The 144,179-nt window shown below is 40.3% G+C and overlaps 4 protein-coding genes and 1 non-coding gene across 10 annotated transcripts in view; 3 read left to right on the plus strand and 2 right to left on the minus strand.

Moving 5' to 3' along the window:
- Positions 1 to 6,561: 6,561 nt before the first annotated feature.
- On the plus strand, positions 6,562 to 22,509 carry TRMT10A (tRNA methyltransferase 10A). Of its 6 annotated transcripts, none has more exons than XM_070392291.1 (8): positions 6,562 to 6,672; positions 11,817 to 12,013; positions 13,009 to 13,171; positions 13,881 to 13,952; positions 14,983 to 15,057; positions 17,345 to 17,494; positions 19,510 to 19,615; positions 21,254 to 22,509. In XM_070392291.1, the coding sequence occupies exons 2-8, from the start codon at positions 11,829 to 11,831 to the stop codon at positions 21,517 to 21,519; spliced, it is 1,017 nt and encodes a 338-aa protein (XP_070248392.1). In that variant the 5' UTR covers positions 6,562 to 6,672; positions 11,817 to 11,828; the 3' UTR covers positions 21,520 to 22,509. The 6 variants fall into 6 exon arrangements, with proteins under 6 accessions (XP_070248392.1, XP_070248389.1, XP_070248418.1 ...); XM_070392288.1 differs by lacking the exon at positions 6,562 to 6,672 and adding an exon at positions 6,946 to 7,035; XM_070392279.1 differs by lacking the exon at positions 6,562 to 6,672 and adding an exon at positions 7,072 to 7,227.
- An 8,359-nt stretch (positions 22,510 to 30,868) lies between these two features.
- CUNH4orf17 (chromosome unknown C4orf17 homolog) lies at positions 30,869 to 91,722 on the minus strand. The gene is made up of 10 exons (XM_070392324.1): positions 91,668 to 91,722; positions 88,915 to 89,025; positions 59,378 to 59,599; positions 51,641 to 51,847; positions 49,124 to 49,188; positions 40,907 to 41,047; positions 35,865 to 35,946; positions 34,632 to 34,824; positions 33,030 to 33,073; positions 30,869 to 31,633 (listed from the first exon to the last, which is right to left on the minus strand). Exons 3-10 carry the CDS (start codon positions 59,502 to 59,504, stop codon positions 31,422 to 31,424), a joined length of 1,071 nt encoding a protein of 356 aa, XP_070248425.1. The 5' UTR covers positions 59,505 to 59,599; positions 88,915 to 89,025; positions 91,668 to 91,722; the 3' UTR covers positions 30,869 to 31,421.
- Positions 91,723 to 92,521: 799 nt separating this feature from the next.
- Positions 92,522 to 92,648, plus strand: LOC139001373 (small nucleolar RNA SNORA25). Its single transcript, XR_011469969.1, has one exon. It is a non-coding gene; the product is annotated as a small nucleolar RNA SNORA25 (small nucleolar RNA).
- Positions 92,649 to 94,787: 2,139 nt separating this feature from the next.
- Positions 94,788 to 115,095, plus strand: ADH7 (alcohol dehydrogenase 7 (class IV), mu or sigma polypeptide). Its single transcript, XM_070392178.1, has 9 exons — positions 94,788 to 94,879; positions 99,684 to 99,785; positions 100,669 to 100,807; positions 101,124 to 101,211; positions 101,310 to 101,526; positions 105,666 to 105,926; positions 108,802 to 108,937; positions 112,197 to 112,335; positions 114,385 to 115,095. Exons 1-9 carry the CDS (start codon positions 94,862 to 94,864, stop codon positions 114,407 to 114,409), a joined length of 1,125 nt encoding a protein of 374 aa, XP_070248279.1. The 5' UTR covers positions 94,788 to 94,861; the 3' UTR covers positions 114,410 to 115,095.
- A 26,419-nt stretch (positions 115,096 to 141,514) lies between these two features.
- Positions 141,515 to 144,179, minus strand: part of LOC139006517 (alcohol dehydrogenase 1-like) — a 14,748-nt gene continuing 12,083 nt past the window's right edge. Inside the window, exons 8-9 of the mRNA XM_070408843.1 lie at positions 143,933 to 144,077; positions 141,515 to 141,699 (exon numbers count right to left, since the gene is read on the minus strand). Of these exons, the coding sequence (XP_070264944.1) occupies positions 141,675 to 141,699; positions 143,933 to 144,077 (170 nt within the window). The 3' untranslated portion in view covers positions 141,515 to 141,674. The remainder of the gene's footprint in view (positions 141,700 to 143,932; positions 144,078 to 144,179) is intronic.

The raw sequence follows: 144,179 nt of genomic DNA on the forward strand, positions 1-144,179 counted from the left end.
TGGCAGTTTGTGGTCCTCCCATTCTTATAGCCTTCAGATGCTATGTTGTCTTTCTACTGTTTCCTGCTGACAGATGTTGATACTGAATTGATTTGTTCCCAGCCACTCATATTCTGAACTTTATAAGAAATCTTTTTTCACTTCATTTTGTAGCTATGATCTGAGCATGCTGTTATTAGTGTTCTTTGTTTATCACACATGCTCTATCTGTTTCTATGAGGAGATTCAGACTACACAGCCTTTGTAGTCACCTTCCTAGAGTCTTCAATATTACTTGGGAGGGATGTGAATAAGGAATTGGAAAAAAAACTCCAACATTTTAAACCTTTCCTATAGTTTTGAAATCAATTAAAATTCAAGTTGAAATGATAGGTTGTTCCTGCTTTTACATAACTTTCAAGACATTTTTAAAAATTAGTTTATATTTGGTTTTCCTAACTAGAAACTAATGTACAGTTGTCCCTTAGGGGCTTGGTTCCAGGATGTCCCCCCGCCCAGATAGTGAAATCCAAGGGCACTCAAGTCCCTTATATAAAACTAGAGGCCTAATGCATGAAATTCATTCATGGGTAGGATCCCTAGTCCTGGCCAGCAATCAGGGCCCATCTGTGTGGCGACTGGCGGGGTGAACAGAGGGCCCCTGCTCATACCCGCCTTGGCCGGCCTGGTGCCGCCCACTCACCAGCCCCACCCCCTGCTGCCACTGGTCACCTCCCTCTGCAGGAGGTGACAGGACGATCAGGGCGCGGTGCCTGCCGCTCACTGGCTGGCCCTTGCCCCTGTGGGGTGACTGGCGGGGCGATTGGGGGCAGGTCCTGCATTGAGCGTCTGCCCCCTAGTGGTCAGTGTGCATCATAGTGACCGGTTGTTCCACCAGTTGTTTCACTGTTCGGTCGATTTGCATATTAGGCTTTTTATCTATATACTAGGGGCCCAGTACATGAATTTGTGCACCTTGAAAGGAACTATGGGCCACCAGGCTGCGTTGGGCACAGGGGCGGGTCTTGGCCCATCCTCCATGCCCCACCCGGCCTCATCCACCGCGGCCCTTGGTCCCATCTGCCGGCAGCCCTGCTCCCACCGCTGTCACTGCCACACACTGATGGCGCCAGCCCAACTTGCACCCACTGACAGCACGGAGTGATTGGGGCCAGCGCTGGGTGCCGGCAGCAGGTGCGAGTGGCAGCTCCGGCAGAGGGTGTGAGTGGGGCCGGCGCTGGCAGCAGGTGTGAGCAGGGCCAGGGCCGGCAGTGCATGTGAGTGCCTGGTGGGACCATGGTGCACAGGAGCAAAGAATTTTCAGTAACCACCAGAGGCGTGCCCCGATGACAGCGACCAGCACCCCGCCTTGATCTGGCGCCCCGCTCAACTGCTCCACCATCCCACTGCAGCCAATGCCCGCCACATTCCACGCTCTGCCGTTTGCTGCCGATGCCCGCCATGTTCCGCACAAGCCCCCTGATGATCAGTGCACATCATAGCAACTGGTTGTTCAGTTGCTCTGCCGTTTAGTCTATTTGCATATTAGGGTTTTATATATATATACTAGAGGCCCGGTGCATGGGATTCGTGCACTGATGGGGGGTGTGGCCTACGGGGATCGGCCCACTGTGGGAGCACCGCTCATCCTGGTCTGCCAAGGAGCTGTGGACCCGCCCTCTGAGCAGCTGCTCCCTGGTCCAGCATCTTCTGTGGAGCCGGAGCATTTGCCTCTCCAGGGGACCTGGTCACGGCTGGGCCCAGGGACAATAGCACTGAGAGGCGGTAGAGTAGGCCTCAGTCCTGCAGCGGCCACGAACCCGCCTCCCAGCCTCCGAGGTCAGCTCTGTGAGCCCAGCAGCAGCACAGTGCGGCCTGCGGGGAGACTGGAGGCGGCGGCAGGGAGCGAGGAGGAGCCTGGGGCGAGGAGGCAATGATAGCAGCCCTGCCCACTGGCCCAGGGTTTGCAGTGGGAGCAGCCACTCATCCCGGTCAGCTGAGTGGCAACTCCCACTGTGGTAGCACACTGACCACCAGGGAGCAACTCCTGTTGAGCATCTGCCCTCTGGTGGTCAGTGCACGTCATAGTAACTGGTTGAGCAGTCATTCTGGTAGTTCCTCTGTTCAGTTGCTGGGCTTTTATTATACAGGATATAAAAAGCTAATATGCTAAGTGTCCTTCCCACTGTCTGGTCACTATGACGTGCACTGACCACCAGGGGGCACACGCTCAATGCAGAAGCTGCCATGATGCACACAGAGAAATGGCACTGTGGACCTGGCACCGAGAAAGCAACACTTAGCTTCCCCAAGTGGGACACAGGCTCCGCCACCACCCCAGAGTGAAAGCCAACCAAATCACAGCCGATGCTGCCATGGCACAAAATGCAGCCCACAGCCCAGCCCACAAACAGTGGCTGTGGGCGCCGGGTAATGATGTCACGTTTTTGTTGACATTCAGAAGCCAAAATTGTCAACAGAATATGTCTGAAGACCAACTATTGCCACAACATACCTCTGAAGCCAGAAGCCAGCATCCTCAACAGAATGTATCTGAAGACCAACTATTGGCGCAACGTACCTCTGAGGCTGAAAGAAAGTGATGTCATCAACAGAAGATATCTGAAGACCAGTCATCTACAAGTGCTACCAATACTGGTAGGAACTGCCTTCATAGTGAAAATGAGGTAAATGAGGATGCAGTTATCGAACACAGTTGTGGTGGAATGACTGTTACATGTCAATGTTGCCTATCCCTAAATTTCTCTGATGAAAAACCATCTGATGGAAAATTTACTCAATGTTGTAGCAAAGGCAAAGTTTGTCCAAATGATATAAATTTTCCAGAATACCTGGCATGTTTAAAAATATTAATGATAGCCCTAACCGGTTTGGCTCAGTAGACAGAGCGTCGGCCTGCGGACTGAAGGGTCCCACCCAGGTTTGATTCCGGTCAAGGGCATGTACCTTGGTTGCGGGCACATCCCTAGTAGGGGGTGTGCAGGAGGCAGCTGATCGATGTTTCTCTCTCATCGATGTTTCTAACTCTCTATCCCTCTCCCTTCCTCTCTGTAAAAAATCAATGAAATATATTAAAAAAATAAAATAAAAATATTAATGATAAACAAAGATTTTGACAGTAAAAATTTCATGGAAAATATTTGTTATATCATGTTGTTATTGCTTTTTATTAATCAATTTACATATTATTTTCATGTACATTTTACTAATTTCCTTTCATCTCTGACACTTCTATTATAGAGAAAGGGTGAATAACAATATTAAAATATTTCTTCTAATTAATTTCCTTTCAATGTGCACGAATTTGTTCACCTGACCACTAGTTATATATAGGATGAGATACTATTTGCATATAATCAATGCACATCCTCCTGTATACTTTATACTGTATAATCATCTCTAGATTACTTGTGATATCTAATACAATGTAAACACTGTGTAAATAGTTGTTATACTGTATTGTTAGGGAATAATCACACAAAAAATAATCTGTATATGTTCAGCAGAGCACAACCATTGTAGTCTTACCTACATACAGGATGGAGCAAAAGCAGGTTTCCAGTTGTTCGTATGAAAAATAATAATTAATAAGTAATGAAAATAAACTATTTCCTGTACTCATAACTGTAAACCTACTTTTGCCCCACCCTATAGTACACATCAGCAACAATGTAACTTTTAAAAATATATATATTTTTGATGCTTGGTTGGTTGAACATGTGAATGTCATACCTGCAGATCTGGAGGGCTGACTGTCCTCACAAGTGTGCTCTATTCCTATACCTCCCCACTCTCAACTTGCTGCAGAGTACTCTCAAACTTAACGGGATATCAGAATTAGGCCTAAAATAATGACATTTGTGATTGATTGCCCAATATTCTCAGGCCAAACATTTGGAGGAGCTCATAACTGTATTTACTACTATGTTTCTGTGTCCTAAAGTTCTGGTTCTCTCTGTAGCCCCCTTCTCACTCTACAATATACAGTCCAAGTTAACAAACTGGCAACCGATCGTCTGAATGTGGTTCCCAGACATGTTTTGTTTAGCCTGCTCAGTATTTTTTTTTAAATCGCTGACAACACTTAAAAACCAAGTTTCACATAAAGATTCAGATTTCTGGCTGCTATTAAAAACTTGAGATCTGATGTCACTAGGCCCACATTTCTACTTGGAACTTGTACCCTAATTAAACAGAGAATGTGCTCTCCTGTTTGTGACACTGTTGTCCCAGATAGTTTTTCTCCCTTCTTACCTTCTAGTCCTCATAACCATTATAGGTTTGTAACCATGGACTAACATCTCTTTGATTTGAATCTCTTATGTTGGCTTAATCTACCAACTATGTGATTTCGAAATCTGTTTCAACTTAGACGTCCTTTAGACTCACAGAACCCATAGTCAAAACCAAACTGTTTTTTGCAAAACCTATTTTTCTTCCACTACTCTCTAAATGATCCAGTTAGCACAATTACATCCTACAGTTGTCCAGATTATAAAAATCCTCAGAGCTCTTCTCTCTTCCTTCCTCATCCTACTCAAAACTTTTCAGTCATGTGCCAAACTATGACATGTCTTTGCTTTCAGTTCCCAGTATTTTAAATACCTTTCTCTTTTTATCTCGAAAACCCCTACTTACTTTCCAAGATGGAGCAAACTTATTCAACTTCTGAAACTATGTCTCTTGGTTCTAGGTGCGTACAGTTGCTCCTTTCCACGTACAAGCATCTCATGTGTGTTATATGGTATTTACTTGCTGCTGGTTCTCCAACTAGACTAGGGATTCCTTAAGGATACCAACCATAATTGAGCTAAATTTGTATCAAAACCAAGACAAAAACTATGGAACTCAAAAAATGTGTCAAACATGAATTTTACAAATTAATAAACGTGAAATTATTTTACTTTTTTTTTTTTTGCTGGTACTTTTTTGGTGTTTGCTTAGGATTGATACTACAATCACTTCCAATTTTGCACCATGACTATAAAGTTAAAAGAAAACTTACTGACTCCACGATGAGGGTTTTTAAAGTAACTTAAGTTTTAAAAAAAATCTAACGGTGCCAACTATTAATTATGAAAAAAATATATATAATTCTTCATAACACAGATCCCTGAGGAACAACTGAACAACTGTTAAAAGATCTGCACATCACCGTGCCAGCCTGCGTTTAATGACCTACATGTGAGGCGCTACATATCCAATTACTAATCCTCCCTCAGCTACTCTTTGCCCTGATATGGAGGCAGCTGAAAAAAGATGCCCTACTAACAAATCAAAAATGGATCCCATGCTCAATTACGAGATCTTTTAGATTTGAGATGAGGAATAAACAGTGACCCACAACAGTGCTACAGCTGACATGTTTTTCAAGAAATATTTGGGAGTTTAAAGCAAGGGAAGTCATTTTTGTGATTAAATTTAGATACATTTCAATTCTAGAAAACTCAAATTCTGAATTTAATTTTTATTCACTGAAACCTTTAAACATGTTCAGATACGTTTTCAAATATCAATAATAATGTACTTCCGCCCCGCCGGTGTGGCTCAGTGCTTGAGCATCACCCAGGAACCCGGAGGTCATGCTTTGACTCCAGGCCAGGGCACATGCCCAGGTTGTGGGCTTGGGCTCCAGCAGGGGACGTGCAGGAGGCAGACGATCCACGATTCTCTCTCATCATTGATGTTTCTAGCTCTCTTTTCCTCTCCCTTCCTCTCTGAATTCAATAAAAAAATGTATTTTTAAAAAGAAAAGTGTACTTCAGAATTGTTTTCATATTGATAGCAGTCTTCTATTCTTTTCAAACTTGATTCGTATCTTTAAATTCTGCAATAATCACTTGTTAAAAGTAGGAGCAAAAAAAAAAAAAAAAAAAAACTAAGCAGAAAACAACAATCTACTGGCTTATGTTTCAGTTCTCTCTCAGTTGACTTGGTCTATATATAGCAAAAAGATTACATAAGGTCAAGTATTATAAACAATGAAATGTCACCTGATGTTTTGCAAAACACCATAGGAAAAAGAATTCAAGGAATGAATGGAGAGTAAGATCTCCAACTGTAAGCAAGAAAAACGGCTTAAACATTCTAGCTTAAACGCACCTTATTGGGAATTTGACTTTTAAAATTTGATTTTCCATTTGAATTGTGTAAAATATATGATACTGATAACCGTCTTCTGTATGAATTATAACAAATTTAGGCAAGAGATGCTTTCCTCTCATCTCCAACACAGAAGAATGAAGAGCCCTTCGTAATAACTGAGTCACTGTTTGGTGTTTTTAATTTTCAAGAGCAGGAATGTCTCAAGCCCCCCTGCCCCATCATCCCCACAGGAACATATGAATGAATACATGCCCGTAGGAACACACGTGCTTTTGAATGGAAAAACCCACCTCACTGTAACGACCTCCCACTCCAAAACCCGAACTCCTGACCCCGCCCGACGTGAACCCCCATCTCCACCCCAGCCCGCCCGGTTTCCCAGGCTGCGGGTCCGGAGTTGGCGCAGTTACATGACGTCAGGCGTCGCCGCCGAAGCCGCCTACGTGCAGCTGCCATCCCTGCCTCTGGGAGTTGAAGTTTCCGAAGGAGGCCTCGTGAGGGTACCAAGACCACTCCAGAAGGGCTTTCTGCGCGTGCTCTCAGGTTCCCCGGAAACCCCACGGCTCGGTAAGTCCCCGGGAGCTGAGGCTCGTGCCCGCCTACCCTTCGATTCCTCCGGCCACAAAAAGGGCGCTCAGCCAAAGCAGCCCTCGGTTAGCAACGAGGGCTTCCGGGAAAGAGGGAAGCGGGGCTGTGGGCGTGGCACCCGGGACCCTGGTCCCGAAGGAAGTGACGTCAGGTAGCGCGCGGCCCCGCGGCCCCGCGGCCCTGCAGGAAGCTCCCTGATTGGGTGGTTTCAGCTGAGTCCCGCCTCTGGAGTGCGTAGGCCGGCGCGTGGCCTGGCGGGGCGAGGCGCCGCCCTCCGCGGTGGGTCTCCTGCTGTGGACAACTCTTTGGGGGTCGGGATTCAGTCCCTAGTTTGCGAAGAGTGTGAGTGTCCGGAGAACGAAGGGAGGGGAAGCCTGCAGCCGGAAGGGCCGGGCAGCTAGCTGTGGTTTTGCCCCTGGTGCCCAGAGACCGTGGGCAAGTCGCTGTACCTCGTGAACCCTCATCTCGTTTCTCCAGCGAGAGGCCGCCATGGCAGAGCTCTGCGTTGTAGGGACCCCGTGCAAGTGGCTGCAGGTGCTTTTAGGCCGCATCGTGGGGAGCTCAGGGCGGTTTTAAAACCGAGGTGTTACTTGATTACACGGAAATACTATTTTAAGTGTTAGAATTCGGGCGTATTTGTAAAGACAGAGGAGAGCAAGCGATGGTTTTCTCACTTGTTTTTTAAATCCTCCCTCTCTCCCCATCCCGGCCCAACTCCGCCCAGGGCCTGACAGTTGACCCGAGCGCGTTTTATAAAGGCCACTCCTTCCCTCTCCCGGTCAGGTCAGTTGATGCCATTCTGCAGCTATTTCAGCGTTCGTTGGGATCCTTCTGGAAGGGAGTCTGTCATAATTTATGAAGACTTTACTAGTATTTTAGCCCAATCAATAAAATCCATGAAAGTTTTTGTTTTCTTTAACTTTGCTTGGGCCATTCGCTTTTTTGTTCCCAAATGTGTTCTTCCTGCCGAGATATGTATTAAGAAGCAGAAGTAAATAATGAAACACTTTATCATGTATTCATCCCACATCAGATGGCCTCAGTCATATTTATACGTTCTTAGCTTTATAAAACCACAGCCTATTTCTGTGACTAAATTAACCATCTTTTAAAAAAATTCTATGCTAAACAATTTCACACAAATGTTTCTATAATTGCTACAAAACACCGTTCTGAAATATTTGCGGCACAGGGTTGGATGAATGAACATGTACTGTGAGTGTCGCTGCATGTGAAGGAGGAATGCAAAGCTCTGCCACGGAGCTTATAAACTGGACAAAACCGAAATAGGAAAGCAGGCATACCTAGTAAACATCGCACAGGTATTTTGCTTGATATGTAATCTGAACAAGCTAGTGCATAGGAACTGCTTATTGCAGGTACAGAGAGTGGGAAATGGCATGTGTCCTTGTATGTACAGTGTGCTGTAAACAATAACGCGGAGGATCTCCAGCTAACGTTTTTGTTGTATCTAGCTTATTCAGATCTTTAGAAAAATTCACTTTCTGCAGTGCATTTTCTTAATTGGGAAGAGCTTTAGAAATGGTAATGATGTTGACCAGTGTGTGATCTTGCTATGTATTGGACAGGGTGTTTAAAAATGTTGCTATGCAATGATGGACCAAGTTACATTTAACGCAAACTTCTTAGATGGGAAAGGCAAAAGCTCCCCCTGGTGTACCTGAGCTGTAAAATGTTGCTATAAAATTGCTTTTTAAAATTTTCATATTATAGAGCCAATCAACACTTGCAGTTCTTTAATATAATAGAGAACTATAGCAAAAAACTGTGCCAATGATAACAGAAATAGTCTCTCTTAAAATATTGTTTCATGAAGAGAGTAATTTGTTTCCTGTGAATTTTAATTGTGCTTTTAAGTTTGCATGTTTAGCTTAATGGACAGGTTTAACTTATGCTTTCTCCATCCTACGTTGTTTTGGATACACGCCTTACTGACTTTAATGTAGTATCTATGGAAAGGAAGTAAAATAAAAGTGATCCTGGGGATCACAGTATTTATTTTAAAAATTTCTCCTAATGTTGTCAGGCTTATTGAGTTTCCTCTGTCTCTCTGTTCTTAAATTGAATGCTTTATTTTCCAGCTTTTTAAAAATTATTAATGAATACACTCAAGGTTATACATTTATCTCTACCTTTTTGCTTCCATTTCTCATTCTATAATCCATGTCTTTTAACAGCTCTGAGATATATATATCTACATCTATCTATCTATATATCTATATATCTCATTCTATATATCTGTCTGAATTCTGAGTCAGATGGTCAGGATGTTTGACTCAATCCTATTACTTCATTTGTCTATTCTTCAACAAGTGTTTTGAGGACCCACTTTGTGCTAAATTTGTTCTAGCTGCCTTGTTTCTTAGGAATTTATTTAGTTTTGCAATTTGGGGCAAGCTATTTAACCTCAACTGTGCTTTCTTTATAAAGTAGGCATAACACTTGTCTACCTCATAGGGTTGGTTTTAAGGATTAAATTAGATACTTTTCAAATTGTAAGAATTGATTGCTATTACTATTTTCATTATTTTAAAAAATCCTTTGTAATAATACCATAGTCACTCATTTATTTATTTCACCAATATATAGTAAACAGCTTAGTGCCAGGCACCGTGTTAGTATTGGCAATATAATGTGAGGCAAAAGTAGACATCATCCCTACCCATATGGAGTTTTCCGTGTAGAATCAAACTTGAGTTGTCATATCTAGCAGGTGTGCCTGTAAACTAAGGATATGGTTTGGTTAGTGGTTTAAGGAAAACTTGTGAACTCTTACTTGGATTACTAGATGATTCTTTTTCCTTTTTAGTAATTTTATGACCTAGTAAAATACTAGGGTTTTTGCTGTAGCTCCCAAAGCACAGCTTAAAATTTCTTATCTCGCAGTCAAAATTTGGTAAACTTTCCAAGTTTGCTTAGTTATCCCTGTATGTCCTGTTATAACAGTGTACTTTTAAAGAAAGCAAGAACCATATAACAAAACTACTACTCAAATTATGTTCTGCAAAGGTTTTGTCCTTTCATTTTCTGAGTTGTGTGGATTTTTCTTTTAGATGTTACCTTCTCTGCACAGACTTCTTAGCTATTTCTATAAGTAGGAGAAGTCATATAATTGTCTTTAAGGCCATTAGAACATTTGCAAGCTTCATGCTTAGTCTTTGGTAGGGATAAATAACAAATACATTTTTAAGCTTTGGTGTTAAAAATCTGTTAAAGAGAAATCTCAGTATTTTTAGCTTTTTTCCCTAATGTGAAGGGAAGTTCAGTTCTGGGTAATAGACATAAAGATTTGGGTGGCTAAATCTAAATGAAGATGTTTGAGATGGCCCTACGTATTCTACAGCTGATTTCAGAATCAACTTAAATATTTTGTTTCTTAGCCATGACTAAAGTGGAATATTTACAATTACATATTGATAATGAAATATATGGAGGTGAGGCAACCAGATTTGTTTTCCGCACTCTCCAAACTACACAGATCTATAGCATATCTTTTGTCAAAAACTAATTATGAGTGTATATCCCCAGTCCTAGTTAGGGTGTGTGCGCGAAGCAGCCAGTTGATGTGTCTCACATTGATGTTTCTCTCGCTCTTCCTCACCCCCTCCCTCCCTCCTTTTCACTCTTTAAAAATCACTGAAAAAATATCCTCGGATGAGGATTAACAAAAAATATTTTTTAAGTGCTTAATATTTTTATATTATAAAACAATATATTCTCATTTTAGAAAATGCAGAATATCATGGGTAAGAATCATTTTTGTGTGTATGCTTTTTAAAACAAAATTGGATAAAATGTATATATTTCTTGTTTTGATTTTCTTATCTAACATAACCATTTTTCTTTATCACTAAATAATTTTGGGAAACATTATTCTTACTGGCCATTTAGTATTCCAAGCCCCTGTCATGGATAAGTTATAATTTATTTAATCCCTTTTGCTGACATTCAAGTAGTTTTTAATTTTTCATTGTTGAAAATAACACTGCAGTATATACAAACCACTGTTTTGATTTCTGTGGTTTCCATTACCTGTGATCAACCAGCCTAAAAATATTAAATGGAAAACTCCAGAATTAAACAATTCATAAGTTTGAAATTGCACAGTTCTGAGTAGTGTGATGAAATCTAAGGCCATCTCGCTCCATCCCACCCGGGATGTGAATCATCCCTTTGTCCAACGTATTTGTTGTATACTCTGCCCAACCATTAGTCACTTAGTCATCTCAGTTATCAGAGAGAGAAACCATACTTACATAACTTTTATTATGCTACATTATAAAATCATTCTATTGTTAATCTCATATAAAATTTTAAAAATGCTAATATTTATAATATAAACATACTTATAAATTAATTTTAATATTTTTACTATGATTATAATTATAAATTAAACTATTATATGTTTGTTTAGGAAAAAACATAGTATATAAAGGGTTCAGTATTATCCACCTTTTTGGGCATCCACTGGGGATCTTAGAATGTATCCACTGAAGATAAGAGGGGACTACTGCATACCCTTTTGCATTTTGTATATATTTCTGATTCATTTACAGGAATTTATTCTAAGGAAGTAAATTACTGAGTGAAGGGTATTAGTATTTTAAAGCTCTTGAAACATAAATCTGTGTTGCCTTCTGGAAAAATTGTGCCATGAAAGCACCCCGTTTCATTACATGGTCTTTGTCAGTAAATAACATTTAATTGTATAAATTTTCACTTTAAAAAAAATCCTTGGGTGAGGATATGTTTATTTATTTTTAGAGAGCGAGGAAGAGATAGATAGATAGATAGATGATAGATGATAGATGAGAGAGAGAGAGAGAGAGAGAGAGAGACATTGATTGGTTGCCTCTTGTACACTCTGACTGGGATAGAACCCACAACCTAGGTGCCTAGGTATGTGCCCTGACCAGAATGAAACCTGCAGCCTTTGGGTGTACGGGACAATGCTCCAACCAACTGAGCCATCCAGCCAGGGCTAAATTTTTATTTTTATTCATTTCTGAAATGGTTTAATTTTAATCACATCTATTAGTTATTTGGTGTTTACTTTTCTGTGTGTGAATCATCTATGTCAAAGTTGCTTTTCAATTTTTCAGAGGCGTCAAATAATGTCATCTGAAATGGTGCCAGCAATTATTGAGACTTCTAATGTTGAAAGAAAGCAAGACTTAAGTGAAGATCAAGAGGAAAGTCAGAAGCCAAGATTAGATGAAGAGTTTGAACCAATATCTAAACGACAAATGAAAAAGCTAATAAAACAGAAACAATGGGAAGAACAACGAGAACTCCGCAAGTATGTTTCAAAATGCATTCTCCCCTATTCAAAAATATGGAATGTTGGGCCTTTCATGGTCCTTTGACACATTAAAAGTAATTGTGTTAATTAAAATTGGGACTATGCATATTGTTAGCTAACACTGTCAATTGGCTGTTAAAACTATGTTTTGAATTTCTCTTTAGCAGTGTTTATGAATTTACACTGCACACTTTTTCTCACCCAAAATCTATTGTGAGTAGCAGCACAATTTCTGAAATAACCAACTTAGGAAGGGGATATAATTAGCATCAATGTCCTAGATATGGAACAAAAATAACCTCCTCAGAAAGATCAAATTTAGGCCTAACATTGATTTTTCTAGAAGAACTATTGCAGGTTTTGAGAACAGTTAGGTTGAAGTTGTCATTAAACAGGGGTGGGCAAAAGTAGGCTTACAGTTGTGAGTATACGGAACAGTTTATTCTTGTATTACTATTTGTTGTGTATTTTTGTATTGCAGTAGTAAACCTATTTTTGCCCACCCCTGTATAATGCCAAAAGTTACTGAGAGAAAATAAACTATAGTTGATGCAGATTAGAGAAAAAAAATATATGAGATTTTTTTTCGCTAACAATTTTACTTTGCCTTTTTTCTACACCATATAAATGTTGCTTGAAAATCATGTAGGGGAAGAATGATACAAGTGAAACATATCACAGCTCTCAAATTAAGTATTTGTAAAGTTTTCTTATAATATGATACCAATAATAAATGAGTTTATTAGTAGTATAGTAAGGATTTGTGTAAAAAGCATTATACTGTTTTTACAAACCCATTTTCTTCCTTTCTAAAATTTTTAGATGGACTGTGTAAAATTGCTGATATCTGACCAATTTTGGTCCATAAAAGTGGCAGTTTCATATGGTTTAGCCTTCTGATTTAAAAAAGTAATGTTTTTTTGTCTATTTAGAGGAGTCTTGTATGTGAATCTATAAATAACACCAAAAAGTTATTTCAATACTGATTTTAGACAAAAGAGGAAGGAAAAACGCAAGAGAAAACAATTGGAGCGGCAGTGTCAACTGGAATCAAACTCAGATGGAAATGATAGAAAACGTATTCGAAGAGATGTTGTTCACAGCACACTTCGCCTTATCATTGACTGTAGTTTTGACAGCTTGATGGTATTAAAGGTATGAATCATTGTCAGGAAAACCCTGTAGGTAAACTAGGCTAAGTAATTCTTACTTTAATCTGTAATATCACTTTGATATAAATTTATGTACTAAAATGCATCTTAAATCAAGTTTTCCAAGCTCTGTGACCCCTAAATTAAACTAGCTAATAAATTCCTCTTACGTATATGTGTGTGTGTTGATAGGAGAGACAAACACCATGATTAGATTATAAAACTCAGTAACTGCATATTGATCATAAAGATCTGTGAGTGGTTTTCTTTGTCCTAATCACAATTAAGAAAATAAGAAGTATGATTGTCTTAATAGAATTATTTCTTATTTAATAGTTTGAGAAGCCTGGTTATTTAAACAATGCTAGTGAAGAGAAGATACTTTAATTACTTTCCAAGCCATTGGTAAGTTATAAAAATAGTAATAGTATGGCTGTAAGAGAATTTCTTAAGTAGAGTAAATTTTTTCATGAACTATCATTTTAAGTAGATGCAGAATATGAAATAATGGTTCACTTGCAGAGTTTTGACTTATAGTAATTTTGTTAGTTATGTAAGGAAATTGAATAGAAATTATCAGAAAGGACTTGTATTTCAAAAGAAAAAAATGTACCTGTCTAGTTATTTCTTCTGCTTATTCTGTTCCACTAAGATTGTGGAATGGCCATAGGTGATTTTGAAAACGATGCTTTAAAAATTGCACTCTTTTATAGGACATTAAGAAACTTCATAAGCAGATTCAACGATGTTATGCAGAAAATCGACGAGCACTACATCCTGTGCAGGTATGTTTGAGAGATTTAAAACAGACTCCAATTTCCTTTCTTATATTTCCCTTGGGAAACGGCATAGATAATCCTGCCGGCCTTTACAAGAGTCTTACAGATAATCCTTCTTCAAGAACAAAATGCCTATTTGAAACATGTTTTCTACATAGATAAAGTAAAATATTTTAAACAGTTTTTCACATATGTCGTTCTCAGACACACTGCCCAGTTATCATCAGTCTTGTCCACACTGACCTGCTCATTTCTGTGTAGTTGAACATCTTCACTGCAGGATATACACATATTTTCATACTAGTTTCTTAGCTCTCATTCCTTCTGTTCCGGAGAGTAGGGGGAACTGATGTGTGCTGTGTTACCTGTTGGTAGGTTTATTCTACTTAAAAGATTCTGAGTCACTGATAATTTTGAAAAGTACTTCCTTAGCTAGAGTGAGGGAGTGCTTTGTGAGACTAGCTGCCTGCTGTCAAGAGGTGCCTGCTGTTTGAAATCTCGGTGACCTAAAATTAATACTGGCTCACTGAGGTTGAGAACTAGAAATTCTTAATAAATGTTTGGTTAGATATTTTCTTCTTATCAAGTGATAGTAATTTTATATTTTTACATTTTATATTCTTCCCATCCTTGCATAGACTTGAAATAGTGTCAGGTTTTAGAATCAAAGAATTATGGAGACTTGGGACTGGTAAAAAATAACAGTGGTGGCAAAAGAAAGGGAAAGGGAACTTGACATGGGAGTGGGGAGTTTGTAGAAAAGTGATCATTAAGGGAAAGGCTGATTATGGGTGCTTGGAAAAATGGGATGAAAATGTAGATGCCATAAGGAAGTTATTGTGGTAGAAATGACACAAAACATGTCATTTCTACCACAAATTTATTCTTGTATGTTTAAAGCGTGCCACAAATTATTTTTTTTCTAGAATGAAAATATATTGTGTTTCATTGACAATCAGATTAGTGTATGAGGGAAATAAAATACTGTACTTTAATAGTCATTTGCTCTCTCTTCCCTTGCTGATGACTCTATCAGTTTTACTTGACAAGCCATGGAGGCCAGTTGAAAAAGAACATGGATGAAAATGACAAAGGATGGGTCAACTGGAAGGTAACTACAGTAGATTAACTCTCCCATAATTTCAAGTAGTTTTAAGCTTAAAGGTCTACATTTTTTACCCAAATTCTACATAATGTTAATTAATACAGGAGTCACCAGTCTCCAAACCCTGTGTGTCTCTGTACCTAAGTTTAAGGAATAAGGGAAGCTAAAAAGACTGCGATGTCTGTTTGTACTTGCTCCCATTAAATCTCACTTCTATTTTGCCCCCAACTTTAAAACATATTTTTAAGAAGGAAAAATTTTAAAGGCGTTTATTCATTCTCTACCAAGCAAACTGGCGTTGCATTATTTGTAAGAGTGAAGTCACTCTAAAATTTGAAAATATACTTGCACTGTTGCTTCTAAATCTGTGCTCTCCCATGTCCACATGTGGCTATTGAATTCTTGAAATGTGACTGGTCTAAATTGAGTTGTGCTATAAATGTGAAGTATATATTGGATTTCAAAGATTTAGTGCCTATCCCCCCAAAAAGAATGTAAAATATCTCCTTGAAATTTTAAAAAAGATTATATGTCGAAATGATAACATTTTGGGTATATTATGTTGAATGCAATGTATTAGTAAAATTAATTTCACGTATTTCTTTTCACTTTTTTTAATGTGGCCACAGGTAGATTTAAAATTACATATGTGGCTCACATTTTTTATAGGACTAAACCATTCTCAGTCATTTGCAAAAATGACTAATAGATTGGCTTTAGTACCAATTCATGAGGAATCCTATTCAGAGAAGTACTGGGTTATTCTTGTATTTTTTTTTCTTTCTCAAAGCCAGTTCTCACCATGACAAACTTTTCCTCTTACACTCTCTAATCCCATAATGACTGCATTTATTTTATTAATAGCCTATAGTGTAAACATTTTTTAAGGCTTTTTAAAGTTTTAAGTACAGTATGTTTACCAAGTTTTATTATCTGTCCCATTTTCCTGAGAAATAATGTAATCAGTTAGAGAAGGCATACTTTCAGTTATTTTGTGGCTTGTTAAATTTATTGTTTATACCACCAGCTTTCCAGAGAAACATAAGTTCATCGTTCTTTAATTTCAAGTCCCTCTTGGGGTGCTTATTAACTATAGGACCCAAATTTATAATAAAACATTTTTAGAAAGGTGATTGCTTATTAATCAACTAGAGGCCTGGTGCACGAAATTCGTGCACTTGAGAGTAGGGGAGCCCCTCAGCCCAGCCTGTGCCCTCTCGCAGTCCAGAAGCCCTCAGGGGATGTCTGACTTACGGCGTAGGCTCGCTCCCCATGGTCCTAAGCCAGCAGTTGGGCATCCTTAGCGCTGCCATGGAGGCGGGAGGGCTCCAGGGTATGTCTGGCCCATCTCTCTCAGTCCCGATCGGCTGGACCCCAGCAGCAAGCTAACCTACCATTTGGAGCGTCTGCTACCTGGTGGTCAGTACACGTCATACCAACTGGTCGACTGGTTGACTGCCCCCTCGTGGTCAGTGCACATCATAGCGAGCGGTTGAGTAGCCTTAGCATATCATTAGCATATTACTCTGATTGGTTGAATGGACGACCGGACACTTAGCATATTAGGCTTTTATTATATAGGATAGGTTATACATTTCAGGTGAGACAAGTTCTGCTTCATTTTTTATTTCCTTAAAGGTTGAATGTCTGGTTGAATGTCATCTGAATCTGATGATGTATTTTCTTTTATTCTATCAATATAATTTGCAAAATTCTGACTGCCAACTGGTGTTCAGTTTTGTACCTCTGATCTAACAGTTTTGATGAAGATGATTTTATAGGTGTATCGTTGTAGAAATGGATTCATGGACTTTATTAAATCTACAAGCACTTTCTTTTGATGATTTGTGTAGACAGAGAAGAAATAATTGGAGAAAACCAGGAAATAATGTGAGCAAATATGTGACAAAATGCTTTTGTTTTGTTGGAGCAGAGATAAGCTTAGAAAGGGTAGGTTAGTGCCACATTCAGGAAAGAGTTACTAAGGAATTTCAGTTTTATCCTACAGATGAAAATAAAACATGGAAAGTAGTGTTTTTAGAAAGTGAGTCTACCATTAGTGTGTGGAAGTAAATTGGAGGGATCTGAGGCTAAAGACAGGGAAATAGCATCAGGAAGCCACTTAAATAATTGAGGTGTAGGTGACAAGGAATTTAAGTAGTAGGTTATAAATGATGCATTGCAGCATTCTTTCAGACTTCTTTTCATATGATTTACTTCCTTTCAAATTGATTATTAGCCAATTTTCACAAAATCCTATTAATTAATCACATCTGTCCCATGTGTCTTAAAGGATATCCACATTAAACCAGAACACTATATTGAATTCATAAAAAAAGAAGATCTGATTTATCTTACATCAGATTCACCTAATGTACTGAAGGAATTAGATGAATCAAAGGCTTATGTGATTGGAGGATTAGTAGATCACAACCATCAAAAGGTACTAAGTTTTTATTTTTGCTTTTGCTTGTACTTAAAATTGATATATCAATTTTCTTAATAGTAACAATAATACTTTTTGATAGTAGCAATAATACTGATGATAGCTGATCTCTGCTGAGTGCCAGCTATATTTCAATCACCTTTTTGGCTAAGCAAAACATTTCACATGCAAGATTGGGCAAATGTAGGTTTATAGTTAGTTGTTCATATGGAAAATAATACACTAATTAATAAATAATAATAATAAGAATAATCTCTGTGTTTCACATACTCACAACTATAAACCTACTTTTACCCCTTTTACCCCACCTGTACATTACTATGGTTAATCCTCACTTATAAACCAGTGAGGTCAGTGCTGATATTTTCTGCATTTTAAAGCTGAGGAAATGGAAGCCTAAAGAAAATAAGTCTAAAACCAATAGTAGTAGGTAGTAAAGCATATATTTGAAATCTGATAAATTGTTCTGGAGCCCAGATACTAAACAATATGCTGTATTGATAGAAGATGCTGCTATTAATCAATTTCTAGGCCACTGGTAAAATTTATAACAAAACTGATCATTTTTATTTTAAATATGTGATTTTCATGGGATGTGTTTTCTGTTCTCTTATATTTCTACTTTTGTCTCTTTCCACCTCCTCATCCTCATTTGAATGAAAAATTACAGAAGTACACTTTCTAAGAGAAAATATCATTTTGTACTTTGCCAGCTAGTTAACAACATGCTAAATTCAACCCAACTAAAGAAAAAGCATGTTTACTAAGTGTCTGAGGAAATATTGTCATCAGAATAATACAAATTCAGTATTCTTATATAGCTCCACTGTGCAGTAAAACTTTTTCTAATGTTGGAAATACTTGTATCATTCTGTCCAGTGTGGTAGTCCTGTGGCTATTGAACACATGAAATGTGTATAGTATAATTGAGAACAGAATATTTTAAAATTGTAACAATTTAAACTTAAATAGTCACACGTGGCTCTTATTGGACAGTGCATCTCTATAGCATCAGAGGGAATTTTATCAGAATGACCTTTAGCCTTTTTATTATTTTCTTAGTGGAAATATTCTATTTTGTTACTTATATAAAACCAAATTTTTATCTTTCATGTTATTATTTGTCCCTGAAATATGCAAACTACTGGTTGAGAAATTTTGTTCTTCCTTCTCTGTGCTATCTTTTGCCTATTTCAGTTCTGGTTAGACCTAGGCTTTAAGGATTTTAATTTTGAGAAGAAAGAAAATTCATATTCAATATTCTTTTAATTGACAGAAGGGAAAAATTAAATTTATAGGCAATTAAAAATTTTTTTCAGTTCAGCTTTTTATAAAATTTGTTTTGGTTATTTGTGCCTCCTAGTGTTATGTAATTGAAACAATTTTATCTGTATGTCTTTTGTATTCATGGAAAGAGTGATGGTGCTTCTCTAGGAGTTCTGATTGAGTATTTTAAACTCTAAGAGAAAGGTGGTATGGAACAGTGAAAAGGTGTTTGAATTAGGAGGCATAAGGCAAGTTTTTCCTATGGTTCTGCCACTTAGGAGCTTTTTGGCAGAGCAGGGAACATGTCTTTGGTTTCCTCACTTGTAAATTGGTTAAAACAAAAGGCCTAAACCAGGGGTCCTCAAACTATGGCCCGCGGGCCACATACAAATACAAATATTGTATTTGTTCCCATTTTGGTTTTTTACTTCAAAATAAGATATGTTCAGTGTGCATAGGAATTTGTTCATAGTTTTTTTTTAAACTATAGTCCGGCCCTCCAGCGATCTGAGGGACAGTGAACTGGCCCCCTGTTTAAAAAGTTTGAGGACCCCTTGCCTAAACATTCTGACTATCCTTATTGTCAAGAGAATATTTCCAAATTAGCAGTCAAACACAGACACACACAAACACACTCACTTCAGATAATGTTCTCTGAACTAAAGTCTTTCTTAAAAATTATTTATTTGTTGTAGACTTTAAAGTAATTTAATGTTCTAGTCCAAGTTATAGTGTCTTTGTTTTAGGGACTCACATATAAACAAGCATCAGATCATGGAATTGACCATGCACAGCTACCCCTTGGAAATTTTGTGAAGATGAATAGTAGAAAAGTTTTGGCAATTAATCATGGTAAGCTTTAAGGAGATAAAGTGAAAATGTATGTGAGTGAACATTGTGAAAATATAAAATATACACCTTGCTAGAAACAAAATTATAAAATGTAATGATTTATAATTTGTTTGAATATAGAAATAATACATGCATATTTTATAAAATTTTGAAAATACAGAAAAACATAAAAATAACCTATAATTTCACTACCCGGAGATACTTGGTATTAACTTTTTGGTGTGTTTCCTTCCAGTTCCTTCCCTATGCATATATAATATTATTTATAACATAATTGGATTCTTACTCCATTACATAAAATATTATAAATCTGGGTGTTTTCCCTCATTTATAATTATACTAGAGGCCCGGTACACGAAATTCGTGCACGGGGTGTGTGTGTGTGTGTCCCTCAGCCCAGTCTGCAACCTCTCCAATCTGGGATCCCTCTCACAATCCAGGACTGCTGGCTCCTAACCGCTCGCCTGCCTGCCTGCCTGATTGCCCCTAATTGCTTCTGCCTGCCAGCCTGATCACCCCTAACCACTCCCCTGCCAGCCTGATTGACACCTAACTACTCCCCTGTTGGCCCGATTGCCCCTAACTGCCCTCCCCTGCCATCCTGGTCACCCATAACTGTTATCTCCTGCAGGCCTGGTTGCCCCCAACTACCCTCCTCTGCTGACCTGGTCACCCCCAACTGCCCTCCCCTGCTGGCCTGGTCACCCCCAACTGCCCTCCCCTGAAGGCTTGGGTCCCCCCCAACTATCCTCCCCTGCCAGCCTGATCGTCCACAACTCCCCTCCCCTGACAGCCATCTTGTGTATTGGAGTGATGGTACATTTGAATATTAGCTCTTTATTAGATAGGGTTTTTCCATGTCATTGAATTATTGTTAATGGCTATATAATAGTCATCATCTGAATATATAACTATTAACCATTCTTCTGTTAATGATTTTTTTTGTTACTATTGTAAATAACATTGTAAAAGACATTCTTAGACATTTGTCTGGAGTTTTTAGTAGAGATTTTTGTTGATGCACAACTGTTTATTGGGCTCTTTTTATGTGCTAAGAACTTTATGGTAGACTATAGGGAATTTACTGATTCCAGGACTGAGCTTCTAAGACTTTTGATAGATTGTGGAAATTACTTTTCCATGAAGTAATCCAAATTGACCCTTCAACAATGTATTAATGTGAGAGTAATTTGGAGACAGTATTAAATTTTAACTCTAAATATGAAACAAAAAGCAGGCAAAATGTTCCCTAGAGTGAGTGGCGCTGTATAGGAAAAATAGAAGAAATTTAGATTAATCCTAACCTTTTTTTTTCTTCTAGTTTTATGTTAGCACATAAAGGATAAAGTAGTGAAAGGGATAAAGAATAGGAAGGAAGCAAAAAGATTCTCTGTGTATTAATTATTACTGACAAGGAATAATGGTAAACTTCTAAGTGCTTAAGAATGGAATTGAGGAAAAGCTAAAGAACAGGCTTGAGAGCTTTGGGGCAAATTGATTCTGAGAGCCAGTAGGGAAACAAGGTGATAAGCACAAAGTAGAAATTATTAGGACATAGTATCAATGCATTTTAAAATACAGTATGCAACATTGTGATGAACTTGGCTAAGAAATGTATAGAGTTTGTCTTTGTTTCAGTGTTTGAGATTATTCTGGAATACCTGGAAACAAGAGACTGGCAAGAAGCATTTTTTACTGTCTTACCTCAAAGGAAAGGAGCTGTTCCCACAGACAAAACCTGTGAAAGTTCTTTGCATGACAAGACGTCTGCTAGGGTTGAAGGTGGATTGGACAGTGATTCCAGTGAGGAAGAAACTAGCAGAAATGAACTAGATTCACCACATGAAGAAGAAAAGCAGGATAAAGAAAATAGCACTGACTCTACAGTGCACTCTACACCATAGGAATGTCATCTGGGTTTTTTTGTGTGTGTGCATTTTTTTTTTTTCTGGTTAAGGAAAAACTAGGAGAAAATGAGGTGCTTCATAGAATATTCAAATTGGAAGAAAATTTAATTTTTTGTTATTTCTGTTGTGAATATTATAGAGTGGATAAACTTACAGAGTGGATAAAAAGTCCTCGTAAGAAAGTACTTTTTGTTTTTGCATAAGATTTAAAAAAGATGTAATTTTTAGAAATAGTTTTCTAAGCCTCAAATAAGTTTTTTTGAGGATTTTACTTTAATAATAAATCTTCATTCTCTTATTTACTGGGTTGTATTATTCAGAATGTGCCTTCTGATCCTTTAGTTTTATTATTTTATGTTTATATCAATGTCTTTTTGATTTATGCCTATTTGTGAAAGCAGATATTCACAAATTTCCTGTAAGTGCACCATTTTCAGTATGGGAAATGTATTTGCAACTTTTATATTCAATTTAGTAACTTCAAGGGAATATTGTGATTTTAGGAAAAAGTATCGGATCGATATACTCTACAATTTATTTCTTTTGTTCTATGGACTTGTCTCTATTTCTGCCTCTTGGTGGTTCTAATGTAATCACTGAAGAATTAATCTAATATATTTTTATTTTATTTTTTTAATATATTTTTTAATTCAAACAATGGTGGTAAATTATTTCAATTACAAACTTAATTTTTCAGGCTAGACTATATTAAAAGGCCATTGAAGGATCAATTTTATCTTTACTTAAAAAGAAATAGCTCTCAGCAGCTATCTTTTCGTTCCATATAAACTTTTTAAAGTTTTTTTGAAAATCGGTTGATTTTTAAAGTAAATAAATTTATATGTGCCTCTGCCTACTATCATAAGCAAGCTAATGTAAATATATATTTCTGTAACTAATATAAGCATGTATGAAAATATTCATATACTGTATGTACATGTTTGTCCATATCATGTATGATTCTTATTTAACGATAAACAGGATTGAGTTGCCATATATGTGTATTTGTGTGAATGGTTGTGTTCAACAATACTAAGGAATTTGAATTTCATGAAGTGCAAATTCTATAACTAAACATTTGTATAAGGACATTGGCAAGGGAATAAGGGGCTAAATGAGATGTTTTAGTTTCCTACCAGGAACTGTAGAGTAGTTATGTTTAAAATAAGCGATTGTTCTTTGTCACAGCTATAGTAAGATTTCAGAAGCCTTCAGTGATGATAAATGAAGTTTCTGTTCTTTTTACTCACCGGCATCTTAAATTATATACACTCTAGAGGCCCAGTATACAAAAATTTGTGCACTCCGGGGGGTCCCTTAGCCCAGCCTGTGCCCTCTTGCAGTCTGGCATCCCTCAGGGGATGTCCACCTGCTGGCTTAGGCCTGCTCCCTGGGGGAATTAAGCCTAAGCTGGCAGTCAGACATCCCTCTGGCAGCCTGGCAGCCCTCGGGGGATGTCCACTTGCCAGCGGGGAGCAGGCCTAAGCTGCAGTCGGACATCTTTAGCACTGCTGAGGAGGCGGGATAGGCTCCTGCCATCACCACTGTGCTGGTAGCTATCAGCCTGGCTTGTGGCTGAGCAGAGCTCCCTCTGTGGGAGCACACTGACCACTAGGGGGCAGCTCCTGCATTGAGTGTCTGCCCCCTGGTGGTCAGTGTGTGTCATAGTGACCAGTGATTCCCAGTCGCTCTGCTGTTAGGGTCAATTTGCATATTACCCTTTTATTATATAGGATAGAGGCCTGGTGCATGGGTAAGGGCCGGCTGGTTTGCCCTGAAGGCTGTCCCGGATCAGGGTGGGGGTCCCGCTGGGGTGCCTGGCCAGCCTGGGTGAGGGGCTGATGGCTGTTTTCAGCTGGCCACACCCCCTTCAGGGTGGGGGTCCCCATTGGGGTGCCTGGCCAGCCTGGGTGAGGGGCTGATGGCTATTTTCAGGCTGGCCAAGCCCCCCAGTGGGTACCCTAACCCCAAGGGGGTGTGGCCAGCCTGGGTGAGGGCCTGAGGGCCATTTTAAGGTTGCCCACAGCCCCTTCAGGGTGAAGGGGTCCCGCTGGCGTGCTTGGCCAGCCTGGGTGAGGGGCTGATGGCCATTTTCAGGCTGGCCACGCCCCCCAGCGACCCAAGCTTTCAGCCTCTTCTTTTTTTCTCTGGTATTTATTTATCTTCTATAATTGAAACTGTGTAGCCTTGAGTGGAGCCCAGGTTCGGCCAGGGCAGGCAGGAAGCTTGGCTTCCTCTATCGCCAGGGACAACCCAAGCCTCCTGCTCGCTTCAGTTCCATGGCCGCCGCCATCTTGGGTTAATTTGCTTACTGGCTATTGATTGGCTGGTGGCTGTGGCATGTGGGCATGGCTTGAGTGTAGGAGGGATGGTTAATTTGCATGTTTCTCTTTTATTATATAGGATTTGTTAGAAAGTTTATTGGATTTAGTATAGATTTTCTCTGTCTCTTGGTTTTGTTGCTTTATTCTTAGTAATCTATACTAATAAAAGGGTAATATGCTAATTAGACCTGATGTCCTTCTGGACAAAGCCATGGTGGCGGATGCCAAGGCAGAGGCAGTTAGGGGTGATCAGGCCGGCAGGGGAGTGCAGTTAGGTGGATCAGGCTGGCAGGGGAGGGCAGTTAGGGGGATCAGGCTGGCAGGGGAGTGCAGTTAGGTGGAGCAGGCCCTCAGGGAAAGCAGTTAGGGGGATCAGGTGGGTGGGAGAGCAGTTAGGGGGATCAGGTTGGCGGGGGAGAGCAGTTAGGGAGATCAGGCAAGCAGGCTGGTGAGTGGTTAGAAGCTAGCAGTCCCAGATTATGAGAAGGATGTCCAACTGCGGATCCCACAGGGATCGGGCCTAAACCGGCAGTTGGACATTCCCCAAGAGGTCCTGTATTAGGATGCAGGCCCAGCTGAGGGACACCTCCCCCTCCTGTGCATGAATTTCATGCACCGGGCCTCTAGACTACTATAGTTACCTATTTAAACTAAGGTCTATGAACAAGGTACATAAATACCAAGTCCCTACAATTCTAGAAGAACAAAGCTTATGTCTTAAGTTGTATTTTTCAAAGGTTCAGGTTTTTCTGAGTAAACAGGGTTAAGTAGCATGAAATACTATACTGTTTACTTAAATTGTCCCATAAGGAATAGGCACAGTTTAATTTTGAAAGGTGGGGAAAAATCATCACTGGCACTATGTACATAGCTTAATTTTCCCTAACTATAAAAGCTCTATATTTCCTAGGACTACCATAACAAATTAACACAAGTTGGGTGGCTTAAAACAACAGAAATTTATTATCTTACAGTGGAGGCTAACAGTCCAAAATCAAGGTGTCGGCAGTATCTTGTTCCTTCCAAAAGCTATAGTGAAGAATTATTTCTAGTCCTTAGCTTTTGGTGGTTGTCAGCAATCTCTGGTGTTCTTAGCTTGCAGCTGCGTCACTCCAGTTTCTGCTTTGTCATCACATGACCTTTCACCCTCTGTCTCCTGTCCTGTGCCTGTGTCTGTGTCCCTCTTCTTATACTTATCATTGGATTTGGTTTCACCCTAATCCAGTATGACCTCATCTTAACTTGATTATATCTACAAAGCCCCTAAGGTTGCATCCACAAGTACTAGATAGTATGATATGAACACATCTTTCAGGTGGACACACTTCTATCTACTACAAGTCCATATCTTATTTAGGCTGCTGATGACAAGAAGATGAAGATTACAATTAGAAATAATTTCTGAAGTATTTAAAATTTTGTTTTTTAAGTAATAATCTTTTTTCTTAATATATTCTTTTCCCTTAACACTCTTTTGGTTTGTTGAGGTACCTTACTATTTAAAACCAGTAATATTAAAGTCACTTGTATTGGAACATAATAAAGGTGGGAAATTCAGTTAGTATTTAAATAAATATGCCAAAAAGTGATATGTCTGCTGAAATAATAGGATTTTCTCTCATATCATTTCTTAAAAATCTATGGTTTTCATAAAGCAAGCTCATTGTATGGGAAGGAGCATTCTTTAGACCAGTGGTTCTCAACCTTCCTAATGCCTCGACCCTTTAATACAGTTCCTCATGTTGTGGTGATCCCCAATTTCATTGTTACAAATTGAACATAATTAAAGCATAGTGATTAATCACAAAAACAATATGTAATTATATATGTGTTTTCCGATGGTCTTAGGTGACCCCTGTGAAAGGGTCATTCAACCCCCAAAGGAGTCGCGACCCACAGGTTGAGAACCACTGCTTTAGACCAACGATTTTCAATCCTTTTCATCTCCTGGCACACAAACTAATTACTAAAATTCTGTGCACACCAAAAAATATATATTTTGCCAAACTGACAAAAAAATAGCTATATTTTTTATCCTTTCACACTGGGCAGCTATTATGTTTGCAGTTGTCTTTTTTTTTTTTTTTTTTTTTTTTTACAATCTAAGGGAAAAGAGGTCAGGATCCCTAATAGGTATTGTAGATTTTTAAAAAAATTTGTGGCATGCTGGTTGAAAATCGCTGCTTTTCACTGATTCCCCAGAGATCACTGCATTGCCACTTTGAAGCATTTGAAAATACTGGAAACTGAAAAAGAAAAATAGGAAGCAATTCTGAAGGAATATCTTTTGGGAGCTCAATGAACAATTATGAAACCCACAAATTACTGATAATTACCAAGTAAAGTGATGTGTCATTTCACTTTATATATGGAAAGGACCACTGAGGAGATACAGGTAAAAGGCAAGAGTTGTCCATAGAGCACTGAGAACATGTACAGACAGCAGTTGTAAAAAGGAAAAAAGAATGGCAGGGATTAGCATTAATGACAGCAATGGCCTATAGTGCTCATTAAACTGATTTCAGTTAGCATAGAGATGATTATTTGTTTTCCTAGCACCCTGTCAGGCACAGAGAGTAGGCACTTAGGAAAGGTGAAGAAAGGAACTCGTGACAGAATGAAAAGATTTAATAGTGTTAGTTGAGAGAGTAGGCTTAAGTCTCAGCACTGCCATTTGTTAGTCATGTGACTTAGGGCAACTTCTTCAACCTTTGTGTGTCTCGTGTCCTCATTTGTAAAATGGGAACGTTTTCCCATTTGATCTTTAGGATTGAGCAATCAATTTGTTTGAAACCAAGCAGCTTACTTGGTACTAGTCTTGTACTGACATTCCTTCCATTTGCCTCATTTCCCTTGTTTCTCGTTCTTCGTTTTTGACATAGCCTGACTGAAAAAACAAACGAACAATAATATGGTTTGTTTAAGTCTCTGCTTTTTGAGGAATCCACTAGATGAGATTTTTAAAATACAAACTTTCTAAATTACCAGAGTGAATACTCATCAGATAAAATATGGAAATCACAGATCATTTAGTGAAACATTTTTAAAAGCAATACAATCATAATATGCTAATATGCTAATTAGACCAGATGGTGGAATGAACTTCTAGAACGACCAGTGGGCGGGGCCATGAGGTAGCTGGGGCTGCGATGGGCCAAGGCAGCTGGGACTGAAGGCCCAGCCCCTTGCACGAATTTCATGCATTGGGCCTCTAGTGCTAACCTAAAACACAATAACTGCACAAGGCCAAATCTCTACTATCAGCAAGTACAAATGTTCTAAAATCACTGAAATTGGATTTTAAATACCCAAAGCTTAAACATATGCTGTTTTGAAATAAAGTTACTCAGCAATGTTGAAAATAAAAGAATACAGAAAAGCATATTGAGCTAACAAAAGAAAAAAAAGACAAATCACAATTTTCGCATTGGAAAAGGTTCAACACATCACAAATGGGAAAGAAGGGCATGTTGTAATGTTCAAGAAATCAATCCTTAGTGAAGATCTGACAGTTAATATCTCTATGCATCTGATAGCATAGTATTTAAGTTCATTAAGAAAAACTTCAGAAATTACATTAATAAGAAATGCATTAGTAAAAGGAGACTGATCCATGCTTTCCAACCCACGACAGCTCAAATGGACAAGAGAAATATATGGGAGATGTTAATGCTATAATTAATGAGATATAATTGATATATATGTGTGTGTGTGTGTGTGTGTGTGTGTGTGTATGTAAATCTTTCTTTTCTCTGTGTCCAGCGCAGCTAGAGAGCAGTTTGGTTCCTGAGTAGGGGTGGCTGAGGATTGAGAAAATGGAAGAAAGACAGACACAGAGATGGAAGAAAAAAACTGGGGCTGAGTGGGACCATTGTCCTCTGATGGAGAGACAGGGACAGGGACCCAGAGCCGATATAGCGTGTTTATTTTATACAGCAAAAAACAGGAAGTTTTACTAAAAGTCAAGACAAAGGAGATTTTGTGTATTCTTGGGTGGGCCTGAGTCGTATTCATTCCTGGTGCCTGGCTGGATTTAAATAACAAAACGCACCCCCTGGCACCTGGGCTGAAGGTCAAGCTGACAACACTCCTGCCTTTTGGCAAAGTGTGCTTCCAGGACGTGGCTTTGCCAACGCCACTGGCTTCAGCTGACAATAGTTAAAGAAATGCCCATGTGCCTTCTCAGTCTCTCTCTCTCTCTCTCTCTCTCTCTCTGTGTATATATATATATATATATATATATATATATATATATATATACACATATATATATATATCCACAAAGGAAAATAAGTTTAAAAGTAGAAATAATATAAGCAACTTCTATGATAATAATACATTAAAGTAGAAAATAAATTTGTGGAACAGGAGAAAAACCTTGCCACCTAGAACTTGTTATTTAATGTCAGATGGTCTGTTGTAAAAATCAGTGTTAGAGATAAAGTTGGTCATAACAATTATAAAATTCTAAACTATGTTTACACATCACTTCAAAATATATGCATAAAATAAACAGAATTACAAAGACCCCTGAATTATACATCTACCATAATAGTTGGAAAAATTTAGTACACATCTTTATTACTGACTAATCAATCACCAAGGTAAAAATTAGATAGGATATGTAAGATTTGAACAACAAAATTAACACGTTTGTTTTAATATATCTACAACTTTGTGTTCAATCGCTTTTAAATTTATGTTCTTTCAAGTTATATGGAACAAGTTATATGTTTTGAAATCAGAATATAAAGCTTCCAACTTCTTTTTAATTCATTGTACCTTGAAATTCCATACAAATTTTAGGATGGCATTTCTATTTCTGTAGGAAATGTCATTGGGATTTTGATAGGGATTGCATTTATTTTATAGATCTCTTTGGGTAGTATGGACACTAATTATATTCTTCCTCTTCTTATCCAATTTGTATGTCTTTTTTTTTTTTTTTTTCTTGTCTGATTGCTCTGGATAAAACTGTTAGTACTTTGTTGGATAGAAGCGGTGAGGGTGGGCATCTTTGCTTTGTTCTTGATCTTAGAGGATAAACTTTCAGTCTTTCCCTCATTGAATACAATATTAGCTCTGGTTTTTTCATGTATGGCTTTTTCCTTTAGGGTCATTTCCTTCTAGCCCTGGTTTATTGAGTATTTTTATCATAAAAAGGTGTTGAATTTTTTTTTTTTTTAAATATATTTTATTGATTTTTTACAGAGAGGAAGGGAGAGAGATAGATAGTTAGAAACATCGATAGGAGAGAAACATCGATCAGCTGCCTCCTGCACATCTCCCACTGGGGATGTGCCCGCAACCCAGGTACATGCCCTTGACCGGAATCGAACCTGGGACCTTTCAGTCCGCAGGCTGACGCTCTATCCACTGAGCCAAACCGGTTTCGGCAAGGTGTTGAATTTTATCAAATTCTTTTTCTGCATTGATTGAGATGATGGTGAGATTTTTGTTATTCATTTTGCTAATGTGGTATTACATTGATTTCCATATATTGACCCATCATTGCATCCAGGTATTAATCCCACCTTAAAAACTTATGCTAATAAATTTTATGGGGTATGGTCTTGATACATATCAGTAGTGCCTGGTGGTTAAGCACATAGATTCTAGCCACATTTTGAAACACTCACTAAACCCTTGTGTTAGAGAAAGTTAACTGTCCACCAAAATTCAATTTTCCTTTCCATAGACTGTAGTGTAGTACTGGAATATGATTGCTACTTAAGAATTTTGTCAGCCCCTTTCAGTTAGACTATTTCTTAATCATGGAATATGATTGGAATTGATGCTTGCCATTTGAAAGCCAAGACTTTCAGCAGATGTACTCTCATTGTGGAAAGCAGAAGGTCCCCCCAAAGATTCTAACTCCTGTGATGTTATATAATAAGGGTGTATTAAATTGCTAATTATCTGACCTTAAGATTATCTTGGATAACCTAGAAAACATCCAGGCCCAATGTAATCACAGGAAGAGGGGGGCAGAAGACTCAGTGTCAGAGTAATGTGGTCTGAAAAAGAATCCACCAGCCATTGTTGGCATTAAAGATAGAAGGGAGCCAGGAGCCAAGGAGTGTGGGTAGCTTCTAGAAGTTGGAAAGAAAACATATTTTCCCCTATGGCCTCCAGAAGGAATGTAGCCCTGCCAATCCTTTGACTTTAGCCCATTGAGACCCATTGCAGACCTCTGTCCCCAGAACTGTAAACTACGTTTGTGTTTGTTTAAGCCACGGAATTTGTGGTAATGTATTACAGCAGCTATAGGAAATTTATACTTTCTTCCACTCTCCTTTCTTTTGCCAGCAGGATGCAGTCGGTGAAACCGTAGGTGATGGTTGAGCCACAAGATGGAAGGATCCCAGACCTCTGGATCACCAATAAAGCAAAGTCATTTGCTGACTTAAAACACACACTTTGAACTCCTAGGTGAGATATAAACTTCTATTGTATTTGAAAGATGACACTTGTTACCACTGTATATCCCCTCCCAATGAGTAGAACTCTGTATTCCTCAGTTTTCTTATTTTTTTGAAAGAGAATAACAATAGTAGCTACCTCAAATAGTTATTGTGACAATTAAAAGTTAATATATCTAGCCCAGCTGGCATGGCTCAGTGGTTGAACATTGACCTATGAACCAGGAGGTCTCAGTTCGATTCCCAGTCAGGGCATATGCCTGGGTTGCAGGCTTGATTTCCAGTGTGGGGTGTGCAGGAGGCAACTGATCAGTGATTCTCTTTCATCATTGATGTTTCTATCTCTCCCTCTCCATTCCTCTCTGAAATCAATAAAAATATATATTTTTAAAAAGTTACTATATCTAAAGTATTTAGAATGATTCCTGACATACAGTAAATGCAATATAAATATTAAGATTACAAACACACATGAACTCATGTACAAACACACAATTTATAGTATCTCTTTTAAATATCAAGCAAACATTCTAAATAATAAAGTGGCTAATTGGTAGATATAATCCAGCAATACACTGATAGAATAATAACCATGGCCCAAGAGTGGTTTTATTTTAAGGAAAAATGCAAATGCTCAATAGTAGGAAATTTGTTAATATCATTCACAATTAGAAATGAGTGGGAACTAGTTTCTTTCTGGCTTATAAATTAAAGATAATTTTTATAGCTTTTCCTTTTTGGAAGGAGGTGAGCATTTTTTCATAATATCCCAACAACATTTTAACACTGTAGATTATAGAAATAAGCTCAGATGTTAAAATTCTGTTTGTGTCTCTGTCAGAGTTTTCAGCAGGTGTGGAATCATAACTGCTTAAATTTGATTATGGATGATTTTTCTAACATCAGGGCCCGATTGGAAATATGGTATATAAATAAACATTTTTTTTTTTACAAATGGTGTTAAAATTAACTACAAATAGAAATATTGTCTCCAGTAATATTTGTTTAGTAGCATTATATGCTGGTGCTTTGAGATTTACATGTGCCACCAGGTTAGAGGAGCTTTTGACTCCTTGATACCAAAATATTTAAAGAATAATAATTTGATGTTGTAACAAAGTGAAGCTCATGTGTATGAGAGAATTAGCCTAGTTTAGATTTTCGACCTTTGGTATGTTAAAGGAGAAAATGTTCTCTGGGGAGAGAGATTGTATTCTTGGTGTATACTCCTTGCTGACATTGGTTTTGTTGATATGCTCTCCTGAGTTTTAGGCCTGGGAGGAGAGTTTGATTTGCTGAAATATTCTGTAACTGGGATTGTCATCTTATTTCTTCTTATAAACATTGCAGGTTTGTGCTCAGCCTCTAAAATAGAAAAAAATCGAAATAAGATCATAATTGATACATGGGACACAGCTTCTGCCATGTTTTAGTAGCAAATAACATACAAAAAATCTATATGAAGTTTAGGTGAACCAAATACACTCCAAATTCATAAAATAATCTATTCTCATCTTTTGTATCATCTGCTCATCTTGAATGAGTTATTTGTTCTATTGCATGTAGGTATGTTCTTTGCTCTTAGAATTAAACATTACTTTGGTAAGAATAAATTAGGACTTTTGATGGGCATCATGGGACTAATGAGAAAAAGGAGAAGGATCTATTGTCTTGATAGATAAAAAATAGACACGTTTGTTAAAACAAGTTATTTACACTCATGAGACCTCTACAAGGCCTACATGGTCACATCCAAGGAAGAATAAGGATTTGGGGAGATGCTAAATATCAATACTAGACACAAAGGTGTATGATTTAGGGATTCTTATACAAAAGTTTTCCAAATATCTATACAGGGTAAAATAGATTTAGGACAATAGGTAAAACATAAAATTGAACAATAGAAACATCACTATCAGGATTTTGTAGTCCTGCGGTGAAGAGTTTTATAGAAGACAGATACAATAGACAATCCTTGGCATGTCAGAATAAGGGGATATTTTCTAACTTCTATTGCCTATTAGCAGATAGAGCCCCTTTTGGGTTGGTTAATTCCAACAGAACCCGCTAGCATCTAGAGTGACCTCCAGGAATTCTAATTAATTACCACGTCATTCTTGGTTTAAGGGGAACTTGTAGAAATAATAAGGCAGACTTTTGTTTGAGGCTATTAGACATAGTTTATAGCCATTGCTCTATAGTCATTGTTACTGTGCTTGTTTTAAGGCTAGGAGCTACCAATCCCACAGGGATATTTCAGTGGAGCTATTTTGGATCAATGTAGGTCTTTCCACAATTCTTGAGTTTTCGTGGTCCAAATCATAGGCTGTGGCTGGGCTTCTGGGAGGGACACAAAACTGCTCCTCTCTTTCATATACCAGCTATCTCATGGGGCATCTGCTGGCTGATTGCCATTTTACTGTTTTCTCTGGTTGATTTTGTGTCTAGTGAAAATCATTTGGCTCAGTGACAGTTAAGCTCTGAAGAACCAAAACTCTGAGATCATTGTCTTTTTGTTAAGTCAATCCAGGGCTCCTCCTGTCACCTAGAGTTCCCTTTGTCCTTCTGTCTGGCTTTTCAAAGAGTGTCTGTCCCTGAGGCACTTAACCTTTCAGTACAAATTTATGTCAAATGTATCTCTATGAGAAGTTCAGCAGATGCTGCCCCTTAGAGTAGCTGGAAGTTACTATTGTAGTTTACTAGCGAGATACTTACTGGTCTCCTTATAACAATTCAGTAATTATCACAAACTATACTTAACCTTTTGGTACCACCTTATTTTCTTCAGATCCTTGACTTGACACTCTAAATCAATTGGAGAAAAAGAAAATGAAATTCACAGATACAAATAAGTATTTTCTATAGGGTGCATTATCATTATATAAGCTAAGTAATGTTGTCTTAAATAGCCTATTCCAATTCTTTTTGTTTCAAAGTAGATAGTATTAAATGTATTTTCCAGTGAAAAATTCTTCTGACTTTGGGTAAATATCTAAACTAGTACATCATACTAAGGTAGAGAGACTGACCCTGACAACCTCCCAGTTTCTAATTTTTTTCTTTTAGTCCTCACCTGAGGATATTTTTTTTTATTGATGAGAGAGAGAGAGAGAGAGAGAGAGAGAGAGAGAGAGAGAAACATCTGTTAATCACTTGCCTCCCATATGTGATTGAATACCCTGACCAGGAGTTGAACCCACCAGTCTTCAGTGTCTGGGACAATGCTCTAACCATTTAGCAACACTGGTCAGGGCATGCCGATTTCTAATTTTATGAAACTTTAAGGTGGAGACAAATTGCAATGCTACAAAATTCTCCTCTGTCTTAATGCTTTTTAAAGTGACCTATTATGTGTTTTGAATATTTACTGTCTCTGAATTTAAGTTTTATTCAACTTTTAATTTTAAAGCAACTAGATTCTCTCTCCCAGCTTAAATAACATCTTACCGCATTCTTTCATTATGATGTTATACACAAAGATGCATTTTCTTTTGTCATTGAAATTATAAGATTTAGAAAGAATTTCAATTGAAATATTTCCCAATCCCCTTAATAGTTATTTTTCCCTCTGACAACCCCCAGGAGTATGTCAAAGATAATCAAGTGGAGCAATGTACTTTAACCTTCCATTGTTTATACAAAAAAGTGATGCCTCTATGATACGCATTTAACAAGCTATACAATAGCAATACAATTTAGATTTTCTTTATAGCTTTTATTTTTAAGTAAACTAAAAAATATACTATATTTTCTTAGATTTTGGGTGGATACTCTTCCCCTTAGAGCAAGTATGTCAAACTCGCGGCCCATGGGCCGCATGCCTCTTTTATTTGGCCTCTGTTAGCCTTTGAGTTTGACATGCTTGCCTTAGAGTAAAGAAAAGTTTGCTCAAAAAGAAAGGTTATTGGGTAAGGAAGACCTAACCTCTGCAAAAATGCTCTGAAAAATAGTATTTAGCCCTAGCTGGTTTGGCTCAATGGATAGTGCATCGGCCTGTGGACTGAAGGGTTCCAGATTTGATCAGGGCACATGCCTGGGTTGCAGGCTCGATCCCCAGTAGGGGGCGTGCAGGAGGCAGCCGACCAATGATTCTCTCTCATCATTGATGTTTCTATCTCTCTCTCTCACTCTCTCTCCCTTCCTCTCTAAAATCAATAAAATATATGTATTAACATTGGTATTTAGAGTGATTTTCATTACATTCATGAAAGTGAAAAAAACCCTACAAAACTAAATACACATTGTTGTCATTTCCTGGATAAAGAGGAGTCTTAAAAACTCAGCATGTTTCTAAATATTATGAAAAGAGAATTCGAAGTCTTCATGTACATATGCCCTCTACGTGGCCAGGGTGTCTAATTACCTGGCCAGTTGATGTCCTTCTCCAGGTCTGGGCAGCACTTTTGATTTCACAGGTGAATGTGAAGGAGATTTAACTTTGGTTAGCTTCTCAGTCACCGCCGCTGGTTCCGCGGAGACGCTTCTTCTCAGAGGGCGAGTCAACAAGTTTATCTCAGACAGCTCAGCATGAATCAAAGCTGAGACCCACTCTTTCTCTGATTTAACAAAAGGGGTGAGAGAGGCATGAAGGTTGTAATGATCACTGTCTAGACACACTGAACTACTTTTCTTACCCAGCACTCCCGTGTAAAGGCCGCTGATCTGTTTTCTGGGTGGGCCCCTATGTGGGAATCAACATTTCTGCAGAGAAGTTGGTTTACAACAACCTAGTTTTTGATAGTTTGTGGTACTGTAGTGCCCAGAGTAGTTAACTCCCTGAGGGATTGCCCATGAATGGCAGTGGAGTAGTTTTCAAATACTGAGTACAAAACTCAGCCTTACAGGCCACTGCCACATGAAAAAAGAAAAGAAAAGAAAAAGTGTACCTCTAAAAATAATAAGTACAATGTGATCTTACAGATGGATAGTTGAATCATAGTTATAAGCATGTCTAGAAAGAAATACTCTGTTCACTGAAATGATGTCTGTGATAGTTTTATTTATTATTATTGTTTTTCTTTTATTTTTTTCTGGCTCCTCCCCGGCCCCTAACAATAAGCACTTATTTCTTGTGTAATTTTTTGTTACATTCTTAAAAAGGAAATATAATAGAGAATAACTAGAGACTTCTTACCCCCAAATACTTCTCAATTGCCTGCCAAGTAGTCTTGAATTCCTGGGGAAAGGAACTATTTCCCAAATGCTCCCACTTAAAATATTACTCTGTTTTGGCACATTGGTATTTCCGAACTTTGATTAGTGCAATGGTTCTCAAATAGTTGTCCCCAGACCAGCATTATTGACATCATCTGGGGAGACTTGTTAGAAATGCAAATTCTCAGGTTTCACCAGCCTCAGATGTTTGGCCTCCGTCAGTCTGATGACCAGCTAGGTGTGAGGATAGCTGCTCTATGCTATTTATGGTTGTCCCATTAAGACTGGCATGTGTTTTCATGGAATAGGCCAAGAAGGGCCTAAAGGAGACTAGGAGATGGTTTAGGTGGGGAATTGGCAGAGCTGTTAGAATCTGGAACTTGGACGGCTATGCTACTGCCATCCATACCAAAGGGAGAAACAGGCTCTGTGTTAATCTCACCTTTTGAACTTGCGTGAAGCAGCCACTGTAGAACTTCGGCCAGAGAATCAGTATGTAAAATGTTACAGAGCTTTGCCAGAATCTGATACAGAATATTAGAATTACATGGTGAGCAAATAAATGGCACAAGTCTTATAAAGTTCCCTTTACTTTCTCCACAGTCTCATCCTCCCAGATGTCACTATGTACACAGTGTTCAATTAAATCAATTGGGATTTTAGCTTGGGAGCCAGCAGAATCTTTAAAGAAACAACACCTCCAATACTAGTAGTAATAGTTTAGGTTACAGGATGCGGCTTCCCTTGTTTTGTCTGTTCATTACCAACATCATCTGGAGGAGACATTTGTTTTTCTTCTTTTGGGGAATTGATCCTTTCCCTTTGCACCATGGGATTCTAATGGGGACCTTCCAGTCACAGCACTGTCCCCTTTGTACTGCCTGCTCCTCTCTACAGGGGTGAATCGAGCTGGATTCATCATTGTTCTTCAGTTCCCTGAATAGTGATTGGCCCAATGGGATAGGAATCTAATTCCCGTTTGTAAATCAGAATCCTTCTTTGAAAGTTTTTATCAGGAGGTAAGGGCTGAAGTGTGGATGATAGAGGAGATTAATATATGAAATAATGAATTCTAATAAAATGGACTATAATAAGTATTAAAGTGCAAAGTATTAAGCTCATGATATTTCCAGTTTGGCCCTAAACTCCATCTGCTATTAGAATTTAGACATACATATCTGAAATTCATGCCTCTCTCCTTAACTTCAGTCCTATGTAACCATCAGTCTACTAGATGTATCCACTTAAATGTACTATAGTTACTTTGCACAAAATATCTAAAACTAAATCTCCATCTTTCCCTCCCTAAAACCTGCACTGAACTCGCTGTTCCTCCTGGTTCCCCTGTCTCAGTGCACAGCACAAGCATATATGAATGTATGTCCAAGGCACAGCCTGGGATTCATCCTGGACAATGCCAAACAAGTTCAGTAAATTCTTCCTTCTAAACACTTCTCAGATATTTCCATTTCTCTCTATCGGCACAGCTTTGAAACCCAGTCTCACCCATCATCAATTCTTCCTGGAGATACTGCAGCATCTTTTTTCCTAGTTTCTCTGCCTGAAATATTTTTTTAAAATGCTATTAATTCAACAAATATTAGTGTCTGCCATTGATCTAGATACTGGAGATACAGAATTGAAATTAAAGGGCAGAAAAATCCACTGCCTTATATTGAACTTTGTTATATTATTAAGATTCTTGTCCTCAATAATGTCACATCCTGAAGACAGCAAATTAAATTTGCTCCTAATTTTACAATAAATCAATAGCTATGGCAAAAATAGGAAGAAGAACCCTTTGTACCCTCTGGGCCACTCCGCCTCTAATGGTATTTTCATCAATATGGTGATTGTGTATTACTCCCAGCTTCTTTAACTCATAGATTACTCATTGATCAACTTTGAAAGAATATAAGCATCCTTTTAGTGAGAGGAAGTGGACTATGCTCTCCCTTCTTTTCACTGAGTTTTGTTACGGAAGGTAGTAAATATATTGGCAGGTGAGTTTCATCTGTTGAAATTTGATTTTAGGATTTGGGAGTATAGGTCCATTGTAGCCCCTACTGTGGGGCTAGAATACCCTATTGGTTTTATGAGGTTTGACCTTTCTGGGGTCTCAACTGAATTCCTGGTGTGCTCAACAAGGTCTCTTCAATCTGGCAAGTCAGAAGTCCAGCTTCTCTAAGCAAAGTGCTGCCTCCCATCAGCCTCCTTCCGCCAGGTTTCAGAATCTCCTCCTCTGCAGGCGCAGCTTATACTGGACTAAAGACTCGTGCAACCCTGGGCAGAGTTTTGGAGCTCATTCTCTCCACAGACCCCTTTTCCTCAGGATCTTAATTTCCAGCTACTTCAGCATCCCCCAAACCTGACATCATTATCCTTTACTGTTAACATAGGTCCTTATCAGGATTATTCAATACCAACCCTTACAAGCATATCAAACTCATAGCCTGTGGGCCGCACGTGGCCCACAATGAATATTTTTGCAGCCTAGCCAATATAACGGTGAGCAGTTTTTTACAGTTATGAAAGGAAATAAGTCTCCTGTCAGATCCAGAATTACTGACATTCACCTTGGGTCAGTTTTGAAAGTAATCACGGCGAACAAGATTTCCCCCAAAGTAGGAAAGATAGTAGCAGAGAAGAAATTCCAAGTGTCAGGAAGAAAACATTAATTTTATCATTGCTCTTGTTCTTTTTTTATACTATACTTTTTTAAACAAACCTACATTTTTATGAAAATTGAAGCTTTTGTTTTGTTTTTGCGACCCACATAAACTTAAACCTTGTTTATTTGTTCCAAGTTAGCTTTTGAATTTGACATGCTTGCCTTACAACATGCCCTGTTAATTTGCAATTGCTACTACTGATACTTATTTTAAAATTCTGTCAGAGTTATCATTACAATATTTTGGCCCTTAATTCATTGTAGTGAGTATTACAGTGAGGTAAGGTGGAAGCTACCATGGGATCTAAAGAAGGGAAACATGGGAAACATAGGACCAAGCTTGTTTGGAAAATGCCAAGTCTTTCATTAGCTCTAAACCAAATGCTATGGGGGTTTTTGTTTGTTTTGTTTTGTTTTTAATTTTTATTGAATTGGAGTGCCATCCTATCTAATAAAAGAGAAACATGGTAATTAGCTGTACCTCCGCTACCCTTCCCATTGGCTAATCAGGGCAATATGCAAATTAACTGCCAGCCAAGATGGCAGCTGGCAGCCAGGCAGCTTGAAGCGAACATGAGGCTTGCTTGCTCCAGTGACGGAGGAAGCCAACGTTCCCTGCCTGCCGCTGCCGGCCTCTGAGCTTGCAGTTTGAAACATTGTTACAAATATAGAAGCTAAACAAAACCCCAGAAACCTGCTTTTAGCTAGCCGGGCCTTAGCCAGGAGGACCGCAACATTGTTTCTATTATAGAACCCAAACAAACCAGATACCTGCTTTCAGCAGCCGAGGCCTAAGAGCTGGAGCCAAGACTCAGAGCTAAAGCTGGCCCAGAATAAAAAAAAAAAAAGAAAAAAAGGAGCGGTTGGGAGCTTCAGTCACCCGCCAGCCTGAAAACAGCCCTCAGCCCCTCACCCAGACTGGCCAGGCACCCCAGTGGGACCCCCACTCTGATCCAGGACACCCTTCAGGGCAAACCAGCCGGCCCCCACCCGTGCACCAGGACTCTATCCTATATAGTAAAAGGGTAATATGCTTTCCAGCACCGGGATCAGCGGAGCCGCAAGGCCTCCCGCCACTGGGATCAGCGTGACAGGGGGCAGCACCCAAACCCCCTGATCGCCCTGTGGCTCTGTGTGTGGCAGGGGGCGGGGCCACAACCTCCCTATCCGCCCTGCTCTGTTCGTGACAGGGGAAGGCGCCCCAATACCCTGATCAGCCCTGCTCTGTGCCTTATATGGGGGAGCTCCCCAACCCCCTGATCGCCCTGTGGCTCTGTGTGTGACAGGGTGCGGCGCCCCAATCCCCTGATCAGCCCTGCTCTGTGGGTGATAGAGGGCGGCGCCCCAACCCCCCCCCCCCCCCCACGGGCCCTGCTCAGTGTGTGACGGGGTAGAGCCGTAACCTCCCCATCGGCCCTGCCCTGAGTGTGACAGGGTGCGGCGCCCCAACTCCCCTATCGGCCCTACTCTGTGAGTGACAGGGGGGAGCTCCCCAACCCCCTGATCGACCCTGCTCTGTGTGTGACAGGGTACAGAGCTCCAACCCCCCTGATGGGTCCTGCACTGTGAGTGACAGGGGGCAGTGCCCCAACCCCCTGATTGGCCCTGCTCTGTGCGTGACAGGGGGTGGCGCCGCAACCTCCCCATCGACCCTGCCTTGAGTGTGACAGGGGGCTCTGCCCCAACCCCCCAATCGGCCCTATCCTTAGCGTGACTGAGGGTGGCATTGCAACCTCCCGATCCGCCCTGCTCTGTGCATGACAGGGGGCGGCGCCCCAACTCCCCAATCAGCCCTGCTTTGAGCCCGACCAGGGGCTGCACCTAGGGATTGGGCCTGCCCTCTCCCACCTGGGAGCAGGCCTAAGCCAGCAGGTCGTTATCTCCCGAGGGGTCCCAGACTGCGAGAGGACACAGGCCGGGCTGAGGGCCAAACAATATTTGGCCCTTAATTCATTGTAGTGAGTCTTACAGTGAGGTAAGGTGGAAGCTACCATGGGATCTAAAGATGGGAAACATAGGACCAAGCTTATTTGGAAAATGCCAAGTCTTTCATTATGTCTAAACCAAATGCTATGGGGGTTTTTGTTTGTTTTGTTTTGTTTTTAATTTTGCACCCCAAAATTTTTGTGCACCGGGCCTCTAGTTCATTAATAAAACTATATAGGTTTCAAGTGTAAAATTCTAGAATACATCATTGTATATTGTATTGTGTGTTCACCCCCCAAAGTCAAGTCTCCTTTCGTCACCATTTGTTGCCCCTTTACCCTCTTCTACCCCCTTTTCCTCTGGTAATATCCATACTGTTGTGTATGAGGTTTTTAAAATCCTTCACCTTAAACCAGTGGTTCTCAACCTTCTGGCCCTTTAAATACAGTTCCTCATGTTGTGACCCAACCATAAAATTATTTCCGTTGCTACTTCATAACTGTAATGTTGCTAATGTTATGAATCATAATGTAAATATCTGATATGCAGAATGGTCTTAGGCAACCCCTGTGAAAGGGTCGTTTGACCGCCAAAGGGCTCGCAACCCACAGGTTGTGAACCACTGTAAACAAACAAAATAGGGACAGACTCATAGATACAGAAAACAAACTGACAGCTGTCAAACACTGTTTTCTTAAGAGTGATGGGATTCCAAGGAGAAGTAAGACTACAAGATAGCATTAGGCCTTGGATTTCAGGCTAAGTGGTTTTAAATCAATTCAGTTTTCCAAGGGGAACCCAATAGTTTTAAAGTTGCTAAGAGATGTGAATTATTCTTGTTTGTTCATGCTGTACCCAAGTTGGAGATTAAATAAACTTGCCCTTACTTTGATTTCCTGGTCCAGATAGTTTGGTATGCATATGGTACTCTCCTTGGCGTTAGTCTTGGTACTCAGCACCTCTGAAGAACAAGAGCCCGTAGTAGAGCATGCCTTGGGAGGTGAGGGTGGATTTTTTATCTCACTTTCCTAAATTAAAGATATAATAAATATGCATTTTCATCCACTTATATTTTGTTTAAAAATTAAATGTAAAACAAATCAGAAATATTGTAGCTAAATGAGAAACATACAAAAAAAGCAAAAAGGGGTTAGTTTTAACTTTCCCTTAAATATCTAATTTTCAAATATTTGCATTTGGAAACAGAACAAATAGTAATACATTATTCACTTTTTGTGAAACCATTTAAAACCCTTGGTTGAACATCAACATAGTAATTTTTAAATGTTTAATGTGTAAATTTTATTTATATTGCTATTTCAGATAAGGACAAACTCATGACACATAGTAAGATTTTCTGTGGAGTTGGGAGTATTTCTCTTTTATGATTGGAAAAGTTAGTCAAGAGGTTTTGTGGTGTGTCTGTGATAGTGTCAACTGCTGTCTCCTTACTCTGCTAAATGTCAGCTGAAAGCTGGAGGATTAGAGAAGAAAACTTAATTGTTTCCCTTGATTAGTTGGAAAAGGAAATAGAAAGTCTATTTTCTTGACTTGGGAGGTAAACTATACTGTTTGCCATAAAAAAAAAATAGAAAGAAAAGAAAAGAAAGGTTGTAAGAGCATAAAGTCCAAGCAGGTATGGATGTGTGTGCCTATTCCAATAAAGGCTTTTTAACCTTCAGAAGCAAATGATATACAAAGACACACAGACACTAGTGGCTGAATGTGTCAACAGCGGGGGACTATGATGACTGGGCTTGATTGAACAATGTTTAACTGTTGACGTTTAGTGAAATTAAGCTGTATTGTTTTAGATGCATTCTTTTGTTTAAGTTTCTTATGTAGACTTCTAGTTTTGGGGAATAGTAACCCTCCCACTAAGCATAACTACAAGGCAGGTTAAAATAAAACAACAATAACAAAAAAGCAATGTCAAGGAGTGAATTAAATAGAGATGAATAGGTAAAAAGTGAAAGGGAAGTGAGAAACTTGAAGCTAACCAGTGCAATATCCATTTTGCCCTTAACTCATTGACCTTGGAGAATGAGAACTTTCCTTTTGATCTAAAGGTCCTGAAAAATAGGACTTAAAGTTCAGGACCCAGACAGGAGCTACCCAAGGGCTATACTCTTAAAGTGAAGGTGACGTATAAACGTAACAGTCCTTGAAGAAATATAGTCAGAGATCAAGGTTTAAAGAGATCAAGGTTTAAACATGGTTTAAATTGATTTAGGCTTACAGAGTCTTTGGGTTCCTATAGAAACAAACACAAATTCTCTCCCAAAGAAAATTCGTTTACCATGGGCTTCAGATTCCTACACATAATTTTTCATACATAATATCCAGCAATTGAGCTGTGACTCAAGAAGAAATATAATGCAAATTAGAAAAAATTTTAACTACTGAGAATGTTACATAGCACAATTATGAAAGTAGCTAAAGCAATCCTCAGAGGGAAATTTACAGCTTTAAAATATATACATTAGAAAGATAAAAGAAACTAGACAAGGAACAATAAGTATGTAAATAGAAAGAGAAAAAATATAGTAGTAAACAACAAACTAGAAAAGAAATATATAATATAGAGGATAAAAAACACAAACGTTTATTCTTTGATATAGTAATAAAATTGATAAACTGTTGAAACTTACCAAGAAAAAGACACAAATTAATAAAACTGATATGTAAAAGAGTACATATAACATATCCTGCAGATATTTTAAAAAGAATATGAGGATATTATGTATAACATTGTTGATAAATTTGAATGTTTATATGAAATGAATAATTTTTAGAAAAAGAATATATTACTAAAACCAATTCAAGAAGAAATAGAAAACCTGAACAATTCTATAACAAAATAAATTTCAAATCAAATAATATTATCAGGATTGAAGACAGTAATTTAGTAATGATTAAAGGTTTATTTTATCAAGAGGACATAAAAAACCTAAATAGTTATATTCCTAATAAAAAAAAAGGTTCATATGACCTGTTTAAAAAAATGATAGGAGTGAAAAAAAAAGAAGTCCACAATTATAGTCAGAGATTTCAACACCTCTCTCAATAATTGATAGAAAAAGTAGACAGCAAATCAATAAGGCCATTGAAGACTTGAATGAGAATATCAACCAATTTGACCTAATTGATATTTATGTTATATTATACCCAACAACAGCAGAAGAGTGAACATTCCTTTTCATGGACACCTAGAACATATATCAAGATCAACCATATTCTGGGACATATAACAAATCTCAATTAATTTAAAAACTTTCAGAGTATTCTGGACAAAGAGCAATTAGCTGGTGTAGACATTCATGTCCCTGTAAAGGTTGTTGGTCACATTGCCCAAAATTATTGCAATCAGCCAGTTCTTCTCTAAAGTCCGGTGACCTATTAACAGAAATATGTGAATGAGGCCTACAAGAAGGAGAGCAAAGACATCCTAACACAATATGACTAGACCCTGCTGTCAGCTGATCCCCATCACTGTGAATTTGAAAAGCTCAGGAGCCCTGGTGCTCACTGCCAGAAATCATTCTGATAAGCCCACCATGGGGATCAGGCTTCATCTTTATTTATAATAAGCAATGGTGGTGGAATTTAAGGTTTCAAAAAAAGTATATTCTCTGGCCACAATGGAATTAAACTAGAAATCAAGCACATTAAGGTATCTTAACAATTCCTGAATGTTTGGAAATTAAATAACAATTTTAAGTAACTCATGGGTAAAAAAGGAAATTAGGAAGTATCTTGAACAGTATGAAAAGGAAAATTCAAAATAATAAAGTTTTAGGCATATCACCAAGGCAATATTTATAGAAAAATTGTAATAATACATGATTATATTAGAAAGAAAAAAGTCTCAAGTCAATGACCTAAACCTTCATATTATATAGATACAAGCCAAAATCAATTAAATGAAAAGCTAAGTCTTTAAGAAGATCAATAAAACTCATAAACCTCTGGCTACATACATCAAGAAGAAAAAAATCATATAATCATTAAAAGGATATTATATGAATGACTTTATATCAAAAAATACAACTTAGATGAAAATGTACAAATTTCTTAAAAAATGTAATCTATCAAAACTCACTAAAGAAAAAATAGATGACCTGAGTAGCCTATATCTATGAAAATAAGAAAATAAATTTGTAGTTAAAAAATCTTTACTCAAAGAAAAGTCCAGCCCTGATGGCATCACTGAAGATTTCTTCTAAACATTTAAGTAAAAAAATAATACCAATTCTACATAAAATCTCCCAGAATATTAAAGAAGAGTTCCCAACTTATTCTATGAAGGCATTATTATGCTGATACCAAAAGCAGTAGAAGACATTACAGATAAACTGCAAGCAAATATTCCTTATGACCATGGACATAAGAATTATAAATGATATATTATAAAATTATATAGAAAGGATAACACTGAGGAACCAAGATGCCGGCATAGGTAAACGCCTGTACTTGCTGCCTCCCACAACCACATCAAAATTACAACTAATAGGTGGAATCTCAATACCAGATATCAAGCTGTATTACAAAGCCACTGTTCTTAAAACAGCATGGTACTGGCACAAGAACAGACATATAGATCAATGGAATAGAATAGAGAACCCAGAAATCGACCCAAACCACTATGCCCAATTAATATTTGACAAAGGAGGCAAGAGCATACAATGGAGTCAAGACAGTCTCTTCAATAAATGGTGTTGGGAAAACTGGACAGATACATGCAAAAAGATGAAACTAGACCACCAACTCACACCATACACAAAAATAAACTCAAAATGGATAAAAGACTTAAACGTAATACGGGAAACCATAAAAATACTAGAGGAATCCACAGGCAGCGAAATCGCAAACATATGCCGAAGGAATTTCTTCTCTGATACTGCTCCTAGGGCAATGGAAACTAAAGAGAAAATAAACAAATGGGACTACATCAAAATAAAAAGCTTTGCACAGCAAAGGAAACCATCAACAAAACAACAAGAAGGCCCACTACATAGGAGAACATATTTGCCAATGATATCACCGATAAGGGTTTAATCTCCAACATTTATAGGGAACTAATGCAATTTAACAATAGGAAGATAAACAATCCAATCAAAAAATGGGCAACGGACCTAGATAGACACTTTTTGAAAGAGGACATACAGAAGGCCGAAAGACATGAAAACATGCTCAAAGTCACTAATTATACGAGAGATGCAAATCAAAACAACAATGCGGTATCATCTCACACCTGTCAGAATGGCTATCATCAACAAATCAACAAACAACAAGTGTTGGAGAGGATGTGGAGAAAAAGGAACCCTTCTGCACTGCTGGTGGGAATGCAGACTGGTGCAGCCACTGTGGAAAACAGTATGGAGTTTCCTCAAAAAACTAAAAATAGAATTCCCATTTGATCCAGTGATCCCACTTCTAGGAATATATCCCAAGAAACCGGAAACACCAATCAGAAAGGATATATGCACCCCTATGTTCATAGCAGCACAATTCACCATAGCTAAGATTTGGAAACAGCCTAAGTGCCCATCAGCAGATGAGTGGATTAAAAACCAGTGGAACATCTACACAATGGAATACTACGCTGCAGTAAAAAAGAAGGAACTCTTACCATTTGCAACAGCCTGGATGGAACTGGAGAGCATTATGCTAAGTGAAATTAGCCAGTCTGAGAAAGATAAATACCACATGATCTCACTCATTTGTGGAATATAGAGAACTACATAGACTGATGAACAGGGACAGATCCAAAGACAGAGAAACAGCGCTCAGACTATCAATCCCCAGAGGGAAAGTAGGGGAGGGTGGGGGTAAGGGGAAGAGATCAACCAAAGGACTTGTATGCATGCATATAAGCCAAACCAATGGACATGGACAACAGGGGGATGAGAACATGAGTGGGGGGCGGGGGGTTTGGGGTTAATGGGGGATGAGCACACATTTGTAATACCTTAACCAACAAAGAAATTAAAAATAAATAAATAAATTACAACTAAAATACAGAACAACTATCATCCAGAACCACAGGAAAGCTGGCTGAGTGGAAGAACTACAACTAGAGAGGCAAAGAACATTGAGACTGGTAGGAGGTGCGGAGGTGCAGAATGGACTAGTCTGGCACACTAGTGTGCTGCTTTTTTAATCGGGAGGGAGATCACCTCTTTGGAGGTCACCTGGATGAGCAAGGAGTCCCAGCCCCACTCCAGACCCCCAGCCCAGGGTCCCAGATCTGGGGAAAGAAGTCCCTGGCACTGCGAACTGAATTTACAAGCTCCCGCTTGCTCTGTTACCCAGTGCTGGGTGAGGGTCTGGGGGACCCAGACACATATGGGGAAAAACTGGACTATCTGTCATGAGGGCAAGAATGCGGGGGTGGCTTTCTTTCAGACGGAGGTGCTTGCAGCAGTCATTGTTCCCATGCTGAGATCTATCCAGTGCAGCCATTTCTGTTTGCTCTGCCCTGGAGATTTCCTGAAATCCCACCCCATCCAATTTACAACCCCACCAAGCTGTGCACAGTGGCTTTTGCATATGAATGGCCTGTCTTTTCTCAGCCTAAAACCTGTCAAACAAGCTGCAGCTGGGTCAGGGAGCCCCAAAACTATCAATTAAAGGCCCAACGCTGGCACCAGCACCAGCCTGCCTTGCTTCACAGCTGGGCCTTGCATGGACACTTCCAAACCCAATACAAAGAGGAGGAATGTGCAGATCTCTCTGTAGCTCCTGCTGGGTGGCCACAGGCAGTGGCTGACTTTGCACCTCCTTGGAGATCCAAGAGCCAGTGTACCCAATGATCAGTGTGAGACCATACCAGATTACAATTCTTCACATCCATAGTGACACACTCATAGGGCAGACTCAGGGAGCACCAAAGCCCCACTGAAGCAAGTCCTGCCCCATAAGGGTGTCTCCTGCACAGCAGCTCTCCCGCTGTAGTCGCAGCTGGTCCCCACAGCCAATTGGCCTGGAGGTCAATTTCTCTAAGCAATCAAGGCTCAACTACAAGACTGTGCACACAGCCCACAAAGGGGTGCACCAAGAGTGTCCACCTCAAGTGAATGGGGAGGCTGAGCCGCTGGGCCCTATAGGACACCTACTACAAAAGGCCATTCTATCAACTCAATGAGACATAGCAGCTCTACCCAATACATGGAACCAAACACAGGGAAGCAGCCAAAATATGGAGACAAAGAAATATGCCACAAATGAAAGAAATGGAAGAACACAAACTACTGGATGTAGAGTTCAAAACCACAGTTATAAAGTTACTCAAGAATCATCTAGAAACCTCTGAGGAACTTAGTGAGACTTTCAAGGATCTTAGTGAGAATGTCTCCCCCCACCCCACCCCCCCCCCCCCACAAAAAAAAAGGAAAAGGGCCAGTCAGAAGTTAAGCATACACTGACTGAAATAAAGAATAATATACAGGGATTCAACAGCAGACTAGAGGATCCCAAGAATCAAGTCAATGATTTGAAATACAAGAAAGCAAAAACCACCCCACCAGAAGAGCAAAAAGAAAAAAGAATCCAAAAATATGAAGATAGTGTAAGAAGCCTCTGGGACAACTTCAAGCTTACCAACATCTGAATTATGGGGGTGCCAGAAGAAGAAAGAGAGCAAGATATTGAAAACCTATTTGAAGAAATAATGACAGAAAACTTCCCCCACCTGGTGAAAGAAATAGACTTACAGATCCAGGAAGCACAGAGAACCCCAAACAAAAGGAATCCAAAGAGGACCACACCAAGACACATCATAATTAAAATGCCAAGAGCAAAAGACAAAGAGAGAATCTTAAAAGCAGCAAGAAAAAAACAGTCAGTTACCTACAAGGGAATACCCATATGATTGTCAGCTGATTTCTCAACAAAAACTATGAAGGCCAGAGGGAGTGGCAAGAAATATTCAAAGTGATGAATACCAAGAACCTACAACCAAGATTACTCTATCCAGCAAAGCTATCATTTAAAATTGAAGGTCAGATAAAGAGCTTCACAGACAAAAAAAGCTAAAGGAGTTCATCACCACCAAACCAGTATTATATGAAATGCTGAAAAGAAGAAGAAGAAGAAAGAGGAGGAGGAGGAGGAGGAGGAGGAGGAGGAGAAAGAGGAAGAAGAAAGATGAAGAGGAAGAAGAAAAATAAGAAGGTAAAGATAGAAAATTATGAACAATAAAGTGACAACAAATACATATCTATCAACAAGTGAATCTAAAAATCAAATGAATAATAAATCTGATGAACAGAATAAACTGGTGAATGGAATAGAATCAGGGGCATGGAAATGGAACAAACTGACAATTCTCAGAGGGAAGGAGATATAGGGGGAAGAGATTAGACAAAAATCTTATATGCATGTATGCAGTACCAATGGACACAGACAACAGGGTGGCAAGGGCCTGGGGTGAGGTGGGAACTGGGTGAAGGGGAGCTATGGGGTGGGGAAGAGGGACATCTGTAATAATCTCAACAATAAAGATTAAAAACAGCATATTATGCTTTGATTGGTTGAACGGCCGACCGGACCACTGGACACTTAGCATATTAGGCTTTTATTATATAGGATGACAACTTGGATGAATCTTAAAATAATTATGTTGAATTAAAGAAACCAGATTAAAAAAAGAAACCTCAATATAATTTCATTTATATAAAATCCTAAAAATTGCATGCTAAATCTTTAGTGTTTGCCCATGGGAGGACCGGGGTCATGAGAAAACTTTGATTGTTATGGAGGCTTCCATGGTGTGTTTATATATTTATCAAAAATCATCAAATTGTGTACTTTAAGTATAAGATGAGGCAAAAGTAGGTTTACAACTGTGAGTACACAGTTTATTCTTGTATGATTATTTATTAATAATATTATTTATTGTATTGTTTTCCATAAAAAAACTGTAAACCTACTTCTGCCTCACCCTCTGTGTGCATTTTACATCATGTTAATTATGCTTAAATAAAGCTGTAAAAAATATTGTGAAACATGGTATCTTTTCAGAAAAGTACATGAAGAAGAAAGAGGAGAGGGAATGATAAAAGTAAAACTAAATAGGTAGTTGTAAATAGTTGTTTCTTTACCTTTTTAATTACTAAGGGATTCTCACTGGAAGTTTTGAAGCACTCCTTGATTTTCCTACAGGGCTCTGAAATGATATTGAGGGAAAATATACTTAGATCAATCTGAAAAAAAACTGTCCTATCACATACCATATATGTCAGTTGCTGAAATAGATGGAAGTATCTCTAAAGTTCAGTTAAGATCAACCCCTGGATCTGTTTATAAATATTAAAAAAAATTCACAGGTAGAATTATACTACAATAACATAATAAAAGCATATCTATATTATAAAATGAATTCTATAGCCAGGAAGAGGATATAAAGAAACATTGCAAGAGCTTTCTTGACCTGGGTAAACTGTTTTTGAAAGTACATATTTCAGTGTAAAATAATTTTTTCTCTGGTTCCTGTTCATGTAACTGTCACTTTCTCTAATTACAGAGATTGTATGTGTGCTGTTTGCTCTGTAGACAGAAAGCGAAGATGTACGCTGAGTTAAAATTAGATTCTTTATTTGATTTCTTGTTTCATCAGTCTCTCAACCCTACCCATTCCATATAGTCACCTAACTAAATCCCCCTAAATTACCCTAACGCTACTTAAACATTTGCTTAATTTTCCCTTGCATTAATTAAAGATATATCCTGTTTATGTGATGCTATCTTGTTTACTAAACCCATAGTAAATACAGCAATTCTTTTAAAGGTGAAAAAAAATTGTGTATATACCCACTAGTAACTGAATTCATTACTTAGAGTATGGAAAACAAAGTCATGGGTGTGAATCTATTAAGAGAACTCTTGTGGGAAACAGAAACCACTCTAGTTATTCTAAGCAAAAATAATACAGGGAATTGGTTGTTTCTAATATCATTGGAAGGGCTGGATCAGTGAACTCTGGTCTCAACCCTTCATAAATCATTTCAAAAACAACATCGTGGACCTAGCTTACCAAGGAAGCACAGCCTTATCACAGGTAGAAGGGAGGGAAGTCAGGAGGTCATGGCCACTTCAGTGGCTATCACCACATCCATGAGGCTAAAGATTAGGCACTGGATCACTGCTACAATCCAAAAGCTATCTTATTGGCTGATTTTGCCTTTTTGACGCCTATAAATTCAGAATCAAAAAACAAAAATATCTTTGTCTCCAGTCATACTTGATAGCAGACATAAACCAAAAAGATGACCTCAGCCGGACATCTGTGATATAAATTTTGCCAGATGGCAATACCTAATTCCCATCATAGGACTCCTACAATATAATTTTTAAATTCCTACACTTACAGCATAAGAAGGGACACTATAGGAAGGTGGAATAAGTAGGCTTTGATTCTTCATTGCTGGTGGGAAGGTGGGAAGGTGGGAAGAGAAACTCCTAAATAAAAGATGAAATAATAAGCATGCAGACCTTAGAATGGAATCATATAGTAAATACCCTGTTAGTGATCCCTCTTATTATCTTTTGAAAGGTGTATATTTTACCATATTATACCAAAATAATTTTCATGTGCCCCCAAATTTTAGTAATACAGGGCAGGAGAAAGAGAACAGGATATAATTTCTACTATCCAGAATTCCTTCTATTTTATCTTGATCTTTAGATTTTGCCATATGTGCCTTTCTTTTATTAGTTTAAGGTGTACAACATAATGATCTCATAGCAAAATGATTATCACAATACATTTAGTTAATATCCATCACTTCACATAGTTACATTTTTTTCTTGTGATGAGAAATTTAAAGAGCTTTTAACTTTCAAATATGCAATACAGTATTATTAACTATAATCATTATGCTGTACTTTTTAAAATGTATTTTGGTTTATTTCAGAGAGGAAGGGAGGGGGAGAGATATAGCATGGTGGGAGAGAATCATTGAATGGCTGCCACCCCCATGCTCCCTACTGGGTATAGAGTTCACAAACTGGGCATGTGCCTGATTGGGAATTGAACCGTGACCTCCTGGTTCATGGGTCGATGCTCAACCACTGAACCACATTATGCTATACTTTTGATTAATCTTGCCTCATTTCAATTCAATAAACATTAATTCATTGAATTGTTTATGAAAGACCAGGCACTGTGCTGGAAGCTGGGGAGATGTCAAGAATGGCAAGAACACAGACTTTGCCATTCAGTGGGGAAGATGTAAACATGAAATTCCTTGCCTATTGCATTTCCCCAACTCACTTTTTGTCTGAAGTAGTTTCCCCATCTATGCTGGCTAAAGATTCATTTTTGGTATCTCTTAACTAATTTGGAGGAACTAGAGATTAGAACCACACAAATATGTCTTGGATACAATGAATAATTATTATAATATTTATTAACATTTTTGAACTACTGAATTGAAATTAGAGGGGTAAAACACTTTTATAATGAATAACCTATTTCACAGTGAGAAGAGTTCATGGCTGTTTAAAAATCACTGCAGCTATATTAGCAATCATATAGATTTCCATCCACTCACCCCCATCATTCCCTGATAGTTTGCAGGAGGCCTCAGGAAAGATTTCATCAGTTGAGTGGGACTCACCAGAATGAGGCCGTGGGGGATGTACATTGGCACTTTTTGGGGCTGGTGAGACTCCTCTGACTGGGCTGTCCAGGGCTGCAGTGCTGGGTGGGTGACTGCATTTGGCAAATGGTATATTGTCCGTCGTCTCTAAGTGGTTGAACTGGTCAACATCCCATAATGAGTTCTCATCATCCTTCACAGTACAGATAGGAATGTTATTCAAGCCTAAATAGTAAGGACAAGAAGACCAAACCACCAATTAGATTTGGGGCAGGTTTTTTTTGAGTGATCAGTAATATCCCACCCAATTAGATGTTCTTAAATGTGCATAAGTTGTATGAACCACTGTGAGTCTTTGAAAATCAGTGTAGCAAATTATATTTGCAATACATGCTTCCTTGAAATAGCCTGCCATCTTGTTAGCCTGAGAACCAGATCCACATCTTTCATCTTGATCTGAGTCAAGTGGGGTAGGTCTCCCTCTATTCCAGACAGACCTCTCATTTCCCAAGTTTTGATAATGACTAGGAGAGATTATGTTAGCCCTCTTCATGAACACCAGATTGAGATTTTTTGAAAGCATCTAGAATGCCTCAATGTAGAAAGGCATCCTAAAAGACATACACTGGCTCTTCTTTTGTACTGGCAGATGGTAAAAGCTGTTGGAGTTAGGAATAGGAGGCAGGGTAAGGTAGATTGTGAGGGAAGGAAGGAAGGTGAATGTGATACAAAACCTCCTTTCTCATGTCAGAGTTCTGGGTTCATTCCCTCTGCTGTAATAGCTATTTGCTTTTGGCTCAATTATTGATTTATAGACAGGCTGTCTTTTCAGTACAATACTATGTCATGTATGTCGAATTGGACAGCTTAGGGAATGGGGACATGCAGGGCATTGCTCTATGTTAATCGGTGAATTATAAGAGGTGGTGGTAGATGGTTGCTTTGTTTCACAGGAAGGGTCTCGATAGTGGTTTCATATTTGCCATTCTTCTGAATTTCCCTCTGGTACAATAGGTCCACACCATTCTTATCTGCTAAAATGACATCGAAAAGGTCTTTGCTGACAATGCAGCCCATTACACTCTATCTCCCTTTGCTCTTTTATTTTTCCCATAGCATTTGTCACCTGTCGTATCTGTTTGCACATTATTAGGCTGAGCTGCCCCAGAATAGAAACTATGTGAAGCATGGATTTTTGTTTCATTTTCTGCCCTATTTCCATTATCTAGAATGGTGCCTGGCACAAAGTAGGTGCTTTACGATTATTTGTTAATAATGAATAGATAACATAGCCAAATGCAAAGCTTTGATTTAAGCTAATACTTTGAACTTTACTTATAGTAACTTGTTCCAAATAGAAGTGAGAATACAATTTTCGAAGGTAGCATTACTTCTTATCATTTTAGTTTAAACACCTGGGTTTAGTGATTGATCCAGATGCATAGTGAAAAATTGTTTATCAAATGAAGCATATAACATTAACAAAGAGACAATTAATGTAAAATATCCTATTTTCTGTCTACCTCCTTTAATTATAAAAGATGTGTGTGTGTGTGTGTGTGTGCCTTTACCCCCTCCATCCCTACCTTTTTTCAACTTTGTTTTTCTTGTTCATTCATACATTTTTTTTTCATTTTTATAAAGAACTTAGATTCCATCTTTCTAACCAAGAGTTAGGAAAGGAGTTAGGAATAGGAGGCAGGGTAAGGTAGGGTAAGGTAGATTGTGAGGGAAGGAAGGAATCAAAATGTGTAAAGTGTCAAATGGACTGTCATTAAAGTGGTGTCAGAGTCAAATGGGACAATATTAAATGATTTAAAGCTAGTCACAGAAATATGAAATTCAATCCAGCAGTGAAGGAGGTTAGCAACAATTTTGGTGGGAGTTTCATTTACTTCCTTGAATATACAGGAGAATTAGGTAGTGGAATCTTGGGCTCAAGAAAGATCAGCTGCCCCTTGAGAGAGTCAAGTTTCTGTACCACCCTATTTTCTTTTAGAGGCATTGTCTTGGATCACGTTTCCTGGAAATAGAAGCTGGGATGGAGAGTTGTGTGAAGAAAATTTATTGGGGAGTGTTCTTGGGAACAACATGTATAAGGAGGCCAGTGAAGCAGGATTGGGCAAAAGTTGAACTGCAATACAGATACCATAGAGGCCTCAGTCAGTTCCACAAGGAGCAGTGGATGGCTCTGGGGAGGTGCCTCAACTCAAGGCAAGGGGGTCAGGCCTTTCTAACTCGCATCAACCTCTCATTGGTCAAACTCCCATTGTGCATGAGGGCTCCCTTGAGCTGTGAGCAATTCCCAGAGAGGGGCTCAGTATAAGCCATCAGTTGTTGACACACCTGGCAGGTGGGTAGCTGGGTGCCTTGGTCCTGAAGCCATGACCTAGGTAGGTGGTTGGTGCACTATAGCATGTACTACAGTAACTGTTGAAGCTTGTAACTAAATACAGGGTGTCCCAAAAAATGTATACATACTTTAACAGCTGATCGCTCAATTTTGAAAACGAATTGCCTTTATAATTATTCAGAGTGTGTGTATACATTTTGGGAGGACAACCTATATTTTTATTTGATTAGTATCAAATATCTTCCACTAAACTGTGAGCTCCTTGAAAATAGGAGGTGTGTTTGTTTTGCTCACCACCATTTCAGTTTCTCAAGGAGTGGCTGCCACATGGAGGTGCTAAATTCTTGTTGAAGGAAAGGAGGGAGTTTTAATAACACCCAAATATTTTGTAGAGCCACTGACATATTTTAAACATAATTTAGAGCTACCTCAGCCATCCAGTAGTTGTGTATCCTAGAGCAAGTGATTTCATTAAAAAATCATTTGTGCAGCTGTATAGTACAAGTAGAAGTGCAGCAAGCCTCATCTGAGGTTGGGAGATCAGTTAAAAGACCAGCTCCCTCATCCAAGTAAGAAGGTATGAGGGGGATGGGCCAGGGCAGAGAGCAGCACAGAGAAAATTAAGACAGAACTTGAGGGTAGAGCAAGAGGAAAGCCCAGATGAGAAGCACAGAATTCCTAAAGGAGATTAGGAAAGTGAAGGCCAAGGGAAAGCAAACACATGTTAAAATAAAGAAGTCATAAACGTCCTAGGAATCTATTGTCTTGGCAAAAACTGAGGACAAGATCTTTAGCAACCCACATGAGAAAAACATTGCATTTAAATCGCAACTTCCTTCTTCTATGAAGGCAAATACTACTAAGTATTTAACTGAATATAATTTTTTTCTGGTTTTAAATGCTTTAAAGTACTGGATATATCCCCCTCCCCCTTTTTTACATTCTTCCTTGAATTATCATGTCTATACCGCAATATAAAACTGCTGGCAAGGGACTGACATTTATGTCTTCAAATCCCCTACAATGTCTACCACAAAGCCTTGCTCATAATCATATATGTTCACAGAAATATATGTTCAACTGAATAAAAAATTTTCTTTGGAAATCTTTTGAGGCTATATCTGCTAATTCTAGAAATCATAACTGGAATTGAAATGAAAGAGAAGAGCAGTCAGTTCAATTTCAAAGAGCAAAATTTGAGGTGCCCATGAAGCATCCAGTGTCTCACATGTAGGTCAAGTGGACAGTTAAATATAAAGGTCTAGATCTAGAAACCAAGATGGCGGCATAGGTTAACGCTGGAGTTTGCTGCCTCGAACAACCACTTCAAAAATACAACTAAAAGACGGAATGGACATCATCCAGAACCACAGGAAGGCTGGCTGAGTGGAAGTTCTACAACTAGGAGGAAAGAGAATAGCATACCGAGACTCAGAGGAGGCGCAGTGCTGAAGTGAAATACTAAGGTGCGGAGTGCATGTGGAGTGGGCTGGCGGCTGAGGGCGCGGTTGTTGTTTTCAATTGGGAGGGAGTCTCAGACTCTGAGCTCCAGATCCGGGCGAGTCTCTAGGGACCCAGACTCAAACGGGAGAAGCGGGACTGTCTGGCTTCAGTCGGAACTCGAAGGCAGCTTTCTCTCCGAGGTTTGCAGCGGATGCTGGGACTCTGAGAGGCAGAGCCCCTGGGGACGGGACTGAGAGCAGCCATAACTGCTCGCTCCGCCCACCCTGTAGATCCCCGGGGACCCGCCCCTCCCAAGCCCTGCACAGAGGCATTTGCCGGATAGCCTTAGGCAAACACTAGATTAGCACCACCCTAGAGATCCAGCACAGAAGTTCTTCCACTGCAGACACAGCTGATTCTCATAGCCAGTTAGCCTGGAGGTTAAATCACCCCCAGTATTACCGACAACAATCAAGGTTTAACTACAACAAGACTGCGCACAAAGACCACAAGGGGGTGCACCAAGAAAGCATAAAAAAATACGGAGACAAAAAAACATGACAGAAATGGAGGATAGAAAGCTCAAAACCGCACTTTTAAGGTCTTTCAATAATTTTCTAGAAACTGCCGATAAGCTTAATGATATCTACAAGAAATCTAATGAGACCCTCGATGTTGTGATAAAGAACCAACTAGAAATTAAGCATATACTGACTGAAATAAAGAATATTATACAGACACCCAACAGCAGACCAGAGGAGCGCAAGAATCAAGTCAAAGATTTGAAATGTGAAGAAGCAAAAAACACCCAACCAGAAAAGCAAAATGAAAAAGGAATCCGAAAATACGAAGATAGTGTAAGGAGCCTCTGGGACAGCTTCAAGCGTACAAACATCAGAATTATAGGGGTGCCAGAAGATGAGAGACAGCAAGATATTGAAAACCTATTTGAAGAAATAATGACAGAAAACTTCCCCCACCTGGTGAAAGAAATAGACTTACAGGTCCAGGAAGCGCAGAGAACCCCAAACAAAAGGAATCCAAAGAGGACCACACCAAGACACATCATAATTAAAATGCCAAGAGCAAAAGACAAAGAGAGAATCTTAAAAGCAGCAAGAGAAAGAAACTCAGTTACCTACAAGGGAATACCCATACGACTGTCAGCTGATTTCTCAACAGAAACTTTGCAGGCCAGAAGGGAGTGGCAAGAAATATTCAAAGTGATGAATACCAAGAACCTACAACCAAGATTACTTTATCCAGCAAAGCTATCATTCAGAATTAAAGGTCAGATAAAGAGCTTCACAGATAAGGAAAAGCTAAAGGAGTTCATCACCACCAAACCAGTATTATATGAAATGCTGAAAGGTATCCTTTAAGAAGAGGAAGAAGAAGAAAAAGGTAAAGATACAAATTATGAACAACAAATATGCATCTATCAACAAGTGAATCTAAGAATCAAGTGAATAAATAATCTGATGTACAGAATGAACTGGTGATTATAATAGAATCAGGGACATAGAAAGGGAATGGACTGACTATTCTTGGGGGGGAAAGGGGTGTGGGTGTTGCAGGAAGAGACTGGACAAAAATCGTGCACCTATGGATGAGGACACTGGGTGGGGAGTGAGGGCGGAGGGTGGGGCGGGAACTGGGAGGAGGGGAGTTATGGGGGGAAAAAAAGAGGAACAAATGTAATAATCTGAACAATAAAGATTTTAAAAATATATAAATATATATATATATATATATATATATATATATATATATATATATATATATAAAGGTCTAAAGTTTAGAAGAGGAGTCTGAGTCTAGGATACACATTTGAAAGTATTTGCCCTACAGAGGGTATTTGAAACTTGTGAATGGGTAAATTTGACAAGGCTCTCAGTAAATTAGAGAGAGAAAATGGTCAACGACTGCACTGTGGAGGAACTCCAACACTTACTGCAGAATCAGCAAAAATAAAAGCTGGGTAGAAGAAACCATAGAGGTAGGAGAAAAAATAAATGCACAGCAAAAGAAACCATCAACAAAACAACAAGAAAACCCACTGCATGGGAGAACATATTTGCCAATGTTATCTTCGATAAGGATTTAATCGCCAAGATTTATAGGGAACTCATACAACTTAACAAAAGGAAGATAAATAATCCAATAAAAAATGGGCAAAGGACCTAAATAGACACTTTTTGAAAGAGGACGTACAGAAAGCCAAGAGACATATGAAAACATGCTCAAAGTCACTAATCATCCGAGAGATGCAAATCAAAACGACAATGAGGTACCATCTCCCACCTGTCGGAATGGCTATCATCAACAAACGACAAGTGCTGGCGAGGAAGTGGAGGAAAAGGAACCCTCGTGCACTGCTGGTGGGAATGCACCAAGCCTCAAGAAATTAAAACTGGAACTTCCATTTGACCCAGTGATCCCACTTCTAGGAATATATCACAAGAAATCAGAAACACCAATCAGAAAGGACATATGCACCCCTATGTTCATAGCAGCACAATGCACCATAGCTAAGATTTGGAAACAGCCTAAGTGCCCATTAGCAGATGAGTGGATTAAAAAACTGTGGTACATAATGGAATACTACGCTGCGGTAAAATGTAAGGAATTCTTGCCATTTGCAACAGCATGGATGGAACTGGAGAGCATTATGCTAAGCGAAATAAGCCAGTCAGAGAAAGATAAATATCATATGATCTTACTCATTTGTGGAATATAATGAACAACATAAACTGATGAACAAAAACAAATCCAGAGACAGAGAAGCATCGATCAGACCGTCAAACCTCAGAGGGAAGGTAGGGGAGGGTGGGGGTAAGGGGGAGAGATCAACCAAAGGACTTGTATGCATGCATATAAGCCTAACCAATGGACACAGACACCAGAGGGGTGAGGGCATGAGTGGAGGGGGTGGGGGGAATAGAGGGATAAGGACACATATGTAATACCTTAATCAATAAAGAAAAAATAACAAAATAACCAGTGTTACATCTATACAGTGGAATACTATGCTGCTGTAAAAAAGAAGGAACTCTTATCGTTTGCAACAGCATGGATGGACCTGGAGAGCATTATGCTAAGTGAAATCAGCCAGTCTGAGAAAGAGAAATATCACATGATCTCATTCGTTTGTGGAATATAATGAACAACATAAACTGATGAACAAAAATAGATCCAGAGACAGAAAAGCATTGAACAGACTGTCAAACCTCAGAGGGAAGGCAGGGGAGGGAAGGAGTTGGGGGAGGAGGGTTAAGAGATCCACCAAAGGACTTGTATGCATGCATATAAGTATAACCAATGGACACAGACACTAGCTGGGTGAGGGCATGTGCTGGGGCGTGGGAGTGGCCGAGGAGAGGTCAATGGGGGGGAAAGGAGATGTATGTAATACTTTAATCAATAAAGAATTTAAATAAATAAATTAATTAATTAATAAATACATGGTGTTACAGAAACTAAATCTTAAAATGTGAAAGAAAGAGAGGGAAAGATGGGAGGAGAAAAAGATGAAGGAATGGAGGGAGGGAGGAAGAAAGGAAGGAAAGAAGAAAGGAAGAAGGGAGGCAGGGACGAAGAGAGAAGGGGGGTGGGTAAAATATGTGCTTCTTCAGGGCTGGTATTTAGCATGCAGATGCTAGCATGGCTGTGCAAGTTGTTAAAATATTGAAATAATCTTATACCATTTGGCCATTGCTTCCCTGAACTCCCTAAGTGGCCCCTTTCCTAATAATGGGGTAATCCAAGCATGAAGACCTGGCACAGGGGGTGCCGCCAGCCTCTGCTTTAGCTCCAGTCCTGGCATCTGGTCGCCACAGTCAGTGCTTGTGCCTCAGCAGGGGTTCGAAGCTTTGAACAGCACCTCTGGGTTTACCCACCTGAATCCCCAAGTAGCCTGTGTAGAGAAGAGATACATTCTAGGACCTGAGTCACCTTACCTTTGATGTGGCAGACCCTTCTGGGATGGGGGGTGTGCCTGACTAGATAACAACTTCCATTTCTAGACACACTGTGGCTGCCTTTGCTCTCAAATTGAGGAGTAGATGCTGGGGATTTGAGGCTCATGTTCACGGAGTGTTGGTTTCTCCCTCTCCACTGTTGCCACAAAATGCCTTGGGCTCTACCTTAGCCTGGCTTCCACTTCCAAAGGTGCTCATACCCTGAAATCACAGAATGACAATTGTTCCGTCAAGGGGTTCTTGACATTTTCTTACACAGCAATTATTTCTCCACCTTCTTTGTTTGCACTAAATTATTTCTCGTTTCAAAGCAATGTGAAGCTATTCTGCTTTCGGACCACATTTTTTGTAAACTTTGAAATCAATCTAGGCATGGGTGGAACAGAAAAATTTTCTCCTGGAAAAATCAAAACATTTGAGAGAAACTTAGAGTATATTCTATATTGAATTGCATTTAAGGTCACTTGGTTGACTTTCCAACATAAAAATAGATAACATGGTTATTATCAATTTTAATATAGTAAATTAAAATAATAGTTTTAAAATACAATACCCATGAAAGTGCTTTACATTAAATTAACTTTAAATAAGGACCTTTCCTATTGTACTTTAATAAAATCTGCATCTTAAATGTGTGTCATCTTCTGAGAAGATGGTAAAATCTGAAGAAGAAAAAAAGTCCAATAGCAAAAGAATGATATGACATTTATAAACTGCAGAACCTTTGGCATGTTGTTCTTTGCAGTATTCAGTACTATTTAATGATATTCCCTCAATCACTCAGCAACCATTTATTAGACACATACAGTGCCATAGTCCTAAGGGATAAAAGATAATGTTATGGCTCTTGGGGAATTCACAGTCATTTGGGAAAGAAAATTTCTGGATTAGGAACCTAAGAAAGAATTATTTAACTTTTCTTAAAGATGGTATACTGGTCTTGAAATTTAAGAAGGAGTTTTTTGTGTGTTCATTGTATGTTTTCTATCTTACATAAAAATCTTATTTATCACAGCACTATTAGGAAATATACATTTTATTTTTAACCGAGGCAGGGAGTTTTTCTGGTCAGAATAATTTGCGGTGTCAAAATATTTCCATTCTAGAAAGTGATTTCAAGAATTTGTTGGGGCAGGTATTTTTAGTTCAGTGACTATCTTTCTAGGCTAGAGCAATCTGTATTCAAGCTTTTCAAGATATATATTCAGAGTGTATGGTATAGTAATTACTAGCCCTGTTGCCACAAAACATCCGATTTTCATAAATTATAAAATTATTCTGGCTGAATAAAATATATTTCAATATTTTAAATGCATAAAGTATTACATAACAATAAATACATTTTCTTATTGTTACTTATGAGTAATTAGGAGGTAGTTCTAGCCTCTTTGTGAAAATTAAACCTTAGACTTACTCGTTCTTCTTTCTATGTGAGACTTTTGTACAATCAGGTCGGTAAATTAATTTTTTTTTTTTTTTGTATTGGGGAAAAATGGCACAGTAGGCAGTTTGGAGAGTGAAAAGGATGTTGAGCTATAATTTAAAAGTGGGATTTATGGTCCCAGCTTTGCCATTAATGAGCAAAGTAATCATGGGTGGCTTGCTTTATGTCCTAGGTTTTGGCTTGCTCATTTGAAACCCGTAAGTCATTACATGTCTGCTGGAATATTTAGCTATTTTACGATGTGTTTTTCCCACATCAACTCTCTTAGTTAATTTGAAAGATAGTGAAGTACTTTAAATTCTGATATAAAAGGTAAAAAAGCAAACAGTGCAAAGAATTATTCTTCCTCCTAGAAAATTGCAGAGTAGTCTGAAATTCATCTTGCTCTTATATTTCAAAAGGTATTACAGTGCTTATAGAAAATTTAATAATCTGATGTTATAGCTTTTATTGTTTCTATTAAAAGTTTCAAAATAATGTTAAAGTAATAAAGGTAAAGTATAAATATTTTATCCTCATATATCATTTAAAGTTCTATAAAACTTAACATATGCATTATGTACTATTGAATGTCTTATTTAAACCTCAAAGTATTTACAGTTGAAGTAAGTAAATAACTCAGGACAAAGCTATACTTTGATTTGTTCTAGAAAGTAATATAATGATTATAAAATAAAACTACCCTCAAAGTTGAGGAAAAGCAAAATTATGTTTTTCTCTGTGCAAGACACTGTTGAAAGAATGAAAATTAAGGGAGAAAATATTTGCAAAACACAGACTGAGATAAAGGACTTGTAACCAAAATATACAAAGAGCACTTAAAATTCAACAGTAAGAAAACAAATAGCCCAATTAAAAACTGGGCAAAAAATCTAAACAAACACCTCGTCAAAGAAGATCATCAGATGGCAAATAAGCATGCATATGAAAAGATACTCAACATCATTGTCATTAGGGAATAAAAAATTCAAACAACAATAGATACCACTATATATGTATGAGAACAGCTAAAGTCCAAAACACTTACAGCAACAAATGCTGACAAGAATGTGGAGCATCATGAACTCTTATTCTTTTTTTTTATTTTATTTTAATTTATCTTTATTGTTGAAAGTATTGCCCCGTTGACCTCCTCCACCCTGCATCCGTCCCTTCCAGGCCTTCACCACACTATTGTCTGTGTCCATGGGCTATGCATATAAGTTCCCCACCTATCTCCCCACCCTCACCTTCCCTCTGAGATTCGTCAGTCTGTTCCATGCTTCTATGTCTTTGGATCTATTTTGTTCATCAGTTTATTTTGTTCATTAGATTCTACATATGAGTGAGATCATGTGATACTTGTCTTCCTCTGACTGGCTTATTTCGCTTAGCATGATACTCTCCAGGTCTGTCCATGCTGTCTCAAAGGGTAAGAGGAACTCTTATTCTTCTTAGGAGGATGCAAAATAGCACAGTCGCTTTGGAAGACATATTGGTAGTTTCTTACAGAGATAAACAGTTTTACCATGTGACCCAGCAATTATGTTCTTTGGTGTCTACCCAAAGAGTTGAAAGCTTATGTCCACACAGAAACCTACACATGAATGTTTATTCATAATTGCCAAAATGGAAGGTGTCCTTCGACAGTGAATGGATAAACTGTGGTACATCCATACGATGGAATACTCTTCAGTGCTAGAAAGAAATGAGTTATCAAGCCATGAAAAGACATGGAGGAAACTTAAATGCTTATTGCTAAATGAAAGAAGCCAATCTGAAAAGACTACATATTGTATGATTTCAACTACGTGACATTCTGGAAAAAACAAAACAATGCAGTGAGTAAAAAGATCAGTGGATACCAGGAGTCCCAAAGGGAAATGGGGGAGTAATGAATTGGTGGAGCACAGGGATTTTTAGGGCCGTGAAACTAATCTATACTATACTGTTCTATACTGTAATAGTGGACACAGGACATTATGTATTTGTTGAAATTCATAGAACAAAGTAAAGTGAACTCTAATGTAAACAATGGACTTTAGTTAATAATAATGTACAATATTGGTTCAGCAGTTGTAGCAGCTTTACCACACTAACGCAAATGTTAATAATCGGTGAAACTTGGCAGGGGGAATATATACAGGGTGTCTCCCCAAAATGTAAACACACTTTAACAGCTAATAGCTCAATTGATGTTTCTTTCTTTTTAGATTTAATCTATTATGCCTTTATAATTATTCAAAGTGTGTATACACTTTTGGGGGGATACCCTGTATGTGGAACTCACTGTACTATCTGTTCAATGTTTCTATAAGTTTAAAAACTACTCTACAAATAATCTTTGATTTTTTTTAAATCTACCTTCATAGCCTGAAGAAAAGCAAGACTATTTTGCCTACTATTAATAATGACTACATCTTTCTCTTTCACCTGTTGCCTGTACTGATTTCAACACTTTAATTCACTGATAATATTGTCCAGTGATTTTCATGGATATCTTTACAAAGTCCATGAATTGCTTTGGAATAATATTTCTCTATTAAGATTTCTCTTTATGACAAGCATTAATTTTAGGCTGTAATTTTTAAGACTTATAAACACAGAAGAAATTGATGAATTATTTATTCTCATACAAAAAGGTAGATATTTCTTCCCCAAAGACAAGAGAAATATGAAAAGGATATATTATTAAAATAAAGAATTAATACAAAATAAAGAATTAATAGGAGTGGATACCAGGAAATAAATTATTTATTAATTGATAAACATTATCTTTATTGGTGAATCATAAATCTTATTTACTTTGTAATGAAGTGACTAAAATTTTTTCTAAATCAATATTAGAGAAACCCATCAATGCAAAACTGGTCAATGTATGTCATGGATGGATTCTGTAGACTAACTCAGTTAGAGTTATTTATACAAATGGGCTATGGATCACTTATGATGGCTCAAATACAGTTTAGGGATAAATAATAGGTGTATTTTGAGAAAACACACAAGGAAAACAAAAAACACACACTTGTTTCCAGTATTTTAGCTTAATAGGTATTTGCTATATAATATTGAGCAACAGTGCTCAGCTTATTTTCCCTACCATGATAAGCATAACAGATGATGTTCACATAAAAGGCAGATTCCCATCATGTGTTCAGCGTTTAAAGAATGCATCCCCAAATTGTGGGGAAGCAAAGTACTAAAAACAAATGTTCAATCACCACAACTATGGTGTGTCAGTAACTGTTGCTCAGAAGAGCTTTCTAAACAGGTTTTAATGCCAATGTTCCCAATCAGGTAAGCACGTGGCATTGCAACCAAAGCCAGAGATACTGTTAGAAAATCACCCTTCTTGGTATTAATAATTCCTTTTAAAAACTAAATAATTTGTGAGCATAAATATTTTGGTTATTATCAGTAAAGATCCAGAGTCTCAGCTCACTACCTGTGTATTGCAAAAACTAGGCTGAGACCTCCTGACTTCAAAGACACACCCAAAAGATTTGCTGAGTAAAAGTAGCTGCATTCCATTTATAATTCTATTTTAATTGTGATGCTAACACTCTGAAGAGGAAAAGAAAAACCTATCTAGAGGTAACTCTGTGGAGAGAGCTAATTAAAATTACTATTCACCTTTCAGAGAACTGTGCAAGTACTTCTGGGACAATATTTCCTTCCCTGTAATCTCTTGAATTTAGATGCTATATAATAAAACCCTAATATGCAAATCGACCAAACGGTGGAACGACTAGTCCAGTGATGGTGAACCTTTTGAGCTCAGCGTGTCAGCATTTTGAAAAACCCTAACTTAACTCTGGTGCCGTGTCACATGTAGAAATTTTTTGATATTTGCAACCATAGTAAAACAAAGACTTATATTTTTGATATTTATTTTATATATTTATGCCATTGAACAAAGAAAAATCAACCAAAAAAATGAGTTCGTGTGTCACGTCTGACACACGTGTCATAGGTTCGCCATCACTGGACTAGTCACTATGACGAACACTAACCACCAGGGGGCAGACGCTCAACAGAGGAGCTGCCCACTGGTGATCAGTGCACTCCCACAGGGGGAGCGCCGCTCAGCAAGAAGCTGGGCTCACGGCTGGTGAGTGCAGCAGTGGTGGTGGGAGCCTCTCCTGCCTCCACTACAGGTGGGCGGTAAGGAGCGAGGGGACCTGGACTACAAGAGCCCTGGACTGCGAGAAGGATGTCTGATTACCGGCTTAGGCCTTATCCCCTAAGCCAGCAGGCAGACATCCCCTGAGGGTTCCCGAACTGTGAGAGGGCACAGGCCAGGGCCAGGCTGAGGAACATCCTCCCCCACACCCGCCATCCCTGAGTGCACGAATTTTATGCACTGGGTCTCTAAATGATTGAATTTCCTTTAAATTACAAAATCCTCAAAATAGGTGGTTTTCAAAGTATTAGTAATCCTTCTGGTCCTAACTCTGGCCATTGTTACTTAGAAAAATGCCACACATCTGCATTAAATATTAATATTTTAGGTCCAAAATAGCACATATGTAAAATTTATGCTTACAAAAGAAGAATATTATATCTGCTCAATGAACAGCTAAAGTTACTATGAATCCCTAGGGATGCAAAGATTATTATTTAGGTGATGAAGGCTGAACCATTTTGCATTTTCAGGCCCACTAGCCTAGAGTGCAGGACCCTGAGATCTTCCCATGGCCTCTTCCCTCACTTCAGCTGTCACTGTAACGAGACTTTCTCCACAAGGCTTCCTTACTCTTCTCTAAAGTAGTTCCCACCACTATCCCAGCCTCAGTCACTCTCTACCCTGACCCTCCTTAAGCTGTCTTCATAGTGTGTCATTCCCTGACATATTTTTTTACATTTCCTTGTTTATTTTCTGCTTCTCTCTAGTCCAACTTTCCACCTCTGTATTCCCAGTACCTATCACATAGTATATGCTCAATAAGTATTTACTAAATGAACTTAAATGTTTCCCACAAAATAAATGTCTTTATCTCATAAACTTAGCATATTTATTTGTATGATCTCCTCAAAATAGGTGGCTACTCTAAAAGATAATACTTTACTTCCTCAAAACAGACTTATTTGGCTTTTACATCGTTTTGAGAAGAAGATGAACTTGAGTCATTAACTGAATCACACCTAAAAGTTTTGAAGATTATCTTTAAATGGTGTATTTAAAGTTGTACCTGAGGACAGTTTTAAAAGAAGGCAGTCTGGTCGACAGGAACTCAAGGCTGTTGATACCCTTCAAGCCTCAAAATAGGTCTATACTGACTTGTCCTTAATTTCCTTAAATGTTTGCACTTGAGCAGGGAGATTTTAATTGGCAGAGACAGTCTAATGTCTAATGCTTCCAGAAGAATATAGCTGTCTCCTTCCAGATTCTCCCACTCTTGCTCCAAGGAGCCTACGTGGCTCCCTGGTTGTTAAGATACATTACACAGCTTAGCAACCTGGTAACATTCCTTAGAGATCTCTGAGTTCCAGAACTTCTGCATTTGCCATTCTCTTCAGAGCTCCATTTACCCACAGCTTGACAGAACCACATGGCAGCATGACTTTAGTTTTAGATGTGTGATAGATCGAATCAAACGCAAGAAAAAGAGAAAGAAGAGAAAAGAAAGCAATTTTAATTGTATTGATAATTCCCCCCCCAATTCTGCTTAAAGAACACATACATGCAGATGTATTCAAGCTTAGCTCCCCTAAAACCTATGGCAAGAAAATATGAAGGATTTTAAAGATATCACAGCCATCCTGCTCTAGTGGTCAGGCAGCCATGCTGCTGTTCAACAGGCTTGAAAAAAATTGAACTGTTAATTAAAAGTCATAAACATTAAGTAATACAGTTGAAGTAATAGCATTGCCTATGAAAAGTGAAGATCGAATCATACATTATAATTCCATATATGCACACACACACAGATATAGCATATATGCATATGTTGTCATCAGCTATCAGGATTATATATACTGGTGCTTCCCAACATTTTTCTTTTCATAGCACACATGATTTTTAATTTCTGAATTACAGTCTCCGAAAGCAATGTAGATAATTTCTGAAGGGCAACTATGAATTTTCAACGTAAGGATGGACTCTCAGTCTATTTTCTTGACTGGCCCCCGAATTAAAGGGCTCAAGATCTCTGCATGCCTATAATCTATTCAAGACCTAAGCTACTTTATTGTATTTTATGGGGGATTTAAAGGACTTTGTAAGAGAATTTTGGCATTTTGAGATTTTTGTTCTATACTCTGTATCAGTTAGGAATTCGCTTTACACAGCTAGTAAGAGACTTATTTCTCCCTCATATGAAAGAGTTCAACATTCCAGGGTTGGTACGGAAACTCTATGGGGTCATTATGGACTTAGATTTGTTCCATGTTTTAGTTCCATCTTCCTTAATATGTGGCTTCCCTCCTTGAAGTTATCGCTTGCCTAAGATGGTTCTTAAAGTTCTAGTCATCCAAATGGCTGCTGTATTTCCAGACATCAAATCCATAGTCCAAAAGAAAGGAGAAGGAAAGAGGGGTAAGCGAGCCAAAGACATGTGCTGGTTATGTGCTCCCTTCATATCACTTCCATGAGTCCCAGACAACAATCTAGATGCATTAGTCACTTCTAGTAGCAAGGAAGAATGGAAAATGTAGCTTCTCACATGGTCACAGGGTAGTTACTAACCAAAGAGGGAGAAAACACATATTGGGTTTTAAATCTCTACTGTAGAACCTGACATTCATACCTACCCGCTGGGTAAGAATGATCTACGCTGTATGAGGTTGTACCTTTCCTTAAAGAGGGCTGAAACCATTACAGGGAGTCGCTACTGGCTATGTAACTAGGCTCTGTTACGTTTACTGTATGAAGACCTATGGGGAACTTTCTCACCTCGTTACTAGAAAAGAAAATGATACAACTGGTTTGTTTGGACAGAGTTTGCAGTCATTCCGTCAGAACCAAGGTACGGAGGTACTGCTACACTGCTCAGGGCAGCACATATATCCTTGTTGCCATGGTAACAAGCGGACTACCAGCCCAAGACACTATTATTTTCATCAAAGATAAAAAATAGATGGAGAAATTTCTTAGAATATGTGCAAAAATTTATGAATGGTGATTAGCAATTTTTAAAACACTGTTGTAGTTATAAGCAGGACACTCCACACATTGTTTGTCATCCATAGACACTTTGAGTATGGTATGGACTGAACTGTGTCCTCCAAAATTCATGTATTAAAGTGCTAACCCCCAATGTCACTGTATTTGGAGATTGGCCCTCTAAGGAGGTACTTCAGGTGACAAGAGGTTATAAGGACAGGTCCTAATCTGCTAAGACTGGTGTCCTTACAAGAAGAGAAAGAGACACCAGAGCTCGCTCTCCCTCCATGCACACACTGAAGAAAGGCCCTGTGAACCTAAAGCAGTGGTTCTCAACCTTCTGGCCCTTTAAATACAGTTCCTCATGTTGTGACCCAACCATAAAATTATTTTCGTTGCTACTTCATAACTGTAATGTTGCTACTGTTATGAATCGTAATGTAAATATCTGATATGCAGGATGGTCTTAGGCAGTGATGGCGAATCTTTTGAGCTCGGCGTGTCAGCATTTTGAAAAACCCTAACTTAACTCTGGTGCCATGTCACATATAGCAATATTTTTATATTTGCAACCATAGTAAAACAAAGATTTATATTTTTGATATTTATTTTATATATTTAAATGCCATTTAACAAAGAAAAAGCAACCAAAAAAATGAGTTCGCGTGTCATAGGTTCGCCATCACTGGTCTTAGGCGACCCCTGTGAAAGGGTAGTTCGACCGCCAAAGGGGTCGCGACCCACAAGTTGAGAACTGCTGAAAAGGGTATTATGCTCAGTGAAGTAAGTCAGGCAGAGAAAGACAAACACCACATGATTTCACTTTTATGTGGAATCTAAAGAACAACATAAATGAACAAACAAAACAGAAACAGATTCATAGACACAGAGAACAGACCGATGGTTGCCAGAGGGGAGGGGGTTGGGGGATTGAGTGAAAAAGGTGAAGGGATTGAGAAGTACAGATTGGAAGTTACAAAATAGTCATGGGGATGTAAAGTACAGCATAGGGAATATAGTCTTTAATATTGTAATAACTATATATGGTGCCCATTGGGTGAGGAAATATCACAGGAACACTGTGTAAAGCAAGCATGTCAAACTCGCGGGCCGGCGAGGCACGCGAGTTTGACATGCTCAGTGTAAAGTATATGATTGGCTAACCACTATACTGTACAACTGAAACTAATAAAAAATAATATTGAAAGTAAACTCTAATTTAACTTTTCTTAAATTAAAATATAAAAGAAAGACCCTATGAGGACATAGCAAGGAGGCATCTGCTACTAGCCAGGAACCAACCCTGCCCAGCACCCTGATCTTGGACGTCCAGCCTCCAGAATTGTGACAATTTTTTGTGTGTGTATTTTAAGCTACCCAGTCTGTGGCATTCTGTTTTGGCAGCCCAAGCAAGTTAATACCAGTGTAAGTTTGCAGGACACTGTTAGGTCCATTTTCGCCATGTGTAAGTGGTGTGGCCAGATCTTGGAGCTGGGTACTTATTACGTCTATTCATTCTTATCTTCATTTTGTATTTACTATAAAAGTGCCACTGGAGTCTAATTAACACATAAGAAGGCAAATTAATGTATGAAAGAGGTGCCTCTTGCAATTACATTTTGGCCAAGCACGACATGATCGGTGGTCTCTTAGCCCTACATGTTTCCCTTTTTGTCATTGTATTGAATCTGACTTCTTTAGCTCAGCATTATGTTTACAAAATTCATTCATATTGTTGGGAGTAATTGTAATTGAATTTCATTTCTGTACGGTATCCTATTATCGAAAATGCCATAATTTACTTATTCTTATGCTGATGACCATTTGGGTTGTATATACATTTGGCTGTTTTGAAATAATGCTTCTATGAACATTTTGTGCATGAATTTCTATTGAACACATATGTAGAATGCTGAGACATAGGTTATACATCTTTACTGGATAAGGTCAAAAGTTTCTTAATGTCATAGTGTCAATTTGTGCTCCTTCCAGTGATGTATAAGAATTTTGGTTGCCCTATGTCCTTACAAACACTTGATATTAATGTCTTTTTACATTTTTAGAGAGTTTAGGTGGTGATTAGTGGTATCTAATTGTGACTTTAACTTTTATTTATTTATTTGTTTGTTTATTTATCTGAGGTAGAATTTGTGTACAATAAAATTCATGTTTTTAAAGGAATACAGTTCAATGAGTTTTGACAAATGTGCATACCACAATCAAGATATAGAATATGCCAAACACCACAAAAATTCCCTTGTCATGACCCTTCACAGAAGTCTCCCTCCTCCTCCCCAATAGCCTTGCAAACACTAATCTATTTTCTGTCCCTATGATTTTACCTTAGTGAGAATGTTACACAAATGACATATAGCTTTTGGATCTGCTTCCTTTACTTAGCACAATATTTTGGAGATTTGTCTATGTTGCTATTTGTATTGTAGTTCTCTCCCTTTTATTGATGAGAGGTATTTTATTGTTGGGATGTACCACAATTTGTGTATCCATTCACCAGCCGATTACTGCTTCCAATGTTTTATTATTATGAACAAAACTTCTAAGGTACCAGTCTTTGTGTAGCAGTATGTTTTCATTCCTCTGGGTAGATAACTAGTAGTAAAATTGTCATGATCAAGTGATATTTTACCTGCCCTTTGGAATATAAATGACAAAAGAAGTGTATCTGGGCACTTAAATATTTCCTGAGTACTTACTATTGCCAATAATTGACCTAAATACCTAACATGCATACATTATTTAATATGCTAACAATATACAAGACCTCTGTGACCCAGAAAGATTCAGGGAATTATACGAGGTCACACAGACCTTGTCAGAGTTGGCATTCTAATTCAGGCTTATTGAACTAGCAGCCATATTCTCAGACTCTGGTCCATGTGGGGATTAAATGTTGCTCAGATTTCTAAAGATTGGTTCAGAGCATCATCCAAAATCCATGAAGGATGTGAAAGTGCTGTGCAAATAGTAAAGCAATATGCAAAGTCAGGTGTTAATATGTTGTGCTAAATTTGATTAAAGGTTGCAGATGATACAATTCAACATACTTAGCCACAGCCTGGAGTAAGTGCTGTTGGAGAAGCAGTTAGTGGTTAAGAGCATGGATTTTGTAGACAGACAAACTTGAATTTGAATCCTGGCTCCGACTTGTACTAGAGGTTTGACCTTATAAATTATGCAATACTCTTTTGATTAGATCTTCATTGGATAAAGAAGGATAATAAAACCTCCTGGATAAGATTTTTGTGAGGATAAAGGAAATAATGTTCATGAAAAAAGAGTCTTAAAATTTGTATGGAATCACAGAGTACCTTTTCTCTACATTTGAACCCAATCACTGAAATTTCGTGGGAATCTTTTAGAGGCATAGAGCATGTATTCTATTTGTAAGTAATATCCTAATGAAAATGATAATTTTAATGGAGGAATTATGATGACAAGAGATCATTTTACAAGGGGGCAGGTGTTACCAGAGCTCTCTATGAAGGGGCAAATCTGAGCACCTTTAATGCACTGTCTTTATAGAAAAGGGTCTCTCTCCTGCTCTGCCTCTGACTTCTCTGCCCCTGAATCCTGCAATAGGAGTTATGGCAAATGTGTGATGCTGAGAGCAGGTCCTTTGGAACACGTGTTTCATTGCATCCAATGCTGCTCCTTTATGGACAAAAATGGGAAGGCTTTTTGGTTGGACAATAATGTTCAGTATAAATGTGAACCCAGCCCTACCTAATTAATGTCTCTCCAGCAGATTGTAGTTCTACCTCACAAAAAGTACAAAACAAACAGAACCCCGTGAAACGTGAAGGAGAGGTTTTAGTGGCTGAGTCCCACATTCCTTCACCCCAGGCTGCACTCAGAGTTCAGAGAATTCTGATCAACTCCCGCCTCCACGACATGTCAATACAGTGGTTTAAACAACCCTCCTAAAAATTGAAGAGCACACCCCTAAGAATTCTATGGAGGGAAATACCAAGCAGCAGTCCAAGGAGGAATAAAAAGTCACTTCTGGATATCTTAAAAATCAAAGAGAAAAGTAAAAAAGGTTCCTTTTCACATGTACTTTCTAAATCTCTTCTAGTCAGAGGGACTGGAGTTCTTCCTTTTCGTTCAACCTTCAGTTTTGTAGCCAATTTTCGAAAGGCAGGGCCACAAAGAACACCTAACACAGACAGACGTAGCACTTCCCAACAAATGGAAGCAATGAAACCCCTCAAAATGAAGGTGATATTACATATAATCTATAACTTGTGGGAAAAGGTCTGTAAGAAAAGTGTCCAAATGTTAAAAGTGTTTGTTTTTTCTGGATATAGAAATGACAAGCGATCTTGACTGTTTTTCTTCTAGTCTTTATTTTCTAAACTTTCCTCAGTGAGTATACTGTAATTTTTAAAAAATTCATTTTCATATTGAACAGCATAAACCACTTTTTTTCAATTTGTACCGTTTTTATTTATGTTTATTTGTAATGGTAATATAAGAATGCATTTCAGTTGTAAAAAAATCCAAAAATGTCTGTTGAGAATATAGAAACGTATAGAGGCATACTGTCCACTGTGGTAGCAACTAGTCACATGTGGCTATTGAACACTTGAAACAGTCTATAATACGATGAGCTGTCAGAATAATGTAAAATACCTGATTAACAGTGTTCTTTATCTCAATTATATGTTGAAATAATATTTTTGAATATATCTTATTTGGTCAAACACAGTATTAAAATTAATCTCACCTGTTCCTTTTTACTTTTCTTCTTACAGCTGCTAGGAAATGAAAGATTACATGTGTGCTGCACTTGTGGCTCATATATTTTTGCTGGGTGGTGCTGGTATAGACAGTACTCTTCTGGCTACCATGGCCTTCTCTGCCCAGATGTCATGACTATTAGTGGCATACTTGTATTCTCTATTTCTCCTATGCATTTGGCTCCTTGAAACATAAAAATATGCCCTTTTCCCATAAATGGAAATCATATTATCAGTATGATGCAATCTGCTTCCTGCACTTAATATCAGGTGTGATAGCATGTTTCGGTTATTCACTGCTGTTTAACAAATGGCCCTAAAACTTAATAGCTTCAAACAAGAACAGGTTTGAGTGGTGTGTTTTTACATAATTCTGTGGGGTGACTGAGTGGTGGTGTTTGTTTTTGTTTCTTTCCCATTTTATAACTGAATAAAGTTTTATTTTCTATTTCCTAATTTTCTAATACAGAATGTTCAAATTAAAGGGTCCAAGCCTAATAACTGTTCAGGTGAATATATTTGTATTCTCCATATGCACCATAAAATTACATAAACAAGGCTTAGATACTCTTCTAGCCACTCACTTCTTTAGTACCTTGAGCGGCTCCCTTTATCTTATCACCTAAGAAACAAAAAGGAGGGTAATTAAAACTGGAATGTAGAAAGTCTTTATTTCCAGGTAAATCTGCCTGAACCATAGCTCCAGGATTTTTAATTTTTAAAAATTCCATTGAACTTATTGGGGTGACATTGGTTAATAAAATTATATGGTTTCAAGTGTATAATTCTATAATCCATCATCTGTGTATTGTATTGTGTGTTCACCACCCAAAGTCAAGTCTCTTTCTGTCACCATTTATCCCCCCTTTACCTTTCCCTCTGGTGATCATTATACTGTTGTCTGTGTCTGTGAGGTTTTTTTTTTTTTTCGTTGCTTAATCCCTTCACCTTTTTCACCCAGCCCCCCAACTTTCCTCCCTTCTGACAGCTGCCAGTCTGTTTTCTGTATTTATGAGTCTGTTTCTATTTTGTTTGTTTATTTTGTCCATTAGATTCCACGTATAAGTGAAGTCATATAGTATTTGTCTTTCTCTCATGGACTTATTTCACTTAATGACAAGGATTTTTAAGCCACATCCCAACTTGAGGGCACCTGTTTTGAAAATTTCCATAGCTGGTTTAATGTGCAAGATCACCAGCCAGCAAACAGAAAGGGGGAGAGGACACATGTACCTTTCCCAGCGTGTGAAACTAATTCCATCCACTCCCACTCTGTGATCTCTCTAACGGAGATTCATCTCTGTGAGAACTCAGAACGAGTGCTTCCGAATTGTTCTCTTGGCTCTGAGAAGAGATATTGTGCCCACTGGGAGAAGTGCTATATGTTTGATGCTTAAGTGTTCACAAAAAAACTTGAAAGATTGTTCTCTGTATTTGAATATCCACGTTAGATATTTCTGATATTGAGGGGTTAGGATGATACAATTCTGCTCTTTTTAAAAAAAATTTTTTTTTAATTTATAAAATTTTTTTAAAAAAACTTATCATAGGATATGAATAGAGAAATGTAGGGAAAGGAGTCTTGGCATGCCCATGTTAAAAATAGCTCATTATATAATATCTAATTTTGTCAAAAGGATGTGTGTGTGTGTGTGTGTGTGTGTGTAAGGTGAGCGAGGATGCAAGGTTGTTTTTCTTTTTCTTTTTTTCTTTATTAAGGTATTACATATGTGTAATATGTAATATTACTCATCCCTCCTCTTTGCCCCCCCCTAAATTGATGTTGCTAATCTACTTCTGTTCTCAGAGATTTTTATTCTAGTCACAAGGTTTAAGTGTCATATTTACCACTAGGTGGCGGCAGCACGCTATACACAGGCTTGCTGTGCCCAGCTCAGCCAAGGCAGGGAGGAGCCTTTGTATGAACACCTGTGGCCCTTCAGTTTCTTAATCACATAAACTCCTTAGAAGGTAAAAAGCAATGTTAGCGTATGTAGAGCCCTTTCAATTAGATTCTCTTGATAAATTTTAGCGTTGCTTCAATAGGTTGCTTTCAGTAGTAGAACTGACATTCTACAACTTGACATGGCCATTTACTAACAATGATCTTCAGTTTTCTTTTCATTACAGTTGTGATATAAATACTTATAATATTACATCTCAGGATAAGCAGAGTTACATGTAAAATAATTCCTACAAATAGACCTTACAAACTGAAGTATGCTAGAGAAATATGGGCTACCATTCACTAATAAAATATTTTTTCAATTACAGTTAACATACAATGTTATTTTAGTTTCAGATATACAACAGTGATTAGATATTTATATACTTTATGAAGGGATCACCACCAATAAGTCTATTTTGGCTTCCGCTGCCTACCTCCTTGGCAGATTTTATTTTTCCTGGAAAAGAAATTGATTTCTTTCTGGCATCAACTTTATCTCCTAGCCCTGCCCGTGCTCTCTCCCCGCCCCCCCATTCACATGCCATCTCTGGACCATCAGAAGTCCCCACCCTTGTCCACCTGCGCCCCCTCTGGTTTGACACATGGCCGTGTCCCCTTGATCAGGTGCCCAAGTCTGGGCCCATCACGTGGCCCTACCCCCTTTTCAAGTGCCCATTTCTGGCTGTTCATGTGGCCCCGCCCCCTTGATCACTTGCCTACCTCCAGCCAATCACAAGGCACCACCCCCTTGATCAAAAGCCCAATTCCAGAGGAACTCCTGGCTCCAAACCCTCGATAAGATGCCCACAGCTGACTGAGCCAGTGGCCCCACCCCCTTGTACAAATGCCCTCTTACCCATGACCATGTGGCCCCACCCACTTGAGATCTCAGTTGGTCTATTTCTGGGGAGCCACCTCCCTAGTTGGCTGTCTGGCCCTGCTCGCCCACGTGTCAACAGTCCCTTTGCCCAAGTCCTTCCAGAAAATGGTATGTGTGTGCCCTCTCTTTCCTGCTGGGACTGTGGCAGCTGGGAATGAAAAGGAGACAGGACAGCAAAAGCCTGTCCACAGTCCACGCAAGAGGTCCAGAAGGGACTGCGCAGTCCCTAGAAGGCTGGGGGAGGGAAGAGTGGTGAGGCAGGGGTGTTGACTAGGAAGTGGAATGCCCTCAGGGCAAGTGCTGCACACACACAATCACCCTACACTCCTGGGCCCTACACTCTTGTGGCCCATTGTACAGGTGAGGCTCCTGCAGCACAGAGAGGGTGAGTGACTTCCTCAAGGGCACAGAGCAGTTAAAGGGCAGAGCTAAAAATAGAACCCTGGGCTGCCCACAGACTGTGCCTCCTTTACCTGTGACCTCTGGGTAGGCAGCCCTTCACTTTGTGCCCCTTTGCTCTGATGGGCTTGCCCCTTCCACCCACACCCCTCCACCAGCCCCAGAGGACAGGGGTCCCGTCATTCCCCCAGGGTCTCTGGGCAGGCGGCTGCTCTCTTTGTCCCAGGGTCCTTCCCAGCTGGTAACCTTGGTGGAGGCCCCCTGCCTTGTGGCAAGGGCTAAGTGATGAGAACGCGCCTATACTCCTCAATTTCTGTGGCTCAGATTACAAAGTACCGTTATTTTTCCTTTGGCTTCTGCTGCCTGCCTCCCCTGGCAGATTATGTTTTACCTTGAAAAGATATTTGTTTCCATTATTGGTATATAGAAAAGCCATAGAGTGTTAATTTTGTATCCTGCTACATTGCCGAATTCATTTATTAAGTCTAGTACTTTTTTGATGGAGTCTTTGGGGTTTTCTATGTACAATATCATGTCATCTGCGAATAAGGGCAGTTTTACTTCTTCTCTTCCAATTTGGATACCTTTTATTTCTTCTTCTTGTCTGATCTCAATGGCTAGTACTTCTAGTACTCTGTTGAACAGGAGTGGTGAGAGTGGGCATTCCTGTCTTGTTCCTGTTCTTAAGGGAAATGGTTTAGTTTTTGCCCACTGAGTATGATGTTGGCTGTTGGTTTGTCATATATGGCTTTTATTATGTTGAGGTATGATCCTTCTATTCCTACCTTGCTGAGATTTTTTATCAAGAAAGGGTGTTGGATTTTGTCAAATGATTTTCTGCATCAATGGATATGATTATATGGTTTTTATCTCTCAGTTTGTTTATGTGACGTATCACATTTATTGATTTGCAGATATTGTACCATCTATGCATCCCCGGAATAAATCCCAATTGGTCATGGTGTATGATCTTTCTAATGTAACGCTGGATTCGATTTGCTAGAATTTAGTTGAGAATTTTGGCATCTATGTTCATGAGAAATATTGGCCTATAATTCTCTTTCTTTGTATTGTCTTTATCTGGTTTTGGGATTAGGGTATTGCTGGCTTCATAGAAAGAGCTTGGAAGTGCTTCTTTCTTGACCTTTTTGGAATAGTCTGAGGAACATAGGTTTTATTTCTTCTTTGAATGTTTGCTAAAACTCCCCTGTGAAGCAGTCTGTTCCAGGGCTTTTGTTTGTTGGAATTTTTTTGATTACTGCTTCAATTTCCTCCATAGTTATTGGCCTAGTCAGATTTTTTTATTCCTCCTGGTTGAGTTTTGGAAGGTCATATTTTTCTAGGAATGTGTCCATTTCTTCTAGGTTGACCAGTTTGTTGGAATAGAGTTGCTCATAGTATTTTTTTATGATTCTTCATATTTCTGTGGGGTCTGTTGTTATTTTACCTCTTTTGTTTCTGATTTTGTTTATTTGGGTCCTCTCTCTTTGCTTATTGGTGAGCCTGGCTAGAGGTTCATCAATCTTGTTTATCCTTTCAAAGAATCAGCTCTTGGTTTCATTGATCTTTTGTATTGTTTTTGTTTGTTTTTTTTTTGTCTCTATGTCATTTATTTCCACTCTGAACTTTATTATTTTCTTCCTTCTGCTCACACTGGGCGTTTCTTGTTGCTCTCTTTCTAATTCTTCAAGTTGCAGAATTAGATGGTTTATTGCCAGTTTTTCTTGTTTATCCAGGTAGGCCTGTATTGCTATGAACTTCCCTCTCAGGATTGCTTTCACTGTGTCCCCAAAATTTTGAATTGTTGTGTTTTCATTGTCGTTTGTTTCCAGGATGTTTTTTATTTCTTCTTTGGTAACCCACTCATCCTATCTAATAAAAGACAAAAAGGGTAATTGACCATACCTTCGCTACATTTCCCATTGGCTAATCAGGGTGATATGCAAATTAACTGCCAACAAAGATGGCGGTTAATTTGCATACTAGGCTCCAAGCGATGGAGCGAAGCCAAACGTACCCGAAGCCTGCCGAGCAGTGAGGCTTCACAGCCCCGGGATCAGCGGAGCCGTGAGGCCTCACACCCCCAGGTTCAGAGGAGCCGCGAGGTCTCACGACCCCAGGATCAGCGGAGCCGCGAGGCCTCACACCCCCAGGTTCAGAGGAGCTGCGAGGTCTCACGACCCCAGGATCAGCGGAGCCGCAAGGCCTGATGGTTGGGGGGGGCTCTGGCTGGTGCCCAACCAGAGCGAATGCCTGGGTCCCGGGTGCCTGAGGAAAACTGGTGCCAGCAGCCAAGGGAAGGGAAGGCCTATGCACGAATCTCTTCATGCAACAGGCCTCTAGTTGTTTAATAGTATGCTATTCAACCTTCAAGTGTTTGAAATTTTGTGATTGTTTTTATTGTAGTTGATTTCTAATTTTATGCTATTGTGATCTGAGAAGATGCTTGATATGATTTCAATCCTCTTGAATTTGGATAGACTTTTCCTGTGTCCCAATATGTGGTCTGTCTTTGAAAATGTCTCATGTGTGCTTGAGAAGAATGTATATTCTGTAGTTTTGGGGTGGAATGTTCTGAAGATGTCGATTAAGTCCATCTGATATAGTGAGTCATTTAGGTTGGAAATCTCTTTGCTAATTTTTTGTCTAGAGGATTTATCCAGTGATGTTAATGGGGTATTAAAGTCTCCTACTATGATCGTGTTGCTGTCAATCTCTTCCCTGATATCTTCCAGACTTTTTTTTATGTATTTGGGTGCTCCTGCATTGGGTGCATAAATGTTTACTAGAGTTATATCCTCTTGTTTTAATTGATCCCTTTAGAATTATGAAGTGGCCTTCCTTGTCTCTAGTTATGGTCTTCACTTTGAGGTCTATTTTGTCAGATATAAGTATTGCTACCCTCACTCTTTTTTTTTATTTCCATTCGCCTGATAGATATTTTTCTATCCCTTCACTTTCAGGCTGTGTGAATCCCTTGTTCTGGGTGGGTCTCCTGTAGACAACATATATAGTGGTCATGTTTTCTTATCCATTCAGTCACTCGATGTTTTTTGATTGGAGCATTTAATCCAGTTAGGTTTAATGTTATTATTGATGGGTACTTGTTTATAGCCATTTCTGTACTTCATGCCTGTGTTCCTTTCCCCCTTTTTATTTCTTCTTTTTACAGCATTTCCTTTAGCATTTCTTGCATCACTGGCTTGGTAGTAATAAACTCCCTTAGCCTTTTTTTTTGTATGCGAATCTCCTGATTTCCCCTTCAATTTTGATTGATAGTCTTGCTGGATAGAGTATTCTTGGATTCAGACCTTTGCTTTGCATTACTTTGTATATTTCATTCCATTCCCTTCTAGCTTGATGTGTTTCTGTTGAGAAATAATTTGATAATCTGAAGGGGGATCCTTTGTAGGTAACTCTCTGTCTCTCTCTTTCAGTCTTTAAGATTCTCTCTTTGTTGTTAACATTTGCCATTGTAATTATGATGTGTCTTGGTGTGGGTCTTTTGGGATTCATCTTGTTGGGACTCTATGTACTTGTATAACTTTTTTCCCCCCATATCTGGGAAGTTTTCTGTCATTATTTGTTCAAATAGATCATCTAATCCTTGCTGCTCTTCTTGTTCTTCTGGCACCCCTATTATATGTATGTTACTTAGTTTTGTGTTGTCCCAAAGCTCCTTGAGGCTCTCCTCCTGCTTTTTAATTTTTTCCCCCAGTTGCTGTTCGGATTTGGCTTGTTTCTCTACTTTATCTTCTAACTCACTAATTCAGTCTTCTGCTTCTTCTAGTCTACTGTTGAATCCTCCCATCGCGTTTTTGATTGTAACTATGTCACTTTTGATTTATTCCCAATTTTTGCATAGGTTGTTGATTTTCTCATCCATCCGGTTTATGAACTGTACGACCATTACTCTGAATTCTTTTTCTGTCATGTTGCATGCCTCTGTTTCACTTATTTCCTTTCTTGGCAATTCCTCCTTTTCTTTCCCCTGGGGATTGTTTCATTGTCTCCCCATTCTAACTATCACCAGAAGGTCCAATCACTGAGTTGTGGGGGCCTGGGCTGTGTGCAGTGGGAGCTTTGTGCCACCTAAGTGTCACTGAAGAGCTCTGACACCAAAATGTGTGGCTGCTGTGGGTCTGTGGGAGCCACACTCACCCAGGATCAGAGTCACCGGCGCTAGGTGTGGCCTCATGCTTGCACCTAGAATTAGGGACCCTGCCTGCGTCATGCTGAAAAAAAAGACCCCGCAGTTGTTGCTGAAAATCAGAGTCCCCTAGCATGTGCCAGGAGTCAGTATCCCACTGTGCCCACTCCAAGAATCGAGTATCGGAGTCTCTTTGTCGTTTGGTGCAGCCTCATGCTGAGAATCAGGGTCCCTGTGTGCGCATGCACCGAAAATTAGAGTCACTGGCTCTTAATGTGCATGTACTTGGAGTCAGGGATCCTGTGTATGGGTGGTGAGAAACAGAGTCAAATCACTGGTTCTCAGTGCTGCCTCTCGCGTGGAGAGTGAGGGTCCCAGGTCTGCTTAGGGGACCGGGTTACACAGCCACCCTGTGTCGGTGGGAGGTTCACTCCTGCACTGCGGGAGACAGACTTCTGTGTGCCGTCACCCAGAATCAAAGTCAGGTGGCAGGACTGGGGCCTGGGGTCTGGTCACACAAGTGCACGCTGCAAGAAACAGATTCCCTATGTCCACGTGCCCAGGCTCAAATTCAGCGCAGCCTCCCTGTGTGGGCGCAGGGTCTGGTCGTGCAGGTGTGTGCTGTGGGAAACAAACTCCCCGTGTCCCCGCACCCAATCTCAAATTCAGGTAGCACCATCACCACTGTGTGGGCAGGAGGCCTTCTTTTGTGGAGAGGGTCTAGCAGTTCCTATGCCACTGCCGCGGGCAGTGGGGAGGGGGATGGGCTCTGTGACTGACAGAAATCCGTGGCTGGGATGCCTGGAGTCTTGGTGTCCGTGGGTCTGCAGCTGTGCTCGCAGGTCTTTTACCAGAGTGATTGTAGGATCCCAGTTTGCATCTGAGATCAAATTGGGTGGTGGCAAGGCTAGGATCCTAGTCTCAAGCCTTTGTTGATTTATTGATGATAGCTATTCCGACAGCTGTGAGGTGGTATCTCATTGTGGTTTTAGCTTCCCTTTCCCTGATGATTAGTGATATATTACATCTTTTTTTTTATATGTCTATTGGCCATTTGTGGGTCTTCTTTGGACATATAGGTTTTATTCAGGTCCCCTGTCCATTTTTTAATCAGATGGTATGGTATTGTTTTTTTGTTTGTTTGTTTGTTTTTGGTGTTAAGTTGTACAGGTTCCTTATGTATTTTTTATATGAATTTCTTAACTGATATATCATTGGCAAATATCTTCTTCCATTTAGTAGGCTGTCTTTTTGTTTTGTTGATGGTGCCCTTTGCTGGGCAAAAACTCTTTAGTTTTTATATAGTCCCATTTGTTTATTTTTGTTGTTGTTGTTTCTCTTGCCTAGGGAAACATATCAAAAAGTATTAATAAGAGTGATGTCAAAGGCTTTATTGCTTATGTTTTCTTCTAAGAGTTGTATGATTTGGGGGTTTTACAATTTAACATTTAACATTTAAACTATTTTGAGTTAATTTTTGTGTATGGTGAAAGAAATTGGTCTAGTTTCTTTTTTTTCTTTTTTTTCTTCTTTCTTGGTCTATGTCTTCCAGTCTTGGCAGAGTGGCCATGTAGAAGATGTATGTGGGGCCCAGTGGAACCTCATCTGATCCTGTGTGGATTGTATGTGCCCTTCTGTGTATTTGAGCCTCATCAGTGGGGTGGTCCCGTTAAGAGAAGCACCTTGGTTTTTAGCAGCCCTTCATCTTGCTCAGATGCAATCCCCACTGGTTTTCACAACCACATATTTTGGGGACTCCTCTTTTTGCCAATAATGCCCCAGGTTTGGGGGCCCAATGTGGGGCTGGGATGTCTCACTCTTCATGGGGGATCTGTGTAGCCAAGATATTCTTTCTACTTTTTCATTGTCACACCATACGCCCATTCAGCAGCTTCATCCTTTCTACCAGTCTGAACGTGGCTTCTCTTTTATATCCCTAGTTACAGGAATTCTGTTCAGCTAGAGTTCAGGTTCTTCTGTTACAGGTACCTCTCACAGACACCAGAGAGATATTAGCAGATAGTCCCCTGAGTCAGAGGACTGTCCCCATCTCCATTCTTGTCATACTCATAAGAATGAATTCTAATGAGTGACTCCAGGTTATTGTGTTGTGTTAAAGTGAATTTATTAAGGAAGTAATTTGTTTAAACAGTACAACATTCCAATTTATTAAAGAAGCAAGGCAAGCAAGTCTATCATCTGGCTTATCAAGTGCAGATGGACTCCAACTACTCTGAAGAACCAGTTGGGTGGGGGTTTTCTGCCTTATATACCTTTTTGTCTATAGATTTTTAAATTCTTCTGCTGAATATCTTGGTATAGATTAATTTTCAAGGCCCCCCTTTTACTTTCTGTGGCTTTCCCAGAATTTGTGAGAAGTACCTGGCACTTTTCATCTTGCCAAGTCCCAAGACTGTTGGCTTTTCTGTTTAGGGAATGAAAAGTAAAATCACCCTTTTTCCTTTCCCCTTCTCCTCTCCTTTCCTGCATTCTCTCATTAGGAAGAACACACATTGCTATTAGCGATGATAGAAGGCCTCATGGAAGAACCTGATTAAACTAAATATGAATAGTTTTGTCACACGAGGGCACGCTACAAGAAACATATTCTCTATGTCCATGAGACTGGGTGCGGGGACACAGGAGTTTGTTTCCCACAGGACACACCTGCATGATCAGACCCTGCGCCCACACAGGGAGGCTGCACTGACATTGAAACAAAATCTAATCTAAGCTTGGAAGCAATAATATTGGAAAGTGTAATAATTATTGTGTCATTTCTGGCTTGGAATAGAATCTATCTCCAAGCTGAGTTACTGAGAGGAGTTTAAAAGATTATTTATACAGTTGTGGATGAGATTTTTAAAAGACAATAAAAAGTGGTCTAGTATCCTGGAGGTAGTAAGTGGTAGGAGAGGGGAGCATTTACTGGAACCAAGAGAGAGCTACATAGAAAGCCTCCTGGTGTCTGCTGTGGCCTTTGGTGGAGGGACCCACAGAGAGGCCCCTTAGAAATAAATACTTAACCTGACCTCATTCTTCTGCCCTCTGATCCCCTGCCTGTGACCCCTCCCACCTTGGCCAAAACCCAGCCAGAATGCAAGAGAACCCATTGACTAATCTAACTAGGTAGGCTCCCCTGGGGACAGATCACTGTTTCAATGTCAGGTTGGAAAGGGGAACTTGGAGAGTAAACAGGTGATATAAACAAGACTACTTTGAGCTCAAGATATGTCTGTAGGCATTTGAGTTGAAAAGTCAAAAGTATTACACTCCAAAATAATGATTAGCAACCACAGATAAGCAAAACTGACATAGTAAGTACTTACTGCAATGTGTATTTTAATTACATTATCTTACTTAATTTTTAAAACACTCCTTCAAGACATGCCTCATTTACTGAGGCCCTGAAATATGTAGGAACTTGTTAAAGATATAGGCAAGTACCTGGCTAAGAGCAGACTCTTTAACTGCAAATTTTTTTTTTTTCACTATAAAACACTGAAAATGACTGAGCAAACCTAGAATGATGGGAAGAAAAAAATATGGTTAATAGCTTTTAGATGAATCATTAATATTTGTTTTAATAACAATCATTCGAATATACAAAACATTTGTTGTTGTCTTCTCTCATTTTTCTCTTCAAAAGGCGCTATTTCAACCTAATAGTGCACTTGAAAAAATTAATAATTTGCTTACCTTGATGAGTAATTAGGTTAATTAGTTTAGATTCTCCTCATTTGCTTTGTTGACATTCATATTTCCACTAGGGTGGATGGATAGAGGGAAGGAACAGACTCTGCATTTACACAGTGGCTGTATTTTAGCATAAACCCAGGTTGGGTTCTTGAAGCCGAGATCCCAAAAGGAACAGAGTAGACAATATAGTGTGACCATGGAGCCTCAGGCTACCCCCAAATGACTTGATACCTTTCTGAAAGTCCCAGCAGTAGAAAAAATCTGGAGCTAAGGACATTTCCTAGGCACATTACCATTTTAATACATGAGCCCAAATTAGCTTGTTAGACAGATTGGTGAGCTCTCTCCTCTCAAAGAGCAAAGCCAGACTAGAAAGAAGGGGACAAATCTGATGAGGGGGAAGTAGGAAAGGCCCAGATCTCAAAACATTACAAGAAGGAAGCTGTACTTTTTGGGACCCTGAGCTGTATAAGTCAATCTAGTGGGAAGACAAAGCAAAGACTGATGAAGCAGAGGAGGTTCATGACTAAATACACATGATTATACCTGGAACTAGGCACAGGCAAGGGCTGTTCTGTGGCACTTCTTGCCTCTAACCCCATGCTGACCTCCAGTGTCCTTGCCCTCTAGATGAATGCAATGCTCTTTGTTTAATTGAACATTAGCTGCTTCTATTCTGACCAAACTTTCATGTGACCATACCTTATGTTTTTACCACACTGTAAATGTGTCTTTTATTTGGCATGCAATCTGATGCTGAGCCAGTGTTAAAAGAATGAATACGCGAATGAATGAGTGGAGTGAAGGGATGCTGGTGAAGAGTATGCAGACAAGGGCAGAAGTCTGAGGAGAGGATCAGACAGTGACTACGTTTCACTTCCCAGCTCCTTTAGGAATGATTGCTCATTCGAACAGCTCTAATTTACTGGTTTCCTTCTTTTGGTAACAATGCATGTACCTCAAAGAGCCTAGTCACTGGAAGCACCTCATCTCCCTCATCCACTGTCCTTGACTCCATGGCTGCGATCTTTCCTGTTTCTCTGTCATGCCAATATTCCCATATCTCGGACACTTTATTTTTCTAGCTCCGGAAGAAATGATTCTTTATGAGAAGTAATATATTGGAACAAATAGGAAACGGGGAATAATTGCTTAGGAAATTTTCTCAGCTTGTTATTCCTTCTTCCAATAATTTACTGGGTTGGAAAAAAGTAGAACGTTTACTTTACTTCCAGGCAAATATTTTTGCACTTCAATCTTCTAAGAGTATGTGGGGAATTGGTGTCCAGATTTGTGACTATTACTGAAAAGAAGGTTAGATTTATAGTTTCCAAACTTTCTTTGAGCCATGGAAGCCTTCCTCCAACTTACCTTTGGCTGTCCCTAAGAGGACTTGATACAGAGTATTTGAAACCTGCTTGTAGGTGATTAGAAAAGGTAGGATTCCAGACACAGTGCGAGTTAGTGGTGTAGCTGGCAATTGGGCTGAAGGAAATATTTGGAATCATTGGCTTTTAGAATTAAGTAGATGTTATGGTTCACATTGGTTGCATTAATCCATGAATGATAGGAATGTTGGTCTGGATGAAGTTTTATTCAAATTCCACTGCTGCCTAGCTGTGTGACATTGGGTTACTTACTTAACCTATCAACACCTCAATTTACTTATTTCTAGTATGAAGAGAATAATATTAATCACTTCACAAATTTAATTTACTCTATTAAAATGATGCAATGTGTGTGAAGCACTTAACACTGTATCTGGCATGTGATGAACATTCAATAAATATTAGCTAATATTTTTATAATTATATCTATTACCAACTTAAATGACTTTCCATCCATGCACAGTACAGGAAGTCTACTGCCTAATACAACTTCAAAATATTGTTGACATTTTTAATCTAAATCCACCAAAAAGGCACCTGCAATCAAAGTTTGGGTTGATTTTCCTGTTGCAACAAGAGATAGCACAACCTCAGCAAGCATGAGCCATCTCAGTGAGAGAGTCAGGAACTTACGCGCTTTGCTCTTGTGTTAGGCGAGTCAAGGGAAGTTTAAGGAAGTGAGGCTTTGCCCTGGATGGAGCACTGTCAGTAAGCAAAAGCAATTCTGACTATGAATTTTAATAATGTGTCAAGAATAATATATATCAAGATAACATTTATCAAGGAGGAAAGAGGAATAAACTTGTAATTGGTAAAGAAGCAATAGTTACCCATTTTAACCAGGTGCCTTAGTTATCTGTGCTGTGTAACAAATCATCTTAGAATTTAGCAGTTTAAAAACAACAACTACTATTGATCTTGCACAGTTTCTAAGATTATGAATTAAGGAAAGCTGAGGTTGGTGGTTCTGGCTCAGGGTCTCTCATGAGGTCTCATTCAAGCTGTCAGCTAGGGCTGCAGTCACCAAAGACTTGCTGAAGCCGAAGTTCAACTTCCAATCTTACATTGTTTCAGTTTCTCTCCACAGGGCTGTTCAGGACATGACTTACCTCAGTGTGAGGGATCCAAGAGAGAGAGGACATGAAGGAATAAGTTCCAATGACTTTTATGATCTAGCTTCAGACTAAACATCATCATCTCCACCTGATTCTCTTTATTAGAATCAAGTCCCTAAGTTCAGCCCACTCAAGGAGAGGGGAAGCTCCACTTCCTTAAGGGAAGAGTATCCAGGAATTGTGAACATGTTTTTTTTTAAATCACCACACTGGGAAAGTAGGGCGTTTGGTCCTTTTTGTTATTTAGACAATGTACTTGGTCTGTGTATTGTGTGCGAGTGCATGCACGCATGCAAGCATGCATGCTCAGACAAGATTTAAAGAATGCTCATGCTTTGTTGCCCATGTTTTATCTTGACCTTTCTTCAAAAGAAACTTGTAGGGTTATTTAGCTAAAACAAAAGTTTATTAAGAATTTGTTATATTTTAAGTTTCTTGTAACAGAAGTTACCTCATAATCATTTTAGTACCTGACCCCACCACCAGTATCCTAACACCTATACCCGTAGTAGAAACAAATAAAATCTTGTGGAGTGAATGGAATTCATTGAGTGATTGAATAATGAATAAGCATTTACACTGGTAATGTTATTGGTGGAGTGCCCATTGTGTCCCCACCTGTGGCCGGTGGAAGTGGAATTCTTGCAATGTCGCAAGGAAAGGAATTTCCTGAGACTTGCCCAGGAGAATAAGTAATTTTTGATTGCGTGGAATTAAACTTCTGGGTTTTCAATGTCTCATTTCCCTTCTCCCCATCAGGGACAAAGTCCAATTTTGCCTTCAGCAGGTCAAGAATTAAAGCTATTGCCTAGAACAAGCATGTCAAACTCGCAGCCCGCATGCCTGGTTTATTTGGCCCGTGTTAGCCTTTGAGTGGGACATGCTTGGCCTAGAGTCTTTGCTCCATATTAAAGTCCAGTCCAGTCCAGCATCTGGCTGGTTTAGTTTGTGTTCTCAGCTGCAGACCATTGTGTGTGGGGTCTACATGGCCATGGGCCATGAGGCTGCTTAAGGCCACATTGTGGTTTAGCATTTGGGCAAGTGCTGTTACAGAGCAAAGAAGAGCAATAGGAGTGCAAGAGTGAAAGAACTCTTTGGGGATTATAACTAGCAGTTTAACCAATTAACCCTTCAGGATTTCATGCACTTGCAGTGGTTCTACCCCTCTAGCCAATTATTTCCTTCCAGGTTAGACTGACAGGCAAGCACCCTCCCTACATTACCCCAACTTCACTGCACATGTACCCATCTCCCCTTCTCCCTGCAACAATTCAGTACCAGATGGGGGAAGGGAGGGATGCTAATCCTCTTGGAAGAACAATGCTGTGTGAAGTTGTAGCTTTCTGGTGAAGCTTCCCAGGTGACCATGCTTATTATGTCTGGCCTCCCCTTTGCACTCTTCCTATTGTTAATATTAGCCAGCTAATTATGACAATAACAGTAGCATTTGTGACTTTTAGGAACTGAGTTTCTCAGATTCCGATTTGATTCAGTTCTTTCCTTTTTCATATGCCCAGTCAAGCTCTCTTGATCACAGGTGACCTTTGGTCCTGGAGAGCTGATCAAGTAGTTGTTCACATACTGTGGCTTCCTCCTGCCCTGCTGGAGAAAAGTTGCAGTCTCACCATGACTCTGCTCTTTAACAATGCTTGTTTGATGAGCTACTTGTTGAATAAATTTTCTGTTCGTGTTTGGCATGAAAGGTTTCCTGGGCGTTGCTAAATCGAGGTCTTGGGAGGGCATCTAAGGATAGGCCCCACCCTGAGGCCCGGGGCATCTAAAGCAAAACAACATTTCATAAAAAAAGTTTTTTAAAGATGTTTGGTTAACAGGCTATTCCTGGATTAAAATTTGTAAGCTTTGGATTTAAAACTGGCTGACATAACTTGCCTTAATACAGTTTAGTATCAGTGTTATCTTTGCCTAACATGAAGGTAATCAGCTTTTGGCTATACACTTTTAATGATTTGTGACTTAGTGTGGCTTGAATCTGTATGGTGAGTCACCCTTAAAACACTTGAGCAGTCCAATCTCTGCATAGCTGGTCCCTTTTCATGGGATTATGCTTTCTTGCCCCTTCCTGCCTGGCCACCAGGTCCTGATGGTACAGGACTACCATCAGTTGTCCAATGGGCCATGATAGAACATGTACCTGCCCCATTGCTGGGACCCACTGAGGAGCCTCACATTTACTATAAGTGAGGCACCCACTTCTTCATCTCAAAGTGCAATGGAGCCCTTCATGTCACTGTTATCACTTCGTGGCAATTTGTGTTTTACACTCACACATTTCCATTTTCCTCAGGTACATTATAGAAGTGAGAAAGTGCTGCAACTATGTCCTCAGAGAAAAACAGGCAAAGATAAGCCAACCATTGCAGATGCTATATTTGACCCTGATAATGAAACCATAAATGATAAAGGACCCAGTAGCAGGCTTAGAAGGGCAGCAGGTACAGGTGGCATTTCCCACAAAGTGTGGTTTTTGGGATGCAGCAAGGTGACCTAATACCTGGTGTTGAGCTGTGCTTCCCAAACCATCTGTGGGGAAGCCTCTTCTTCCCCTCCCCGAATACATCACGGACTGATTCTTTAGTAAAATATAAATGAATATAAAAACTATACAACTCTCTCAGGAGTGGTACTTACCTCATCATGGACGAGTAACTGACAGAGGATTGACGTGGGAACATGGACACTTGAGCGGCCCCACTATACTGGTAGAACAGTAGTTCCACACAGGCTTCACACTAGAATCGCCTGGGAAGATATCACAAGATTATTTTTAACTGAAGGCGGGTGGCAGTTGTCCTGAATCATGTTTTTTAAAAAGCTTCCTGGTCTTCCTAATGTGCAACCAAAGTTGAGAAGCATCACTCAGAAATAAAATGCCGCACTTTTATTTCAGCTTTGTTCCTGCCAAGCACTGGCGAACAGCCAGGTTTGCCACGTGGAAAATGACCTTGACGGTTCAGAAAGCTGAGACATTGGAGCCCAGTCTTGCCAAAATAAAATAAATGCCCAGCTCTTAGTTTTTAGTATCATTCATTAGGACAAGTCTTTAAGAATTTAAATAATTCCTTTAAGAAATCATGATATCCTTTGCTTTTGTCATATCAACACTAGCTGACCATCTGATCTAAACTTGTTTCCGCTGTAAATTTACCAGGGGGAGCTTTCCTTTGCAATATGGTGCGCATGGACCTGTGCTTAAAATCACACTCTATCTTCACTACCTGTGGGACCAAGGACAAGTTGTCTAAGTCTCTGAGCCCTAGTTTCTTAAATGCTTCCTTAAAGGGTCACTGTATGTTTTCAATGAAGAAAAAGTAAATTGATCATATATTTGTGACTGGCAGGTGGTAGAGTGACTCAAATATTCACTCCTGCCCCCATTTCCAGGGCGGACATCTCCCTAATATGATTGTGGGTCCATCTCATTAACTGGTTCCCGTGCCTTTCAGGCTGATAAATATTTTGAATATTACATCTGTCCATCCTGTTCCTTGTGCAGAATCTGTTCAAAGTTATAGTGCCAGGCATTACAAATTAATACATTATGAATTATAAATTAATAAATTGGTATCTAGTTTATCATATTTTCATGAGTGTGATTCACGTGACTCAGCCTTCAGGATCCACGCAAACTTGGGCATACTCATAAAATTAAGTTCTTGAACTTTCAAAGCAGAGACATTTCTAGACCCAAGACAACCTCATCATATTTCAGAATCCCATGTAGCTGGGACTCCGCATTCTCCTGGATCTGCTCCCTACTCACCTGAAGGTAATGACACACACCTGGAGCGCTGGTGGGACAGCACCCACAGAAACAGCTGACTCACTGTGACAGCAGCGTTCCCATTGCGCCCGGAGACGCTTTCACGGCTCAGGAAGGTGGAAGAAACGGCTGGGAAGTTAGAGTGTTGTGGTTCTTATACAGTAAGGTTTGTTTCTTTCTCATCTTCCCCTCTTTCACTTTCCTCACCTCTCCTTGCAAACATGCCTAGTTTCAAGGTTAACGCTGCATGATTGTTTTAGAAGACAGGCCCAAGGACTCTGCATTTTACCTGCTGAGATATGTGGGCCCAGCTTGGCTTCCCATTTTAGAGCAGACACAGCAGTGCATGGAGCAAAGGAAGGAATTCACAGTGCCCTCCCCGGGCTCAAGCCCAGGCATGTGCTGTCTTTGCTGGCGCCCACATTTCCCATGATCAGTTCTCATGTTCCCGTCTGAGATGATACTAAGGCTGCTCTCACCTCCCCAGCAAGGCAGGAGTTTGCCCTGTACTCTTACCTGCGGGTGGTTCTGCCCTTTTAGTGATAAGCAGCTCAGACACTTTGTAAGTTAACCCATTTAACACTGGAAAATTCTTCTTTAGACTGAGACCAAATAGTCTTAAGAGTTCACTCATGTTTCTACTTTTGTGGAAAATACACGGCAGTTCTCCCCCCTCCCACAGGAGCCCTTCTTCCCAGAGGCTTATACAGAACGGGTGGTGGCCAGGCTCCGGGAGCTGGGATGGTGTGGGGGCGGTGGGCCCCTCACAGGCCTGCCCTGAGCCCGCTCTGCAGCCCCGGGACCTCTGCGGGTTCCCGGTTCCCGCTGACTCCGCGGGGGACCTGCGGGGGACTCCTCTGCAGCCACTTCCGGAGCTGGCGTTCTGGAGTCCTGCTCCATGTTTACGGAGAAGCCTGCGGGAGCCCTGGAAATGGATGCCACCAGAGGACACATCGCTGAACTAGCTGCCCACGCAGTGCCCTCCGGAGCCTGCCTGCCTCCCAGGCCTCTGCCTCCAGCTCTTCCCAGGCTGCCCTCCCGTTGCTGGGGTGTCTGTGGCTGAGCTTCTCTGCCAGGACCAGCCCCTGCCCCTCCCTGTGGTGAAGAGTGGCCGGGCCCTGGTGTCCTGACCCATTTTCCTCTCGTTCTCGGCCAGATTCCTGGCACACGGATTCCTCCGTGGGCTTCTTTTTAAGGGAGGTCATGAGGGGAACTGACAACTGGGGTTCATTTGCCCAGGATTCCTGGTCTCCTTGATGGAGCTCCCCAGCCGCACTCAGCAGGAGAGCTGAGCGGATGGGAGTTCAGGGGAGCAGAGGCGGAGCCCCCCCTTATGAAATCTGTGCATCTTTTGAGCAGGTGTCGCAGAAGAGCATTTTCTGAGCCTGCCCAGCACCATCCCACACAGCAGTTCTGCGAGCTGGCACAGCGTCCTGAAAGGATTAGCCAAATCCTCTCCTGTGAGGGCAGAGCTGCAGGAACCCCACCCGCCCCTCTTTCCAGCCAGGCCCCTCACAGGGCTTGGCAGAGTCAAGGGTCAAAGGCGGGCCCCAGCCTGCCACCGCCTGAGCTGCCTGCTGGAGAGAAAACCTGAGGAACAAAGACCAGGATGAAACCTCACCCTGAATTTTTGGCGTTGGCCGAGCAAACGTTGTTCGCGCTCATGGTGATTCCGGGTGACTAGCAGTTGCGTGCTGCTCAGTGTTATAGTTGCTTAGCTGTTTCTGCTATTAAGAATGATTCAGCAATAAACTAGGGTCCTTTTCCTGTGCACACCAAGGCCCTTTTCTTACTGGCTGGGTCTCAGCGTTCTCCTTATTGTCATTTTCTGAGTGTTTGACCGCGTGATGAGCACTTTACACACACATGGCCTCACTTAGGCTCCACAAGACTCGGAGCAGGTGTGATTTCCTCGCCCCGGAAGCTCAGAGCATTGAGTGTGTTGCCACGGCACTTAGTTGTGGCTGGAGCAGATATTTCACCCAGTTCTCCTGGCTGCAGTGACCCTGTCCTCCCTGCTGTCCTCTGGGCCTGGGGTGAGCAGAGTCCTGTTCGGGGTCCATGACAGAAGCTGTCACTGAGGGTGAAGGGTCAGGACTGTGAGAGGAGGGCTGCCGCTCCGAAGCGGACAGGACCCCGAGAAGCACACACACTCAGGGACGCGAGGTGGTGCCGAGTGTGCACAGGGTGACAGTCCCCATTGCCTGGGACTCTCCTGGGTTTAGCACCGACTTCCTGCGTCCTGGGACCCCGTTGGTCCTGGGCAAACACACGTGTAGATCATACTGTCCCCCTTGGCTCCCCTGAATTTCTGGAGGCACCTGCAGGGCAGGAGAGTCTTAGCCCCAAGCGTTTAGGGGAGGTTCTGGGACTGCACAGTTGATTTCTGCAAAACAGTTTATTTTTGAGCCTGGACTCCAGGTCATTTTGTGTAAAGTGCTTACATTTTAAATACTTAAAAATCTGAACCTTTGTGGGTCATTTCAAAGAGAGCTTATGGGACTCAAACCAGGAGCTCTTAATGCTGTGACCTAAAATTGAAGTTCTCCTTAGGATGTGATAGACACTCAATAGTGCTATTTTGTCCTGAGGAGATATAGGATGAAAAAAAAAAAATCTGAACCTTTGGTTGCCAATGGGAACCTAGTTAATAATAATCCTGTTTGCTACTTTTTATGATCCAGGGAGTATAGGAAGTGCTTTACCATCCTCACCACTGACCCCCAGGACTGGCGTGTAACGCATTGATTATTATTTCCATTTACCCAGTGTGGTAGCCGAGGTGGTGCATATTCCCGCGAGGCCCCAGGTCCTGAGGCAGGTGTGTCTGCCACCAGAGCCCTCACTCCTGCAGCTCATTCTCAAAGCCCCTCAGGTGCGTTCTGTCCTGGGCACATTAGAGTTCATGGGTATCTGGAAATTCGCACATGTCTTTGGAGGCTCCTGAAGCGGCAACAGGCTCGCAGCATTTACTAGTAGGAGATTTAGGAACCTGAGAGATTGGGCCCCAGAATTTCATAGAAACACTGTGGAAAGGTTTGCAAGAGACATTCAGCTGGCAACTCCTCTACACCTAAGATTAGGACTGATGTGCTGTGTGATCCAGCATGACTGTGAACTTTTTTAATAGGTTACCTTCCACGTTGCAGCTTTTGACATTTTATCATCCAATCAGTTCTCCTGGAGAAGGGAGTAGGACCATAAAGCTGACACAGATGTTAAACCTCACTCAACACCCCTACTTTCTGTAAAATATGTTTTTTAGATTAATGTGCTATAAGGTTGTGTCAGGGCCTCAAGAGGGAGAGAGTTTACCAAATGAGTATTTTTGTATTTGTGCTGGCACCTCCCAGGCTGGTGCTCTTTTTTGCCTTTGTTCATAAGTAAACAACTTTCCGTTGCTGAGGTAAGGTTTGGTTTCTTTGGTTTGAAGGCTGAGCCTCAGAATACTTGTGTGTCCACACCTGCTGCACTTTGTCTGATGATGCCTGCAAGGCGGGCCTGGTTTCTCAGCCTTTGCAGCTAAAACAATGGCTCACACTCAAGCCTCATTGCCTGGTAGTGCTTTTATTTTACCTGGTGGTTCTAATTTGGCTACAGGGCTAATCCTAATGGCTGGTTCTGAATTAGACGTAAATATATTTTAAATCGTGACTATAATACTTAATATAATACATTGAGAGCGATCTCTGTGGTAAAGCTTATAATAGTTTTTCAAAATAAAGTTTTGTGTATAGCTGTTACCTGAGAAGGACTTTAGAGTCTAAACATCTTTGTCTAAAGACTTAGAAAAACTCTCCTGCCCTTTCAGTCCACAAGAGTAAAATCTCCCTTGTGTAGAATTAATTTACTTGGAGGTGAATGTGCCAGTGTGTCCCCAATACTATGATTAATAAAATCTGTCTTGGACACTCTCGCAGCAATGCATTCCGTACATTTCAGTGTCATTGCATCTTATATGAAGAAGTAGCGTGTGAAGGGGTTAAACAGCTACTTCAGGAGGTTAAGCACTTGCCCACGTAGGTGGAAGCCCTTTGGCCTCTGAGAGCCAGCGTGCAGGCTACGTTTCAGTTTGCCTTCTGCCCTGCACAGTGCACCGTGTGCCAGGCCCAAACTACACAACCAAATGAGACAGCTCTGTGTATAATGGGGATTTGGGTCCAGATAGTAATTTGGACCACATTTAGGGGCGACAAGCTTCACTTTTCTTTCTATCCCCCAAACACCTAGAAACTACTGTTGTCCACAACTAAGCTCTATGTACCCCCGACTCTCCTTCCCAACCTATACCTTCTATTCTGATTTGATTACATCTCTATGGCCCTATTGCCATTTATGTTTAATTATAGGCTTTCCACAAATACATCAAGTCTTTGCAGAATGAAGTAGAGCACAAATACAAATATTCACATACATCCTGAAGCCGGGCAGAGCAGCTGAACGTATTCAGAATGTATTTTTACTGAATTGTGTTGAATTCACTAACCTGACCCGTATCTAAATCCCTAACTCTAAGGCAGATAACAATACCTCCAGATAACAATAACCCTTCTCAATAGGTTGGATTATTCTATCTTTGTTAGATCTCTAGTGTTGGTTTGCTCAAAAGTCACTGTATTTATTTTCATGACTTGCTCTGCAAAGGGTGGGGCGGCATGGACTTTTGGAAAGTTTTCATGAGTCATATTGCTGAAGGCGGATTTGAGCTGGACTATTTATCCGAGGGTACAAGATACTGTTATTTACAGCAGAGTGAGCCAAACATCAGTGAGAAACAGTCTGTTGACTGAAATACAGAACCAGGGGGAAGGCAAGATGAGCACTGCTGGAAAAGTAAGAACATTTCTGTATCCTCATGATCTTGTTGTAATAATGTGGGGTTGATTTTTAGAACTTGAACACTTAAAAGTAATTATTTGGGATATTTCCTGAGGAATTAGATGCCTGGGAGGAGACACGGGGCGGGGGGGGGGGCATATCAATGTGCCAATAAAAATGAGATAAAACAGTATATGGAAGGTTTCTTAATAAGACATTGATGGAAAATGGAGAAATGGTTTATACTGTTTTTACGGTGGTTTATACTGTTTAAAGTGGTTTATACTGACAACATTAATAACTTAATTTTAGGATAGTTAGGCATTTGCTCTTGGAAGCAAAATATTTCCATAAAGAGACTTTCCATAGTCCCATTTACATGCGGCATTCAGCTCTGTTTCAGTGGGAGACCAGGGCTCATTCCCAGATGTTAGGAAAGGTTTTCCTGCTGTTAATCATGGAAAAATGCTAATTCTGGAATGCAGAGTAGACATCAAAGTATCATGCTTTTAAGATTTGTTAAGGATATAGTTTTAATCACAATATAAGTTTTTAAAAATCCTTATAAACAGGAATACATTATAGTAAAGTATATTTATTCTTCAAAAAAATGAATTGACAATAACTTTAGAAACAGCTTTGGCATTTTCTCATTTACAGATTGGTCAGTACAGTTCCTTGCTTTAAATCAGCGGTTCTCAACCTGTGGTTCGGACCCCTTTGGGGGTCAAACGACCCTTTCACAGCAGTCGCCTAAGACCATCCTGCATATCAGATATTTACATTACAATTCATAACAGTAGCAAAATTACAGTTATGAAGTAGCAACGAAAATAATTTTATGGTTGGAGGTCACAACATGAAGAACTGTATTTAAAGGGCCAGAAGGTTGAGAACCACTGCTTTAAATGATAGATGATTGCTTATAGCATTAGGTGCTTTTCTTTGTTTTATTCATTGGATTGTTTTTATTTAAGTAACTTTGCCTTTAGCCTGACTTAAGGCTCCAAAAAATGAAGATGTCTTTGAAGTCTGGGTAATGTGACAAGTGAGGAGGACGTATGCTGTTAGAATTAGAAATCATTGATCCTGGAATTGAAGTAGAATAAAAGCATTCTAATTTGGGTCAGTAACCCAACAAAACCTAATTAATTGGGGAATTAATTTTGCACTATAGAAGCTAGCGACTCTAATGAATTTTATGGTTCGAAGTTATCTTTACAATCTGTAACTCCATCCAACCAACAAATGCTCAAGTTCTAGTTATGCAGCCTCCATAAAATGGATATCTAGTCATTGTTAGAACATTTCCAATGCTGGAGAACTCAGTAGGCTTAAGGCAGCACTTCCTAATTATAATTAATAATACAGTGTATAATTTAAGATAATTTAGTAGAGAAGCTGTATAATTTTGAGATAGAGATGGTTATGTAATAGTGTGGTTTGCATAGGGGTTATATATATTCCAAGTTGCTCCAGTGTTTCAGTTTAGCTCATGAGAGCAAGGGCTCCCTTTACATTGGGGATTACTTTTCCCCTGGTTATCTATAATAATAAAAGTGTAATATGCTAATTAAACCTGATGGCCGAACAGCAGATGACCTTCCAGATGACCTTCCGGATGACCTTCCGGATGAAGCCCAAGCTGTGAGAGCCGAGGCAGCCACCACGGCTGCAAGGGCCGAGCCCCTTGCATGAATTTTGTGCGTCGGGCCTCTAGTAATAAATGTTTAGTTTGTTCAGGCTGCCATAGCAAAGTACCACAGACTGGGTGGTTTACAAAGCAGAAGTGTAGTTTCTCACAGTTCTGCAAACTAGAAGTCTGAGATCAAGGTGTCAGCAAGGTTGGTTTCCTCTGAGCCTCTCCCCTGGTCTTGTAAATGGCCATCTTCTTTCTGTTTCCCCATGGTCTCTCTGCATATGTCTGTGTCCTTATACAGACACTGGTCCTATTGGATGAAGGCCCATTCTAATAACATTATTTAAACTTAATTACCTCTTAAAAAACTCTATTTTCAATTACAGAGACATTCTGAGGTACTTGGGGTCAGGACTTCAGCATATGAATGTTGGGTAACACAATCTGCCCATAGCAATAATCACCCTAGAGAACCAAGATAGTGGCATAGGTAAACACAGGTACTCGCAGCCTCCCACAACCACATCAAAATTACAACTAAAATACAGAATATCCTTCAGAGCTGCCTGAAACTGGCTGAATAGTAGTTCTACAACCAGAAAATTAAAGAAGAAAGCACATCTACACTGATAGGAGAGGTGGAGGTGAGGAACAGGCTAGTCCAACACCCACGTGTGACTTTTTAATTGGGAGGAATATCTTGGCTGAGAAAGCCTTCCTTGAGGAGCAAGGGGTCCCAGCCCTACACCTTGCCCCAGCCCAGGGTTCCAGAGCTGGGAAGAGAAGTTCCCATAACTTTGGGCTGTAAAAACAAGCTGATTAACAAGGAGGCTGTGGCAATCCCAGATTTTCTTTTAAAAGGGCCAGGAGCATGGACTTACTCTTATTCACTCCATCTGAGCTCCAGCTCTGGGGCAGCAGCTTGAAAGGATTCTATTGAGGAATTTATTGTTTCCTTTTTTTTTTTTTTAACTACAGTCTACCTTCAACATTATTCCATGTTTGTTTGAGGTGTACAGCACAGTGGCCGAAGTGTTGCCCCAACACTGCCAGTCCCCACCTGGCACCATACACAGTCATCACAGCATTACTGACTATATCTCCTATGCTGTACTGTATATCCCTATAACTGCTTTGTAACTACCAATTTGTACTTCTTAATCCCTTTACTTCTTTCATCCAGTTCCCCAATCCTCCTGCCCTCTGGGGTTCACCAGTCTGCTCTCTGTGTCTAAGATCAAGAAACTCGTAAGTAGGGTATGAAGTTTTAGTTATGCAAGATGAACGAGATCTGGAGATGTAATGTACAGTGTGGTGATGATAAGTTAACAATATTCCATTAAATACTTGAAATTTCCTAAAAGGATAGATCTTAAATCTTCTTAACACATACACACACTCACACACACACACATAACACACACACACACACACACACACACACACACACTCTACTAACTATCTAGAGATGATGGATAAGTTATTTAGCTTGATTGTGATGATACATATAATATCAAGTTATAGTCCTTAAATATATTCAATTTTTATTTGTCAAAGATATCTCAATATAGTTGTCAAAAAAATAAAATGTTACCATCTATGCCAGGCCAGTGTAGCTCAGCAGTTGAGCATTGACCCAGGAACCAAGAGGTCATGGGTTTGATTCCTGGTTAGAGCACATGCCCAGGTTGTAGACTCAATCCCCAGTAGGGGGTGTGCAAGAGACAGCTGATCAATGATGTTTCTCTCTCATCAATGTTTCTATCTCTATCCCTCTCCCTCTCTCCCTAAAAATCAATGAAAACTTTTTTTAAATGTTACCATCTACAAGAAAAAAATGTTAGTATCCTGATGTGTACTTACAAATTATTTTCTAACTAGAGGCCCAGTGCATAAAATTCATGCACTTGGGGGCGGGGGGGTCCCTCAGCCAGGCCTGCACCCTCTCAGTCTGGGAGCCCTTGGGGGATATCCTTAGTGCTGCCATGGAGGTGGGAGAGGGTCCCGCCACTGCTGCTGTGCTCTCCAGCTGTGAGCCCGGCTTAGGGCTTCTGGCTGAGCCTCACGCCCCCTGTGGGAGCACACTGACCAACAGGGGGCAACTTCTGTGCTGAGTGTCTGCCCCCTGGTGGTCAGTGTGCATCATGTGACCAGTCATTCTGCCATTTGGTCAATTTGCATATTATCATTTTATTATATAGGATAATGAATTGCCTATTTTGCCTCCCCTTCTACTATACTGGGTATTCTCATTAAATAAAAAGTGATTATGGACTTAAAATAGAATATTTTATCATTTTTATAAACATAAAAACCTGTTTATAACTGAGGAGAACAATTACTGCACTATATATTTATTAACTTGTTGTATTTTCCTCCTTACGTCCTTTGCATGTATATTTAGATGTGAGTATGTTGCCCTAACCGGTTTGGCTCAGTGGATAGATGTGAGTATGTTATGTAGGAGGGCAGCAGTACTAGGAGTGGATGTATCTCTTCCTGCTTTTCTTTTAATTTTGATTAAGCACTGGATGCATCAAAAATATTTACTTCTGTAATTTTCTGCTTTAAGCATTTAAGACCCAATCAGATGCAAAAACTGGGCTAGGTACAAAAAAGGGACACAGAGATGCAAACTGACAGGTTGAGTCACCCAAGAACTCATTCTATATACTTCATGACATTTGTGGTTCCCTTCATCTCTAACCATGCTAATTTTCTAATTTCTTTCCCATTGTTACATGATTATACAGCAATTAAATACTAGCTTAAATTCTTACAGAAAAATCAGCAGCATTATCTGTTTTATAAATTTGCCCTTGTGGATAAGTGATACAAAGATGACAGCTTTGTTAGTTTGAAGTTGTAGTACAAGAACCTAATTTAGTGAAATATTATGTTTCACTAAAAAACCCTCACAAAGGGCTGGAAAGGCTGTCCAGGTCTAGTTCAGCCCTGCTTCTCATGTGACTATGGATCAATCATTCAAGTTACATTTCTCATATATCAAAGAACACAAGATGATTTCTAAGGATTACAATTCTAGTTTTAATGAAAATAATCCTGGTCAATTTAGAATGTCAAATAAAATCTTTTATTCATTTTTTTAAATTTTTTGTGTGGAATATGTATATGTACAGACATAATTAAGACCCATTTTAATTCTCACCAATTTCTTAGGTTATTAAATGCAAAGCAGCCGTGTTATGGGAGCCGAATAAACCTTTTTCCATTGAGGAAATAGAAGTTGCCCCACCAAAGGCTAAAGAAGTTCGTATCAAGGTAAGGAGCCTTAGAATACATAAGCCTAAAATGCTACCCCAACTATCTTGAGTATATCATTATTTGAAGTTGGATTCTTAAATAAAGAGGTGTTTCTCAAATTTTATACATCATTTTTCTTAGTGGTTCTTGTTATTGTTAAGGGTCTTGTCATGCTGGTTATGAAATTAATGGCAATTATTCATTAAAAAACAGCACTACTAATCTGCTCTATTAAAACTTTTACTTGTTGAATTTTTATTGACATGATTCTGATTTTTAAAAATGGTTAGTAATCAAACTAATGATTTCTTTTAAATTTTTTTGGAAGTCAGATAGTATTGAGATTACTTTTCCCAAAGAATGAGAAATTCACTTGTGTCTGGAGAAACAATAGCTTCCTGGAGTGTTCCCTGTTCCTTTGGACACAGCCCAAGCATTGGTTTGGACACCAGGTTGTTGAGTAGATGTTGCTGCCACTCATTCTTTGATCTTCTGTTACTTATGCACTCTAGTAAGATTTTGCTCCTCACTTACCTTCATGCATGCCATTCCCATCACCCTTCATTAATAGGTCCTAAGAGGGCCTGGCTATAAGAATCTACTTTTGTGCTGGTCACATGGTAACATCTGCATATCTCACAAGAGCACCAATTTGCTATAGACAAACATTGAGATTCAAAGTAGGGTCAGAGGCAGCAATATTGTAAATCAATCCCTTGATGAGCGGGATCATGTCCAATGGTTGGTGTTAAGCTCAGAATCTTCTATGAGTCAACACTATTATATTTGGCAATCAAACTGAATAAATAATTATAATCTTTTCAAGATTGAGGTAGATGTCCTCCCAACTGTGAAGTGACCAGTGTGCTGATTGGTGCAATGTTCTTGTCTTTGAGCACAGATTTTGGCCACAGGAATCTGTCGCACTGATGACCATGTGATTAAAGGACTAATGGTGTCCAAGTTTCCAGTGATTGTGGGACATGAAGCAACTGGCCTTGTGGAGAGCATTGGAGAAGGAGTCACTACAGTGAAACCAGGTGTGCAGATAACACGTCACAAGTTTGAGATAAGTAGGGTCTGATTATCCTAGCAAAGGAAACAGCACAACTAGGGATTAGCAGAGACAGCCTTGACATAATTTAGGAGGATAAAAGGATACAGGGAGAATTGGATGACACTGAGTGAAGTTTAATTTGGCAGTCTCGACCTTTAGCAAGCAAACCTTCTGCTGCTTATACATTTTAGAATACTTTTAAGAAATTCTTGTATGTGTCATGGGCCCAATTCACAATTGTTTATTTCATATTTTAATGTTAATAACCAACATCTTACATCATGGTGATTTCCCTCTAGGTGACAAAGTCATCCCCCTCTTTATGCCTCAATGTAGAGAATGCAATGCTTGCCGCAACCCAGATGGAAACCTTTGCATTAAGAGCGAGTAGGTTTTGGACATTTTTACTCTTATGCCATTTAAATTGTTCTAGTGCTAAATTTTGCATTGAATTAACTGACCTGTGTATTTGATGTGTCAAATAGCATTACCGGTCGTGGAGTACTAGATGATGGCACTACCAGATTTTCATGCCAGGGCAAACCGGTCTACCACTTCATGAACACCAGTACGTTTACTGAGTACACAGTGGTGGATGAATTCGCTGTTGCTAAGATTGATGACGCAGCTCCTCCTGAGAAAGTCTGTTTAATTGGATGTGGGTTTTCCACGGGATATGGGGCTGCAATTAAAACTGGCAAGGTAAGAAGCAGGATGGGTTAGTTTCTTCCTTTTTGCTTTTTTAATGATTTTCTTGGAATCCTAAAGGCTTTTGAAAACATATTATATGCAGGCTGTTTCTACACAGTGCCAAATCAACTGAAGGAAAAGTGAAAAATTCAGATTAGGCATTTTACTTCTAAACAAGTGAAAATAAAATATCTAGATTTAATTGTGTTTCCTCGACATTTCCTTCAGGTTTATTTCTAAATTTTAAAATTCAGATTCGGAAACACATTCTTTTTCTTTCACAAAATAGGAACCAATGCTGGTTTGTTAGTGTGCTAGGGCTGTCATAGCAAAGTACCACCGACTGGCTGTCCTAAGCCAAAATTTATTGTCTCACATTCTGGAGACTAGAACCAAGGTGCTGACAGGACTGGTTTTCTCTGAGGGCTGTGAGTGAGGGATCTGTTCCAGGCAGCTCTGCTTGGCTCTTCTCACTGTATCTCTTCCCATCACCTGTCAGCTATAACAGTCTTTGTGTCCAAATTTCCCCTTTTCAGAAGGATACACGCCATATTCGATTAGGGCCCGCCCTAATGAGCTTGCTTTAACTTGGTTACCTCTGCAAAGACCCTCTCTCCAAATAAGATCACATTCTGAGGAACTGGGATTAAGACTTCAGTATATGAATTTGGGGGGAACACAATTCAATCCAAAATAGCTGGTATATAAAATGAAAACATAAATGAGGGTTGCTGTTTTTTTTCTAGAACAACAAAAAAATAAAATTCTGGCTTATTGTCTTTTTTTGGCATATGAATGATTTTTTAAGAATGCTTATTTGGACTAAATTTATTTCACTCTTAATGAGTGCAAGAAGTAAATAGAATAACATGTAATAATTTGTAATAGGACAGCCATTCCACAAGCACTCCAAGCAAATCCCATACTGTGGTATGCTATCAACTCCAAAGTCTTTAAAAAACTATATATGTTCATTGAGTTCAAATCTTTAACTTAAACTCCCTCCAAATTCTTTTTTCCAACTCCCTACCAGACATCTCCATTTGGATGTCTCACAGGCATTTCCAACTGAATAGGTATACAATGGAATTCTTAATTTTCTTACTCCCTGCCCTTCAAACATATTTTGCCCACTCCAATTTTCTTCATTCTTTATCTTCCCTCTCCACCACCTTAGATGAATCCCAACAGCAAGTGCTGTTAACTTTACATACAGGGTATATTATAAATATCTCCATTTTCTTCAGTGGACTATCATCATTATTTTTGATTGGACAGATGCAATGGCCTCCCTCCTGTTGTCTTTATTACTCTTTTTAACCATCTCAAATATATCTCCATTGATAAGCCGAAGTAATTTCATAAAACATAAATTGGAACACATTGGTTTTGCCACAAAATCCTTCAGTAATTTTCATACTTGGAACAATCTCATCTCACCCACTGTGAGCCAGCCACACCTGCCTCTTTTAGCATCCTGACGCCTGCTGAGCTGTTCCTGTATGGAGGCATTTACACATGCTATTCTGATTGTCTGGAACATTCATCTCCCAAATCCTCGTGTAGTTGGTTCCTATCACTCTTGCTCAGAAAACTTCTTGTTTTTCTGTCTACTCCAACGAAGAGAAACTTCTTCCATTATTCAAGGGAACATGGCTGCTTCATTAATACTTTGTGTCCCAAATCTCAAAGTCTCATATCTTTAGTGGTACTTATTAGATGATAAGCTCCAGGAAGGTATGGAACGAGTCTCCTTTATGCACTATAGTACTTCCTTATTTAATCTCTAGTGAGCATTAGACTATGGTGGCTATGAAGGGTGATATTTTGAATCACTAAGGAGCTGTACCTCTAAGCAATTCTCCCTAGAACTCAGTCACCCATCTGTAGAGTGATAGTTTCTTGAACCTCCTCTCATCTGCCTCTGATTCTTTGACTTGATCAGAGCCTTCGTTTCTGCTAACTTTAGATTGTTCCCTCTACCCAGAACAACACATAGATCATCTATTGAAACAAGGAGGCTTGGTGCCCTAGCAGGGTTGGCTCAGTGGATAGAGCATCGGTCTGCAGACTGAAGGGTACTGGGTTCGATTCTGCCCAAGGATACATGCTCTTGTTGCATTGTTGAGGGCTTGATCCCCAGTAGGGGGGTGTGCAGGAGGCAGCTAATCAATGATTCTCTTTCATCATTGATGTTTCCATTTCTCCTTCTCCTTTCCTCTCTGAAATTAATAAAGTATACTTAATAAAAAGAAACATGGAGGTTTAACTTTGATAAAAAAAAACAACAATTTATTTTAAAATGACTCAGACTTATGGTTATTAAGTAAATGCTAGTCAGACCAAAATCTTAAACAGATTTAGCATAGCTTTGTGGAGAAGAGATAATGGAGACCTTAGAGCTTATTTAATCCTGTTATGAGATTAGATGAGGTTAAAAACTCCCATAACAAAAGTCTTTTATATGAAGTACCCTTTTATAAAGGACTAGAGGCCCAGTGCACAAAAATGTGTGCACTCGGGAAGGTCCATCAGCCCAGCCTCTGCCCTCTCGCAGTCTGGGACCCCTCAGGGAATGACCACCTGCTGGCTTAGGCCCACTCCCCGGGGGATTGGGCCTAAGCTGGCAGTCAGACATCCCTTTGGCAGCCCAGGAGCCCTCGAGGGATGTCCACTTGCCAGCAGGGAGCAGGCCTAGCTGCAGTTGGACATCCTTAGTGCTGCTGAGGAGGCGGGAGAGGCTGCCACCACCACTGCTATACTGGCAGCCATCAGCCTGGCTTGTGGCTGAACAGAGCTCCCCCTGTGGGAGCACACTGACCACCAGAAGGCAGCTCCTGCATTGAGCGTCTGCCCCCTGGTGGTCAGTGTGTGTCATAGTGACCAGTGATTCCCAGTCGCTCTGCTGTTAGGGTCAATTTGCATATTATCCTTTTATCATATAGGATAGAGGCCTGGTGCCTGGGTGGGGGCTGGCTGGTTTGCCCTGAAGGGTGTCCCGGATCAGGGTGGGGGTCCCCCTTGGGGTGCCTGGCCAGCCTGGGTGAGGGGCTGAGGGCCGTTTTCAGGCTGGCCACATCCCCTTCAGGGAGGGGGGGTCCTGCTGGGGTGCCTGGACAGACTGGGTGAGTAGCTGATGGCTGTTTGTAGGCTGGCCACAGCCCCTTCAGGGTGGGGGTCCCCGCTGGGGTGCCTGGCCAGCCTGGGTGAGGGGCTGATGGCTGTTTGAAGGCTGGCCAAGCCCCCTAGCGGGGACCCTGACCCCATGAGGGTGTGGCCAGCCTGGGTGAGGGGCTGATGGCTGTTTGCAGGCTGGCCACAGCTCCTTCAGGGTGGGGGTCCACGCTGGGGTGCCTGGCCAGCCTGGGTGAGGGGCTGATGGCTGTTTGCAGGTTGGCCACAGCCCCTTCAGGGTGGGGGGTCCCCCCTGGGGTGCCTGGCCAGCCTGGGCAAGTGGCTGATGGCTGTTTGCAGGCTGGCCACAGCCCCTTCAGGGTAGGGGTCCCCACTGGGGTGCCTGGCCAGTCTGGGTGAGGGGCTGATGGCTGTTTTCAGGCTGGCCAAGCCCCCCAGCAAGGACCCTCTCCCCATGAGGGTGTGGCCATCCTGGGTGAGGGACTGATGGCTGTTTGCAGGCTGGCCACAGCCCCCAGTCACCCAAGCTCCCAGTGGAGGCTGGCTGGAAGCAGGTTTTGGGATTTATTTAGCTTCTATAATTGAAACTTTGTTGCCTTTTGCGGAGGCCACAGCCAGCCAGAGCAGGAGTGAAGCTTGCCTTCCTCCATCGCTGGGGCAACCAAGCCTCCTGCTTGCTCCAGCTCCGTGGCTGCAGGCCGCCATCTTGGTTGGGTTAATTTGCATATAGTTGCTCTGATTGGCTGGTGGGCATGGCTTGGGCATAGCGAAGTTATGGTCAATTAGCTTCTTTGTCTTTTATTAGTGTAGATTTTTATTTACTTGGCAAATACTGTTTTTGTTCCTTTTCTGTTCTCCGACCTTCTGTTTCTAATCCTCTTTGTGGCATTACAAACAGGGTAAGTAATCCAATACTAACAGCCTCTGAATTTTGTGTTCCTAATATTGGAAATACTTTACAGATTTAACTTGTTTTATCCCACCTCTAGCACTTGCATGAACTTTTCTCTCCACAGGTCACCCCTGGTTCCACTTGTGCTGTCTTTGGCCTGGGAGGAGTTGGCCTTTCAGTCATCATGGGCTGTAAGTCAGCTGGTGCATCCAGGATCATTGGAATTGACCTCAACAAAGACAAATTTGAGAAGGCAAAGGCTGTAGGAGCCACCGACTGCATCAGCCCCAAGGACTCTACCAAGCCCATCAGTGAAGTGCTGTCAGAAATGACAGGCAACACTGTGGGTTACAGTTTTGAAGTTATTGGGCGTCTTGACACAATGGTAAGAGCCAAGATTAGGGGAACCACACAACATGTAAGCTATTTGATCATAAAAGGCAAAAGTCATTTTCTATGGCTTTATTAACAAACAACTATTGAAGTACGTGTTAGGCAAAAGCTGGTGCTGTGAAACAACCTTGCTTAAAAGTCAAAAGCTTATGAGCAGGTCTGTGTGACTAAAGTTAAGTATCACACCACACCACTCTCATGTAACGGGAGTGCAAGGTAGTCAATCATCTAAACAAATTTCTGTCTTCTCTTCCTTGTTTGCATATGTAAATTTATTGGCAAAGGCAAACCCATTGCTTATACTTTAGCAAGCCAAATAGCACAAAGTGACTCCCTGAGGAGAGATGAGGAGATCCAGGGAGGAAATGGACTTTTCCAAATTTGGCAGTCTCTTCCTCCAAATCCAGGATGTATCCAACTCTCACTCTTTACACCTGAGATTAGTTTTCTCCAATCTAAATTTTCTTAAAATAGGAGCCTTCAGTTTTCTCAAACATGACTCCATTGTGGCAGCCCACAGCACCAGCCCTCCATGTAGAAACAGGTGCCAAGCTCCTGGCTAACGAAGCCCCAGCTTGGGCAGGCTGAGGAGATTCAGAAATGTAAGACAAAGCCAATCTTGCTCATGATTGAGTAGTACATTTAATTCACTTTAATATTTTGGTAATTTATGAGTAATTAGTCTTTATTTTTTATTTATTTATTTATTTTATTTTTTTATTGCTTAAAGTATTACAAAGGGTATTACATATGTGTCCTTTCCCCCCACCCCGCCCTTGACAATCCCCTAGTCTCCCCTACCCCCCAGTGTCTTATGTCCATTGGTTATGCTTATATGAATGCATACAAGTCCTTCAGTTGATCTCTTACCCCACTCCCTCCTGCCCCCCAACCCTCCCTGGCCTTCCCGCTGCAGTTTGACAATCTGTTTGAGGCAGCTCTGCCTCTGTATCTATTATTGTTCAAAAGTTTATAATGGTCTCTATTATCCATGAATGAGTGAGATCATGTGGTATTTTTCCTTCACTGACTGGCTTATTTCACTTAGCATAATGCTCTCCAGTTCCATCCATGCCGTTGCAAATGGTAAGAGTTCCTTCTTTTTTACAGCAGCATAGTATTCCATCGTGTAGATGTACACAGTTTTCTAATCCATTCATCTACTGATGGGCACTTAGGCTGTTTCCAGATCTTAGCTATGGTGAATTGTGCTGCTATGAACATATGGGTGCATATATCCTTTCTGATTGGTGTTTCTGGTTTCTTGGGATATATTCCTAGAAGTGGGATCACAGGGTCAAATGGAAGTTCCATTTTTAGTTTTTTGAGGAAACTCCATACTGTCTTCCATAGTGGCTGCACCAGTCTGCATTCCCACCAGCAGTGCACGAGTGTTCCTTTTTCTCCACATCCTCTCCAGCACTTGTCGTTTGTTGGTTTGTTGATGATAGCCATTCTGACAGGTGTGAGATGGTACCTCATTGTTGTTTTGATTTGCATCTCTCGGATGATTAGTGACTGAGCATGTTTTCATATGTCTCTTGGCTTTCTGAATGTCCTCTTTTGAAAGGTGTCTATTTAGATCCTTTGCCCATATTTTTTATTGGATTGTTTATCTTTCTTTTGTTAAGTTGTATGAGTTCCCTATAAATTTTGGAGATTAGGCCCTTATCAGATATGACGTTGGCAAATATGTTTTCCCACACAGTGGGTTTTCTTGTTGTTTTGTTGATGGTTTCTTTTGCTGTGCAGAAGCTTTTTATTTTGATGTAGTCCCATTTGTTCATTTTCTCTTTAGTTTCAAGTGCCCTAGGAGCTGTATCAGTGAAGAAATTGCTTTGGCATATGTCTGAGATTTTTTTGCCTTTGGATTCTTCTAGAATTTTTATGGTTTCCTGTGTTACATTTAAGTCCTTTTTCATTTTGAGTTTATTTTTGTGTATGGTGTAAGTTGGTGGCCTAGTTTCATTTTCTTGCATATATCTGTCCAATTTTCCCAGCACCATTTATTGAAGAGACTATCTTGGCTCCATTGTATGTTCTTGTCTCCTTTGTCAAATATTAATTGAGCATATTGGTTCGGGCCGATTTCTGGGCTCTCTATTCTATATTAGTCTTTAATTTACCATTGTTATCACATTCTTTTCCTAGGGCACTTAGAATTATCCCATAGTAACAAATATCATTTTAGATGGTATGTTTACAGAGGCAACATGGACTATTGGACATACTGTTAGGGCCTGTTGATTTTCAGATGGTACCTGATCTCTGAAAAATGCCAACATCCATTGCTAAAATCTAGCAACTATTCAAAAAACTATTAATGAAAAACCCGATGGGTGAATGACCAGAAAATGTGAAGTTAATTTCAGAGATGCCACAAAAAAAACCCCACAAAAACTTCTTTATCTCACATTTTAGTATTTTATTTACTTTGACACTAAATTTAAAAAATAAGTTAATTGACTTAGTATAGTTAATTTGATTTAGTTTAGTTCAAATGATTTTCCAAGGCTTATCTGAAATGGTGATATTGGTCTGAAAATAACACAGGAACTTCCCACTGTGCTTTGATCCATGACACACTGAAAATGCCATGAACATCAATCACAGTAATTTCTGCTTTCTGCCTTAGAGGGCAAATGTATGAAAGACTGAATTAAGACTAGAGTTATGTTGAGAATTTTTAAACACAAACAAAAAACAAAAGGCATGTGGGCCTAATTTAGTGTCATGACTTCGGAACTTGAACTGTGGCTGTTCCCAAGTTCCATCTACTAGAACTGTGAGAGTATGTAGGGCACTTATGAGCCCATAAGATACTGTGAAACGTAAGAAACAAAGAGCCGTCTTCATTTTAAACTTAGATTGATGCCCTCGCATCCTGCCACATGAACTATGGGACCAGCGTCGTAGTAGGTGCTCCTCCATCAGCCAAGATGCTCACCTATGACCCAATGCTGCTCTTCACTGGACGCACGTGGAAGGGATGCATTTTTGGAGGTAAGGATGGTGGAGCCTCTGGCTCAGGAGGACTTGAATTCTGTTCCTTTGATAAGTGAGAGAAGCCTATTCTCTTATCAGATCTCAGATCTCCCTTAAAGGTCTTTGTTCCAAGGATGGGTATGAAGTGACCTAACATGAGACTGTGACCACAATGATACAAAACAAGGCCCACTTCTCACCTGATTTAAAGCTAATATTCTTGGGCACATTTTTTTTTCTTCTTCTTTTTTTAATTCTTTTTTAAAAAATATTATAATAAGTATTACAAAGGGTATTACATATGTGTCCTTCCCCCACCCCCCGCCCTTGACAATCCCCTGCCCTCCCTTACCCCCCAGAGTCTTATGTCCATTAGTTATGCTTATATGCATGCATACAAGTCCTTCGGTTGATCTCTTACTCCCCTGCCTTCTGCCCCCCAACCCTCCCTGGCCTTCCCACTGCAGTTTGACAATCAGTTTGAGGCAGCTCTGCCTCTGTATCTATTATTGTTCAAAAGTTTGTAATGGTCTTTATTATCCATGAATGAGTGAGATCATGTGGTATTTTTCCTTCATTGACTGGCTTATTTCACTTAGCATAATGCTCTCCAGTTCCATCCATGCCGTTGCAAATGGTAAGAGTTCCTTCTTTTTTACAGCAGCATAGTATTCCATCGTGTAGATGTACCACAGTTTTCTAATCCATTCATCTACTGATGGGCACTTAGGCTGTTTCCAGATCTTAGCTATGGTGAATTGTGCTGCTATGAACATATGGGTGCACATATCCTTTCTGATTGGTGTTTCTGGTTTCTTGGGATATATTCCTAGAAGTGGGATCACAGGGTCAAATGGGAGTTCCATTTCCAGCTTTTTGAGGAAACTCCATACTGTCTTCCATAGTGGCTGCACCAGTCTGCATTCCCACCAGCAGACTTGGGCACATTTTTAATAGTAACATTTTCAAATCAAGTTCCTCAAAGGCCTCAATGAGAGGCACCAGTGATCTTTCTATGGGAATGCTTTATCAGATAGGAAGTGCTGATTATATCCATTATTCTCAATATAGGCAAGAACATGCATAAAAAATAGAATTTGTTCAGTCCACAATTGCATCAGCAAAAAACTTCTGAACCCAAAGCCAAAACAAACAAACAAATATGGTTGTTTCATTTTATTGGGACAATTGAGATTCACACCAAGATGACTGACAGAGACAATGATAAATTCTCACTCCTGGTTGTGTATAAACTATCAGCAGGATTTTATACAGCTGATGTCTCCCTTTTCCTCAAAATCTCTGTTCACTTGGCTCCTAGATATTATTTTGTTTGTTGTTCTTATTCTGTTTCTTCTCCTCCTACCTCAGTAGTCACTCCTTCCAGGAATATTTGCTGAAGCCTCCACATCCTCAGATCTCCAACTTTGGTGTCTGTCCTCAGATCCTTTCCTTATTTCCATGTCCTTCCAAGGTAATCCCCTCTGGTCTCATGGCTTTAACTTTATATCTTCAGCCTAGACCCCCAAGTGAGCTACAATTGCCTACCTGACATATCTACTTTGATATTTGATAGACATGCAAACTTAACCTACCCCAAACCACTCCTGATGCCACCACCTCTGCCCTAACCCCCAACCTACTCCTCCTACAGCCTTCCCATCTCAGTAAAAGATGGCTCCATCATTCCTGTTGATCAAGCCCCAAACCTTTCATTACACTCTTTCTTTCATGCAATGAGTATTTCAGCAAATCCTGTTGGCTCTATCTTCAAAGTGTACCCAGGGCCTGACCATTTCTCAACATCGCTTGTCCAGGCCACCATCAGCAACTCTCAGCATTGTTAAATGGTCTCCCTGCCCTGGCCCTTGTCCCCTATATAGAACATTCCCATAGAGCAACCAGACTGTGACTATATAATAAAGTTGCTTCTTACTGGTTATGTCACATAAGATTGCATCCAATTGGTTAATTCTTGGCACCAGGAATGCTTACAAACAACTATAAGCACCTGATTTTTTTTTTTTTTCAAAACGTCACTTTGGAGCAAAAGGAGTAGGTAATTACTATTATTATTTTTTGGTAAATTGATCAAAATTATGCTTATTTTTTTGTCAGATTGGGAAAAAATAGAATGTCTGTTTTGGGGTGCCACAGAATTTTAGTAATTCGTTTACTAAAGTTTCTCGCTCAGAATAAAATCCCCAAACATGCAATGACCAGAAGGTGCCCTGTGATCTGGTCCCTTGTCCCCAGCTGCTACTATTCTGTTCTCACTCTGCTCCAGCCACTGGCCTCCTCACTGTTCCCACTTGCCAATTCTCCTCAACGCCTTTGCACTTACTCTGCCTTCTCCCTGAAATACTCCTTCCCTAGATTCCTGCCTAGCTCATTGCCCTCATGTTTTTGGATGAATGTCACTTAACAGGCAGGCCTTGCCTGAGCTTCATGAAATAGCAGTCCCTCCTGCTCCCACCTTGTCTGTCCCTCTAGCACTGCCTATGGCCCTTACTCTGTCTTTCTCCTCCTGCTGTCACTGGATGACGTCCTCTGCATTTGCCTGTTTATGGTCAGTCTCTCGGCAGTAAAATGAGAGGCTTCCCATGCTTCTTGGGAGCAGGGACCTCATATGTTTTGCTTTGCTCTGTTCCCCGCCTGGTGCCTGGCACTAGGGTATACCCAATAGATATTTACTGAATAATTGAATTTTACTTCTAATATTTCTGTGTAATCTGTAATCTCACCACTTCGCACAAATGGTCAAAGTCAATATCTCTTAGTGTTTGTTCGTCAGTTCACGTCTTATTTCCCCTAAGAAGCCAGCTCTAAAGAACTGCCTTTATACAAAGCAGCCTCTCATGGTTGTGCCCCAGATGATGCTATGGAAAGAGAACAAGCTTTCCTCTCACTGAACATTGTGTGTGTCAGGGTGACCTCGACAAGAGCTGAACAGCAGAGAGCTGAGTGGGCTCAAGAGATAGTGACAGGACAGGCAGTGGAAGGGGAAACAATGAACTAGAGATTCATTTTTCTGTAAAGTAAAAAAAATTCTATAAAAGGAACGGAGATATGGGGCAGCTAGAAGGAGATGTGGGGTCATGAAAGGTTTTTATGAGGGGGAGAGGGGTTGGCCTTTGGGAGAATAGCTTATTGGTGTGCAGTTGAAAATACTTCAATATGGTAAAAGGTAAAAATGCAGAAGAGACAAGATACAAATATAATAAAATATAAATATTATTTAGTAAAGTCTAAAGAGAAAATGTGTGCTTATTTACAGGTTGGAAAAGCAGAGATGATGTTCCAAAAATAGTGAATGATTTCCTGGCAAAGAAATTTGACCTGGACCAGTTGATAACCCATGTTTTACCTTTTAAAAAAATCCAAGAAGGATTCGAACTGCTCTATTCAGGGAAAAGGTACTTGTTTTTGTTTGTTTGTTTTGTTTTGTTTTATGGTGATCTCATCTCCACTCCACAGGCTACCTTAAAAATTCAATATTTATAAATATACCAGTTTCTTTCATATTTTATTTCTGATTTTTTAAGCTAGTAAGAAATGATATGGCTGATTACTTTTTGTAGACTTTGTACGTCATTGTCCTGCATTAAATTTTTAAAAATCCTCTGGGCTTTGGTTTTTCTACACCGGATTGGTTTCATCTTGGCTATCTTTATTTCATCATAAAGATGCTAGCTTGTTCAAAAAATGCTACATTTTCTTGCTTTACACTTTTCAAAGTGCTTTTTCAAATGTGCTTTCTTCAGATACTTGCAGGTGAGATATGATAACAATCTTCAGTTGAACAAACTAAGGTTGTGGCAAATAACGTGCCAGACCTTGTAGGGGCAGCACCAGGATGCAAGCTCAATGCAAAGCCTGTTCTCTTTTCACCACGCCCCGGATTCCTCCCACAGAGCTGGCGGGCTCCAGGCACACATGGGTGTTCCTTTTAATCCTCACCCAAGGATATGTTTTCATAGATTTTTAAAAACATTTTTATTGATTTCAGAGCGGAAGGGAGAGGGAGAGAGATAGAAACATCAATGATGAGAGAGAATCATTGATCAGCTGCCTCCTGAACATGCCCCAACCTGGAGATCAAACCCACAACCTTGTGGTGTACAGGACAACTCTCCAACCAACTGAGACACCCGGCCAGGGCCAAACGTGCGTGTTCTTGTCACTATTGTTGTTACTTCTGAGGGCTGGGCAAGGTTAGAGGTAGAATAGGAAAAATTCACACAACCGTCACTACAATGTCTGCTCATGGGTGCTTGGAACAGCAATCAGGGAGCCTGTCTACTAGATGAAATGACATTTCACTCACTGGGTCTCTACATACTTATTGAACATCCACTGTGTTCCAAGGACTTGGGTTTCATTAGCAAAAGAAACTAACTGTACGTTAACCTGAGATCCAAATTCTCACTTAAGTTTTCCCTTGAGTGCGTTTCCAATGTTGTCTGGTGTCTCTACATCTGGTCTAGACCACCAGGTCATTGTATTATGAACATACATTCAAACTGCTTTTAAGCAAGGAAACAATGGGCTAAACAGTCAGAACAATCTTCGATCAGTTAAGCAAAACAAGAAGCTTAATATGGCCAGTTTGAAACATAAATTCTGCTCTCAGGAATTTTGCTTCCAATATCACAAGTTGAGCTTTCTAAACCCAAGCTCTTCATTTCCATGTACTTCCTGCCGTGGCCGCACTTGCATCCCACTTGCATTAACTTCACTCGAGATAATTCTTCTACCAGTACCTCTCACCTCAGCAAGCAGTGCCCCCTTTCTGCTTTTTACAGACTAGCAGCGGAGCATCACCTTTGACTTCCTCACCGTTGTCCACCACATGCAAACAGATGCTGAGCCCCAGCAATGCAACCCCAGGGTCTCCTCCAGCTCGACTCCCTTTCATTGTCCAGAGCATTACCTAGTTCAGTCCAGCCATCTCTCCCCTGGGCGTGTTAACACAGTAGCGTGGAAACAGGTCTCCTGCCTTCCTGTATTTTCCCATAGTGGTCAGGCCCTCACTACGCTGCTAAAACTCAAGTTGCCCAAAACGGCAATTCCTTTGCATGGTTTTGAAAGCCTTTGCTATTCATTTACTAATGTATGTGGTCATTCCACAGTAAGGGCTTAGCACCTGCTCTACCCTCAGGGCCAGGCTGTGGGGATAAAGTGAGGGAGAAGGTCTTACCTACTGCCACAGTCTCCAGGCGTCCAGTAGTTTAAGCACCACGCATCACCTCTCATAGGCTTCTTCATGCCAGCCTGCTGCAGATGTGCTTATCAGAGACTCAGGAGAAGGAAAATTCACTGGTATGGACCTCAAGCCTGGAAGGATTTCCAACAACAGAATTTACCTAAGTTTCCTATAACAGATAGGAAGGGTAATTTCTTAAGCTGTTCTTGTTTGGAAGGTGTGGGCACAAATCACTAAAGATGATCATGTTACATTTCAGCATCCGAACTGTCCTGATGTTCTAAGTGGCAGGAGTCTGTGCTGTGTGATGGAGACCCGGCTTCCCTTCTACTCTCCCCTCTGTGAGTCGTGGACAAGCAGCTGAGGACTTGGTGAAGACACACAATCCTTATGAAATACATATTTAAAGTCTGATTGGCACCTGGGAATTAGCAGGGGGCTTGGGTCAACAATATTAACATTTAAAATTTACATTTTCCAAGGCTGTAATGATATATTTTGAAAAAGCATGCTTGCATTTTTAAGTTGGAATACAGGTTTTAGCCAACTGCCATCACTTAGAGCAGATTTAGCATGGAAAGATGACATATGTATTTCTTAAAGTAATACTCATTTTGTGGATTTTTTTAACATATTATAAACATTCCTTTTTTGATTGCAATTTAAATTTAAAAAATTGTTATGAATTAATTTGAATTTGGTTTTAAAGTCAATTCTTTGCATGGCACAAGTTGATTAGATTAGGAAAGAACTAGGGAAGTTCTTTAATGATTAACTTTATGAATCATCATTATATAACTAGGTGAATCTGAGAAATCATACTACCAGTACACATGAAACTATTTGCCAGCCTATATAAATATTTCAGAATACATACCTTTCATAATGCTACTTAAATATCAAAATGCTGATAGAATCAAATTGTAATATATATTTTAATGTTTGGTTCAATAAAGTGGAATTATAAGTCCTTTAATGTCTGTTTACTTAGCAATGACCCCTTTTAACAAAAAAATATTTTCAGTTTGCTACAACTACACTGGCAATTCTTTCTATATATGACATTAAAAATTCCTAAAATTTAAGTATTTTACAAAATCTTTTGTGGCAATATATTTTGTTTGAAGAGGACGGTTTCATTAATTATTGAATTCTTATTGGCTATAGATAAAGTATTAAAGCAATTAAAAACTCATGAAATAGTTTATAAGAAAAAGGTAGATATAACAGAAATTGGGGATCCTGATATAAGAGTGTAAGATAGCATGGACAGTCCTGCCTTGATTGATTGTAAAATGTCCAGGTAATTATGAGCCATTTTGCATAATAAATATTTCCCAATGAAAAGTGGCTTGAACACAATGAGTAAAAGTTATTCTTCCTTTACCAGTTTGTTAATGTAAGCTTATTCTAGGTTTATTTTTTGAAGAGCTCAAATACCTGAAAGTATATAGAATTCCTTTGTAAAGTACCTTCAATAGCAGCTAAGTTTAGCTATGGCAATCTCAAAGCACTTATAAATAGTCACAGTTTATAAATATATACTACATATCATACATATATTAATAAATTATATATGTAAAATCTCCACCTAAGAATCATTGAGAGACATTTCTCTTATCCATTAGCAGTATGTATAGTTCAGACCCTACAATCTAATTAATGACAGAAAAACTGCCCCACAAAAAATATTATTAACTACAAATATATGTAGAATTAATTAATGTTTGTGTCTCTTATCTCAAATAAAAAAATAGGATATCTAAACATATATATAAATATAGTTACATCAAAAGAAATAAATCAAAGAAGGAATTAACATTAATATTCTGAGATCCCTGTTTTTGAAATGAATTCCACTTTAATTCACTTCCTATAAATCCTGTTTTTATAAATATTACACATGTCACAGTTTTACATATTTAATATTTATTGTGAAACTTCATGGAATCATTTCTCACTTCTGAGCTTGTTGTGACCAAATAATGAACAAAAAGAACTTCAACCATCTTGCCAGGGAAACCTGCCTACAAACAGTTTTTCAAATCATCTGCAAACACTGATTCTAAGAAAAGATCAGGAAATTGATCTTTCATTCTTAGTCAATGAAACCATGAAGCAATGTCAAACTGGGCTCTTGGATGTTAAATCAAAGGATAAATAAAGAAGAAATAGCCAGAGGAATGTTAAATGAAATGCTCACCTTCTTGTTTAAAAATAATCTAGAATTTAATCTCTTAAATGAGTATTCATTTATTCAGCATTTTCTCCCTGCTTCCACTTTGTACCAATCTCTGAGTTAGGTAAACACGTAGCTCACAGTGAATCAAACTGAGACTGTCTCTGTCCTTATAGAGCATACAGTGTTCTGAGAGACACATTTAATCAGACAGTAAAGAAACGTATAAAAATACCACTTAAATGTATGATGTGTTCAGTGAAGCAAGGACCAAAGTATCATGTTAGAGAAAAAAAGGAGACAAAAGGGAAGGAGTTTCATCTTTCTCTAAGGTGCCTTGGAAGGCCATGCACCTTGGAGGTCAATTCGAGCTCACGTTGGAAGGATGAGCTGGAGCAGACCTGTGAAGAGAGGGGCAAGATCCTCCCAGTTGAAGGAACCACACGCCCAAAGGCCAGTAATTTGGAAAAGCTGACCATCTCCTACTGGGAATTGTAAAAAGGCCAGCATATTTGCCTCAAAATGCTAACACAATTGTTTAGTTTCATGAAACTGAAGAGTGCTACTTTCTTATGGACATTTTTGTATGTTTATTTCTCTCAATGGTCAGCTTGCTCAGACACTCGTCCAGAAATGAACATGCTTTAGTTATCACCAAGACCGATATGAGATGATTGCCACCCAGAGGACGAAAAACACTGTAGAGCTTTCCCAGGAAGGCTCCTTCCCCGTGACCTCAGCTCCAGTCTGCAGAAGTTCCTTCCACCAGCACTTCCTTTCTTGTTTCTCACTCCTCTTTACTAGGATTCTGCGTACTCCTCGGTAACAACTAGCTAACTGTGGCCTCATAAACTAGTTTATAGTATTTACCTCCTTTGTGCACATATACTTATCCATCGTTTTGTTCCTCATAGAGTTAGATTCCCTTCACAGAGGAAAGTGAAAATCCCATTACCCCAGGCAACCAGCCTTAGGTTCCATGGTTCTTTTTGCTTCTCTCTAACATTGTCAGTCATCCCACAGGCTACAGAGAAGTGACCGATGCTTCCCATAGAATTCAACCCATTTTACACGTGACGTTTCAGAAGATAGTGACACTGCTCTAAGTTCTTCCTTAAAAACAGTACCAAGTAGAACATTGTGGGTCCAATGGACAGGATGTAAGCATTCTTGGCTGACTTACTGATTGAACTAAGAGAATTGCATATTCCTGGTTGTATCCCTCACACGACACATCATCACATTAGCCAAAGAAATGACTGAGGTACCATGACATGTTCTTGGGGACTGCTCTTCCTGCTAGTTCAACATTTCATTACAAATTTTATTTGTTTTTCTCTTCTGTGAATGAATTACACTACTTAAAATTCTAGACAATAATTTAATTAAAAATACTGTTTACTTGAATTTGCAATTGCACATTTGGAAAAAACAGTGTTCTCACTTAGCTAGCATTTTGTAAATTTCAAGGCAAGTTTTGGCAAAGAATCATATGATTACATAACTATCTGACATGCCTCAAATGTAGTACTATTCATTCAACAAAGCTCTTGGTAAACGAAGTTTCCCACAGAAAAACACCCATGAAGTGCAAATATTGAACTCTAGTTGTAGATTACAACTTTATTCAAAGCATGATGTGGTGGCCTGACTTGAAAGGCATGTGTTTAAAACTCTCAGTATCTGTTTCCTGAGGTCCCATCTAGCTCTAACTTTCAAAGGTTCTAATTAAAATGGACCATCTTGAGATGTTTGTAAACTTGATTTCTCTTTACTTTGGAAAAGAAGACTGAGGAGAATTTCCCTAGGAATAAAAAGTGCCAAAGCACTTATAATTTATTTTTGCAAAATAGGAGACCCTTGCTAGAGTTTTCATTCTGGCAAATGAGAAACAGAAATATGCTCTTGCCAGGAAGCCACTGGGTTCCAAGGAAATGCTTGGCTGAAATCAAGAGAAACCCTCATGTCAGTCAGCTTGATCAAGGATTATCTCAGAGGGAGAGAGGGGTTCTAGCACTTCAGCTCTAGCACTATTAGGAGGCCCTATTTCATCCCCACCTGCTCCTAGGATGCTTGGTATTGCAGAATTCTAATCTATTTTGGTCAATTGTCCATCAGAAACATTACAAAACTATCATTAAAGCATGGTATTTTTTAAAACCCAATTTCCCCATAACCTCAAGTTTATCTTTTTAAAGATGTGTTAAGTCTCACCTCTTTTCTTCAGTTGCTTTACCAAGTGATTAAACCATGGGAAATGTCTCATTTTGTCCAAATTATTTCCTCTAATTTCAGAAAGCGTAAAATGGAGAAATGGATATGTGTTCTAAAACTGAAGGTTTGTTTCAAAGGCTCAATTAGCCTTTGGCTACCAGACTGATTTTCATAGAGGAGGTCCGGCATGTTCCTTTGGTTTCTGTGCCTGAGGCAATGCTTATAGAAATAGTAGGAGTCCCTAAAAGGAAAACACCTAATCATTGCATGATGTCTCCCCACCTCACTTAGGAGACCACTAATATGAGGTTTCTCTACCTTTATCCAAAAACATTTTTCTCCTTTTCAAAATTTACACAATGGAAATATCCCAGAGTCCATGCCCCACTACTTTGCCCTAAGAATAGGTTAGCATTTTGATCTTACCCATGTGGATTAACTCCCCAACTCCTGGAAATAATCACCTGGATGCTCCATAGGTGACTCACACTAACATGACCAAACTGAACCCTTCATTGCCTCCAGAGCTGGTCTGCCTCCTGGGTTCTCCATTTCAGTTTGTGGCCCCACCATCCACTCAAACTGGAAAGCTGAGCATCACGCTGGATTCCTTCCCCTGCACCAGTCTTCAAATCTAACGAATCATCAAGGCCTGTAGATTTTTCCTCCTAAATATGAATCGGTCAATTCCCTCTCCCTCTTCTCTGCTAGCATGTTCTCCCCTGGTCTGTTCTCACATCTTCTGCCCAAATTCTGCAAAAACCATCTAGCACATGTCCCTGCCTATTGTAGAATGGCTTTGAAATGACTCACCCAAATCCCTAAAGCCCATCCACAAGAATGCTCAAATTCAGCACTCTCTATTTCTATTATTTAAACTGCAGAAAAGCCCTTTGAGAGCAAAGTATGAAGCAGCACCAACTTCCTGGTATCCCATTCTCTCACCTCAGGCCTCAGAGCCAGACACCTCACGATGCCAGCATGGACAGGGTGTGTAGGGTGGACAGAGCTGGGCTCTGTGGTCCAGCTCTGCCTGGGCCCCTGCTCATGTGGGAGTGAGAGACATGGGCCGCCCCCTGAAAGGATGGATTCCTGCCAAGCCCATGTGCACTCTGTGCTCAGGGGTCAGGCTTGTTGCTGCGGTCTCCTCCTTTCCATCAGAGCAGGAATCTTTCTTATTGTCCCCTTTCCCTTAAGAAGAAGGGGATTTGTCTTTCACTGCCTCGTTTGCCCTGAAAACCCAGACAGAATTCAGGATCTAAATACCATGGACTTAACTACTTCAACATTCATTGGAGACAAGCTTCGTAACACTTTGGAGATCATTATATTCTTCTATTTAGATTTACTGAGTTTTAAGTTTATTCATTACACACCAAAAAATAGTCTGTGTGTCTAACTTAATTTTCCCTATTCTTTGGAAAATTCGCAGTACTTAAGAAGTTTTTCTATCCTATTACCCTCCTTCAGAACTTTGGAAGTTCCATGTACCCTGCTCTTGTCCTGTTTCCCTCTGAATGAGCTCTTCCACAGTCCCCAGCTGAGGCATCATGGGGCAAATCTGATCATGTCACTCAAGTTAAAAAAATCATTTAAGGGCTCCACTTTGTCTTCAGGATATGACCATCAATCAAAAGTCCCTTGTGATGGGCCAGCTGACCTCCCATCGAACACTGCTTGCCTTCCCCCTGCACCCACCATGTTAGGGTTTCATTTTCTCTCTTGCTATTCCTCTCCCATCAATCCCTCTTATTTTAGCAAATTCCTACCTATCCATTAGGATTTACTTTAGTTTTACTCCCCAGAACACTACTCGTCTGACCTCAGTGCCCTCTGCTCTCTCAGTACCCTGGCATCATGCTGCCATTGTGTGGGGCAGGTTACACTGTAGTATTCTGCATACGTGATTGTTCCTTCATGAGTCAGGTCCTCTATCTCCAGCTGCTGGCAGAGAAGCTACCAAGAGTAGATGTCCAATAGTGTTTCTGAAGTAAATGCATAAATGAAAGGCTCTTGATTCAGGAGGACTGGGTTCCTCTTCAGGACTTAGAAAGGGCGGCAGGTGGCAGTATCTAGCTAGGCCAAAGCGTCATGAGCCAGTTCATAGTGAAGGCAGCAGGAGAGTCAGTAATACCTGCTCCCTGCAGCATGCGCCTTGGGGCACTTTTCCTGCTGCCTTGTTTCTTTCCCTTCCCAGAAGAGTTGAGGAAAATGAAGCCACCACTGACATTTTTGTGGTTGAGGGAGACACCTAACCCTGCAGTGCGGAGCCAGCTGTGCACCCTACTCAGGGCGCATCCCCCCACTTTTGTCCTGCTCGGCCCAGAACTGCTTTAGGAAGGAGAGAAAATGTAGAGGAAATGCTCTGTTACTCAGTATGTAAATCAGCCTCTAGCTGACAACCCACTTCATGGACTGAGGGATTATTGAGAGTATTTACAACCCTACAGTGACTCCTGCTAATTCTTAATTTACTTTCATTAGTTTTCAATCCCACTGAATTGATCTCATTCTCCCATGTTAAATTCTCCAATTCCCCTACACCAGTCTTTACTTATAATAGTTCTAAATAAGTAAACGTAGGCCGAAAGAATGGTTTAGTCAGTGACCCCTAAGTGTTTGCTTTGGTGGTTGTTATAACTGTTATAACTTCCACTTTATATTCTTCCCGTTGTTCCTTATGTTGGTGAACTTCTAACCCAGTAGGCCAGAACGTAGGATTTTCATCACAGTTCATCTCACCCTGAGTGCTCACAGCTTCTTGACTTGCCTGGTGAACAAAATGAGGGCAGGACCTACATGAGGCAGGATCCTAGCAGAGAACAGTAGACTTCGTCAAACGAGAGTTTAGTTGAGGAAAGTTTAATTAAGGGCTTTTTAGAAGTGTCAGCAGTTAGTCACTCCAACGGCAGTGAGAGAATATCTGAGGTCTCACTGCAGTGGGAAACTGTGATTGCCCCTAAGTCTCAAGGTCAAGGGCAAGAGAGAGTTACCAGAATGTAGCAGGAGCTGGAGCCATAGCAGAGGGGCTGCCTGACAGGAGCCGTGGCCACGGGCAGAAGAAACAGTGACTGCCACGCCAGGGCAGGCAATGAAGATGGGGAGAAACACCCTGACCTCTCTCTCCTGCTGCCCTCTGACCTTCTGCTGGTGACTCGTTGACTCCCCCCAGTCAGAATTCAGAAGCCAGGGAGGCCAAGTGTTTGCTGGGGGATCAGCCCCTGAGGGCAAGAGCAGGGCAGAGACTGGGTCTGAGGGCAGGCAGAGTATCACAAGCACAGGACCTATCTCATTCCCAGTTTTCTCCCCAGTACCTAGCACAGTGCTTTTTGCCTGGCTCTCCGTATTTGTAAACAAGTGATTCCATTTGAAGCACAGTTGACCCTTGAACAACTTGCGTTTGAACATACAGGTCCACTTACACACACATCTTTTTTTCAACTGACCCAGGCAGTGGAAGCCACATTCTTCAAGGGTAGACTCCATCTTTGTGAATTCCTATATGTAATTTCCTGTAACCCTGGGTTGTTCAAGATACATGCATGCCTATGTTCTTCACAGCATTATTTAAAACTAGAAGCCCGGTACACGAAATTTGTGCACAGGTGTGAGAGTGTGTGTGTGTGTGTGTGTATGTTTGTCCCTTAGCCAAGCCTGCACCCTCTCCAATCTGGGACCCCTCGAGGGATGTCCAACTGCTCATTTAGGCCCGATCACAATCCAGAACTCCACTGCAGGCCATCTTGTGGTGGCCATCTTTGACCACATGGACGTGGCCAACTTGTGTGTGGGACTGACGGTCAATTTGCATACTGGTCATGACTAATTAGTATATTTGGTCATGGCTAATTAGCATACCCAAGCTAATTAGCATATCCTTCTCTTATTATACCAAGCTATGGAAGTAACCTAAGTGTCCATCAATAGATGAATGGATAAAGAAGGTGCTAATTTGTATTTAGAGACAAACTAGAGTAATCCAAAAGTATTTGAGAATTCCTGGTAAAATTATTCATCAAGCAAAGACTGGTTGGCCATAAGTCTCTTCTCTATTACCTGTGTTTCTTTACCAATTCCCCATTCATTATTACAACCCCATCATGGACTTCAGGTTTTGAGAAAATTTGTTTACCAAACATAATTTTAAATCAATTATTATTCATCAAAACCGCACATTGTCGCCCAACTTCTTTTTTAATTTTTTTTATTGATTTCAGAGAGGAAGGGAGAGGGAGAAAAAGATAGAAACATCAATGATGAGAATCATTGATTGGCTGCCTCCTGCACGCCCCACATGGGTGATCAAGAATGCAACCCAGACATGTGCCCTTGACTGGAATCGAACCCAGGACCCTCCGGTCCGCAGGCTGGCACTCTATCCACTGAGCCAAACCAGCCAGGACCAGATGGCAACATAAAATACCACACAGAATTTATATACAGCCCAACCAAAAGGTAAAGTAATTTGACCATTTAGCTCACCTCTGCAATCTTATCAAGAAAAACACACACTTGTTTAATACCCCACTATGTCTTTGTCCCTGTGACTCACGTCACAAAGCTTCATTCAGGACCTCTAAGATCAAGAATCAATGGAGTAAGTCTTGAAATTTGATAAACTGATGTTCTAGAGCAGAGTTAAAGGCAACATGAAATTTACAATAGACTTTGTGACCACCAGGTCTCCTTTTATATGAATGTGTTATGTATTCACATATAAATTTATTTATTCAGATCTATAGAATAATGCACTGCTTCAAAGGAGAAGATCTGTGTCTTGTCCTGGGTCAAGAGATCCTTTTTATCTACCATAGTTCCCACTAATCTCTGAAAACACGTGGGTCTCTAAACATCTAGATACTCAGCTTCTCAAATCACCTCACCGCTGGTTATGGAGCTGGATCTGTCTTCTCATTTCATGCAGTTTTTTCTCTGAGAAATGGGAATAAAAACCTTTGCTCATTAAAAGCAAAGGTTGGAGTTTTATGTGTTTATGGCAACACTTCGGCTATCTGCTTCAAGATCACTCTTTTATGTAAGACACTTTTCAGATCCTGGGAAGATAGATGTAAAAACCACATTCACTTATCAGAGTTATGCAACTATTACAGGCTTAGCATGAAATAACATATTAAGTTTGCAGTCTGTTTCAAATCTAGTATTGGCTGGGTCCTCTGTTGAACTTTGCATCCACAGTTTTAGGGAGAAACAAGAACATTAGCATTTTCATCACTAATCATCAACTTGTAGTGGCTAATCTGTGTATAAGTAGCTCAGCTTCCATGTATTCAAAGTTCAGAAATATGATAGAAATCCCCAGGACACACGTTGTTCAGTTTTAACAAGCATTCCCCAAGTGAGGAACAAAGCCTGCTGCCAGAGAGCCTTTGGAAGAAGGGCCTTCCCTGAGGCTGAGTGTGGGCTGGGCAGGACGTGGGATTTAAGAAAACCTTGTGCAGAACAGGAGTCATGCTGAATTGTAGGAGCAGTGAGAGGAGAGTTCCAGAGTGGCTGCAGTGGTGTCAGCGGACATGACACTGGTCTCAGGAGAGCCGAAGAGGCGCCTTTGTCTTGGTCACGGTGGGAGAGCAGCACCTGCTCATTGCAACTGGGTGTAGGTGCCTCAGGTTCTTTTTGGCTTCAGCAGCTGACCACACTGCAAAAAAGGGCTATGACAGAAATCTGAATTGGGCCTTTTTGGGTTTTTGTGTGTGGATTTCATGCAACAATAGAGCTGACCTCCTTTTCCTGGCTGGATATGAGTTTGTCTAAGCAAGGAAAAGTTTCTTGGGGTGGGGTTGGGGAGGCAATACCCTCTGAGAACACAGTGGCAAGCAGGAGGTACGCACACACTCTGTCTGCTGAAGGACAACTTCTATTGTCCTTTGAGGTCTTGGGTGCTATGACTTTGATGTTCCTGTGTAACAGTGGGGAGATAGAGTGACTACCTCCTGGTGTGTGTATGTGGGTATCTCAGTATTTCTTCAACATCAGGTGAATGGGGTGAGGGTTGATCCATGCAACCCGGGTGCTTGGGGTCTTCTTCTCAGGTCATGTTGTTGGCTAAATAAAGTTTCTTGTGGTTGAAGGACTAAGGCTCATGTTCTCTGGCTGGTTGTAGGTCAAACATAATCTCAGCATGGCTCACTCCATAGTCTCTCAAGCTTTTAATTTCCTGACTTCCAATCTCCCTCCAGTCTTATATAACACTAGAGGCCCAGTGCACAAAAATTTGTGCACTCAGGGGGAGGGGGGGTCCCCCAGCCCGGCCTGTGCCCTCTCGCAGTCTGGGACCCCTCGGGAGATAACGACCTGCTGGCTTAGGCCTGCTCCCGGGTGGCAGAGGGCAGGCCCAATCCCAAGGTGCAGCCCCTGGTCAGGCTCAGAGCAGGGCTGATTGGGGAGTTGGGGCGCTGTCCCATCATGCACAGAGCAGGGCGGATCGGGGGGTTGCGATGCCACCCTCAGTCACGCTCAGGGTAGGGCCGATTGGGGGGTTGGGGCACCGCCCCCTGTCACACTCAAGGCAGGGTCGATGGGGAGGTTGCGGCGCCACCCCCTGTCACTCACAGAGCAGGGCCGATCAGGGGGTTGGGGCACCGCCACTGTCACACTCAGGGCAGGGCCGATGGAGAGCTAATGGCTCTACCCTGTCACACACAGAGCAGGGCCCGTGAGGGGGAGGGGCGTTGGGGCCCCGCACTCTGTCACACACAGAGCAGGGCCGATCAGGGGGTTGGTGCGCTGCACCCTGTCAAACACAGAGCTGCAGGGCTATCAGGGGATTGGGGAGCTCCCCCCTATCAGGCACAGAGCAGGGCTGATCAGGGGGTTTGGGCGCTGCCCCCTGTCAAGCTGATCCTGGTGCCGGGAGCCTCACTGCTCCACTGATCCCGGTGCCGGGAAGCATATTACCCTTTTACTATATAGAATAGAGGCCTGGTGCATGGGTAGGGGCTGGCTGGTTTGCCCTGAAGGGTGTCGTGGATCAGGGTGGGGGTCCCCACTGGGGTGCCTGGCCAGTCTGGGTGAGGGGCTGAGGGCTGTTTTCCAAAAGCGGGTGACTGAAGCTCCCAACCACTCCTTTTTTTCTTTTTTCTTTTTTTATTCTGGGCCAGCTTTAGCTCTGAGGCCTCGCTGCTGAAAACATCGATACAATGTTGCGGCCGACTGGCTGAACCTGGCTGACTGACAGCCGGTTTCTGGGGTTTTGTTTAGCTTCTTATTTGCAACATAGTACATAGTTGCTTAGAGTTGCAGTTGAGAGGCCGGCAAGTCAGGCGGGGAACGTTGGAGTCCGCAGTCATGGGAGCAAGCAAGCCTCCCTGCTCGCTTCAGTGCATGGCTGCCGGCCATCATCTTGGCTGACAGTTAATTTGCATAAGGATATGCTGATTAGCCAATGGGAAGAGTAGCGGTTGTATGCTAATTACCATGTTTCTCTTTTATTAGTGTAGATAGTCAAGGGAGTGACTAACCCATTACCATTTGCCATATAATATAACCTAACATAAACTAAACAAGGGAGTGACTAGCCCATCATACTCAAAGGTTCTAGCCACACTTAAGTGTAGGGGATCATATACGGTGTGTACCCCAGGGGTGGAAATCTTACAAGTTACTATGAATTCTTTCTACTACACCATGCCAATAGAATTCAGAACCAGAAATCCTCAATTTCAAGTAACTATAAATTATTAAGTAATATGACTGACAACAATTTGATTGCCAACTCTTTCTTCAAGACTTTCTAGTATATTGGATAGCGCTACTTTTACTATGGGGCAAATTGATTAAATACTTCAATGATACTTACATATTAATTACAAGGACTGAATTCAATGAGACAATGTATGCAAATTACCTAACAAATTAAGGACTCCATGAATATTAGATATTGATAGTAATAACTTCTGTTTTTCATGGGAAGTAATAATGTCACTAATTATACGAGAGATGCAAATCAAAATGACAATGCGGTATCATCTCACACCTGCCAGAATGGCGATCATCAACAAATCAACAAACAACAAGTGTTGGAGAGGATGTGGAGAAAAAGGAACCCTTCTGCACTGCTGGTGGGAATGCAAACTGGTGCACCCACTATGGAAAACAGTATGGAGTTTCCTCAAAAAACTAAAAATGGAACTCCCATTTGAACCAGTGATTCCACTTCTAGGAATATATCCCAAGAAGCCAGAAACACCAATCAGAAAGGATATATGCACCCCTATGTTCATAGCAGCACAATTCACCATAGCTAAGATTTGGAAACAGCCTAAGTGTCCATCAGCAGATGAGTGGATTAGAAAACTGTAGTACATCTACACAATGGAATACTATGCTGCGGTAAAAAAAGAAGGAATTATTGCCATTTGCAACAGCCTGGATGGAACTGGAGAGCATTATGCTAAGTGAAATAAGCCAGTCAGAGAAAGATAAGTACCATATGATCTCACTCATTTGTGGAATATGAACAACATATACTGATGAACAGGGACAGATCCAGAGACAGAGAAACAGCGATCAGACTATCAATCCCCAGAGGGAAAGTAGGGGAGGGAGGGGGTAAGGGGGAGAGATCAACCAAAGGACTTGTATGCATGAATATGGGCCAAACCAATGGAAAATGGACAACAGGGGTATGAGAGCATGAGGGGGGGGAGGGGGAAGTTGAGGGTTAATGGGAAATGAGGACACATGTGTAATACCTTAACCAATAAAGAAATTTAAAAAAATACTTCAATGATACTTACATACTAATAACAAGGACTGAATTCAATGAGACAATGTATGCAAATTACCTAGCAAATTAAGGACTCCGTGAATGTTAGATATTGATAGTAATAACTTGTGTTTTTCATGGGAAGTAATAATAGTTTTAAATTTTGAGAAGAAATCTTGCCATCATTAAAATACTATTTTTATTTTTAAGATACTTTTATTTTGTTGCAACATGGAATTTGTATTATCTTGTATTACGTTAAAGTATTGTGAACATTTGGTATTTCTACATCTCAGGAATTATATTTCTATTTGCCAAGCACATCATAAAATGATTTAAAATAAGTCAACAAAACACTTGTGGGACATTGGAATGTTTGTACTCTGGCTCTCACAGAGAAAACGGGAGTGAACATCTTTGTGGTTTTGGAGTTTGGCTTCTCTTAGGTTATTTCCCAAGAACCTCAGGAGACTTGCAAACAAAATCCCCTCTCAGTGCTCTTCATGGCAAGGTTCCCAGCTCCACAGACACAGCATCATTGGTAAGCATATCAGCTCCCTCCACAACTTGGCTGCAGTGTTAAAATGAAAATTAAATACTAATTGTATAGTAATTAATAGTAACTAATGTGGGTATTTTCCAAAATGGCTCTAGGAACTTAAAATCTTGACCCGGAATTCTATGCCCTGGTACTAAATTGCTCCCTGCTCTTCATTTTACACCTCATCCCTCAACCTGCTTTCAAGTCTTCAGACTATTTATGTACACATTTTGTGCTCATTTTTTTCTTTTTAGATATTTAAAAAATAATGTTAATCTTATCAGTTTGTCAAGAAATTTTATCCTCTAGAAATGAAGGATTTAAAAAATGTTTCTTTATTGTTGAAAGAATTACAGATGTCCCCTTTTTATGCTCATTAACCCCTTCCACACTGCTCCCTCCCTCTCCCAGGCCTTCATCCCATTATTGTCTGTGTTCATGGATTATGCATATATGCATAAAAGTTCTTTGGTTAATCTCTTCCCGCCCCCACTTTTCCTCTGAAATACGTCAGTCTGTTGTATGCTTCAATGTTTCTAGCTCTATTTGTCTTCCAGTTACAATAATCTCTCGTATTTTCTTATCAATTATGAGACCTCTAGGTAAAAAGGAGATGGGTCTCTTGCAGAGATGCTGGTTTTTCCCTCCTACATTTGGGAATCAAATGCCAGCACTGCTCATTATTAGCTGAATAACTGTATTAGAGATGCCAGTCCTTGCCCTCCTGTTAATATTCCAAGTGAGTCTGTAATTTGTTACAATAGCAATTAAAGCTTTTTGTAATGTGTCCATCTGGTGGCTGTGAGTAGTCATATTGCTCTTTCTGACCGAAGCCTGGAAAGGTTCTCCTATTTTAAGAATGCATGTCATTAAATTGAGTCCATATAGACAATCCAAGACAATCTTCTCTTCTCAAGATCTTGACTTTAATAACACCTGCACAATCCCTTTCTCCATGTAAAGCAACACATTCATAGGTTCTGGGGATTAGACGTGGAAATCTTTTGGGGCCATTACACTACCCACCACAGGGGGCAGCCCTGACCCAAGCTGAACAAAGAATATCTTCTGAAGAATCTGAATTTAGAAGATGGTGCTTGGATTGAAAAGTTATATAGAGTTGGGCTTAGTTACAGAAAGAAAGAGACAGAGAGAGAGAGAGAAGTAGAGGTGAGAGATACTCTATGACCCTTTAGAGCAGCGGTTCTCAACCTGTGGGTCGAGACCCCTTTGGGGGTTGAACGACCCTTTCACAGGGGTCGCCTAAGATCATCAGAAAACACATATATAATTACATATTGTATTTGCGATTAATCACTATGCTTTAATTATGTTCAATTTGTAACAATGAAATTGGGGGTCACCACAGCATGAGGAACTGTATTAAAGGGTCACGGCATTAGGAAGATTGAGAACCACTGCTTTAGAGGTTAACAGGATTAACTCTGGACATTCCAGATGTGGTTCCAGACCTGTTATATCCCTCTTGATATCGGAACTGATACCCAATTGTGTATCCTCTGCTCTCCCACTCACCAATCTAAACTTACAGAAGGCGGGGCAAGGGCTGGTGAGAGCAGAGCACTTTGCCAGATGGTAGGAAGGAAGCTGCCCTGACTCTGTGGAGCTTGTCCCAATGTGGTGTTGGTAGTTCATGGAGCCATGTACTCACGTGGTGATGGAAGGCCATGATTTTGTCTCAGGACTCCAGATTCACTGGGGCCTGGAAAACAAGATTGTAATGGCTCTAATTTCCCTCATATTCTAGGCTGTCAAGTGTGGGAGATGAGTAAACAGGAAAATGTGTAAAAGAGGATATTAAGAGAAAAGTATTTGTTTAAGCTTCTCTGTTCAAGCTATTAATTCCATCTATATCTCTCAAATCCAACTCATCTTTCTAGATAAATCTTAATAAAATATCTTTCTTTCAAGGCTTTCTTGACTCTATAAGTAGAAGTCACTCCTTTAGTTTAGTGGACAAATATCTGAGCACTCACTATGTGGCAGGCATTAGGTGTTGAAAATGCACAAATGAAAAGACAGGGTAGAGTCTTCCTCCTTTGAATTCCACTTCGGAAATCTAGGGCACTGACCACTTCCTACCTCATATGAGAGTTTCTCCATCTTGTCGACCTGACAAATGCTGACCACACTGCTAATCTGCAAGCTTGGAAAGAGGAGGTGCTGAATTGTGCTCAATATGGGCCTCCTCACCATCAGCATGTGCCTGCCCTAGGGGAAATGAGCACAGGTATCCAACCCTCTTTATTAAACACCTATTATATACATGATACTAAGTGTAGTTGAGCACACTAATGAAAGCTAAGAAGACCCATGACCAGGGATTTCCAGTAGGATTTGAGAGATTGATCTGTACACTTAATATAGAGAGCAAGCAAAGAGGATGGGTCCCTAATGCCACCTGAGCAATACTCGTGCTGAGGGATGACTGTGAGATGGAGCTACCTTATCTTCATGGGGTGGGGAGGGCGGGGGAGTATGACCTGGATCTCAAGGTTTGAACAAGATTTGAATGGGCCAAGAGGACAAAAATGGGAGAAGGAACATGATCAGCAAGGGTTGAATGGAGAATGGATTACCATTTAGGGGAGAAGGTGGATACAAGCTTTTAAGGAATATAGGCCCTTCATTGGAGAAGATGGAAAATTAAGGTAGATGAGAAGGTTAGAGTCAGGTAATGAAGACCCTTAAATGCCGGACACAAGATGTGGAACTTCCTCTTTCCTTCAGTGCTTTCCAAGCTGGAAGCAACCTGAAGTCACAGGGCCTGCACTCCTTTGCCTCTCTGGTAGGGGAGTGCTTCTCAGTTCTCAGTTGTTTCTCAACAAATACAGGGTGGGGGAAATATAGCTTTACAGTTGTTTGTATGGAAAATAATACAATAATTAGTAAATAATAATAATACAAGAGTAGACTCTGTGTTTCATGTACTCACAACTGTAAATCTACGTTTGCCTTATCCTGTGTATAATTAAGGCTTACTAACACAGTCATGAACCAGTCATGGAAATGTTCCCTTAGCAATTCTCAATTTCCATAGAGAAACATGTCCTCTGTGTTATTTTATCCACCTTGACAGACTACATCTAATTAAATAGTTGACTGTACAAAGGACTTTAGGAGGCCTCTCAATGTGGATAAAAGAAAAGTCAAATTCCTACTTTCTGGAAAACACACACATACTAGTTACACTGAACAAAGGACAATAGAAATGACCCAGTGAGGATTTTTCTCCATTCTCCAAGATTGAAGTCTACCGCAAGTGCCTACTCATCTACAAGGCTCCCTCTGAGTCCTTCATTCAGCAGGGCACCTCCGTCTCTGTCCCCAAAGCACTAACTTAACCTGTGATATGGCCCTTTCAGACTGACAGGACTGTGTGTCTTTTTCCCCATAGATTGATTGTGAGCTTGCTTTTATGCATAATTACTGTTGCTAATATTTATTGATGGTTGTTCTTTCTATCAGTCTCCTTGATAGGTGCTTTAAAAGAATTATATCATTTCATCATCAAACAACCCTTTGAGGTGGTACTATGATTCATCCTCATTTTGCAGATAAGGAAATTAAGGCCAAGGACAGTTAAATAATAAGTCCAAGTTCACACAACTCGTAAGGATAAGGTCTGCCTGAGTCCAAGACTATGTTGTAAGTGCTGCCCTGTACTGCCTTCCGCAGGAGTAGAGGCATCTTATCCATCACTGACTCCTCACTGTAACCAGTTGAGTGCCTGGAACAGGGAGGTGCTCTGTCAGGGCTGATTGGTATTGCATGGAGCAGGAATGCCAGGGTCAGTGAGCACTTTTGCTGTGACTGATGGACATCTGACTTCTCTGCTCTGAAGAGGAGGAGAGTACTGGAGTGTATGTCAATCTCTATGGAAATGTGTTGATGTAGTAGCTTTACACTGATGAAATAGGGATTGATAGAAATGAATGTCAACTTAATCACCATGAAGTTTAAGGCTAAAAACAGCTAAGCAAACTTAATCCCTTAAACTGCCTTCGGTACAGATCCAAACCCAGTTCTCCTACATAGAAGAGGAAGACAAGGAAGAAAATGGGGAATAACAAACAGAAAGTCTACTTGTTTTTTGTTTTGTTTTTTTGTAGTTTTGATTTCTGCACTTTTTTGGCTCAAATCCAACCTAGAAAGCAGTCTTTACACACAAAACAAAAAAAGAAGGTATGCATGCTAAATTCCAAGTGAAGTACACAAACAGACATCCCCTCATTAGTATGTGAGGAGACAGAATAGCAAGGGTGGAGCAGACACACAGAGAGTGATGGAGACCCTCCCAGTCAGACAGGAGGGAGAAGGAGAAGCAGGGAGACAGGAAGCACATGGAACAATAAACACAGACTGGATTGAAGCAAACAATTGAGTAGGGCATAATAGGGATTATGTAAACACACACAACATCTTTTTATGGACCAAATATTGGTGATATAGAATTTCATGCACTGACCTACAGTTGTGGTTAGATAACATGTAAAGGACTGCATTAGGAAATACAGTCATGAGCTGCATAAAATTGTTGTCAATGACAGACTGTATATATATCAGTGTTCCCATCTATAATAATAAAAGTGTAATATGCTAATTAGACCAGATGTCCTTCCAGACATCCTTCCAGATGACCTTTTGGACGAAGCTGGGGCTGTGAGGGAAGTCCAGCTCCTGGGTGCTGGAGAGAAGCTGGTGCTGGCAGCCGGGGGAAGGAAAGCCTACTCTTGCACGAATTTCATGTATCGGGCCTCTAGTAAGATTATAATGGAGCTGAAAAATTCCTATTGCCTAGTGACTTTGTAGCCATCATAATATTGTAGCTCAATGCATTACTCACATGTGTGTGCTGATGCTACTGTAAACAAACCTACTGCACTGCAGTCATATAAAAGTGTAGCACACACAATTATGTTCACTACATAGTACATGGTAATGATTATAAAAGACAATGTTACTGGTTTATGTATTTACTATACTATTCTTTATATCATTATTTTAGAGTGTACTCTTTCTACTTATATGTGGAATTTTTTTTTAAAATCACACATAGAGAGAGCAGATTGGTGGTTGCCAGGAGGAGGGAATGTGGGGTGGGCAAAATAGCTAAAGGAGGTCAAAAGGTACAAACTTTCAATTATAAAATAAATATATCCTAGGGATGTAGTATACAGCATGGTGACTATACTAATAAAAGGGTAATATGCTAATTAGACGTCCTTCCAGAGAAAGCCACAGCAGCTGCAAGGGCCGAGGGCCTGCAGCCACAGTGGCTGTGAGGGCTGGTCCAGTGCTATGGTCCCTTTTACAGAGGCCACAGGAGAAGTCGCTGCAGGAGAAAGCAGAAGGGAGAAGGCCAGCACTGCGTGAGAAGGGAGAAGGGAGAAGGGAGAAGGCTGGCACCGTGCAAGAAGGAAGAAGGGAGAAGGCCAATACCACGGAAGAAGGGAGAAGGCTGACACTATGCAAGAAGGGAGAAGTGAGAAGGCCAACACCATGCAAGAAGGGAGAAGGCCAACACCATGCAAGAAGGGAGAAGGGAGGAGGTGGCAATTAGGCAATTAGGGGGATCAGACCAGGAGGGGAGAGCAGTTAGGCAGTTAGGGGGATCAGGCTGGCAGGGGAGAAAAGTTAGGGGGATCAGACCAGGAGGGGAGAGCAGTTAGGCAGTTAGGGGGATCAGGCTGGCAGGGGAGAAAAGTTAGGGGGATCAGGCCAGCAGGGGAGAGCAGTTAGGGGCATCAGGTATGCAAGCAGGTGAACGGTTAGGAGCCAGTGGTTCCAGATTGTGAGAGGGATCTGGATTGGAGAGAGTGCAAGCCTGGCTGAGGGGACCCCCTACCCATGCACGAATTTCATACACCAGTCCTCTAGTAGTTAATAATACTGTATTGTACATTTGAAAGTTGCTAAAAGAGGAGATCTTAAAAGATCTCATCACAAGAAAATATTTTGTAACTGTGTGGTGATGGATGTTAAATAGACTTATTGCAGTGATCATTTTGGAATATATTCATATATCAAATCATTATGTTGTACACCTGAAACTAATATAATGTTATCCTATCTAATAATAGACAAACATGGTAATTAACCGTACCTCCAACATGCTTCCCATTGGCTAATCAGGGTTATATGCAAATTAACTGCCAACCAAGATGGTGGTTAACTGCCAACAAAGATGGCGGTTAATTTGTATACATAGGCGCAATCCTGGGAGGCAAAAGGGATCGGAAACCCAGGTGTCAGGCAAGAGGTGGGGGGCGGGCAAAGGCTCTGGTGATTGCATTGTGGATCGGAGGCAGAGAGAGCCCGGGCGCAGGCCAGCCGGCACCCCCGGACCCCCCGGGGGCCTGCTTTCCCATGATCGCCATGGCACCCCCAGCACCTCAGCACCTGAGATGCAAAGGTTGGGGATGAAATGACTTTTCCCAACCACATCTGCAAATATCCTGGGGAAGGCATCACAAAGAGTTCACAACAACTGTCTTACTTGGCAAGGAAGAAAACAGTTGGCCAAGGAAACAATCCCTTACATCAAAGTTAAGGTCCCTCTGAGTAAAAAAGAATATTTCCAAAGTTAAGGAGGGAGCAGGCAAAAATAATAGGTTCTCATGACTTCCACTGAAGTGTGAGCATATGACAGAGTCAAAACGAACAGACAAATTAAAACAGACAGTGGACATTCAAATGACCCAAATCAACGGTTACTGTTTGTTCCAATAGCAGCAATGCTTATGTGATAATATAGTTTAACAAACATACAAAACAAGTCAGATGATAAGAGAGGTTTGGCTTCTAAAGTAAATTGAATATGTTCTTTAAAAATTCTCATGTCCTCCCCTCTGACTATAATTCTTAATTTTTCAATCAGAAAATTACCCCAGGTGATCCAGTAACATGTAGAACTTCAGTAACCTAACTTATTTTAAAAAAACAAACATCCCAACCATTTTTAAAATATTTAAATTGATATTTTAGGTTTTAAATTATAGAAGGTATTTAGATCCAAATATATTTTCTGAATAGGAAATATTTCAGTTTTTGATTTAAAAAAATAAACATAAAAAAATATATAAGTGACACATTTTCCCAAGGAACTCTGAATTAGTACCTTTCCCTCTAACTTTCTTCAAATTAAAAGGATCTATGGAGTACCCTATACTGCACAAGTTTTAATGAAAGAAAACAAGACTTTCTAAGAGCATCAAATACATGTTTTGTTATTTACAAACATATACACTCCTCTCTCTTTCTCTCTCTCTCTCTCTCTCTCTCTCTCTCTCTAAAATATATTCTTACTGATTCAGAGAGGAAGGGAGAGGGAAAGAGATAGAAACATCAATGATGAGCCCTGGCCGGTTTGGCTCAGTGGATGGAGCGTCGGCCTGTGGACTGAAGGGTCCCAGGTTCAATTCAGGTCAAAACATGTACCTTGGTTGCAGGCACATCCCCAGTAGGAGGCGTGCAGGAGGCAGCTGATTGATGTTTCTTTCTCATCGATGTTTCTAACTCTCTATCCCTCTCCCTTCCTCTCTGTAAAAAAAACAATAAAATATATTAAAAAAAAAAAAGAAAGAAAGAAACATCAATGATGAGAGAGAATCATTGATGGCTACCTCCTACACGCCCCGTATTGGGGATCAAGCCCACAAACCGGGCATGTGGTCTGACCTGGAATCAAACTGTGACTTCCTGGTTCATAGGTGGATGCTAAACCACTGAGTCACACTGGCCGGGCTCAATTCTAATTTATAAATTCATTCCAAGGACATATACAGCTTGAAAAGCTTTGGAAGTAGTTTCAAAAAAACTAGCTTTTAAGTAACAAGAAAACAGTTATAGAAGAAAGTTTAAATTTTTAAAAAAAAATTGTTTTGATTTATTCAAGAGTGGGAACATCCTCCATGAAAATGTGTACCTTGACTGTGGATGGTTGGGAGGCCTTATCACACCTTAAGAATTCAAATGCTTTTTACAATGAAAAGAAAGAGAGTTTCATCTCATTTCTCTCCCAGGGTAGATGTCTGTCAATAGAAGGTGGACATCAATAAAAGGAGGGGCTTGCACAATCAATCCAGAAAGTCAGCAATCTATGAATAATCCAGAACCGAGTATTTATCTCCTCTGCTACACACCCTCCCTCCCAGCCAGTGAGCAAGATAATTACTCTCAAGTCAAGCTAAGTGCCCCCCAGTCACAGTGGCCCAATGCTGACATACAAAGCATACAAATAATTCTCACTCTGGCATAAAAGTGACAACTTTCTTGGAAGAAAAGCAGATACTGTAAATTTCTCAAAGTCTTCCTGAAACACTTTTTAAAGTAATTTTTACTTCTTTAGAAAAAATGCCATGGGAAACCATCTGTAATAAAATGCCCATTCTATAAAATAATTCATCTATACTAATAAAAGGGTAATATCCTAATTAGACTGGGAGACCTTCCAGATGTTCTTCTGGACAAAGCCATGGTGGCGGGGCCAAGGTAGAGGCAGTTAGAGGCCAAGAGGGGAGGGCAGTTGTGGGTGATCAGGCTGGTGGGGGGGTGGGGCCGTTGGGGGTAAGCAGACCAGCAGGGGGGCCAGTTGGGGACAAGCAGGCCATCAGTGGGGGTCAGTTGGAGGTGATCAGGACAGCGGGGGGGCGGGGGGCAGTTTGGAGTGAGCAGGCCAGCAGGGGGACAGTTGGGGATGAGCAGGCCAGTGGGGAGGGAAAGTAGGGGCGAGTAGGCCAACAGGCGGTGCCGTTTGGGGTGATCAGGCTGGCAGGGGGGGCATTTGGGGGCAAGCAGGCCGGCAGCGGGGGGTGGGGGGCAGTTGGGAGCAAGCAGACCAGCAGGCAGAGTGGTTAGAGGCAATCAGGCAGGCAGGCAGGCAGGTGAGTGGTTAGGAGCCAGCAGTCCTGGATTGCGAAAGGGATGTCCGACTGCCGGTTTAGGTCTGATCCCTGTAAACTGGCAGTAGGACATCCTTTGAGGGGTCCCAAATTGGAAAGGGTGCAGGCCAGGCTGAGGAACATACCCTCCCCCATGCACGAATTTCGTGCACCAGGCCACTAGTATGTCAATAATATCTCATTAAAAAAAGACTTTGGTGGAGTCTGGCTTTTAGCAGCCTGTCATTTGGGTGGGAGCCTTTATGCAGAGCAGGGATCCTTTGCTCACTGTAGCTATGTTAACACTTCCCTGAGGGGAAAGGTCACACAAGACAAGGCAGCCCACTGGCCTTTCAGAAAAAGGGGTAATAGTGCTCATTTTCACTATCCAGGCACCTCTGGCCTTCCTAAACTTTTCTCAGTGAATATAAGACAGTTTCCAAAAAAATTGATTTTCAGATTGAACAGCATACACCATTTTGCTTTTCAATTTACATTCTTCTTATTAATTTTTTAGTTATGAAAGGAATATAAGAATGCATTTTAATTGTAATTTCAAAAAATGCATGTTGAGAATACAGAAACTATAGAAGTGTACTGTCCATGTGGTAGCCACTAACCACGTGTGGCTATTGAAGACGTGACTACGGCTAGTCCACATTAAGATGTGCTGTAAGTGTAATTAAAATAATCAATACTTAAAATTTTTAAATTATGTGTTGAATTGATAACATTTTTGTATATGTCTGGTTTGATAAAACAATATTAAAATTGATTTCATCTATTCCTTTTTACTTTTAAAAATATATTTTTTTATTGATTTCAGAGAAGAAGGGAGAGTGAGAGAGAGATAGAAACATCAATGATGAGAGAGAAGCATTGATTGGCTGCCTCCTACATGCCCCTAATTGGGAATCGAGCCCACAACTTGGGCATGTGCCTGACCGGGAAGTGAACTGTGACCTCTTGGTTCAGAGGTCAACCACTGATGCACACCAGCTGGGCTCCTTTTTACTTTTTATATAGTATAGAGAATTAAAAATCCCACACCTGGGTTGCCTTTGTTTAATTTTTAGTAACTAGCTGGAATACTCTACAGTGGTCGGCAAACTCATTAGTCAACAGAGCCAAATATCAACAGTACAATGATTGAAATTTCTTTTGAGAGCCAAATTTTTTAAACTTAAACTATATAGGTAGGTACATTGTTATTAACTTAATTAGGGTACTCCTAAGGCTTAGGAAGAGCCACACTCAAGGGGCCAAAGAGCCGCATGTGGCTCGAGAGCCGCAGTTTGCCGACCACGGTGAGAGTCTAATTCCCCTCCCCTGTGTGCAGTCTCTGATGTTGCTCCTCAGAGGGCACAGCCATGGCGAACTCCTCATCACCCTGGGATGACAGTGGTTTTGGTATGGCTCCATCTGGCTGTTTCCCTGACCATGCCCATCCCATGAGCTCTAGGAGTTGCTAGATGATTGCTTTATTCTTTCGCCAATGCTCTGGGGCCTAAATTGCTCCATAGACTGAGCTAATTCAATCTGGACTTCTTTGAAGGGATAGTTTTGAAGTCCAAGTTTGATATTTGTTTTGAGTCTGAGAAGCCCCACTTAGCTGACTCTCTTTCCGAAGACCTCTCTGACAAGCTAGCTGGCTCTGGCAGAGGAAGGGGAGATCGCCTCATCATTGTCAGGTAGGTCTTCTACACTCAGGTGGGGCTATGAATCAGGCTCCCAACTCAGCCTTCATTAACTCCCCAAGAGGAGACTGCTCCGTCTTACCTCTGGGTGGAGATGAGCATTCCAGCTCTCCCCCAGGCCTCCTCTGACACCTCCTTATTTGGAAAGTGCCTCATTAGCATATGGCCTCAAGGACACCACCAGCCTTCTCTAACACCATCTCAGGAAGGAGTGGGAGGGATCACCTCTTTATTGCTGCATGTGCATAAAAGTCCAGGCTCCCCGAGGACACTTTGAGGTGGTTGCCTATTACTCCTGGATGTGGTTGAAATTCCCAGACTATTTCTTTGTCTTTGCTGATCGCATCCTAGTGAGTGGGTAGTGGGTAGGGTTTGGTGCCTTTTTACCGTCTGAGGAGGGTGAAAGTATAAGCACCTTACTTAGTCTTTGCTCCATGGGTACAGGAGGGGTCATGTTGTTGTTGTTGTTTGTTGTTGTTGTTGTTTTTACCTTTGATGTTTGGAGGGAGTAGAGCAGTTATTACCTAAAAGCTTTCTGCCTTGCTAGGCTGCCCTTTCTCAGTTCTTTGGCTAGAGAACAGGCTTTTTGCTGGGCCTTCTTTCTGTCTGTGCATGTTGCTGTTTCAAGGTTTCTGGTCTCTTCACTCCAACTCCGGGATATATGATGCTTAAAGAAGACCCAGGGAACACACACCCGTACCCTTCCTTGGTCTCCAAGTCTCTAGTCTTTCTGCCTTCTCTACACCTTTAAGAATTTTCTTGTGTTTGTTCTATGTAAAATGTCCAGGGGCTTAATTACATTTAGTGGAAGGATTAGGGAATATGTCTACTCCATCTTCCCAAAAGTAGAAGTCCTCTATAAAATCATTTAAAAAATTAAATGTGTTGTAATCAGTGAAAGACATTACTCTTATTACTTTGGATGTCTGAATTGTCCTAAATTTGGCCAGTGGGAACCACATCCTGCTGGCTGCTGTGTTTCTTTGATATGGTTTTGCTTGTCTTCAATCATTCATGTTCCAGCAATCAGGCTCCCTTTGTACTTGTATCTCATTCATGGTAGAACTCCTGTTTCATAATAAATGTAATACATTTACTTAATAGTATCTTCTAATATTTTAACTACTAGAGGCCCAGTGCACGACATTCATGCATTGGGGGCGGGGGGAGTCCCTCAGCCCGGCCTGCGCCCTCTCGTCGTCCGGGACCCCTTGGGGGATGTCTTCCTGCCAGCTTAGGCCCACTCCCCTAAGCAAGCAGGAGAACATCCCCCAAGGAGTCCTTAGCACTGCTGCGGAGGTGGGAGAGGCTCCTGCCACGGCCTCTGAGCTTGCCAGCCATGAGCCCGGCTTCTGGCTGAGCAGCGCTCCCCCTGTGGGAGCCCACTGACCACCAGGGGGCAGCTCCTGCATTGAGCGTCTGCCCCCTGGTGGTCAGTGCACATCATAGCGACCAGTTGTTCTGCCATTAGGTTGATTTGCATATTAGGGTTTTATTATATAGGATGTTACTACTAACAATAAATCTTCTGACTAAAGTTTAATATTTTTTTGCAGTTCTTTTTTTTTGTACTAGTGAGTTTAATCTGTCTACAGTATTTTGATTGCTAATATTTTTAGAATTATTTTTATCACAGTGAGTTTTATTTTTCTTTCTTGATCCTGCTTTTTCTACTCCATTAAAAAAAAATTGTCCTTTTCTGGCTTATTTTAAATTGATTGAGCTTCTGATTCACAAACTGAAAAAAAATATGTTTATTCCAGAGACCTAGAATGTGACGTGCTTAGAACTATCACAGTAAAATTTCCTGGCAGTCAAAATAAATTCAAATTTAATTCATCTGCGAGCACATCTGTTTTCACAAAACACAATAAGAATTTTTTCCCTCTCCAAGGCTGTGAAAAGACATTATAGTCTTTTTTTTCTGGTGGGTGGAATATTTACTAGCCCCTCTGATTTACTTGAGGTTGCAGCTCTTGGAAGATGTGGGGTATGCATGAGTCTTCATTCCAGCTCCCCACCTTGTACCAGGTCCAAGCTGCATATTTCTTGCTTTGCCTTTAATACCCAACCCACAGTTTATTGGATCAGCAAAAATCATCAGGTCAGATGTAACTTTGCTGCTCATTTCTCATTTGGTTTTCCTGCTCCCCTGGAGTTTTCCCTACTTTCTTGTTAGCTCAGACATATGCTTAAAAGGATGTTTGTTGCATATTATTTACATTTCTAGGGGTTCCCTAGAATGCTTTTCATATAATCTAGTCTCTAGCCAAAGGCAGAGCCAAACAACCACCTCTTCATTATCCTTGTAACTATACTATTGTTAAAGATATTGAATGGTGATTTTTTACCCGAATCCTGCCAACCACTGTTTCTTTATTCCATGGTTTTTGGTTGATGGAATTGGCACACCCAAACTGCAGCCAATTTGGGACCAAATCATGTTGCTAATCAATGGCCAGATTTCTCTATTCAGTCATGGGCTGGGGAAATGGAGCAGAGAAAGGGAATGGAAAAGGCTTAGTTGCACCCCCAAACTGTAGGCCCTCCACATGAGAACAACATATTGAGAATAAATAGAAAAGACTCCTATGACTATTTTGTACCTACCAATTTGTACTTAATTCCTTCCCCCTTTTCACCAGTCCTCCTACTCTGCTCCTGTCTGGCAACCCTCAGTTTGTTCTCTGCACTTAGGAGTCTGTTTCTGTTTTATTTGTTCGTATATCATTTTTGTTTGAGAAAGGCAGGTAAGACTGAGTGTCAAGGAGTTTTACCGTTTTTGAACCACTGTTAACAGCCCCCTCATCTTCAACTAGAAAAACAATGCCCAACGTATGTCAAGCTCAGATTCAAAGAATTAGTCACCCCTCTTCCCACTATTTGCCCAAGAAGGCAGACTATTGGTAGATGTGCTTTTCATAACAGGCCAACTCAGCAACACATAGAGTGGTGGAGAAGGGTTCATGCTTTAAGTCAGTTTTCAAAATATGCAAGCTGTCTAATGAAGCATATCCATCACATAATACATTTAAAGTGAAATCGTTAGGATGAGCAGAAGATGCATTCCATCACTAACATATCCCTGTTTTTTCTCTTTAAGCTTTAGGCTGAAATGCAAACACCAGTTTCAAAATAGTTTATTATAACAGTTTTTTTCTTAAAATTCCAGAAGTGCTCTCTTTCCAATTTTGGGTTCTATATATTGCAATGGAGTCATCAAGGTAGTGAAAAAGGAAGCAAAGAGCATTGCTGAGGATGTTCACGCTCCATTTTATCATCTGGGAATCTCAAAACAAGAGGACACAGCGGATACTGAAACAGAGAAATTCAAACATTGAAATGACTGACTTGCCTGCATAAATGTGGGCAGCACAGAATAATTGTAGCATGAGCATTTTAAGAGACAAACTTATCTACCAACTCCCATTTGTTATCTCTATATTAATCTCCCCTCAAGGCACCAGAAAATGTTTCTGAATCAAGTTTAGTGTGTAGTCACTAAACATGGTATTTGATTTTTAGTAATAAGAGGCAAAGATGATAAGGCAAGAGAGAATTATGCTCCCTTGAGAAGTCATCTCATGAGAATCCACAGTTACAGCGTGTATTTCATTCTGTGACTTTTAATCACCCTTCAGCTGGCCATGAGCTTGTCTGGTGGGGACAGAAGAATTACCATAGCCCCCTCTCTCTACTTTTCAGTTGTGAATGGCTACGTGAGGGCCATCACTTTAAACATTCGCTTCTTAGTTTTGTTCCTCATCTCCTATGGTGTTATACCCTCACTTTTAATAGCTGTGAAACAGGGTTCTATCATGAAGAATAATGTACATTTACATTGTATATTTTTACTGAGCAACTCACATATTTCAGGCATTGTACTTAATGCTAATCCAGGTGCTAAGGTCCATATCAGGTTCTATTAAGCAAGCCAACTGCAATAAAGCTCACAGGGATAGCCAGTTGGGTTCACTTATCTCAAATTAAACCTGTTTCTTGTGAATCCCCACAGGAACCATAACCTGAGACCTACTCTTTCGGACCCATTGAGAACTTCAAGCTCCTCTTCAAAAAACCAAAAACCTGATACAGATATAGTGGTGACTGGGCTTTCAAAGAATTGTCCCCCACTCCACTAACCTTCTTGTCAAATTTGTCACCTCAAGGATGATGACACTTCAGGAACTCCAGCTTATCCCTACTTTAGAAGGATTAGCTAATGGCCTCTCTGTTCCGGTCCCAGATTCCATTCCCTTGCCCCCTCTAGGTCAGGCGGGGAGAGACATTCTCACCTTACATACACAGGGACTATGACCCTTGTCAGCAGGAAGCAGTTACTGAAAACGGACTGTCCTCCCTCATCAATCTGAAAAGATTTCAGGGATAGAAGTATCTAAGAGGGGAATGAGGCAGGATAGTAAGAAGCTAGGGGAATTCCTTGACAAGTGGAATAAAGGGAAACTGAGACAAAATAATTACACAAGGCCAAACCACTTGAGCAGTTTACAGCCAGCTAATAAATCACAAGGCTTTATCTTCCCTAACCAAGGACACTTTGGGGCAAATGGTTTATGTAGTACAGACTGTCCTGGGACAGACCTGCTTCAGCCCAGTCCCTCTTCAATAATATTCTTTAAAAATAAAACCAAACCAGAAAATAATCCTGGCCCCTTTATACACACATTTTAATGAATGAACATATTGAAGGACACACCTAAAAAGCTAATGAATAGTCTGTTAAGACCCTCTGTTGAGACCTCCCCTAAGATTCCAGCCAGCCAAGGAAAGATTTTTTAAAAAGCCTCAAGACAAGGGATCTAGGGTGTGCTCTCCCTCCTGGGAGCATGCCTACTCACATTTTTTCCTTCCCCAACTTCTTCCTTCACAGGCATGCATCTCCTAAACTCCAAAGGACCCTATGAGTCTTGTAGCCAGGGGAGCAGTGAGCAGTGGCAGTTTGTCCCAGGCTTACTCTCTGAATCTGTCTCCAGGGACCCCTGTGTCTCTGACTTCCCAGTGAGCTCACTTCTGTCACTCAGCTGTCTCCTGTTACTTCTTCTACATCAAACCCTTCTTTCATTTCATTGTCCCAGATTTATTAAACATACTCTCAAAAGCCACCTGGACTTGACTTGTGAAATGTTTCCTGCACGAAGTCAAGAACCCACACACTTCAGGTGGCCCTAGGCAGACCCACCCAGGTGCAGAGCCCGTCCAATAACAAGAAGAGGTATCATTATCCCCATTTTTAGACAAGGACAATATCATGGGCAAGGTAGCCGTTTAGATCACACAGTGACTGAGTAAAATGTTTAGCGCTCTTCACACTGACTTAGCACTCTTTCATTGCCATTTTCTAAACCATTTTCCATGCCCACTCCCTCTTTTATACTTGATCTGAGACCTCATTTTTCATAAAATTTTGGATGTGTTACATGTATAAGATATCTCATACAGATACATCTTACACAGACACACAACACACACACACACACACGCACACACACACACACACACACGCGCGCGAGCGCAGGCACAGACTCACCAATTTTCATTTTCATCCTGGAGCACTTCAAATGCATTGTTTATTCTTTCAAAATGGAATGTATGCGTTATAAGTGGATCTATGTTGATTTTTTTTTGCAGGTAGTCAGTTACAAGTTTAGGAATGCAATCTCTGCTTTTATACTCTGTAGAAAAGAAGGACAACAATAAAGAAACCTAAAAAATACTAAACTAATTAAAGAATCAAATGAATTTATTATGTGTAAAATTGGCAAAAGCATTCATGG

Source organism: Myotis yumanensis, unplaced genomic scaffold (genome assembly GCF_028538775.1).
Source record: "Myotis yumanensis isolate MYYU_CA2020_CCGP unplaced genomic scaffold, mMyoYum1.0.hap1 SCAF_1, whole genome shotgun sequence".
NCBI classification, from domain to species: Eukaryota; Metazoa; Chordata; class Mammalia; order Chiroptera; family Vespertilionidae; genus Myotis; species Myotis yumanensis.

Excerpts from the sequence above, each read along its gene's own strand:
- CUNH4orf17 (XM_070392324.1), bottom strand. The coding sequence starts at position 59,504 with ATGAGCCTCAAATCCCCAGCATCTACTCCTCAATTTGAGAGCAAAGGC. Across the intron at positions 34,825-35,864 it reads GCTTCACGCAAGTTCAAAAG|AGAAAGAGTGGGTCTCAGCT; the intron begins GTGAGATTAACA and ends TTGTTAAATCAG. Across the intron at positions 33,074-34,631 it reads GAAGGACATCAACTGGCCAG|AGTGTCAAGTCAAGGATCTG; the intron begins GTAATTAGACAC and ends CAATTGATTTAG.
- ADH7 (XM_070392178.1), top strand. Across the intron at positions 101,527-105,665 it reads CTGCAATTAAAACTGGCAAG|GTCACCCCTGGTTCCACTTG; the intron begins GTAAGAAGCAGG and ends TTCTCTCCACAG. Across the intron at positions 108,938-112,196 it reads GAAGGGATGCATTTTTGGAG|GTTGGAAAAGCAGAGATGAT; the intron begins GTAAGGATGGTG and ends GCTTATTTACAG.
- TRMT10A (XM_070392279.1), top strand. The coding sequence starts at position 7,183 with ATGGCAGAGCTCTGCGTTGTAGGGACCCCGTGCAAGTGGCTGCAG. Across the intron at positions 13,172-13,880 it reads ACAGCTTGATGGTATTAAAG|GACATTAAGAAACTTCATAA; the intron begins GTATGAATCATT and ends ACTCTTTTATAG. Across the intron at positions 15,058-17,344 it reads AAGGATGGGTCAACTGGAAG|GATATCCACATTAAACCAGA; the intron begins GTAACTACAGTA and ends TGTGTCTTAAAG.